The sequence below is a fragment of the Salvelinus alpinus genome, chromosome 17 (genome assembly GCF_045679555.1).
Source record: "Salvelinus alpinus chromosome 17, SLU_Salpinus.1, whole genome shotgun sequence".
In the NCBI taxonomy this organism is placed as follows: Eukaryota; Metazoa; Chordata; class Actinopteri; order Salmoniformes; family Salmonidae; genus Salvelinus; species Salvelinus alpinus.
In genome coordinates, this window is record NC_092102.1 from 4,407,238 (window position 1) to 4,511,863 (window position 104,626).

The 104,626-nt window shown below is 43.6% G+C and overlaps 2 protein-coding genes across 4 annotated transcripts; both read right to left on the reverse strand.

The window, feature by feature from the left end:
• Positions 1–14,357: 14,357 nt before the first annotated feature.
• Positions 14,358–70,076, reverse strand: LOC139541981 (proline-rich protein 12-like). 2 transcript variants are annotated; one of them, XM_071346933.1, is made up of 15 exons: positions 69,203–70,075; positions 55,189–55,343; positions 54,663–54,827; positions 50,085–54,388; positions 49,279–49,509; positions 48,422–49,082; positions 41,683–42,131; positions 41,429–41,545; positions 40,499–40,629; positions 37,879–38,339; positions 36,376–36,495; positions 27,711–27,808; positions 20,100–20,231; positions 18,330–18,425; positions 14,358–15,873 (listed from the first exon to the last, which is right to left on the reverse strand). In XM_071346933.1, exons 1-15 carry the CDS (start codon positions 69,283–69,285, stop codon positions 15,739–15,741), a joined length of 7,338 nt encoding a protein of 2,445 aa, XP_071203034.1. In that variant the 5' UTR covers positions 69,286–70,075; the 3' UTR covers positions 14,358–15,738. The 2 variants fall into 2 exon arrangements, 1 of the variants encoding a protein (XP_071203034.1); XR_011668435.1 differs by lacking the exons at positions 14,358–15,873; positions 18,330–18,425 and adding an exon at positions 20,391–20,684 and having other exon boundaries at positions 69,203–70,076.
• Positions 70,077–84,572: 14,496 nt separating this feature from the next.
• LOC139541983 (26S proteasome regulatory subunit 8-like) lies at positions 84,573–101,040 on the reverse strand. Of its 2 annotated transcripts, none has more exons than XM_071346934.1 (12): positions 100,951–101,040; positions 100,317–100,388; positions 100,126–100,195; positions 99,796–99,893; positions 99,626–99,682; positions 99,098–99,328; positions 98,561–98,687; positions 98,043–98,233; positions 92,824–92,922; positions 91,509–91,619; positions 90,084–90,170; positions 84,573–84,769 (listed from the first exon to the last, which is right to left on the reverse strand). In XM_071346934.1, the coding sequence occupies exons 1-12, from the start codon at positions 100,975–100,977 to the stop codon at positions 84,716–84,718; spliced, it is 1,224 nt and encodes a 407-aa protein (XP_071203035.1). In that variant the 5' UTR covers positions 100,978–101,040; the 3' UTR covers positions 84,573–84,715. The 2 variants fall into 2 exon arrangements, with proteins under 2 accessions (XP_071203035.1, XP_071203036.1); XM_071346935.1 differs by having other exon boundaries at positions 100,764–100,955.
• Between the last annotated feature and the right edge of the window lie 3,586 nt (positions 101,041–104,626).

Sequence of the window (104,626 nt, forward strand, 5' to 3'; positions counted from 1 at the left end):
CTGCAGCTCTGGCTGCCACTTGGTCCATTGCAGGAGCTACATGTCCTTGCATTGCCATCAAATCATTAGTACCTGTGTGAATTACAATGTTTGGCCCCATTTAATGTGTTGCTTGACAGACTTTTGGTGGTCTACCACTTCGCGGCTGAGCCGTTGTTGCTCCGAGACTTTTCCACTTCACAATAACAGCACTTACAGCTGACCGGGGCAGTTGAAGCAGGGCAGAAATATGACGAACTGACTTGTTGGAAAGGTGCCACGTTGAAAGTCACTGAGCTCTTCAGTAAGGCCATTCTACTGCCAAATCAAATATTTATTTGTCAAATGCGCCAAATAAAATAGGTGTAGACCTTAGTGAAATACTTACTTACAAGCCCTTAATTAACCAACAATGCAGTTAAGAAAAATACCTACAAAAAAATATAAATAAAAAGGTAAATAAAAGGAAATTACCTCGACCGATTAGTCGAGGTAATTGAGGTAATATGTACATGTAGGTAGAGTTATTAAAGTGACTATGCATAGATAATGACAGAGAATAGCAGCAGCGTGGGGAGGGGGGGGGTACAGAACAAATAGTTTGTGTAGCCATTTGATTAGATGTTAGAAGCAGTTTAGAAGCCTCTTGGACGTAGCCTTGGCACTCCGGTACCACTTGCAGTGCGGTAGCAGAGAGCTCTGGATTTTCCCCCTAGCAGCTTTTGTTTGTGATGCTGTTTAGAATTTCCGAGGTATTTTTTTTACAGGTAGAAGGGCCAAGCGCCTGCTACTGTTGCCAATGTTTTTTTAGTTTTTTTTTTAGCAATGATGCATGTCACTTTTTAAATAATGCACTTTTTTATAATGAAAATATAAAGCTATTAAATGTGTAATTTAGTGTAATTAACACTCTAAACCTAATTTACAATGTCCAGAACAATAATATTATAATTACCGTACCAAAATAAGATAAATGACAATACGGGCCAAAAAAAACAATTTATCTTCATCGTTCATTGAAGTTGATGTCTTTAACCAAAGCCTAAAGGAGTGTGTGTGTTAACAGGCGTGGAAGGAATCTAAAGTAATACCGCTACCTATAACTAGTAAAGCACCCTTTTCTGGCTCTAACAGCCGCCCAATCAGCTTGCTACCTATTCTTAGAAAACGGATGGAGAGAATTGTGTTTGAACAAATACAATGCTCTTTTTTTAAGAACACAAGAACAACTGACTTTTAGCATGCATATAGGGAAGGGCACCCAAATTGTACTGCACTGACTCAGATGACTGATGATTGGCTGATATAAATTGAAAATAAGATGATTGTTGGAGCTGTATTGTTAGATTTCAGTGCAGCATTTGATGTTATAGATCATCATTTGTTAATGAAAAAAACTAACTTATGGCTTTACCATATTATGACCTCACCATGTTATGACCTGTCATCACATGGTGAGAGTTAGTTATCCAACAAAACTCAGTATTATTAAATGGAAGCTTCTCTAACATTAGATATGTACTGTGCAGTATCCCTCAGGGCAGTTGCCTTGGGCTATTACTCTTCTCTATTTTTACAAATGATTTGCCACTTGTCTTACAAGAAGCTAAAATGACTATGTATGCTGATGATTGCACACTCTACACATACAGTGGCTTGCGAAAGTACTCACACCCCTTGGCATTTTTCATATTTTGTTGCCTTACAACCTGGAATTAAAATAGATTTTTGGGGGGTTTGTATCATTTGATTTACACAACATGCCTACCATTTTGAAGATGCAAAACATTTTTTATTGTGAAACAAACAAGAAATAAGACAAAAAAAATCTGAAAACTTGAGCGTGCATAACTGTTCACCCCCCCAAAGTCAATACTTTGTAGAGCCACCTTTTGCAGCAATTACAGCTGCAAGTCTCTTGGGGAATGTCTCTATAAGCTTGGCACATCTAGCCACTGGGATTTTTGCCTATTCTTCAAGGCAAAACTGCTCTAGCTCCTTCAAGTTGGATGGGTTCCACTGGTGTACAGCAATCTTTAAGTCATACCACAGGTTCTCAATTGGATTGATGTCTGGGCTTTGACTAGGCCATTCCAAGACATTTAAATGTTTCCCCTTAAACCACTTGAGTGTTGATTTAGCAGTATGCTTAAGGTCATTGTCCTGCTGGAAGGTGAACCTCCATCCCAGTCTCAAATCTCTGGAAGACTGAAACAGGTTTCCCTCAAGAATTTCCCTGTATTTAGCACCAGCCATCATTCCTTCAATTCTGACCAGTTTCCCAGTCCCTGCCAATGGAAAAACATCCCCACAGCATGATGCTGCCACCACCATGCTTCACTGTGGGGATGGTGTTCTCGGGGTGATGAGAAGTGTTGGGTTTGCGCCAGACATAGCATTTTCCTTTTAGTCTCATCTGACCAGAGTACCGTCTTCCATAATTTTTGTGGAGTCTCCCACGTGCTTTGCTTATTTTTTTCTTTAAGCAATGGCTTTTTTTCTGGCCACTCTACCGTAATGCCCAGCTCTGTGGAATGTACGGCTTAAAGTGGTCCTATGGACAGGTACTCTAATATCCGCTGTGGAGCTTTGCAGCTTCTTCAGGGTTGTCTTTGGTCTCTTTGTTGCCTCTGATTAATGCCCTCCTTGCCTGGTCCATGAGTTTTGGTGGGCGACCCTCTCTTGGCAGGTTTGTTGTGCCATATTCTTTCAATTTTTTAAATAATGGATTTTTTTACCGCAGCGCGAAGGAAAAGCAGCCAACAAGTGCTCAGCATATGTGGGAACTCCTTCAAGACTGTTGGAAAAGCATTTCAGGTGAAGATGGTTAAGAGAATGCCAAGAGTGTGCAAAGCTATCATCAAGGCAAAGGGTGGCTACTTTGAAGAATCTCAAATATATTTAGATTCGTTTAACACCTTTTTTGGTTACTACGTGATTCCCTGTGTGTTATTTCATAGTTCTGATGTCTTAGCTATTATTCTACAATGTAGAAAATAGTAAAAATAAAAACCCTTGAATGGGTAGGTGTCTAAACTTTTGACCAGTACTGTATATCTTTATACAGTACAGATTTATCCAACTGGCACCTCCGTCCCGACGTTACCTGAACGCTCACCTGAGGCCCGCTAATCGTTAGCTGTCTTATCGGCTGCTACCTGAATAAGCATACCGGACAACTATTATTTATTTTTATTTTTATTTTTTATTTATTTTTTTTCTCCTTGGGTCACTATATCTATTCTGCCAATTTGGATTGATCCCCTCTTCCACACGGAACCCCACTACACGGAACCCCACTAACTTACCGACGGAAACGCACGAGGTATCTACAAACAGACCTCCATCCCATGCTGCTACCGACAGCCACATACCCGGCCAGCTGTCTGGATCGCCACGACCCCAACCAACCTCTACTCACTGGACCCTTATTGATCACCCGATTAAGCATGCCTCTCCTTAATGTAAATATGCCTTGTCCATTGCTGTTCTGGTTAATGTTTATTGGCTTATTTCACTGTAGAGATTCTAGCCCTGTTCACTATACCATATCCAACCTCTCAGTTCCACCACCCACATATGCGATGACATCACCTGGTTTCAATGATGTTTCTAGAGACAATATCTCTCTCATCATCACTCAATACCTAGGTCTACCTCCACTGTATTCACATCCTACCATACCTTTGTCTGTACATTATTCCTTTAAACTATTTTATCGCCCCCAGAAACCTCCTCTTACTCTCTGCTCCAGTAGCTCTAGGCGACCAATTCTCATAGCTTTTAGCCGTACCCTTATCCTACTCCTCCTCTGTTCCTCTGGTGATGTAGAGGTGAATCCAGGCCCTGCAGTACCTGGCTCCACTCCTATTCCCCAGGCGCTCTCTTTTGATGACTTCTGTAACCGTAATAGCCTTGGCTTCATGCATGTTAACATTAGAAGCCTCCTCCCTAAGTTTGTTTTGTTCACTGCTTTAGCACACTCTGCCAACCCGGATGTTTTAGCCGTGTCTGAATCCTGGCTTAGAAAGACCACCAAAAACTCAGATATTTTCATCCCCAATTACAAGATTTTCAGACAAGATAGAACGGCCAAAGGGGGCGGTGTTGCAATCTACTGCAAAGACTGCCTGCAGAGTTCTGTCTTACTATCCAGGTCTGTTCCCAAACAATTTGAACTTCTACTTTTAAAAATCCACCTCTCTAAAAACAAGTCTCTCACCGTTGCCGCCTGCTATAGACCACCCTCTGCCCCCAGCTGTGCTCTGGACACTATATGTGAACTGATTGCCCCCCATCTATCTTCAGAGTTCGTGCTGCTAGGCGACCTAAATTTGAACATGCTCAAAACCCCAGCCACCCTACAATCTAAGCTTGATGCCCTCAATCTCACACAAATTATCAATGAACCTACCAGGTACCACCCCAATTCCGTAAACTCGGGTACCCTCATAGATATCATCCTAACAAACTTGCCCTCCAAATACACCTCTGCTGTTTTCAACCAAGATCTCAGCGATCACTGCCTCATTGCCTGTATCCGTAATGGGTCAGCGGTCAAACGACCTCCACTCATCACTGTCAAACGCTCCCTGAAACACTTCAGCGAGCAGGCCTTTCTAATCGACCTGGCCGGGGTATCCTGGAAGGATATCGATCTCATCCCGTCAGTAGAGGATGCCTGGTCATTTTTTAAAAATGCCTTCCTCACCATCTTGAATAAGCATGCCCCATTCAAGAAATTTAGAACCAGGAACAGATATAGCCCTTGGTTCTCTCCTGACCTGACTGCCCTTAACCAACAGAAAAACATCCTATGGCGTTCTGCATTAGCATCGAACAGCCCCCGTGATATGCAACTTTTCAGGGAAGCCAGAAACCAATATACACAGGCAGTTAGAACAGCCAAGGCTAGCTTTTTCAAGCAGAAATTTGCTTCCTGCAACACAAATTCAAAAAAGTTCTGGGACACCGTAAAGTCCATGGAGAATAAGAACACCTCCTCCCAGCTTCCAACCGCTCTGAAGATAGGAAACACTGTCACCACCGACAAATCCACTATAATTGAGAATTTCAATAAGCATTTTTCCACGGCTGGCCATGCTTTCCATCTGGCTGCCCCTACCCCGGACAACAGCACTGCCCTCCCCTCTGCTACTCGCCCAAGCTTCCCCCATTTCTCTTTCTCCCAAATACAGTCAGCTGATGTCCTAAATGAGCTGCAAAATCTGGACCCTTACAAATCAGCCGGGCTAGATAATCTGGACCCTTTCTTTCTAAAACTATCTGCTGAAATTGTTGCCACCCCTATTACTAGCCTCTTCAACCTCTCTTTCGTGTCGTCCGAGATCCCCAAAGATTGGAAAGCAGCTGCGGTTATCCCCCTCTTCAAAGGGGGGGACACCCTTGACCCCAACTGCTACAGACCTATATCTATCCTACCCTGCCTTTCTAAGGTCTTCGAAAGCCAAGTCAACAAACAGATTACCGACCATTTCGAATCCCACCACACCTTCTCCGCTATGCAATCTGGTTTCAGAGCTGGTCATGGGTGCACCTCAGCCACGCTCAAGGTCATAAACGACATCGTAACCGCCATCGATAGGAAACAATACTGTGCAGCCGTATTCATTGACCTGGCCAAGGCTTTTGACTCTGTCAATCACCACATCCTCATTGGCAGACTCGACAGCCTTGGTTTCTCTAATGATTGCCTCGCCTGGTTCACCAACTACTTCTCTGATCGAGTTCAGTGTGTCAAATCGGAGGGTCTGTTGTCCGGGCCTCTGGCAGTCTCTATGGGGGTGCCACAGGGTTCAATTCTTGGACCGACTCTCTTCTCTGTATACATCAATGATGTCGCTCTTGCTGCTGGTGATTCTCTGATCCACCTCTACGCAGACGACACTATTCTGTATACTTCTGGCCCTTCTTTTGACACTGTGTTAACAACTCTCCAGGCGAGCTTCAATGCCATACAACTCTCCTTCCGTGGCCTCCAACTGCTCTTAAATACAAGTAAAACCAAATGCATGCTCTTCAACCGATCGCTGCCTGCCCCTGCCCGCCTGTCCAACATCACTACTTTGGACGGTTCTGACTTAGAATATGTGGACAACTACAAATACCTAGGTGTCTGGTTAGACTGTAAACTCTCCTTCCAGACTCACATCAAACATCTCCAATCCAAAGTCAAATCTAGAATTGGCTTCCTATTCCGCAACAAAGCATCCTTTACTCATGCTGCCAAACATACCCTTGTAAAACTGACCATCCTACCAATCCTCGACTTCGGTGATGTCATTTACAAAATAGCCTCCAAAACCCTACTCAATAAATTGGATGCAGTCTATCACAGTGCCATCCGTTTTGTCACCAAAGCCCCATATACTACCCACCACTGCGACCTGTACACTCTCGTTGGCTGGCCCTCGCTTCATACTCGTCGCCAAACCCACTGGTTCCAGGTCATCTACAAGACCCTGCTAGGTAAAGTCCCCCCTTATCTCTGCTCGCTGGTCACCATAGCAGCACCTATCTGTAGCACGCGCTCCAGCAGGTATATCTCTCTAGTCACCCCCAAAACCAATTCTTCCTTTGGACGCCTCTCCTTCCAGTTCTCTGCTGCCAATGACTGGAACGAACTACAAAAATCTCTGAAATTGGAAACACCTATCTCCCTCACTAGCTTTAAGCACCAGCTGTCAGAGCAGCTCATAGATTACTGCACCTGTACATAACCCATCTACAATTTAGCCCAAACAACTACCTCTTTACCTACTGTATTTATTTTATTAATTTATTTTGCTCCTTTGCACCCCATTATTTTCTGTCTCTACTTTGCACTTTCTTCCGCTGCAAACCAACCATTCCAGGGTTTTTTTTTGTTTTATTTTACTTGCTGTGTTGTATTCACTTCACCTCCATGGCCTTTTATATTTTTATTTATTTATTTTATTTATTTATACATATATTTGTTTGCCTTCACCTCCCTTATCTCACCTCACTTGCTCACATTGTATATAGACTTATTTTTTTTCACTGTATTATTGACTATATGTTTGTTTTACTCCATGTGTAACTATGTGTTGTTGTATGTGTCGAACTGCTTTGCTTTATCTTGGCCAGGTCGCAATTGTAAATGAGAACGTGTTCTCAATTTGCCTACCTGGTTAAATAAAGGTTAAATAAAAAAATAAATAAATAAATAAATATCTGGGGTAGGGTATAAAACAATTTCCAGAGTGTTTAAAGTTTCCAAGAGCACAGTGCTCTATCATTGGGAAATTGAAAAAATATGGAACTACCCAGACTCTGTGTAGAGCTGGCCGTCTGACCAAACTGAGCAACCGGGCAAGAAGGACGTTGGTCAGGGAGGTGACCAGGAACCCAATGACCACTCTGACATAACTACAGAGTTACTTGGCTGTGATGGGAGAACCTGCCAGAAGGACAACAGTCTATACAGCACTTCACCAATCTGGGATTTATGGAAAAGTGGCCAGACGGAAGACACTCCTGAGAAAAATACCCTTGACAGCACGCCTGAAGTTTGCAAAAAGGCACGTGCAAGACTCTGAGATCAGAAGGATTCTGCGGTCAGATGAGACCAAAATTGAACACTTTGGCCTGAATGCAAAGCGCTATGTCTGGAGAAAACCAGGCACCGATCATCACCCATCTAATACCATCCCTACCGTGAAGCATGGTGGTGACAGAATCATGCTATGGGGATGCTTTTCAGTGGCAGGGACTGGGAGACTGTTAAGGATAGAGGGAACAATGAATGGAGTCAAATACATGCAAATCCTTGGTAACCTGCTTCAGAGTGCAAACAACCTTGAATTGGGGCGAATATTTACATTCCAACAGGACAATGACCCCAATTATAGAGCCAAAGCACCACCAGAATTGCTTCAGAAAAATAATGTGAAAGTCTTTGTGGCCCAGCCAAAGCCCAGACTTGAATCCTATTGAAAAAATGTGTAAAGACTTGAAGATTGCTGTTCATCGATGCTCCTGATCTGACTTAACAGAGCTTGAGAAAATCTACATTGGGAGAAAATCCCCAAATCCAGATGTGCAAAGCTGATACAGACATACCCAAGACAGCTCAGCTGTATTCGCCACCAAAAGGTGCTTCTACAAAGTATTGACTCAGGTGTGTGAAGACTCATGTAAATGAGATTTCATTTTAAAATAAAATTGCATCCATTTCTCAAAACAAGTTTTCACTTTGTCATCATGGGTTATTGTGTGTAGATGGGTTAGAAAACCAATCTATTTAATCCATTTTGAATTCAGGCTGTAAAACAACAAAGTGGAATAAGTCAAGGGGTATGAAATCTTTCTGAAGGCACTGTAGGTTGACCAATCTGCTTGGTGGATACCACAGATACATTTACGAAGAAACTACAGCATGAATGACCCAAAGGGTTTAAGTAATACAGTTTATGGTCATTTGCAAGGGTATCTCTCAAATAATTTTGAATAATTACAGATGCAGTATGCAGAAATTGCTCTGCCATTTCCTGGTTGCTAAAAATCTAATAGTTTAACTAATTTTAGTTTGTGACAAAACAAGCAAGTATAGTGTAGAGAATCATTGTACCATCTAAACCACTATAAAATATATTTTCCATAACACACATTTTTGTATTTTCCAGCTGTTTGAAGCTGGTGTAAAAGACGTAAAACCGAAACATGAGTATGGGAAGCATAGAAATAGTGCATATGGAACATATCTACTGCTTCTTAGACTTGCTTTCAATGAGAACAGATCGAGATCTCACATTTCTATGTGAATTTGGAAAGTCGCCCAAAAAGTTGCAGCTTTAGTTATTTGCATTATTGTTTTATGGAAAACCGTCATCAAATTATTGCAGATGATGCCATATTTGTGCTAACCAGGAAAACATTGTATGGGACCAGCATTGAGAGTCCCAAACATGCTGGGCTGTTTGTTTGTTACCAGGACAAAGTCAACTGCTTTGTAGGAGGAGCACCAGACACACCAACTGAGGTATATGAAATTTGGATGTTTTTTTAAAACAAGAACGAATCATGACGTCAGTGATCTTCAGGTCGGAGCTCTAGAAAGAGGCCAGAGTCCCACACTTGGAATTCCGAGTTGGATGACCCCTCAATTTATTTTCCCTGTCCGAGCATGTTCTTTCCCGAGTTCCCAGTTGTCTTGAACGCACTGAAGTCTGAGATTTCCCAGTTCAGAGTTTCCAGTTGTTTTGAACGTGGCAGAAGTCATGCTGGATTGACAGCATTACCAACATATTTAACCATTTCTGGCCCATCGTATTGCATGTGAACGTTTATCCTTTTAAACTTGGAAAACAGATCCTTTCAGACAGATGTGTTGAATTCTTAAACCCAGACATGGACCGCACACCCTCTCCACCGAATAGCAGGCAGGGGGAAGCAAAATAGTGACGTCTTTGCGACGCTTGCAGTTTACCATTGATTCCTTACGAACTACTAATTGTTGAATTTGCGATTTCCGACTTGTGTTATGTTTATGTCCAATGAGCACCGATACGTTTTATCCATAATTTATCTTCATATTACAAGGATTGAAAGGGATTTGCCGATATGATTCGTGATGATGACTGCTTGTCTAGCTAAAATTGTGTACGTATGATGTTGACATGATTAGTCCAATCAAAGCTACAGTAGATATAAAGTGTTTTGATGTAATTTTATCTGTGGCCAATGACCTTCAGCGTTCTTGGTTGTCTGTTGCTGGGTTGTTAAAATTGAAATGGCAGGTTAGTCATAACTTTAGTCATTTGATTTGGGTTCTAATATTTAGCTTTGTTGCTCTTCCCGAACCCAAAACAAAGGCTATTTTAAGAGCCAATTCCCACCCCGGAATCATACTCTATTTACAGGACTGTGTATATGTATTATTTTGATGACTTCTTTGTATATTGTTTTAAATGTCTGCCTCTCACTAGCTCTAGTTGGGGCTCTATTGAAATGCACCAAAAACCTTTGTGATTACATTCACTAGCATATGAGTGTCGGTGCAACAATCTTGAACACAGTATTCTTTCAAAAAACCAAAAGCTGTTTTCAGAGACGAATCATTAAAAATTAAGGGCTAATTTCCATTGTCTGTGTGTGTCTGTTACATATTAGATATTACCCAGCTACAATGTCTTTATTATAATGATGTTTAAAATAATATTACCAGTTTTAAATGTTTAGAAATTATACTTGATGACTATTTCAATAACGATTATCAATAATCCTGAAGATTAATTCAGTCGCCTCTGGTCAAGAAAAACACATTTTCCTATCCAGGTACTACAAATCTCAATTATACCACAAGGTGGCAGCACGACTACAAATGAAATTCTGACGTTTCTTCAAGATTTCAGACACTTGGTACTGACAAGTGTGCTAATCTAATTTACACAGTTCACTAGATATATAAATAACATTGAAATGGCATGCCATTGCCTTAAAATCAAATGTAAACGGCTTAAAAAAATTAAAAAGCAATGTTGCTGCATGCAAAATTCGAACTTGTGAAGTATCACGAGTCGAGAGCAAATCCACTAGGCACTAAAATGCATGCAACACATTATTGACAGTTTCAAGAGGGCACATTAGCAGGAAGATCCCCGCCTGGGAATATTAGCCAATCAGATGCATACATTGGAGTTGCTCGAGACCATTGCCCGAGTCGTGACCGACTGAATGCGATTAGCCAAGGAAATGCACGCAAAATATATTTACATTGTTTATAAACATTGGCATAAAAGAAACTTGTATGTTGGGTTCTTATGGGGTACATGTAATATTCTTCAAGAATCAAAAGGGATCAATGGTATTATCATTACTTTATAAGTCCAAAAATGGATGTAGCAACTATGAATTCTAGCTTTAACATACAGTGCATTCAGAAAGTATTCAGACCCCTTCCTCCACATTTTACTTTATAGCTTACTCTAAAATGTATTAAATAAAATAAATGTAAATCTACACACAATACTCCATAATGACAGTGAAAATAGGTTTAGACATTTTTGCAAATGTATTACAAATAAACAGAAATACCTTATTTACAGAAGTATACAGACCCTTTAGTAGAAGACTTGAAATTGAGCTCAGGTGCATCCTGCTTCCATTGATCATCCTTGAGATGTGTTTACAACTTGATTGGAGTCCACCTGTGGTAAATTCAATTGATTTGACATGATTTGGAAAGGCACCTACTCGTCTATATAAGGTCCCACAGAGCAAAAACATAGCCATGAGGTCAAAGGAAATTGTCCGTAGAAGTGGAAGGGTACATTTCTGCCACATTGAAGGTCCAAGCACACAATGGCTTCCATCATTCTTAAATGGAAGACGTTAGGAACCACCAAAACTCTTCCTAGAGCTGGCTGCCCAGCCAAAACAGAGTAACCGGGGGAGAAGGACCTTGGTCAGGGAGGTGACCAAGAACCCGATGGTCATTCTGACAGTGCTCTAGAGTTCCTCTGTAGAGATGGGGGAACCTTCCAGAAGGACAACCATCTCTGCAGCACTCCACCAAATCAGGCCTTTATGGTAGAGTGGCCAGACAGAAGCCACTCCTGAGTAAAAAGGCACATGACAGCCCCCTTGGAGTTTGCCAAAAGGCAAGAAACCAAGATTGAAGTCTTTGTCCTGAATGCCAAGCTTCACGTCTGGAGGAAACCTGGCACCATCCCTACAGTGAAGCATGGTGGTGGCAGCGTCATGCTGTGGGGATGTTTTTCAGCGGCAGGGACTGGGAGACTAGTCAGGAGAGGGAAAGATGAACAGAGCAAAGTACAGTGAGAGCCTTGATGAAAGGTCCAGAGCGCTCAGGACCTCACACTGGGGCGAAGGTTCACCTTCCAACAGGACAACGACGCTAAACACGCAGCCAAGAAGTGGCTTTGGGACAAGTCTCTCAATATCCTTGAGTTGCCCAGCCAGAGTCCGGACTTGAACCCGATCAAACATCTCTGGAAAGACCTGAAAATAGCTGTACAGCAACACTCCCCAACTAACCTGACAGCGCTCGAGAAGATCTGCAGAGAATGGGAGAAACTCCCCAAATACAGGTGTGCCAAGCTTGTAGCGTCATACCCAGGACTTGAGGCTGTTATCGCTGCCAAAGGTGCTTCAACAAAGTTTTAGAGTAAGGCTGTAATGTAACAAAATCTGGAAAATGTCAAGAGGTCTGGATACTTTCGGAATGCACTGTATAAAAAAACACAGACACAGGAAATGAGTCGTTTTTAATAAATATGGTGGCTCCCAAAAGAGCCTTTGCTTCTGCTGAGCTGTTTCCTTACTGCAATACCTGCTGCCAGGAGTGGACCTGTGAATATTCCAAGACCGTAAAGACATTGGAGACAGCTGTGAAATAAAGTAGAGTATATTTTTCTTATTAATTCAAGAGATCAGTCTCAAACCTGCCCATGCCAATTGCTGGACTTTCACATAGAGGTTACTAAGTCGCACAGTTCAAACCACATTTTAAATAATCATTTATTTTAATTTTTTTATAAATGTGGCTTGTTTATTAGAAGTGTTCTGCCTTGCAATAAAAAAATCAGATAAAATTGAAAAAAAACAGCAAATACTTAGGTTAAGTATTTAGTCCTATAATGGTATTTACTGACATAATATAAAGAAAAAAATAATTTCTAAAAGTGTTATAGGCTACCCAATTTTAAGTTTACTGACTGTTCAGGGTTACAATAGGTATTAGCGTTTTTTCCCAGCAAATTTTTTTTATGGGTTTATAACTCCTGCTCCTCACCGTGGCCATCTGCAGATACTAGATACTTATTTCGCTGGGTTGATAATCTGAGGTACCAACTACATCAGATCAACAAATAAATGAGCTAGACCCATCCATTTGGTTTGTAACTCAGTGAACCCGCGCAGCATACGCTCAATTCGATGCCTACGAACGAACAGATTGACACATATCAAATTACCCAGGAGCCATTTAGAAAACAAACATTGTCCAAATTTCTCCTGCCAGTTTAAATTGTATTGTGAAGCAGAACATTCCAAAGGCGAGTTGGTGCCACGCTGCTCAATAGAACTAATAGCAGCTGGAAGGGTGAAATGTGCCCTAAAATAAGGCCTGTTTATTGTGATTACTTCAAAACTACAGCAAGCAGCTGGGCCATACGGTAATATTATGAAACTGGACTCCATGTCGGATGCAATGAATATATTTATCAGAAAAAAGCAGTGTCAAAAACGTTGTGCTGAGCCTGAAAAGAATCGAGCTAGCTTGCTTAGTAGCTAGCTAACTTAAAAATAGCTTTACATAAGCAATTTCGGTAGATAGCATCAGACTACAACGTTAGCTACACTTGTAGCAAACTCTTAAAACTTCTTCAGGATTGGTGGGTCCCCTGCGGAACGGTTGAGCTAATGTAGGCTAATAAGATTAGCATGAGGTTGTAAGTAATAAGAACATTTCCCAGGACGTAGACATATCTGATATTGGCAGAAAGCTTAAATTCTTGTTAATCTAACTGCACTGTCCAATTTGCAGTAGCTATTACAGGGAAAGAATACCATGCTATTGTTTGAGGAGAGTGGACAGTTTTGAACATGAAAAGTTATTAATAAACAAATTAGGCACATTTGGACAGTCTTGACACAAAAGTTTGAACAGAAATGCAATGGTTCATTGGATCAGTCGGACACATTGCACATACACTGATGCCATCTAGTGGCCGAAATCTAAATTGCACCTGGGCTGGAATAATACATTATGACCCGTCTCTTGCATTTCAAAGATGGTACAAAAAAAAACATGTTTTTTTCTTTTGTATTATCTTTTACCAGATCTAATGTGTTATATTCTGCAACATTCCTTTCACATTTCCACAAACTTCAAAGTGTTTCCTTTCAAATTCTACCAAGAATATGCATATCCTTGCTTCAGGGCCTGAGCTACAGGCAGTTCGATTTGGGTATGTCATTTTAGGTGAAAATTTTAAAAAAGGGGCCGATCCTTAAGAGGTTTTTATTAACATTGACTTGGACGATCGCATCCAAAAACGTATTACAAAGAATAAGAAGAAAAAAATAAAAAAAACTTTCGACCTAGCCAGAAAAGACTGACATTTTAATTTACCCACCCCATGACAGATGGGCTTCTTTGTTGGACATGGGCAAGCAGATAGCACATGTCATGTTTCGCTTAACTGGTTGTACCAGGAAAGACGCCGTATGTCATACCTGGTTTAAATGCCCCATGAGCAAAAATGCTGTGTCTACAGTTTCTTTTTCCAGCTTCTACGTCACCAACAGCTCTGGGTAACTTCCCTTCTGTAATCTAATCTATTTCATATACATTAATTGACTTCAACAACAAATTGTTCTTTGCGTTTTTATTTGTGTTTCAAATACAGGAGTTATTTAAGGTAGACTCAGCGATATGACGTGGATGCAGAAAGTAAACAGCATAGTGGGTCAATTTCCGCAACAACTAAAAGGGTTGAAGCGCGAGGCTCAACTTCTCCACTGTTTTGGTCCCGTGGCTACCAGGCTGCAACAGTGTGAAGCGAACCCGTTCACATGCTCAGATACTGTGTATGACTGTGAGAGAGAAGTCTTGCATCTCGCTCATCTCAATATCTGCGATGCTGCTCGTGGCAAAACATTTCGCTGAGTATCTAATGTATAAACAAAGATTTGTCAAGAACTGTACAATATTTACAGACTGTCTTTCCAAGGAAAAATGTCCCCCCCCCCCCAAAAAAAAATGTTATAGTAATATGCAAAACATCAGACATAAAAATTAAATGACCATTTTCTCTTTAAATATGACTCATTTATAACCATTCCTGTAGGGGAACTTGATAATGTTTCTTTCTCTTTGCAGCTGCATGATTCTGATGAACTTAAGCACTACAATGTCGGTTTCAAATATACCCATTCTCTACAAAGTTGATGTCAGGTTTCCGTCTCATCCACCCATCTTTTGTGCCAAAGAAAAAAAATAAGACAGCTCGGATATGTGGGTGTACGTACAATTGAACGTTTAACATGTGAAAAATGTTAATGCTAAGGCGGCATCCCAGCACTCGTGAGAGTTTGTTAAAATCCTCCTCATAGAAATAATTTAAATGGGTTTATATATTATCACATAGCTCACTGGTGCCACTGCCTACTGTCGCATAGAACGAGTGAGAGAATTAACACCGTTATGTTGCATCCTTTCCACAGACAAGCCATATATTCACACCGCTCACTGCACTCCTCTAATGCAATGTTTAAAAACAAATAATTTATGTAAAAACAGACAGTAATAGATTCTCTGAAACGTTTTTTGTCTGACGCACAGTTTTACGATGTCTGTGAGACAATCCACGTGACTAGGTGCAATAGCTCCTCCTTCTGCCTTCGGTGTATTTTCTCACCTTGGTCTTTGCCTCCTGATTGGTCAGTGTCATCTCTTGACCAATCAGGAACAACACCAGCTCCGGTGGGGTCATCATCCATTCTCAAGGTCAAGTCAATTAATTGCTATATTTTTGTCATTGAACTAAGGAGAGGTCACTCTCCAAGGTCACACCTACCGACCCTCTTGTTCCGAGTGGCCTTTCAAGTTGTCCGTCGGACCCACACGACTCCAGGTGGGATGGGACCTCTTACCTCGTTCGCCCACCTCACTGTTCCTGGGGCCTAGTTTCTGTGCCTTTTGTTCTTTCGCTTTCTCTTTTCTTTCTGTCTTCCATCCCCTCTGTCTGTCGCTCAGGCCTTGGCGCTGAGTGTGAGCAGCTCGATGAAGGAGTTGAAGAGGGTGTCCAGCCAGCCCTGGTTGGCCATACACTGCTGCACCACCTCCTCCTGCCCAGGATCCTCAGCTGCCTGCTCTATAGTGTTGGTCTGCCAGGGAAACACAAATATAAGCACAATATACAGTTTATTTAGACTATGGTAATATGTCTATTTGAAAAATAGAAGTACATGTCTCAAGTCTATGGTGTGTCTAACCAAGGAATAAACATTATCTATGCTGGGTAAACACAATATTAATATAAAGTTTATGCGGTAACGCGTTACAGCTTGTGACTAGTTCATGTTGAAGAACATGGATAAGTAGCCTAGGCCTGGCTGATCTGTTGTCTTCTGTGGAACTCACAACATAGTTGGACAGGTTGATATGCTAAGTGTTTCAGAAATGGGAAGAACACTCATTTAGAATGCCTGAAGCTTTAACAGTACTTGAGTGTGTGTGTGACTATGTGCAAGTCTTAAACTTCAAGAACATTGATAAGAGGGAGTAAGCCTACGTAAACATTGAGAGCATTTTGTTTCTGATACAGATAATTGTGTGTTTCTGGCCCTTACAATCAAAGTATAGTATGCCTGTAACTCAATGCCCTGCTTTTTAGAGCCAAATTTGAGCAATTAAAAAAATTGCAATTAAATCGTGATTAACTACTGAAAAATCATGCAATTATTTATTTTAATTGTTTGACAGCGTTAATATATAAACACAATACTTAGAATTCCTATCAACCATTGTTGATAAGCAAAGATTAATTTAATTTACTCTATTTCAACCACAATATATTTGGTGTGTTTAAGCAAGGAATAAAAGACATTTGGGTAATATTTCTGCTGGGTAAATTGAAACAATATTTAAATAAACCATAGTAGGGGAGACACAAATAACTGTTCTTGATCCAATATTTCAATATCAACAAGAGAAATACACTGCTCAAAAAAATAAAGGGAACACTAAAATAACACATCCTAGATCTGAATGAATGAAATATTCTTATTAAATACTTTTTTCTTTACATAGTTGAATGTGCTGACAACAAAATCACACAAAAATGATCAATGGAAATCAAATGTATCAACCCATGGAGGTCTGGATTTGGAGTCACACTCAAAATTAAAGTGGAAACACAGGCTGATCCAACTTTGATGTAATGTCCTTAAAACAAGTCAAAATGAGGTTCAGTAGTGTGTGTGGCCTCCACGTGCCTGTATGACCTCCCTACAATGCCTGGGCATGCTCCTGATGAGGTGGCGGATGGTCTCCTGAGGGATCTCCTCCCAGACCTGGACTAAAGCATCCGCCAACTCCTGGACAGTCTGTGGTGCAACGTGGCGTTGGTGGATGGAGCGAGACATGATGTCCCAGATGTGCTCAATTGAATTCAGGTCTGGGGAACGGGCGGGCCAGTCCATAGCATCAATGCCTTCCTTTTGCAGGAACTGCTGACACACTCCAGCCACATGAGGTCTAGCATTGTCTTGCATTAGGAGGAACCCAGGGCCAACCGCACCAGCATATGGTCTCAAAAGGGGTCTGAGGATCTCATCTCGGTACCTAATGGCAGTCAGGCTACCTCTGGCGAGCACATGGAGGGCTGTGCGGCCCCCCAAAGAAATGCCACCCCACACCATGACTGACCCACCGCCAAACCGGTCATGCTGGAGGATGTTGCAGCCAGCATAACGTTCTCCACGGCGTCTCCAGACTCTGTCACGTCTGTCACATGTGCTCAGCGTGAACCTGCTTTCATCTGTGAAGAGCACAGGGCGCCAGTGGCGAATTTGCCAATCTTGGTGTTCTCTGGCAAATGCCAAACGTCCTGCACGGTGTTGGGCTGTAAGCACAACCCCCACCAGTGGACGTCGGGCCCTCATACCACCCTCATGGAGTCTGTTTCTGACCGTTTGAGCAGACACATGCACATTTGTGGCCTGCTGGAGGTCATTTTGCAGGGCTCTGGCAGTGCACCTCCTTGCACAAAGGCGGAGGTAGCGGTCCTGCTGCTGGGTTGTTGCCCTCCTACGGCCTCCTCCACGTCACCTGATGTACTGGCCTGTCTCCTGGTAGCGCCTCCATGCTCTGGACACTACGCTGACAGACACAGCAAACCTTCTTGCCACAGCTCGCATTGATGTGCCATCCTGGATGAGCTGCACTACCTGAGCCACTTATGTGGGTTGTAGACTCCGTCTCATTCTACCACTAGAGTGAAAGCACCGCCAGCATTCAAAAGTGACCAAAACATCAGCCAGGAAGCATAGGAACTGAGAAGTGGTCTGTGGTCACCACCTGCAGAACCACTCCTTTATTGGGGGTGTCTTGCTAATTGCCTATAATGTCCACCTGTTGTCTATTCCATTTGCACAACAGCATGTGAAATTTATTGTCAATCAGTGCTGCTTCCTAAGTGGACAGTTTGATTTCACAGAAGTGTGATTGACTTGGAGTTACATTGTGTTGTTTAAGTGTTCCCTTTATTTTTTTGAGCAGTGTATATATCAAATAGGTGTATCTATTACAATAATATAAAATACAGGGCGGACGTCCTTACCTCTTTCTTGCAGTGCAAGAAAGTATGATATTTATAATGATGCAGGGAGTGATAGAGGCTGTAGATCCGACATGATTCTGTTGACAGTTTAAGGTCCTGGGGGAAGACAGATTAAAAACAATATATGGAGAGAATAAAATTCACCTATATAATCAAAGGTTCAACAGTGCGACATGAGAATGCACATGACACACACCTGCAAATACCTACAAACAAACTACCAACTTATGGGAGAGATGGGCAACGCAACCTAGCAGCTGTTGAACTGATTGTTGGTAATGCCTTGAACGCAAAACACCCACTCACTGCAAATACCCACAAACACACCCGCCCCCTCAAAAACACCCACCCAAAATACTTTATTTGAATCCACAAATTACATTACAGTCGAAGAATTGAATTGAAACAACAAAATATTGAAGACGTCTAGGGTTGAGAATACTTTCTGAAGTCAATGTATATGGACAGTCAGGGATACAGCAAGCACCTTCTCCATACAGCTATGCTGCCCATGACAGCTGACACGGAGCAGTAACTAGCTAGCTGCTTTGCCTGTCTTACGCAGGCCTGCAATCTGAAGGCCATGTACCGTCACAAGCCTATGTACACGGCCGAGGCTCCCAAACATCAGTACCACAACTTTGCACTGGTGTACAAATTACCTCGACTAACCTGTACCCCTGCACATTGACTCGTTAGTGGTACCACCTATATATAGCCTCGTTCTTGTTATTGTGTTACTTCAGTTTCTTTGGTAAATATTTTCTTAACTCGTTCTTGAACTGCATTGTTGGTGAAGGGCTTGTAAGTAAGCATTTCACGGCGCATGTGACAAAGTTTGATTTGAACGTTTAAACAAAATTGGGATCCTTAACGCTAAGAAGAATCAATAACCCAATTATTATTTATTTTAAATTTACATAGAAAGTAAACAGCATAGTGGGTCAATTTCCGCAATTACCAAAAGAGGCTCAACTTCTCCGCTGTTTTGCTCCCGTGACTACCACGCTGTGAAAAGCGTGAAGCGAACCTGCACACATACTGTGTGTGACTGAAATGTTGTATCTCGCGCATCTCAATATCCTAGCCTATTCATTGACGATAGGCCCCGCTTCACAGAAGTTGAGAGACATTGTGAGATAGAAACTGTGAGATACAGCTATTGATTGCCAATAGACAGGCCTAGTCCACGTTTTCTGAATGTCTGCCTGGTGGCCGACCTGACTCTATCATGACCCTCCCCTCTCTCCGTCCCTCGCTAGCTCGCTATGAAAGATGCGAGTGTTTATGTTCTTGACAGTACAGCATCTAAATTTGTCTCCTCTGTTAAACAAACGCTGAATCTTGACACTTGGGAGTTGACGTCGGAAGGCGACGTGCAAGGAGTCGAGGAATCAATTATTTTGGAGACGATTCCATCACTACGTCATCGTCGGCAAGAGTTGGAAAAATGGCTGAGAAAGGCAAGCGACAGCAGCAAAGTCCTGTGTGGCAATACTTTTAGGAATTTCTATCGTTTTAACGGAAAACCGATAAAGCAGTTTATACATTAAATAAATGTTTTCCATTTGTCACATCCCTACTGGTAATCAAGGCATGATGGGGTGGTAATTCAGCAACTTGGCAGCAAAGGTCTGCTCCATATAGGAATCAAAAGAGCAACCCACCTCCAAAATGAGCAACTCCCCTCTGGCCTCCCCCCACAACAACAACATCTGGCATATTTGGTATGGAAAACCACCCACATCAAAACTACCTACAAACACACACCTGTGGTTTGGGTAGGCTCTTCTTGACTCTGTTAAGGGTCTTGCGGTTGTAGCCCTCCCCACTGAGCCGCATCGACACAGCTCCTGAGTCCAGGGGGTCCGCCGCCATATGAGGATACATGTGCAGGGTCTCCTAAACGGGTGGAGAGAAAATGGAAGGAAACCACACACACACAACCAGTCAAAAGTTTGTACTATTTTCTACACTAGAATAATAGTGAAGACATCAAAACAACACATAGAATCATGTAGTAACCAAAAAAGGTGTTAAACAAATCTAAATATATTTTACATTTTAGATTCTTCAATTAGCCACCCTTTGCCTTGACAGCTTTGCACACTCTTGGCATTCTCTCAACCACATTCCTGAGGAATGCTTTTCCAACAGTCTTAAAGGAGTTCCCACATATGCTGAGCACTTGCTGGCTGCTTTTCCTTCACTCTGCGGTCCAACTTATCCCAAACCATCTCAAATTGAGTTGAGGTTGGATGATTGACGGAGTGCTGCATCAGATGACCTGGTCTTCACACTCTCCTTGGTCAAATAGCCCTTACACAGCCTGGAGGTGTGTTTTGGATCATTTTCCTGTTGAAAAACAAATGATAGTGGGACTAAGGGCAAACCAGATGGGATGGCATACCGCTGCAGAATGCTGTGGTAGCCATGCTGGTTAAGTGTACCATGAACTCTAAATAATTCAAACAGTGTCACCAGCAAAGCACGCCCACACCATCACACCACCTTCATGCTTCACGGTGGGAACAATTGATGCGGAGATCTGTTCACCTACTTTGTCTCTCACAAAGACACGGCGGTTGGAACCAAAAATCTCAAATTTGGACTCATCAGACCAAAAGGACAGATATCCACGGGTCTAATGTCCATTGCTCGTGTTTCTTGGCCCAAGCAAGTCTCTTCTTCTTATTGGTGTCCTTTAGTAGTGATTTCTTTGTAGGAATTCAACCATGAATGCCAGATTTACACAGACTCCTCTGAACAGATGATTTTGAGATGTGTTTGTTACTTGAACTCTGAAGCATTTACTTGAGCTGCAATTTGGTAACTCCAATGAACTTATCCTCTGCAGCAGAGGTAGCTGGGTCTTCCTTTCCTGTGGCGGTCCTCATGAGAGACAGTTTCATGATAGTGCTTGATGGTTTTTGCGACTGCACTTGAATAAACTTTCAAAGTTCTTGAAATGTTCCATATTGACTGACCTATAATCTGCTGGTCCATCATTAAAGCAGTCAATCACGTAATGTGTTGGTCCATCATTAAAGTAATGAAGGAAATAAATTCCACAAATTAACTTAAGGCGCACCTGTTAATTTAAATACATTCCAGGTGACTACCTCATTAAGCTGGTTGAGAGAATGCCAAGAGTGTGCAAAGCTGTCATCAAGGCAAAGGGTGGCTAAATATATACACACACACAGTTGAAGTCAGAAATTTACATACACTTAGGTTGGAGTCATTAAAACTAATTTTTCAACCACTACACACATTTCTTGTTAACAAATTAAAGTTTTGGCAAGACAGTTCGGACATTTACTTTGTGCATGACAAGTAATTTTTCAAAAAATTGTTTACAGATTATTTCACTTATAATTCACTGTATCACAATTCCAGTGGGTCAGAAGTTTACATACACGAAGTTGACTGTGCCTTTAAATAGCTTGAAAAATTCCAGAAAATGATGTCATGGCTTTAGAAGCTTCTGATAGGCTAATTGACATCATTTGAGTCAATTGGAGGTGTACATGTGGATGTATTTCAAGGCCTACCTTCAAACTCAGTGCTTGACATCATGGGAAAATCAAAAGAAATCAGCCAATACCTCAGAAAAAATATTGTAGACCTCTACAAGTCTGGTTCATCCTTGGGAGCAATTTCCAAACGCCTGAAGGTACCACGCTCATCTGTACAAACAATAGTACGCGAGTATAAACACCATGGGACCACGCAGCCATCATACCACTCAGGAAGGACACACCTTCTGTCTCCTAGAGTTGAATGTACTTTGGTGTTAAAAGTGCAAATCAATCCCAGGACAACAGCAAAGGACCTTGTGAAGATGCTGGAGGAAACAGGTACAAAAGTATCTATATCCACAGTAAAACGAGTCCTATATCGACATAACCTGAAAGGCCGCTCAGCAAGGAAGAAGCCACTGCTCCAAAACCGCCATAAAAAAGCCAGACTACGGAATGCAAATGCACATGGGTACAAGGATAAATGTCCTCTGGTCTGAAGAAACAAAAATAGAACTGTTTGGCCATAATGACCATCATTATGTTTGGAGGAAAAAGGAGGAAGCTTGCAAGCTGAAGAACACCATCCCAACCATGAAGAACGCGGGTGGCAGCATCATGTTGTGTGGGTGCTTTGCTGCAGGAGGGACTGGTGCACTTCACAAAATAGATGGCATCATGAAGCAGGAAAATTATGTGTATATATTAAAGCAATATCTCAAGACATCAGTCAGGAAGTTGAAGCTTGATCGCAAATGGGTCTTCCAAGTGGACAATGACCCCAAGTATACTTCCAAAGTTGTGACAAAATGGCTTAAGGACAACAAAGTCAAGGTATTGGAGTGGCCATCACAAAGCCTCGACCTCAACCCATAGAAAATTTGTTGGCAGAACTGAAAAAGCATGTGCGAGCAAGGAGGCCTACAAACCTGACTCAGTTACACCAGCTCTGTCAGGAGAAACGGGACAAAATTCACCCAACTTACTGTGAGAAGCTTGTGGAAGGCTACCCGAAACGTTTGACCCAAGTTAAACAATTTAAAGGCAATGCTACCAAATACTAATTGACTGTATGTAAACCTCTGACCCACTGGGAATGTGATGAAAGAAAAAAACTCTATCTACTATTATTCTGACATTTCACATTCTTAAAATAAAGTGGTGATCCTAACTGACCTAAGACAGGGAATTTTTACTAGGATTAAATGTCTGGAATTGTGAAGAACTGAGTTTAAATGTATTTGGCTAAGGTGTATGTAAACTTCTGACTTCAACTGTATACATATATATTTTTTAAATCACTCAAACGTTTTAGAACACCTACTCATTCAAGGGTTTTATATTTTTACTATTTTCTACATTGTAGAATAATAGTGAAGACATTAAAACTATGAAATAACACACATGGCATCATATAATAACCCCCAAAAAGTGTTAAACAAATCTAAATATATTTTAGATTCTTCAAAGTGTGTGCGTGCGTGTATGCATGCCCACTACCGTTCAAAAGTTAGGGGTCATTTAGAAATGTCCATGCTGATAATGGGCCTGATAATGGCATATCAAGAAGCTGATTAAACAGCGTGGTCATTACACAGGTGCACCTTGTGCTGGGGACAATAAAAGGCCACTCTAAAACTTGCAGTTTTGTCACACAACACACAATTCCACATGTCTCAAGTTGAGGGAGAGTGCAATTGGGCATTCAGACTGCAGGATTGTCAACCAGAGCTGTTAACAGAAAATGGTTAATTTCTCTACCATAAGCCGCCTCTAATTTCGTTTTAGAGAATTTAGCAGTATATCCAACCACAGGACACATGCCTGGCGTCGTGTGGGCAAACGGTTTACTGATGTCATGGTGTTTGCCTACGGAGCTGTGAGGGGAACGGCACCTCCGTACCTTCAGGCTCTGATCAGGCCCTACACCCAAACAAGGGCACTGCGTTCATCCACCTCTGGCCTGCTCGCCTCCCTACCTCTGAGGAAGTACAGTTCCCGCTCAGCCCAGTCAAAACTGTTCGCTGCTCTGGCACCCCAATGGTGGAACAAACTCCCTCACGACGCCAGGTCAGCGGAGTCAATCACCACCTTTCGGAGACACCTGAAACCCCACCTCTTTAAGGAATACCTAGGATAGGATAAAGTAATCCTTCTAACCCCCCCCCCCCTTAAAAGAGTTAGATGCACTATTGTAAAGTGGTTGTTCCACTGGATATCATAAGGTGAATGCACCAATTTGTAAGTCGCTCTGGATAAGAGCGTCTGCTAAATGACTTAAATGTAAATGTAAATGTAATGTCAACGTTGTGAACAGAGTGCCCTATGGTGGTGGTGGGGTTATGGTATAGGCAGGCATAAGCTACGGACAATAACCACAATTGCATTATATCGATGGAAATCTGAATGCAGCGATACTGTGAGGAGATCCAAGGCCCATTGTGAGGCCCATTTCTTTAAAGGCATCTGTGACAAACAGACATGTACAGTGCCTTGCAAAAGTATTCATCCACCTTGGAGTTTTTCCTATTTTGTTGCGTTACAGCCTGTAATTTAAATTGATTTTTATTTGGATTTCATGTTATGGACATACACAAAATAGCCCAAATTGGTGAAGTGAAATAGATTTTCCTTTCTTGTTTCAGAAAATTTCCTGAAATAAAAAACAGAAAAGTGGTGCATGCATACAGTGGGGAGAACAAGTATTTGATACACTGCCGATTTTGCAGGTTTTCCTACTTACAAAGCATGTAGAGGTCTGTAATTTTTATCATAGGTACACTTCAACTATGAGAGACGGAATCTAAAACAAAAATCCAGAAAATCACATTGTATGATTTTTAAGTAATTAATTTGCATTTTATTGCATGACATAAGTATTTGATACATCAGAAAAGCAGAACTTAATATTTGGTACAGAAACCTTTGTTTGCAATTACAGAGATCATACGTTTCCTGTAGTTCTTGACTAGGTTTGCACACACTGCAGCAGGGATTTTGGCCCACTCCTCCCTACAGATCTTCTCCAGATCCTTCAGGTTTCGGGGCTGTCGCTGGGCAATACGGACTTTCAGCTCCCTCCAAAGATTTTCTATTGGGTTCAGGTCTGGAGACTGGCTAGGCCACTCCAGGACCTTGAGATGCTTCTTACGGAGCCACTCCTTAGTTGCCATGGCTGTGTGCTTCGTGTCGTTGTCATGCTGGAAGACCCAGCCACGACCCATCTTCAATGCTCTTACTGAGGGAAGGAGGTTGTTGGCCAAGATCTCGCGATACATGGCCCCATCCATCCTCCCCTCAATACGGTGCAGTCGTCCTGTCCCCTTTGCAGAAAAGCATCCCCAAAGAATGATGTTTCCACCTCCATGCTTCACGGTTGGGATGGTGTTCTTGGGGTTGTACTCATACTTCTTCTTCCTCCAAACACGGCGAGTGGAGTTAGACCAAAAAGCTCTATTTTTGTCTCATCAGACCACATGACCTTCTCCCATTCCTCCTCTGGATCATCCAGATGGTCATTGGCAAACTTCAGACAGGCCTGGACATGCACTGGCTTAAGCAGGGGGACCTTGCGTGCGCTGCAGGATTTTAATCCATGACGGCGTAGTGTGTTACTAATGGTTTTCTTTGAGACTGTGGTCCCAGCTCTCTTCAGGTCATTGACCAGGTCCTGCCGTGTAGTTCTGGGCTGATCCCTCACCTTCCTCATGATCATTGATGCCCCACGAGGTGAAATCTTGCATGGAGCCCCAGACCGAGGGTGATTGACCGTCATCTTGAACTTCTTCCATTTTCTAATAATTGCGCCAACAGTTGTTTCCTTCTCACCAAGCTGCTTGCCTATTGTCCTGTAGCCCATCCCAGCCTTGTGCAGGTCTACAATTTTATCCCTGATGTCCTTACACAGCTCTCTGGTGTTGGCCATTGTGGAGAGGTTGGAATCTGTTTGATTGTGTGTGGACAGGTGTCTTTTATACAGGTAACGAGTTCAAACAGGTGCAGTTAATACAGGTAATGAGTGGAGAACAGGAGGGCTTCTTAAAGAAAAACTAACAGGTCTGTGAGAGCCGGAATTCTTACTGGTTGGTAGGTTATCAAATACTTATGTCATGCAATAAAATGCAAATTAATTATTTAAAAATCATACAATGTGATTTTCTGGATTTTTGTTTTAGATTCAGTCTCTCACAGTTGAAGTGTACCTATGATAAAAATTACAGACCTCTACATGCTTTGTAAGTAGGAAAACCTGCAAAATCGGCAGTGTATCAAATACTTGTTCTCCCCACTGTATGTATTCACCCCCTTTGCTATGAAGCCCCTAAATAAGATCTGGTGCAACCAATAAGCTTCAGAAGTCACATAATCAGTTAAATAAAGTCCACCTGTGTGCAATCTAAGTCTCACATGATCTGTCACATGATCTCAGTATAAATACACACACAACTGTTCTGAAAGGCCCCAGAGTCTGCAACACCACTCAGCAAGGGGAACCACCAAGTATGCAGCACCATGAAAACCAAGGAGCTCTCCAAACAGGTCAGGGACAAAGTTGTGGAGAAGTACAGATCAGGGTTGGGTTATAAAAAAATATTCAAAAGTTTGAACATCTCACAGAGCACCATTAAATCCATGATAAAAAAATTGTAAGAATATGGCACCACAACAAACCTGCCAAGAGAGGGCCACCCACCAAAACTCACAGACCAGGCAAGGAGGGCATTAATCAGAGAGGCAACAAAGAGACCAAAGACAACCCTGTAGGAACTGCAAAGCTCCACAGTGGAGATTGGAGTATCTGTCCATAGGACCACTTTAAGCCGTACACTCCACAGAGCTGGGCTTTACGGAAGAGTGGCCAGAAAAAAGCCATTGCTTAAAGAAAAAAAATCAGAAAACACGTTTGGTGTTTGCCAAAAGGCATGTGGGAGACACCCTAAACATATAGAAGGTGTTGTTGGCCAAAAATGTAGCTTTTTGGCCAACAAGGAAAACGCTATGTCTGGCGAAAAACCCAACAAGTCTCATCAACCCGAGAACACCATCCCTGTGGGGAAGTTTTTGCATCGACAGGGACTGGGAAACTGGTCAGAATTGAAGGAATGAAGGATGGCGCTAAATACAGGAAATTCTTGAGGGAAACCTGTTTCAGTCTTCCAGAGATTTTAGACTGGTCAGAGGTTCACCTTCCAGCAAGACAATGACCCTAAGCCTACTGCTAAAGCAACACTTGAGTGGTTTAAGGGGAAACATTTAAATGTCTTGGTATGGCCTAGTCAAAGCCCAGACCTAAATCCAATTGAGAATATGTGATATGACTAAGATTGCTGTACACCAGTGTAACCCATCCAACTTGAAGGAGCTGGAGCAGTTTTTCCTTGAAGAATGGGCAAAAATCCCAGTGGATAGATGTGCCAAGCTTATAGAGACATACCCCAAGAGACTTGCAGCTGTAATTGCTACAAAAGGTGACTCTACAAAGTATTGACTTTGGGGGTGAACAGTTATGCACACTCAAGTTCAGTTTTTTTGTCTTATTTCTTGTTTGTTTCACAAAAAATATTTTGCATCTTCAAAATGGTAGGCATGTTGTGTAAATCAAATGATACAACCCCCCCAAAAAATCTATTTTAATTCCAGGTTGTAAAGGCAACAAAATAGGAAAAATGCAAAGGAGGTGAATACTTTCGCAAACCACTAAAAACCATAGATTAGGGCCGAATTTAAAATAAAAAAATTATTTAATTGACTGATTTTCTTATATGAACTGTAACTCAGTAAAATCTTTAAAATTGTGGCATGTTGCTTTTATATTTCTGTTCAGAATATATACATTTACAGTATATTCAGAGCAGGTTACCTGGTGCTGAGTACTCATGTTTACTCTCCTCATCAGTCTCCTCTTCTGTTCCACGATGATGCCATCAATCTTCCTCATTCCAGGGAGGTACAGCTCATCTGAGGGAACCAATGGAGATGGAGAGGAAAGCCTGATTAATTGGATATGTTTCAAACGACTGTCAATCATTCCAAACCTGGAGAGGCTAACCAGGGGCATATTCAGTTGATGAAATGTTTTGCTACATTGCGGAACGGTTTGTACTGAACCTAACGCTTTCCCACAATGCTGTGCACTGTTCAACATTCCTCAAGGTATGTTTGCTCCTGTTTGGTGTGTGTGGCGGGGTGTGGCCTGATCAATATGGGTGTAGAGTTCAGGTGGAAACTTTCCGTGGGAATATATGCAAATTAATATTAATACCATTTAAATGTAGATGTTTTTTGCATTGGATATATTTACCATATCATATGGAGACAGAAACATAAACCTTTTTCCTTATCATAAGTAGACAATTGCAAATTATTAAATCCTTCCAATAGAAAAAAAACAAAAAACAATTCAGCTACAAATTGAACTTTAATTAAATGAGTTGACTCGTCACATGGGATGACTTCACTGAACAACAACGAAGGGAATATTGAATGATCCCCAATGATCCATCGCATCTCCCAAAAATATGTTCAACATACGTCTGTAAAATGATAGTCTAGAAACTAAAGCTTTGGTTGTCTTCCTCTCAGGCTTCCATGTTTTCTCCCTGGACCTCCTCAATGTCCACCTCTTGAACATTGGACTCTGAGGCCTCATCTTCACTGTCACGTTCTAACCTTGTTGAGGATGGCTCATTGTCAGCCCCAAAAAGCCTCAAATTTGCCCGGATGGCCACCAATTTTTCAACCCTTGTATTGGTCAGCCTGTTGCGTGCTTTGGTGTGTGTGTTCCCAAACAAGGAGCAGTTGCACTCTGAGGCAGCTGATGTTGGTGGGATTTGGAGGATGATGGAGGCAACAGGGGAAAGAGCCTCAGATCCACAAAGTCCCTTCCACCAGGTGGCTGATGAGATATATTGGCACGACTGCCAAATTGCCTATGGTGCCATCCCAAAGCCCTTGCTTGGAAGTGTACTTCGCCAGACTGCCAAGAACCTTGCCCTCTTCCAGGCCAAGGTGGCGAGACACGGTAGTATAGGCTTTGTTGATCTCTGCACCAGACAGGATGCTCTTGCCAGCGTGGGGTCCAACATGTATCCATTGTTTATGGGCTTTAGGCAGAAGTCTTCACGCTTTTTCATGTATTTCAGAACTTCAGTTTCCTCTGCTTAGAGCAACAGTGAAGTGGGCAGGGCAGTACAGATATCTTCTCTTACATCTGCAAGCAGAGTCTGAACATCAGACAGGATGGCATTGTCTCCCTCAATCCGTGCAATGGCTGCTATAGGTTTCAGGAGTTTCAGGCTGCTTACCACTCTCTCCCAAAATAAGTCATCCCGGAGGATCCTCTTGATGGGGCTGTCCATATCGGCAGACTGATACAGCTTGGAGAGACTCCTTCCCCTTCAGGAGACTGTCAAACATGACACCCCAACAGTAGTTGCTGGGCAGCTTCAATGTGGTGCTCTTATTCTTCTCACTTTCCTTGGTGAGGTAGATTGCTGCTATAACTTGATGACCCTTCACATACCTAACCATTTCCTTGGCTCTCTTGTAGAGTGTATCCATTGTTTTCAGTGCCATGATGTCCTTGAGGAGCAGTTTCAATGCATGAGCAGCACAGCCAATGGGTGTGATGTGAGGGTAGGACTCCTCCACTTTAGACCAAGCAGCCTTCATGTTCGCAGAATTGTCAGTCACCAGTGCAAATACCTTCTGTTGTCCAAGGTCATTGATGACTGCCTTCAAACTCATCTGCAATGTAGAGACCGGTGTCTGTTGTCCCTTGTGTCTGTGCTCTTGTAGAATACTGGTTGAGGGGTGGAGATGATGTAGTTAATTATTCCTTGCCCACAAACATTCAACCACCCATCAGATGATTGCAATACAGTCTGCTTTCTCTATCATTTCAACTCTGTGGAACTCTGTGTCCAGCAAATGAGTAGATAAAGCATGTCTGGTTGGAGGAGTGTATGCTGGGCGAAGAACATTCACAAATCTCTTACAATACACATTGCCTGTGAGCAGAGGTGAACCAGTTGCATACACAGCTCGAGCAAGACATCCATCAGCATTTCTCTAACTATGTTCCTCCATTGAGTAAAAAAAAACATCTGATTCCAAGAGGACCATGAGCTGTTGCTATCGATAAGGTGTCCGATTCATCATTTTCACCTCAAATAAAAGTAGAGGACCTTTTGTCAGAGGTTGCATGTTGTGTGCGCTGAGGGAACTTTATGCTCTTGGCCAGATGATTCTGCATCTTTGTTGCATTCTTCACATATGATTTGGCACAGTATTTGCAAATGTACACAGCTTTTCCTTCTACATTAGCTGCAGTGAAATGTCTCCACACATCAGATAGTGCCCGTGGCATTTTCCTGTGAAGATTAGAAAAGAAATGTTTAAAAAAAACGAATACAATTCCATGTACAGATAAATAGTTAAGCAGTTAGATTAAACAACTCCTTTGTAAGATAAATGTTTTCAAATGAAACATGTATGGAAACTGGTGAATTAACCCTCCTCAGTTAGCAGGCTCAAGCAAGCTAAAACCCACATGGTAGCAAAAACTAACTAGCAGAAATTGTTAACAAGTTAGAAATTACTTAAACGCTTTGCTGTAGGCTACTATTTACTAGTTAACAACAAATCATGCATGTCATATAAAATATATTCACCCCACCCAGTATTGTAATCAAAACTTACCAGAAAGCATGTAGTCCTTGGCTCAGACAGTGTAGTAGTGTGGGCTCAATAGAATCTCATTAGTGTGCAGGATCTTGAGAATCAGCTGTACATGTAATGGAAGAATGCACTGTGCATGCAGAAGGTTGCAATTCCATTGAATTGGGGATAGTTTAACCAAAATATGCCACAAGACCTAGAATTGCCTTATGTGTATCCCACAAAAAAGGTTCACTGTTATAAGTTAAGCAAAATTCCCAAAATTCCTGGGCTGAACTTCCCATGGAAAATTCCCAACCCTTTGCAACCCTATATGGGTTTGACCATTTGAAATCTCAAAACCGAACAATTACCATAATCACAACATTCAACTGGTCGTTCAAAACATCACTGTTTCCATTCAAATGAACATTTGAACGTTTGGCAGTGCCTTCCCTTATCAAACTCTTTACCGACATATTACAGCTGATATAACACTATTTGCTTTTCAGAAATGAGCACGAAACAATCAAGGCTAAAGGTCAGAAACTATCCCGAACACACACTGTACCTTATTCACACTGTATGGCCGACCCAAATCACACTGTGCTGACTCAGATACTTTCTTCTCGCCTTGTCCTTTCTAGAATGGTTCCAGCTTTATCAATAAATGTATTGAGGACGTCGTCCCCACAGTGACTGTACGTACATACCCCAACCAGAAGCCATGGATTACAGGCAACATTCGCACTGAGCTAAAGGGTAGAGCTGCCGCTTTCAAGGTGCGGGACTCTAACTCGGAAGCTTACAAGAAATCCCGCTATGCCCTGCGACGAACCATCAAACAGGCAAAGCGTCAATACAGGGCTAAGATTGAATCATACTACACCGGCTCCGACGCTTGTCGGATGTGGCAGAGCTTGCAAACTATTACAGACTACAAAGGGAAGCACAGCCGCGAGCTTCCCAGTGACACGAGCCTACCAGACGAGCTGAATCACTTCTATGCTCGCTTCGAGGCAAGCAACACTGAGGCATGCATGAGAGCATCAGCTGTTCCGGAAGACTGTGTGATCACGCTCTCCCTAGCCGACGTGAGTAAGACCTTTAAACAGGTCAACATACACAAGGCTGCGGGGCCAGACGGATTACCAGGGCGTGTGCTCCGACCATGTGCTGACCAACTGGCAGGTGTCTTCACTGACATTTTCAACATGTCCCTGATTGAGTCTGTAATACCAACATGCAGAACACCATAGTCCCTGTGCCCAAGAACACAAAGGCAACCTGCCTAAATGACTACAGACCCGTAGCACTCACGTCCGTAGCCATGAAGTGCTTTGAAAGGCTGGTAATGGCTCACATCAACACCATTATCCCAGAAACCCTAGACCCACTCCAATTTGCATACCGCCCAAACAGATCCACAGATGCAATCCCTATTGCACTCCACACTGCCCTTTCCCACCTGGACAAAAGGAACACCTATGTGAGAATGCTGTTCATTGACTACAGCTCAGCGTTCAACACCATAGTACCCTCAAAGCTCATCACCAAGCTAAGGAACCTGGGACTAAAAACCTCCCTCTGCAACTGAATTCTGGACTTTCTGACAAGCCGCCCCCAGGTGGTGAGGGTAGGTAGCAACACATCTGCCACGCTGATCCTCAACACTGGAGCTCCCCAGGGGGGCGTGCTCAGTTCCCTCCTGTACTCCTGTTCACCCACGACTGCATGGCCAGGCATGCCTCCAACACCATCATTAAGTTTGCTGACGACACAACAGTGGTAGGCCTGATCACCGACGAGACAGCCTATAGGGAGGAGGTCAGAGACCTGGCCAGGTGGTGCCAGAATAACAACATATCCCTCAACGTAACCAAGACTAAGGAGATGATTGTGGACTACAGGAAAAGGAGCACTGAGCACGTCCCCATTCTCATCGACGGGGCTGTAGTGGAGCAGGTTGAGAGGTTCAAATTCCTTGGTGTCCACATCAACAACAAACTAGAAGAATGGTCCAAACACACCAAGACAGTCGTGAAGAGGGCACGACAAAGCATATTCCCCCTCAGGAAACTAAAAAGATTTGGCATGGGTCCTGAGATCCTCAAAAGGTTCTACAGCTGCAACATCGAGAGCATCCTGACCGGTTGCATCACTGCCTGGTACGGCAATTGCTCGGCCTCCGACCGCAAGGCACTTCAGAGGGTAGTGCGTATGGCCCATTACATCACTGGGGCAAAGCTGCCTGCCATCCAGGACCTCTACACCAGGCGTTGTCAGAGGAAGGCCCTAAAAATTGTCAAAGACCCCAGCAACCCCAGTCATAGACTGTTCTCTCTACTACCGCATGGCAAGCGGTACCGGAGTGCCAAGTCTAGGACAAAAAGGCTTCTCAACAGTTTTTACCCCCAACTCATAAGACTCCTGAACAGACTATTTGCATTGTGTGCCCCCCCAACCCCTCTTTTACACTGCTGCTACTCTCTGCTTATCTTATATGCATAGTCACTTTAACTATACATTCATGGAAATACTACCTAAATTGGCCCGACCAACCAGTGCTCCCGCACATTGGCTAACCGGGCTATCTGCATTGTGTCCCACCACCCCCTCTTTTTACGCTTCTGCTAATCTCTGTTCATCACATATGCATAGTCACTTTAACGATACCTACATGTACATACTACCTCAATAAGCCTAACTAACAGGTGTCTGTATATAGCCTTGCTACTCTTTTTTCAAAAGTATTTTTACTGTTGTTTTATTTCTTTACTTACCTACACACACACCTTTTATTTTCTCGCACCATTGGTTAGAGCCTGTAAGTAAGCATTTCACTGTAAGGTCTACACCTGTTGTATTCGGCGCACGTGACAAATAAACTTTGATTTGATTAGCTACGGCTAGCCCGTAACCAGGCTAGCCCAGTTCAGCCCTATAGTGTGAATCGGACTACAGTGTCCCTTTATGTCAATTACATCTAACTCATAACAAGAATGACTTAGGGCCAAATCCTCAACTTGGGATACGCATGAGGCAACTTGTACTTGACAAAAATCCTTGACATATTGCAAGATTAATGTCCATTCCTTCAGTGTTGAACCTTTCTCTGCCCCAAGGGGCATAGGAAAGTTAGGATTTGTCCAAAGGGTGGCGGGTAAGTTACACTTTCTGCACTTGTTATGGACAAATCCAAACTTTAACTCTCTGGGTGCCACTGGGATGTGAGGCGAATGAGGTGAAAAATTCAGAATGTTTTCAGTTAGCGATGTTATGAATAGATCAGACATGATAGATCATCATATCTGAACATTCTGTAACTTTGAGCGCTCCTGAAAAGGGCTGTCCGTGTTCATTAGGACATGCCATGATCAGTTCCAAATAGTCCCTACCCATTTCAGTCCAATTTCTTCCATTTGGAGCCTAATGAACATGACCTAGGCCAGGGCTACATGATATAGACCAAAACATTTAATTGCTATTTCTTTTACCAAATATAGCGGTCTGATTTGCGATATAGATCAAAACACGAGTCTACTGTTGGAATCATAAAAGTAGAATGGAATTTAAGAAGCAAAGTGGAAAGCAGCATTGTTCTTGTTTGGAACAATCGGTTAACTGCATTTGACCTAACAGAGCAGCATGCAAACTTATTTTGAATCTAACAGTGGGGAGGAAGAACTGTGCTGCTTGAGTGCGCTGCAAGGCTTTGTGTGCGTGGGAAGCAGCTGCAACAGGAGACAGGGAAAGAGACGACAGAGTAAACTATGACGATATTGACAAAAATCCATATCACGAAAAAATATTTTTTTTGCGATACTGATCAATTATATTTTTGGAAGGTGCACAGTTACTCTCCGCCTTTCTTACATCATCTCAAAGAAATGTCCATAATATATTAGCCTAAGTCATTTGGTTACCAGGTGGATCTAGCAAAAGGCTGCAAAGGAAAGTAAGGCATAATAAACATTTTCCCCAACTCAACTTTATTCAGAAAAGCGTCACACACATTAAATTGAGATATGAACAACTGACAAGGGCAAAGTTCCCAGCGCTTATGTCAAAATCCTTCTGGGTAACTTTACCTTTCATTGTAAACAAAAAATACATTTTCCAAACCCAGTTGAGATTGTAATCAATCTCAACTGTATTAGTTCTTTAGTTAACCATTTGAAATTAGTGGCTAAATAACAAAATATAAAAATATTTTGAATAATAGGCTGAATATTATCTTAAATAATAAATATCAGCAACAAAAAGCGCTGTTCAGTTTCTCGTAAATACACTGAACAAAAATATAAAAACACATCTATGAGCTGAAATAAAAAAAGACTGCAGATATTTTCCAACATACACAAATTTGAGCACAAATTTGTTTACATCCCTGTTAGTGAGCGTTTCTCCTTTGCCAAGATAATCCATCCACCTGACAGGTGTGGTATATCAAGAAGCTGATTAAACAGCATGGTCATTACACAGGTGCACCTTGTGCTGGGGACAATGAAAGGCCACTAAAATGTGCAGTTTTGTCACACAACACAATGCCACAGATGTCTCAAGTTGAGGGAGTGCGCAATTGGCATGCTGACTGCAGGAATGTCCACCAAAGCCGTTGCCAGATAATTTAATGTTAATTTCACTACCATAAGCCGCCTCTCGTTTAAGAGAATTGGCAGTACGGCCAACTGGCCTCACAACCGCAGACCACGTGTAACCACGCCAGCCCAGGACTTCCACCCAGACAGCTGATGAAACTGTGGGATTGCACAACCAAATAATTTCTGCACACTGTCAGAAACCGTCTCAGGGAAGCTCATCTGCTTGCTCGTCGTTCTCACCAGGGTCTTGACATGAGTGCAGTTCGGCGTCATAACTGACATTAGTGGGTAAATGCTCACCTTTCATGGCCACAGGCACGCTGGAGAAGTGTGCTCTTCACGGATGGGTCCCGGTTTAAACTGTACCGGGAAGATGGCAGACAGCTTGTATGGTGTTGTGTGGGCGAGCAGTTTGCTGATGTCAACGTTCTGAACAGAGTGCCCCATGGAGGCGATGGGGTTATGGTATGGGCAGGCATAAGCTATGGGCAACGAACAAATTGCATTTTATCGATGCCAATTTGAACGCGCAGAGATACCGTGACGAGATCCTGAGGACCATTGTCGTGCCATTCATCCGCCAGTCATTCATTTTACGAAATTAAAATGAAAGACGGGTTATCCTGCAAATTCAGCAGGATATGGTGGGAAATAGGCTATTAGAAGTGCCATCATTCTTTAATGAATTATATTGTTAATGTTGTCTTTGGTGTGCTTATCAATGCACAAACCCCTTTTCCACCACTCCTAATTAAAAATAATAATAATATTGATAGGTCATACGAAAGTTTTACAGAGCATGGAGTTTCAAATGCATGTATTTTAATGACTATTTTTAACAAAAGAACACCTGACTAATAAAAATATTTTAAAATCAGTCATCTTCCTCAAATATGGTCCGGAGAAAAGGATGATGGCCCATTTTTTTTTGCGAGAGTGATGGAATCTAATTTGATTGGTCCTCAACTCAAACACTTCATTCAGGATGAAGAGTTAGCAGGTTAAAGCTAAAGCATTCGTTGCCATAGAAATGTACTGAAAGGTGAGCCACCTTCGTGTCAACGGTTATCCCAAGTTAAATTAGGAATTGACCAAAAGTTAGCACAGTAACTTCTCTATCCAGCTTTGTGGTTCACCCCTCAGGGCTGTTTGTGTATTGTGCGGTGTGCGGGTTCTGCTCTCACCGTCTGTGTCCTCCACGGTTTGGATCATGTCGAGGTCCAGGGCCGTGTGTGTGTGTGTGTGTGTGTGTTGAGCGCTCACCTTCTGTATCCTCCAGGGCTTGGATCATGTCGGGGTCCAGGGCCGTGCTGACCAGCATCTCCACATAGCTCCTGAACATCTCCCGCATGGCCCGGTTGTTCACCCTGCCTTGCACTGTCACTGCAGAGGTTACACACACACACACACACACACACACACACACAGGGTTGTCACAATACCTGTAGCAGAAATTGAGGAAAACATGCATAATGGTTTCTTATGTTGTAACCCAGAGTCCCATTTGTTTCATCTCCAAGCTATAGCACACAATGTAACATAACACTCCTAAATGGCCAAAGAGCTTAGTCTGCATTGTGTTTTCCTTTATGCCATGGAAAATGTTGTACCGTATTATCGTGACAACCCTACACACACAGCTCTACCTATTTGCCAAACACATTCCTGAAAGCTTCTTTTCGTCTTCCCTTCTATTCACTGCCTGGCGCACCTATTCCATTTATTATAGGGCAGATACAGACACATATATCACTACCCATCACAGAATCCCTCCACCCAGTTGGACTGCACAAATACCGATACATATTAGACTAAACATACAGTGCCTTCAGCAAGTATTGACACCCTTGGGCTTTTTCCGTATTTTGTTGTGTTGCAGCCTGAATTTAAAATGGATTAAATTGAGATTTTTGTCACTGGCCTACACACAACACCCCATGAAGTGAAATTCTGTGTTTTGAAAAAAATAGAGGAAAACCTGGTTCTGTCTGCTTTCCACCAGACACTGGGAGATGAATTCTCCTTTCCGCAGGACAATAACCTAAAACAAGGCCAAATCTAAACTGGAGTTGCTTACCAAGAAACCAGTGAATGTTCCGGAGTGGCCGAGTTACAGTTTTGACTTCAATCTGCTTGAAAATCTACGGCAACACCTGAAAATAGTTGTCCAGCAGGGATCAACAACCAATTTGACAGAGCATGAAGAATTTTGAAAATAATAAAATGGTCAAATGTTGCTCTAAGAGACTTACCCAGAAAGAATCACAGCTTTAATCACTGCCAAAGGGTGCTAATACAAAGAATTGACTAAAGTGTGTGAATACTTATGTAAATCAGATATTTTTTTAAATATTTTTTTTACATTTCCAAAAATATGTTTTCACTTTTTCATAATGAGGTATTGTGAGAAGATGGATGGGTGAGAAAAATATAACTGTAATCCATTTTGAATTCAGGCTTTAACAACAAAATGTGGAATAAGTCAAAGGGTATGAATACTTTGAAGGCACTTACGAGGGCCCATAGGGCTCTGGTCAAAAGTAGTGCGCTGTATAGTGTTATGGTGTAACTATCAATAATCAGTTCAAAACTGCTTCACAAAAGAATAAAGTATTACAGGCTACATTCCCGGACACAGTTTATGACTAGCCTCAATGGAAATAGCTTTTTACTCCGAGAAACTCCATTGAGAATGCGTTTTAGTCCTGGACTAGGCTTAATCTGTGTCTAAGAAACTGGCCCTACAGGCAAAAAAACGCTTCTTACTCTCATCCTCGCTGGCTGCCTCCTCAGATGAGTCGGAATCAGACGACGAGGGGACCCCCTTCAGCCACTTCCTCTTTTTCGGAAGAGGTTCCGCCTTGACCTTGGCTGGCTTCGACTTGGGAGGGTGCTCTACCTTCTTCCCTTTCTCCACTCCCCCTTTCTTCTCCTTCCCCTTCCCTCGTTCTGTCGTTGCCACTGTGGCGGCCCGTTTCTCGAGCTTCTGAGACGGCTGCACCCTCTTCTCTTTCTCTCTCTGCTTCTCTTTCTCCCCCTCCTCTTTCACTAACGCAGCCGCCTTCTCCTTTTCTCGCTGTTCGTTCTTTGCCCTTGTTCTCTCCCTGGGCTCACGCTGCACCGGTTCTCGCACCGGTGCCACTCGCTGCTCCCTCTCCTCCTTCTCAGCTCGAGGCGGGGTCTGGGTGGTGAGAGGCGGAGACGCCATTTTGGGGAGGGCCTGTTGCCTGTTGAAGAAGAGTAGAGAATTGAATAAAGAGAAAGCAACCATATTTCAGATGTCCAGTTCTATAACCACCCACTTCCAACCAAATAGATGACTACTAACCCTAATTTTGTGGGGGTCATGCCCTCTCACCCCCCTAGCTGGCAACTTTCAGTATGCTGGCTACTTCAGATTTTTGCGAACACTGGATGGCTAGATGGAAGTACAAACACCATGTTAGCTCTTTATGCTAGTATTTTCCTCTTATGCCTTGTCCTTGGACATTCAACAGGACAGCACGCTCTGAAATTTATATTTAAAAGGTGCAAGTAAAAAAATGTCCAGACATATCTTTCGGACAACACTGTCCTATGAACTGTTCAATGACAAGTAGGAAGAAAACCTTTGAGAAGTGAAGGCATATACAATGTACAGTTGAAGTCGGAACTTTACATACACTTAGGTTGGAGTCATTAAATCTCGTTTTTCAACCACTCCACACATTTCTTGTTAACAAAATATAGTTTTGGCAATTCGGTTAGGACATCTACTTTGTGCATGACACAAGCAGTTTTTCCAACAACTGTTTACAGACAGATTATTTCACCATCACAATTCCAGTGGGTCAGAAGTTTACATACACTAAGTTGACTGTGCCTTTAAACAGCTTGGAAAATTCCAGAAAATTATGTCATGGCATTAGAAGCTTCTGATAGGCTAATTGACATCATTTGAGTCAATTGGAGGTGTACCTGTGGATGTATTGCAAGGCCTACCTTCAAACTCAGTGCCTCTTTGCTTGACATCATGAGAAAATCTAAATAAATCAGCCAAGACCTCAGAAAAAATATTGTAGACCTCCAACTCTGATTCATCCTTGGGAGCAATTTCCAAACGCCTGAAGGTACCACGTTCATTTGTACAAACAATAATACGCAAGTATAAACACCATGGGACCATGCAGCCGTCATACCACTCAGGAAGGAGACACCTTCTGTCTCCTAGAGATGAACGTACTTTGGTGCAAAAAGTGCAAATCAATCCCAGAACAACAGCAAAGGACCTTGTGAAGATGCATAAGGAAACAGGTACAAAATGATCTATATCCACAGTAAAACGAGTCCTATATCGCATAACCTGAAAGGCCACTCAGCAAGGAAGAAGCCACTGCTCCAAAACCGCCATAAAAAAAGCCAGACTACGGAATGCAACTGCACATGGGGACAAAGATCGTACTTTTTGGAGAAATGTCCTCTGGTCTGATGAAACAAAAATAGAACTGTTTGGCCATAATGACCATCGTTATGTTTGGAGGAAAAAGGGGGATGCTTGCAAGCCGAAAATACCATCCCAACCATGAAGAACGCGGGTGGCAGCATCATGTTGTGTGGGTGCTTTGCTGCAGGAGGGACTGCACTTCACAAAATGGATGGCCTCATGAGGAAGGAAAATTATGTGTATATATTGAAGCAACATCTCAAGACATCAGTCAGGAAGTTAAAGCTTGGTCGCAAATGGGTCTTCCAAATGGACAATGACCCCAAGCATATTTCCAAAGTTGTGGCAAAATGGCTTAAGGACAACAAAGTCAAGGTATTAGAGTGGCCATCAAAAAGCCCTGACCTCAATCCTATCGAAAATTTCTTACCAGAACTGAAAAAGTGTGTGCGAGCCAGGAGGCCTACAAACCTGACTCGGTTACACCAGCTGTCAGGAGGAATGGGCTAATTGAGTTTATGTAAACTTCTGACCCACTGGGAATGTGATGAAAGAAATAAAAGCTGAAATAAATCACTCACTATTATTCTGGCATTTCACATTCTTAAAATAAAGTGATGATCCTAACTGACCTAAGACATGGAATTTTTACTAGGATTAAATGTCAGGAATTGTGAAAAACTGAGTTTAAATGTATTTGGCTAAAGTGTATGTAAACCTCCGACTTCAACTGTACATGTCTAAAATAAAGCCATTTTCACGCAAGACCGATGGCTATAGGCATGTATATTATTGTTCTGGCTTTATCTAGCTCTATTTGTGATTTTACCTTAACTCACTGGCTTGCTAGGTAATCAATCCTCTGACGATAACCATCTGATTATGTGTTAACTTGCACGAGGTGCATTTGAAGTTGCATGTGATCGTATGGCGTGGTCGGGAAATAGGTGTATAGATGCGTACCTCAGTCCGGATGGTCTGTGCCAGGGTCGTCGAGAGCACACTCTCACATAGTCCTTCTTGTTGATGTTCTCCAGGAACTTGACGTACAGGCGCTGGTATCGCCTCTTGGCATCTCCAAAGTAGCCCAGATACTAAGAAAAAGAAAGAGCAGCCATTTTGTTTATTGGGATGCCTAATAGCTACTTATTTAACAGATAGTCATCCTGGTGTCCACACAAATCAGTGGGTCTGTTCCAGGTCATCTTTATTGCAGTTTATTTGATTCTATATTCATAGTGTCTTAGAGTAGGACCAGGTTCCCACTGTCCATTTCTTATCATCGAAAACGAAAAATGCTGATCTAGGAACAGTTTTAGATCTCAGGAATAACGTCACTATGATATAGCACTCGTAAGATGCTCAGCGACTGCAATTAAGAAGACCTGAAACCAACAATCACACAGTTGGACAAAGCAGTGATCTTCATGTGGAACGTCAGTGGCACCTTTGGCACCTCATTTTGGAAACGGTACTGGAAGAGACTATCCGGACTTGTACTATGCAACGCTCATTTTCATTTACGAAATGTTTAAGACATTTTCCGATGCGTGCCCTGCTGATAGACAGAAACATGCATTCTGTGTTGACATTGAGCTGTGATCTTCATGTGTTGGGTCAGTGGAACACAAAATTAAGAGTACAGATTATTGTATGGGAAAATATAGTTTCTGAGAAAGATCATTTGAAAAATACATTCGTATTGAGTGAAATTATTTATTGAGATGAAAATGCAATGAATTGTAGGTTCTTTGTTGATGTAAAAATCTAAATTTACAGATTAAGGTTGTGAGGTCCGGTAACAAGAAATTCTTTGAGGGGAAAAAAATAAATAAAATGGGGTATGAATAGTATGAATACCACTGTGCCGGGTGGACAGACCGACTGACTCACGTTGCTGGTGGCACAGAACTGCCTCTGTCCGTTCTTAATCTCAGGGCTGAACTTCTGCAGCAGGGCTTTCTGCACCCTCCAGATGGGGGGAGGCTCTCGACCGGTCTTCAGGGCCAGCTGGGGAAAGAGGGGTGAGGGATTTAATACAGTACATACTGAACACACACACAATCAACTTATGGAACAGATGGACTACACTGTTGATCTGGTGGTTAGTGATGCCTTTATTATTTTACACAAAAATGCACAAATACCTTCATAGTTCCGATGTCTTCTACGCGCACCACAAACTCGTCCCTCTCTCGGAAAATGCCTTCCCCTCCACTCTCACTCTTGTCGTCCTCGCTCTCTCCAGCAATGGCGGCATCCTCCTGCTTCTGGGCCACGTGCAGCGAGGTGACCTGAGGGGCGGGGGCGTCTTCCGGGGACGCGGGGGGCTCCAGTGCTGGCTCGGGGGAATCCGAGGCCGGGGGAGTCTGGGAGGAGGGAGGGAGGGTGGCGGGAGCAGGAGGAAGAGAAGGAATGGAAGGAGGGAGGGGGCTCGGAGGTTGGGACTGCTTCTGTTGTGCCGCCTCTTGTGGGGGCAGGGGTGATGAAGGGAGAGAGAGGAGAAGTAAGGGGGAAGGCGGGGGAGAGGGAGAGAAGGACTGAGCGGGGGAGGCGGAGAGAGGTGAGGGACCGACTGGTGCCACTGGTGCAGAGGCTGGAATAAAAGGAGATAAGTGGTGATTTTTCTTCAAGAATCAAAATGCGAATCCACGCCATAACAGCCCAAAAATATTTTTCGGATCATAGAGTATTCTGTCAATTCTCACATAGAAACTACATTGGGAGGAAGGATGTTTAACATGCTTTTCAAATTTGTATCAAAAACACAAAAAGAACCTAAGAAAATCATGATGAAAGTGGCCATTTTAGGCCCTTTTTAGACCTCTACAGTGCATTCGGAAAGTTTTCAGACCCCTGATTTTTTCCACATTTTGATATTTTACAGCCTTATTCTAAAATGGATTGAATTGTTTATTCCCCCCTCAATCTACCAACAACACCCCACAATGGCAAAGTAAAAAACATTTTCTATAAAGTTTTGCAAATTTATATTAAAAAAAACTTCTGAAATAACATTTGCATGAGTATTCAGACCATTTACTCAGTACTTTGTTGAAGCACCGTTGGAAGTGATTAAAGCCTTGAGTCTTCTTGGGTATGACGCTACAAGTTGAGCACACGTGTATTTGGAGAGCTTCTTCCATTCTTCTCTTCAGATCCTCTGAAGCTCTGTCAGGTTGGATAAGGAGCGTTGCTGCACAGCTATTTTCAGGTCTCTCCAGGGATGTTCGATCCGGTTCACGTCCAGGCTAAGGCTGGGCCACTCAAGGACATTCAGTGACTTGTCTCGAAGCCACTCCTTCGTTGTCTTGGCCGTGTGCTTAGGGTTGAAAGGTGAACCTTCGGCCCAGTCTGCGGTCCTGAGTGCTCTGGAGCAGGTTTTTATTAAGGATGTCTCTGTACTTTGCTCCTTTCATCTTTCCCTCAATCCTGACTAGTCTCCCAGTCCCTGCCACTGAAAAACATCCCCACAGCATGATGCTGCCACCACAATGCTTCACCATAGGAATGGTGCCAGGTTTCCTCCAGACATGACACTTGGCATTCAGGCCAAAGACTTCAATCTTGGTTTCATCAGACCAGAGAATCTTGTTTCTCATGGTCTAAAAGTCCTTTAGGTACCTTTTGGAAAACTCCAAGCGGGCTGTCATGTGCCTTTTACTGAGGAGTGACTTACGTCTGGCCACTCTACCATAAAGGCCTGATTGGTAGAGTGCTGCAGAGATGGTTGTCCTTCTGGAAGGTTCTTCCATCTCCACAGAGAAACACTGTCAGAGTGACCATGGGTTCTTGGTCACCTCCCTGACCGAGGCCCTTCTTTGGAACCACCAGCTCTGTGTTCTTCGGGACCTTCAATGCTGCAGAAATGTTTTGGTACCATTCCCCAGATCTGTGCCTCGACACAACCCTGTCTCGGAGCTCTACGGACAATTCCATCGACCTCAGGGCTTGGTTTTTGCTCTGACATGCACTGTCAACTGTGGGACCTAAAGACAGGTGTGCGCCTTTCCAAATCATCTGAAGGATGATCAATGGAAACAGGATGCACCGGAGCTCAATTTCAATTCTCATAGCAAAGGGTCTGAATACTTAAGGAAATAAGGTGTTTACATTTTTAATACATATGCAAAAAAAATATTAACCGTTTTCATTTTGTCATTATGGGTTATTGTGTGTAAATTGACGACGAATTTGTTTCATTTAATCCATTTTTAGAATAAGGATGTAACGTAACAAAATGTGGAAAAAGTCAAGGGGTCTGAATACTTTCCGAAGGCACTGTACATGCCTCCTGTAAGACACTATGATCCGTGACCGTACATGATACAGACAACATCTGTGTCGTTATAGTGTGTTCTAACACATGGAGTATGTCTAGATTCTGAAATATAATTTCTCACGTTAATTTATTCAACATTAAAAATATTAATCTCTCAAAAGTACCCAATTTAATTTTGTTCATTTTATGAAAGAATATACTTTACGGGTACATCACATTTCCAGAATGGGCTCTCTGCTAATTTTGAAGTTATGATAAATGTTATGTGCACAACCAACACGATGAACGGGAAAATTGATTAAAAGGAAACGTCTTCTGTTGGCGATTTGCCGAATGTGCAATCCTAAATAAGGGCTGTGATTGGTTAATGACCTATAAATGTAAATTTCTATGTATAAAATAGGGTCATATCGTCCAAAGTACAAGAGCCCACTTTGGAAATGGGAGTGTTTGAAGAGTATATTGTTCCAAACAAGGTTTAAAAACTGTACTTTTGAGATATTAAATATGTTGAAAAAATTTAATGTGAAAAAATTTATTTCAGAATTAAGACATACTCCAGTTGAGAGCCCACTATAAGGCAGGATTCCCCAAATGGCAGCCCGAATTTGGCCCACTGGGGATTTTATTTGGCCCCCGCAAGTTTAGCAAAAAAGTTATAATTATTATTATTTTATTTTTTTTAATTGTTGGACATAAGACTGTAAAAACACCAGCAAATCAGCTCCAAGTGATTAACATTTTGGAAATCTGTTCCAAAGTATTACCACGCATAGTAGAGATATGTGATAGTTAACAAATGAAAGCAAGGTTTGAAATTATGTTTTAGTCAAATATTAAAGCCGTTTGGACTTCTTGCAGTCAATTTGCGGTCTACAAATATATTTACATTTAGCAGACACTCTTATCCAGAGCGACTGACAAGAGCTATTAGGGTTAAGTGCCTTGCTTAAGGGCACAGACAGATTTTTCACTGAGTCAGCTCAGGAATTAGATCCAGCAACCTTTCGATTACTGCTCCAACACTCTTAAATGATTGGTAATTATGTTCCTGCCCCCTGACCAGCCACTCAAGAAAAGGAAAATCGTCCAACGGCTAAATCTAGTCGATGATCCTTGCTATAAGGAGTATAATTACACAAAGATGTCTGTATGATGTATGGTTCGGTTCACAGATCATAGGGTCTTACAAAAGGCATGTATAGGTCTAAAATGGGCCTAAAATAAACCATGTTTGTGACACAAATGTAAAAAGCATGTCAAAGACCCTTCCTCCCAATGAAGCTTCTATGTGAGAATTTCCTGAACAATCTGAGATACAAAACATTTTTGGGCTGTCTTGGTGTGGAATAGCGCAATGGGTATCTATCATTCATTCAAATAACCAAAAACAGCTGTAAAGATCAGTGTGTCTGATTTAGTTCAAGCTATCAGATATATCATAACAATTGGGCTATCGTTTCATTTAATCAGTTCTTTACTATGTGTGCACAGGAAATGGATTCAATTACCGAATTCTACAGCAACTGCAAAGCCAGAGGCTAAAATCATAATTTTTCATGAGCTAAGCCGTGAAAATTAATTCTAAGAAAAATGGGGCACGAGCTGAAACAACAAGACTATGAAGAAAAGTATTGTAATAAATGAGATTTTTTTGGTGGTTCCACAAAGAGATGCACAATATAACAGCCTACATACATTCTCTGCCAATAAAACATATAGGCTATCAGTACCAGACGATAGTCGATATTATGGGACAGTTACGTATACAATTAAGTCTCAGCCAAAATAGTGAATATGTGGGGAATGTCCCAAAAATGACTACTAAGTGATCGTTTGCAACATCCACTACCTGACTAAAATTATCGAAAAGTACCGCTCGAACATCTGATTCCAAAATCATGGGCATTACTATGTAGTCGGTCGCCCCTTTGCTTCTATAACAGCCTCCACTCTTCTGGGATGACTTTTCACTAGATGTTGGAACATTGCTGTGGGTTCTTTCTCCATTCAGCCACAAGAGCATTAGTGAGGTCGGGCACTGATGTTGGGTAATTAAGCCTGGCTCGCAGTAGGCGCTCGAATTCATCCCAAATGTGTTCAATGGGGTTGAGGTCAGGCCTCTGTGCAGGCCATTCATGTTCTTCCACACTGATCTTGACAAACCATTTCTGTATGGACCTCGCTTTGTGCACAGAGGTATTGTCATGCTGAAAAAGGAAAGGGCATTCCACAACCTGTTGCCACAAAGTTGGAAGTACAGAATTGTCTAGAATGTCACTGTATGCTGTAGCGTTAAGATTTCCTTTCACTGGAACTAAGGGACCTAGCCCGAACCATGAAAAACAGCAACAGACCATTATTCCTCCTCCACCAAACTTTAAATTTGGCACTACGCAGAGGGGCAGGTAGCGTTCTCCTGGCATCCGCCTAACCCAGCTTTGTCCATCGGACTGCCAGATGAAGTGTGATTCATAACTCCAGAGAAAGCATTTCCACTGCTCCAGAGTCAAATGGCGGCAAGCTTTATACCACTCCAGCCGACGCTTGGCACTGCGCAGGGTGATCTTAGGCTTGTGTGCAGCTGCTCAGCCATGGAAACCCATTTCATGGAGCTACCGACAAAAAGTTATTGTACTGACACTGCTTTCAGAGGCAGCTTGGAAATTGGTAGTGAGTGTTGCAACCGAAAATACGATTTTTACGCGCTTCAGCACTCTGCGGTCCCGTTCTGTAAGCTTCTGTGGCCTACCACTTCACAGCTGAGCCAGTGTTGCTCCTAGACGTTTCCACTTCACAATAACAGCACTTACAGTTGACCGGGGCAGCTCTAGCAGGCATGAAATTTCACTAACTGAATTGTTGGAAAGGTGGCATCCTATGACGGTGCCACGTTGAAAGTCACTGAGCTATTCAGTAAGGCCATTCTACTGCCAATGTTTTTCTATGGATATTGCATGGCTGTGTGCCCAATTTTATACACCTGTCAGTAAAAGGCACATGACAGCCTGCTTGGCATTTGCCAATCGGCACCTAAAGACTCTCAGACCACAAGGAACAAGAGAATCTCGTCTGATGAAACCAAGATTGAACTCTTTGCCCTGAATGCCAAGCGTCATGTCTGAAGGAAACCTGGCACCATTCCTACGGTGACGCATTGTGGTGGCAGCATCATGCTGTGGGGATGTTTTTCAGCGGCAAGTACCTGGGAGACTAATCAGGATCAAGGCTAAGATGAAAGGAGCAAAGTACAGAGAGATCCTTGATGAAAACCTACTCCAGAGCGCTCAGGACCGCAGACTGGGCCGAAGGGTCACCTTCCAACAGGACAACAACCCTGATCACACAGCCAAGAAAACGCATGAGTGGCTTCGGGACGAGTCCTTGAGTGGTCCAGCCAGAGCCCGGACTTGAACCGGATCAAACATCTCTGGAGACCTGAAAAAAAAGCTGTGCAGCAACGCTCCCCATCCAACCTGACAGAGCTTGAGAGGATTTGCAGAGAAGAAAGGGCACAACTGTCAAAATACATGTGTGCCAAGCTTGTAGTGTCATTCCCAAGAAGACTCAAGGCTGTAATTGGTGCCAAAGGTGCTTCAACAAAGTACTGAGTAAAGGGTCTGAATTAGGGACGCACGATATACTGGTGAACATACCAGAAATTGGCCAAAATGATCTAAAAATGCCAACATCGGTGTCAAAGTTACCATGCATACCTATATAACGTAGGTACATGACGTAATGACACCACGTAAAATGTTGGCTACACGTGCAACACAGCATTCCTAACCTAGCCCACAATGTCTGCTATGTGGATCAAGAAGTCAACAAATCGAGCATTCATTTGAAAGAGTAAGAAAATTTCAGCGAGGCAACTCAAAAGCGAAATCCAATTAAGCCAAGATAATGGAATTCGGTTCTCTGTCGTGGGTGATGTAGGCTTTCGCCGACTGGTCGAGCACCGGTACACACTACCAAGCGCGCCATTTTTCAGATGTTGCCCTACCAGAGTTACACAGTAATAGCGTCACTGCAATTAGCGTCACAACATACATACTATGGAATCCCGTTTCTTTGCGTGTCAAAAAAGATACAGTAGCACTGTCAAAGCTGTACAAAAAAGTCTGCAAACAAAGCGAACACCGGCCACGAACGATGTGTTTTCAATACCGCGTTTGTAATAAACATCATTTGTTCGACCACAACTTCTGGGGTAGCTAGCTTTAGCTTGGTACCTAGCTAGCACCAATACAACCAGCCCCGAAAACAATGACCAGTAGAAACTGCAGTCATTTTCATTTTTCTTAGCAATGATTTAGGAATCATTGTGAGTAGGTATTAGCTAGGTTGCCACTTGTGGTTCGCCTATTAAAATTGATCTTCAGTTCATGAAAATAAATAGCTAGCCAGCTACTTAACCCTGTTGCCCAAAGCTAACGTTATAAGCAGCCAGCTAGCTTCATCTAGCTAGTGAGCCTCGACCGGACCGGGTTATGTGTTGTGAAGCTAGCCACAATAAGGATTAGTCACAATAGTGGAATTTGCGGTTTGCCGTCAAAATAAAAGTCTTCATATGATCTGTATGAGCCCGGTATTTCCCTTACCTTCCAATCTGGGTGCACCAAGTATCTCCAGCTCCTCCTCTTCCATATCATTCACTTCACTCTCATTATCACCCCCCCCTCGCATCTTCCTCTCTTTCTCCTCCTCATCATTCTCCTCCATCTCCCGGTCCTCTCGCTGTAGTACTGCCGGCTCGGCCGCCTGGGGCTGGGTGTGAGGGTTGTGTGAGGGGGGCTGGGGGCTAAGGGCTGGGGGCTGCAGAGTGGTCGGTGTGAGCGGGGCCTGGCTGGGTTGGTCTTGGGACTGGGGTGGGGGAGAAGGCGGGGGCGGCTGAAGCGAGGCCAGCTGCGGCGTGTCGTAGAGAGCCGAGATGGCCGAGGAGATGCTTTTCTGCAGGTCCTGGTTCTTGCCCACCGAATCCTCCTCGTCTGAGGAGAACGAGGGCAGCGTCTCCAAGTTCCTCTTCAGCTCGTCGTCCAGGGTGCGCTTGCAGGGACTGGGGCAGCCCCCTAGGCCACTGTTGCTCTTGCCCTCACCAAACTGAGGCAGTGTTGGAGGGGGTGCCGGGGACAGGGGACAGAGCCCTTCAGATTTGAGAGGGGAGACGTCACTGTTTCCTGATTGCATTTCCAAGCCCGGAGGTCTCTTTCCCGACTTGAGGAAGTCCATGAAGGAGGCCATGCAGTCTGATTTCTCAATCCCCTGAGAGAGACAGAGAGGGAGAGGTTACAGGGGGAATAGAGAGAGCGAGAGAAAATAGACAGTTCATGAGAGAGGGAAATACTGAGTTCCCTCTTCATTTGACCAGCTAAATCTAACATTTGTCACATACAACACGCAGGTTTAACCATAATAGCTGACTGATTGAGTGGCCAAACAGAGTCTAATCGTCCCTTACCCTTCCATCCATCCCCTCGCCATCCACTCCGTCACTCTGTATCTGGCTCTTCTGCTTGCTCTTGTCCTGGATCCTGTTGGAGTCTACCCCTTCGCACAGGGGTCCAGGACTTAGGCCAAGGGAGGGAGCAGAGCCCACTGAGCCGTCTGATAGAGCGGGGTCCGTGCCGGACAGAGAGTCTGTCCTCAGCAGGGCTTCGGAAGAGGACATGGAGCCGATGGGCAGTTTGATCTAAGACAGGAAATGTTTGAATAAAACGCCAATAGAGTAAAAGTACAATACAGTAAACGTGGCTATTCCCACCACCTTAAAGGAACATTACACTCAAATTAAAAGTTGTCAGATGTATTTGGAACTCAAGAGAAGTCTGATGTCCTGATGCATTCGCATCCCATGTCATCATGAGTTCGCATTCTATGTCATCGGTTACGTAGATCCATGTTTACGAGATGTGGTTTAATCTTGACAGACTACTTTAAAGATCTGAAACCATTTGACAAACTTTGATTTAAAAGTGTAATGTCCCTTTAAGTATAAGCCTGCAATGACATGGGACAGCAGGTAGCCTAGTGGTTAGAGCGTTGGACTAGTAACCGAAAGGTTGCTAGATCGAATCCCCGAGCTGACAAGGTAAAAATCTGTCGTTCTGCCCCTGAACAAGGCAGTGTTCCTAGGCCGTCATTGAAAATAAGATTTGTTCTTAACTGACTTGCCTAGTTAAATAAAGGTAACATTTTTAAAATGACATCTACATTTCCCCCTGGGAATTAACAAAGTTCAGTTCCATTCAATTTATCCACGCTCACCTTGAGATGCGGTATGGGCTCCTGATGCTGTGGGGGTGGAGCCTGGTGGTGGAGTTGATGCTGTTGCCGATTAAGGTGGTGTTGCTGCATCTGCTCCTTCCCAGTTATCTCCATAAACATGTCGTCTCTCCCCCCTCTCCCTCGGCCTCCGCCACGGCCCCGTTTAACCTCAATTCCTCCTCCATACCCACTTCCGGCTTCGGTTGCTCCTCCCATTTCACCTCCAATCATTCCGCGGGGTTCGTGCTGCTCGGGCTGCGGGCGAATGCGAGGCCTACCCCTGGGCCTTGGAGGCCCTGCTCTCTTTGGCTTGGTGGGCTTACGGCCCCTCTTCTTGGGCCCGTCCTGCGGCAGGAGCTGGGGAGGGGGGCAGAGGGAGGGGTAGCCGGAGGAGTGGTAGAAGTCGAGGTCGCCCATGAGGGGGCTGAGCGTGCCTCCTCCGGCCCCACCTCCTGTCTTACGGCAGCTGGAGACCAGGTCAGGGAGGTGGTCAGGGAGCCGGCGGCTGTTCAGACGGATGTCCGCCGGCTGGTTGTCCTTGTCCTCATCATCCTCAAACTCATACTCCTGCGCGTAGCTCTTTTTGGGCAGTGTGTTGGGGTCTCGACGCTCCTTGAGCAGGTGGAACGAGCTCGACTTGAGGAGCTTCTTGGGGCGAGACGAGCAGAAGATGGGCGAGGTGAGGCCTCCAGGGCCGGCACCAGTGCCGCCGGTGCACCCGCCTGGACTAGAGGACTGGATCAGGCCCAGCTGCGCCGTGTTAACAGTGGAGGGCAGCTCATGGGTCTTGAGAGAGTCCAGGTCCAGGGTGCGGTTGCCGGACTCGGAAAGCCTGTGGCAGTACTGCCCATAGCCCTGGTCGCCCAGCATTTCATACCCGGCTCCTCCGCTTCCCCCTCCTGAATTATCCTTCATGGGCTCCTCATGGCCCCCTCCTGGTCCCTCCTGGTTCATCTCCTCCTGCACTGGGCCAGCGCCTCCGGCACAGCTCGACTTGGAGAAGTCGTCAGAGCAGAACATGTCCTCCATGCCGGGGAAGAAGGAGCGGTCCTCGTCCTGCAGGAGCGAGTCCGGGAAACAGATAGAGGTGAGTGTGACAAAGCGGTTCTGGCTCTGGCCACAGCTTTTCTCCACAGGGCTGACCGTGTCGAATGGGTGCTGCTCGGTGCGCTGATGCTGGTCTATTTGGACCTGCTGGCCTGGGGTGAGCTGGGACGGGTGGGACTGGGACTCCTGTTGGGAATGGGTGGAGGGAAGGGGCTGGGGGTGAGCGTGGCCATGGGAGTGGGGGTGGTGCCCCGAGTGGCTTTGCTGGTGGTGGGAGTTGGGATGTTGATGGTGTTGGGGGAGGTGGTGCACGTGCAAGGGGGCGGATAAGCCCATGTCGGGCTCAGAGAGGAACGAGTGGAGCTCCGAGGCGGAGTGTTGAGGGTGATGGGACGAGAGCCTCTGCTGCTCTTGCTGCTGCTGCCTGTGGCGCTCTCCGCTCCCTCCACCTCTTCCTCCTGCACCACCACCACCTCCTCCTCTCCTCTCCTCCACTCCCCCTCCGTCTGCACTGGAGGTCTGGGAGAGTGAGCGCTCAAGCATGTCCAGGGAGGACACCACCGAGCTCTGCTGTCGCTGCTTGGACTGGCTCTGGTCTTGCCGAGGAGGTCCGTGGTTGTAGTGAGCCGCTGCCGCTGCGACCTCCAAAGCCTGGGACTGGAGTTGTAGCTGAAGCTGGGAGGCCTGCTGGGTCTGGGACTGGTGTTTGCCCGCGCCTATTCTCCCTCCGGCTCCATCCATCATAGCTTGTTGCTGGCTCACTGAATGCTGCTGCTGATGGGGCTCCATCTTGTTGCGAGTGGTGTGGGACAGCACAGACTGGAGCAGGTGGGGCGGCTGGTGGGACTGGTCCGTGGGGGAATCCATGAGGGAGGCCGAGGATTGAGAGTGCTGTTGCACCTCGGGGTTCTTGCGAGGGTACACCAGCTCGGAGCGCTCTTGTGGATTCTTCTGCAGCTCCATGTGAGCGTGGGACTGTAGGTGGCTGTGGGAGGCGGCGTGCTGCTGCTGCGTGTGGGAGGAGTGTTGGGGGCCCAGGGAGTGCTGGGAGTACGGGTCGCTCCGGCCGTAGTGCACCACCGACCCCAGGGAGTCGTGGTGGTGTAGATGGGGGTGGCTTTGCTCGGCACCTCCTCCGCCACTCCTGCCACCGCCTTCACTGTCATTCCTCTGTTGTTGTTGATGTTTCTTGAGAGACATCTCCAGCTGGCTGTCTAGGCCCGTGACCGCGCCTCCAGATCCGGCACCGGAGGTGGCGCTGTGGGTGCGGATGACGCTCTGGAGGTGGTATCTCTCCTCAGAGCTCTTGCCCAGCTCGTAGGACGACAGCCCCTTGCCGCCGTCCGTGGTAGAGGGGACAGGCTGCAGAGGTGCCTGTTGTTGGGCCGTCTGTTGAGGTTGTTGCTGCTGGGAGTGGTGATGGGACGCCTGGGGTGTGGGACTGGCCTGGGCTTGGAGAAGGTGCTGGATCAAAAAGTCATCATCATCGTCCACATCTTCTTGGGACCTCTGGGGGCCCACACCTAGCATGCGGCTGGAGTCGGACTTGGTCTTGTTGGCAGTGGGGTGGTAGGACTGGGACGTGGGACCTCTGGTGTCGGGGTAGCCCTGAGGGGAGGAGATGAAGGTGGGAGAGAGGACAGAGGAGATGTATTTGTTGGAGCCCGTTCCTCCCGGGGACTGGGTGGGACAGGCAGGGGTGGGGGAGTGCAACCCTGGACGGATGATCCCAGAGTTAGCCGACGGAGAGGGGCTAGACTCAGGGATATGGTAAGACCCTACTCTGGCGCCACCTCCTCTCTCATTGGCCATACTGCTCCCAGCTCCTCCTGAACCGGAGTTCCCGCTTCCTGCGGTGGTGCTACCACCGCCTCCTGAGGTTCCGCCCACCGACGACCCGCTCGACTGTAAAAGAGCTGGGGAGTGGCCGGGGCCGTAACCTAGCGATGGACATCCCGCTCCGCCCAGAGAGGAGGGGACGGACCCATAGGCAGAGTCAGCCCCGTAGACCACATCAGCCGAGTACGACTGGCTTCGCCCTCCCAGGCTGCCGTAGCCTTTTCTTCCCCCGGCTGAGCTCAGGTCCTGGGCCTGAGGGGAGCTGAAGCCGCCATAGGACTGGGGTAGGTGGGAGGGAGGGGGCTGGCTGGGAGAGTATGACTGGTTCTGCTGTTGTGGCGGGGTTTGACCTGTGAGGGCGGCGGCGGGGGGTTTCACTGGGGGCACGGGTGAGCCGTAGCCTGAGAGGCTGTGTTTGGGTAAGGGCTGCTGGACAGATGTGGACGAGGTAGGAGGGGGTTGCTGCTGGGGAGCTGGAGCACTCTGAGGGGGAGGCTGCTGTCTAGACGGGGCCGAGCTGGAGCTGGAGGGGGGGAGTGAGTTGGAGGGGTGGGCTCCCGAGGCAGAGGAGGAAGAGGAGGTCGTCGAAGAGCTGGAGGACGCAGAAGGGGGAGTGTGAGGGGTACGGGAGGAGGACGCCGAGCTGGTCGAGGAATAGCCGTTGCTGGAGTTGCTCTTGGCGCCCTTTCCCGCTGCTGAAGATGAGGTGGAGATCGAGTAGGGGGGCTGGATGATGGGCCGGTACACCTGTTCCGTCCGGGAAGAGGCCTTATGGTCCGAGGGGCTCTGGTCACCCAGGGGGCTGCAAGAGAGGCCGGCCTGCCTGTGGTGGGCTATCTGCTGGTACCCAGCCCCGCCGCAGCTGAGGTAGTGCTGCAGGGAGTGGGCCGCTGAGGAGGAGAGCTGGGACTGGGACGGCGTGGGCCGCTGGTAGTGCTTGATCACGCTGTCCTGCCGGGGCACAGCCCTCTCCTGGATCGAGTTGGACTGGGCCTGAGCCTGGGCTGAGGAGAACACTGAGGCGTTGTACAACTGGGAGGACTGGTCCTGCAGCTGAGAGGACAGCAGGTTGAACTGGTGGGACTGTAGGTGCCGCGCTGATGAGGCCTGGGCCGACGAGGCGCCTGTGGGGTCCTGTCCGCCTCGGTAGGCTGTGGTGGCGCCCTGGGAGGGCAGGAGGCGGTCAAAGCCCAGGCTGGACTGAGAGGGACCCTTGATATGCAACAGAGGGTCGTGGGGGGAGAGGAGTCCGTTGGAGGTGGAGTTGAACGTGGGCGTGTCCTGGAGGGTGGGGAAGGAGCGGCTGGAGAAGGAGGCCGGGTGCTGATAGGCGGACAGGGCCGAGGAAGAGGTGAAGGAGCCCGAGCCGGGGAGGGGCCCGGAGATGAAGAGCTCAGCAGGGGCCGGGGTGTGTATCGCTGTCAGGGCCAGATGGAGACAAGATGACTATTATTCAAAATCCATCAACAGAAAAAACTGACAAGCATGACTAAATAATTGTACCCCCACCCCCCTCCCTTAACAAGTAAAAAGCAAAATAATCCAATATGCAAATGAAACCAACATAATCTCACCAATAATGCAGACATGCAAGAGGAATGACAATTTGATAGAACCTGTGAGGCGTTGGAAATGTCAAAGACTTTCGCCACCCCGTTTTGAATGTCAACACAGGGCTGGTCACATGCTCACCTGTCTGCCAGGACGGCGTGCGGAACTGGGAGAGGAGGGAGGAGGCGGAGGGGGGAGCCTGTGGACCTCGCTGGGACTCCAGAGCGGAGATCAGATTCATGACCGAAGCATCTGGACCAGAGGGGCTGGCATGGTGCAGGCCTGTTTCAAATAGTCCAGAGAGACCTGATGGGACAACAAATACAACCATGAGTAAACCGTGACGATCATGTCCCTTTTCACAGATTATGCAAACAGGGCATTTAGAGAGATTGCTATATCTACGTGATTAAATGGCATAACTTTGATGAATAGGTCAAGGAGTGTCCATTACAACATAATACAATGATGTAGTCCTAACAGATGTTATCAATCTGATTTGGCCCTATATTTTACCAGGTAAAATACAGGTTTTTCCTGTACACACAAAAGGGGTTTCCATAGAAACTGCATTTTTCAGTGGCTGCAACTGTAGTGCCAGCAGCATGGCCAGTCATAACACCTGTACTGTGGCGACACAATTAAAGGTGTGTGACATATCCCTCACCCAAACTCCGTCCTGCTCCCCAAGCCCCGCCTTGGCCAGAGCTGCCTGGGTGGTGATTGGTGGAATAGCCCTGCAGAGGATGGGGAGTGCCGTAGGTTTGTCGATGGAGAAGTTCCGACTCCGGGTGTGATGATCTGGAACTTCCATAGACGAGACTAGGGAGGAGAAGAGGTCATTTATTCAACTGTTCAAGTCCAATTGCCTTCATTTTCATAAACCTTTGTCCCAAAGGTGACCTCTGGGAGACGCCATGAAATTTAAACAGATGCAAATCCTATGTAAGTAGGCCTACGATGTAAATACACTAAGAACATTGTTGAGCTTGAAGGTCATGACTAACTACCGCACTCTTCAGAAAACTGTAAGATCTTAGTTATTCAGATGCTTTAGTCAACTTCGAGTGCATCTCCATCCTAATAAAATGATTACTGTAGCTCATTATTCTTCAAATTGTAAGAAGTTAGAATATTAGAGTATGATTACTCAAAATCAACTCAGAATGAATACTAAAATATGATTGCCATCTTAATGCCTGTTGTAGACTTCATTTACAATTCCTGTCCATGATATTTTACCAACACATGACTTTATGCATGGACCTACAATATGGAAGCCCAATAACACCACCCAAAAAAATGACTTGATACTATCTCAAAAATGTTATACCATCTCAAGGCCTACATACAGGATATGTTTCTTCATTAGTAGCATTGTGTGGTGTATTCCAAATATCCACATTGCAGAGATCAGTACAGCAATCAAACAAAAGCTGACCGAGCTTGCTTTATGCAGGGTTGCATCGTGTAGGTCTACAGTGCATTTGGAAAGTATTCAGAACCCTTGACTTTTTCCACATGTTGTTACGTTACAGACTTATTCTAAAAAATTATTAAATACAATTTTTCCTCATCAATCTACACACAATACCCCATAATGACAAAGAAAACAACAGGTTTAGAAATGTTGGCAGAAATACCACATTTCCATAAGTATTCAGACCCTTTGCTATGAGAATCGAAATTGAGCTCTGGTACATCCTGTTTCCATAGATCATCCTTGAGATGTTTCTACAACTTGCTAAAAATAAAAAATAAACAATTTCACCTTCATTTAACTAGGCCAGTAAGTTAAGATCAAATTCTTATTTACAATGACGACCTACCGGGGAACTGTGGGTTAACTGCCTTCAGGGCAGAACAACATATTTTTACCTTGTCGGCTCGGGGATTCAATCCAGCAACCTTTTGGTTACTGGCGCAATGCTCCAACCACTAGGCTACCTTGGAGTCCACCTGTGGTAAATTCAATTGATTGGACATGATTTGGAAAGGCAAACCCCTTTCTATATAAAAGGTCCCACAGTTGACAGTGCATGTCAGAGCAAAAACCAAGCCATGAGGTTGAAGGAATTGTCCGTAGAGCTCCGGGACAGGATTGTGTCGAGGCACAGATCTGGGGAAGGGTACCAAAACATTTCTGCAGCATTGAAGGTCCCTAAGAACACAGTGGCCTCCATCATTCTTAAATGGAAGAAGTTAGGAACCGCCAAGACTCTTCCAGTTCCATTGGCCAACGTGCAATCACTAGAAAACAAACTCGCTGATCTACAGTCGAGACTATCCTTCCAACGGGACATTAAAAACGGTAATAATTTATGTTTCACAGAGTCGTCGCAGAACAACGACACGGATACATGGCTGGTTTTTCTGTGTATCGCCAGGACAGAGTAGCTACGTCTGGTAAGATGTATTTGTCAATAACTGCTGGTGCGCGATGACTAATGTTAAAGAAGTCTTGAGGTATTGCTCGCCTGAGGTAGAGTACATCGTGATAAGCTCTATTATTCGTAGCCGTCTATATACCACCACAAACAGACGCGGGCACTAAGACCGCACTCAACCAGCTATAAAAGACCTTAAGCAAACAAGAAAATGCTCACCCAGAAGCAGTGCTCCTAGAGGCTGGGTACTAATATCCGTTTACCTAATTTCTACCAGAATGTCACATGTGCAACCAGGAAACAAATCTAGAAAATTTACTCCACACACAGACACGCATACAGAGCTCTCCCTCACCCTCCATTTGGCATATCTGACCATAATTATATCCTCCTGATTCCTGCTTACAAGCAAAAACTAAAGCAGGAAGTACCAGTGACTCATTCAATACGAAAGTGGTCCGTGCACGCACGCACATATATATACACACACACACACACACACCAACCAGAAGCCATGGACTACAGGCAACATACGCACCGAGCTAAAGGCTAGAAATGCCACTTTCAAGGAGCAGGACACGAATCTGGACGCTTATAAGAAATCCTGCTATGCCCTCAGATGAACCATCAAACAGGAAAAGAGTCAATACAGGACTAAGATTGATTCCTACTACACCGGCTCTGGCGCTCGTTGGATGTGGCAGGGCTTGCAAACTATTACGGACTACAAAGGGAAACCCAGCCGAGAGCTGCCCTGTGACGCGAGCTTACTAGACGAGCTTAATTCCTTTTATGCTCGCATCAAGGCAATCAACACTGAAGCATGCATGAGAGCAACTGTTCCGGACGACTGTGTGATCACGGTCTCCGTAGCCGATGTGAGCAAGACCTTTAACTTCTTGCGACTACAGGGGGTGCTGTTTTCTCATTAGCATAATTGCATTACAGATTAAACGGCTTCCTACTAAATTCTTGCTCGTACAATATGCATATTATTACTATTATTGGATAGAAAACACTCTCTAGTTTCTATAGGCGTTGGAATTTTGTCTCTGAGTGGAACAGAACTCATTCTACAGCAATTTCCCTGACATGGAGTCAGATTTCACACATTTTGGCCCCTGATCTGGAGTCAGTTTAAAGGCCACTGTGAACGCTATCAGGATACGGACACTGCTTACGTCTTCCCCTGGATGCCTTTACGTGATGACGATTTGAATGGTATCGATTGCGCAATCACAGCCCCTATAAAACAAAAACACGTGTAGGTAGGAACTCTTTTCCAGATGCGTCGGGCGCGCGGTGGACACCGACCTGCTCTTTTTCCAAGCATTAGTGTAGCCAGTTATATTTCTCCGGTCATGTTTCTACTCGTTATAGGAGTTAAAAACATCATAAGGTAGTTAATTTAAACCGTTTTATAGCAATTTATATCCGTTTAGTGCGATTTTGGGACATTTATTTCTGAGACACTGTGAATCTCTGGGCACGGTTCCAGTTCATGCCGAACGCAATGGGCATTTCTACATGGCAAGAGGACAGCTTTCGACCAAAAGACGATTAGACCCAAGAAAGGATTCTTTGCCCAAGATTCTGATGGAAGAACAGCTCAAAGTAGGAACAATTTATTATGATAAATCGTGTTTCTGTCGAGAAATGTTAATCGCTTATGACGCCATTTTGTTTGACGTAGCTTCGCTTGGCGCAAACTGTATTGAAAAGTAAGGATAATTAAAAAAATGTAAATCAGCGATTGTATTAAGAATTAAATTGTCTATCAATCGCTGTCCACCCTATATTTTTTAGTCACGTTTATGAGTATTTATGTATACGACTAGATCACTGTCTAATATGGCGCACGACATTGTCTGACCAGCTGGGCAACTTTTGTCATTGTCTAACCATGATTTTGGTGGCTAAATATGCACATTTTCGAACAAACTGTATATGTATGTTGTAATGTGATGTTACAGGAGTGTCATCTGAAGAATTCTGAGAAGGTTAGTGAAAAAATTAATATATTTTGGCGATGTTTACGTTATCGCTCTCTTTGGCTAGAATCAATGCTCTGGTAACGTTTGCATATGTGGTATGCTAATATAACGATTTATTGTGTTTTCGCTGTAAGACACTTAGAAAATCTGAAATATTGTCTGTATTCACAGGATCTGTGTCTTTCGATTAGTGTATGCTGTGTATTTTTACGAAATGTTTGATGATTAGTAATTAGGTAAACACGTTGCTCTATGTATTTATTCTAGTCCATTTGTGACGGTGGGTGCAATTGTAAACTATGATATCTACCTGAAATATGCACATTTTTCTAACAAAACCTATCCTATACCATAAATATGTTATCAGACTGTCATCTGATGAGGTTTTTTCTTGGTTAGTGGCTATCAATATCTTAGTTTAGCCGAATTGGTGATAGCACCTGATGGAGTAAGAAACTGATGGAGTTAGAAAAGTGGTGTCTTTTGCTAACGTGGTTAGCTAATAGATTTACATATTTTGTCTTCCCTGTAAAACATTTTAAAAATCTGAAACGGTGGCTTTATTCACAAGATCTGTATCTTTCATTAGGTGTCTTGGACTTGTGATTTAATGATATTTAGATGCTACTATTTAATTGTGACGCTATGCTAGGCTATGCTACTCAGTGTGGGGGGGGTGGGGGGTGATCCCGGACCCGGGGTAGATACTCGTGAAAGGTTAAACAGGTCAATATTCACAAGGTTGCAGGGCCAGACGGATTACCAGGGTGTGTACCCCCAGCATTCACGGACCAACTGGCAAGTGTCTTCACTGACATTTTCAACCTCTCCCTGACCGAGTCTGTACTACCCATGTTTCAAGCAGACCACCATAGCCCCTGTGCCCAAGAATGCAAAGGCAACCTGCCTAAATGACTACTGCCCCATAGCACTTATGTTAGTAGCCATGAAGTACTTAGAAAGGCTGGTCATGACTCACATCAACACAAACATCCTGGAAACCCTAGACCCACTCCAATTCGCATACCGTCCCAACAGATCCACAGATGACACAATCTCAAATCGCACTCCATACTGCCCTTTCACACCTGGACAAATGGAACACCTATGTGAGAATGCTGTTCATTGCCTACAGCTCAGCATTCAACACCATAGTGCCCACAAAGCTCATCATTAAGCTAAGGACCCTGGGACTAAACACCTCCCTCTGCAACTGGATCCTGGACTTCCTGATGGGCAGCCCCCCCCTGGTGTTGTTGCCTACCCTTACCACATCTGCCACGCTGATCCGCAACACCGGTTCCCCTCAGGGGTGTGTGCTCAGTCACCTCCTGCACTCCCTGTTCACCCACGACTTTGTGGCCAAGCATGACTCCAACGCCATCATTAAGGTTGCTGATGACACAACAATGGTAGGCCTGATCACCGACAACAACGAGAAAACCTATAGGGTGGAGGTCAGAGACCTGTTAGTGTGGTGCCAGGCCAACAACCTCTCCTTCAACGTGAGCAAGACAAAGGAGATGATCGTGGACTACAAGAAAAGGAGGGCCGAACAGGCCCCCAATAACGTCGACGGGGCTGAAGTGGAGCAGGTTGAGAGCTGCAAGTTCCTTGGTGTCCAATTCTCCAAAAAACGATCATGGTCCAAACACACAAAGACAGTCGTGAAGAGGGCACGACAAAACCTTTTCCCCCTCGGGAGACTTAAAGCATTTGGCATGGGTCCCCAGATCCTCAAAAGGTTCTACAGCTGCACTATCGAGAGCATCCTGACCGATAGCGTCACCGCCTGCTATGGCAACTGCTCGGTATCTGACTGTAAGGTGCTAGAGGGTAGTGCGTACGGCCCAATACATCACTGGGGCCAAGCTTCCTGCCCTCCAGGACCTATATACCAGGCGGTGTCAGAGTAAGGCCCCAAGAAAATGTCAGAGTCCAATCACCCTAGGTATAGACTGTTATCTCTGCTACCGCACTGCAAGCAGTACCGGAGCGGCAAGACTAAGTCAAAAAGGCTCCTGAACAGCTTCTATCCCCAAGCTATAAGACAGCTGAACAATTAATCAGATGGCCACCCAGACTATTTACATTGACCCCCCCCTTTTGTTTTTACACTGCTGCTACCCGCTGTTTATCATCATCTACGCTTAGTCACTTTACCCCTACCTACATGTACAAATTACCTTGACTAAGCTGTACACCCGCACAGTTACTCGGTACCGGTGCCCCCTGTATTTAGCCTCGTTAGTAACAGTAGAATTACGTAAGTAAGTAAAGTAAAAATACAGTAAATATTTTATTAACTCCATTTCTTGAACTGCACTGTTGTTTAAGGGCTTGTAAGCATTTCATGGTAAGCATTTTATTGTATTCAGTGCATATGACAAATAACATTTGACTTTTATTTCAGTTTTTAATAAATTAGCAAAAATGTCTAAAACCCCATTTTTGCTTTGTCATTATGGGGTACTGTGTGTAGATTGATGAAAAAATACAATTGAATCCACTTTAGAATAAGGCGGCAACGTACACTAACAAAGTTGCAGTTTTTACAGTAAAACGTACAGTAATTCCAAGTTTTATCTATTAACAATATGTTGTAGACTGCAATGCATCTTGGTTCAACTAATGATTACATTTTATAACAGTAAATGATACGCAAACAAAATACAGGCACGATGATTTACAGCTAATACCGGTTAGTCCTAGGCCCATTGGATTATGGGTCTTTTTGGGTGAATTCTTGTAGAAGACCTCTACATTGAAGCAGCCATCAGGTGGGTTAAGTTATATTTTACGACGTTAAAAAAACCTACAGAATCACATAGCCTATTGTAAACAATTGGCCATTTGGGCACATCTCGCTTTCCACATGCCCGGGCAGTCTCGTGATGGAAGCGAACATCTGCAATTACGGTCAGTAGGCTACATGAAATTTGTTGAATTTTTATATAAAATGTTGCGTCGGGAGCCCGTGAATCGGTTTGAAAATGAAGACTCGCAGAGATACTTGACAGTCTAAAACTGTTATACTTAATAGCCTAGTCCATGCTGTGTTTCCCCAAATATGTTTTATCTGTGAGAGCTAAAAGTTAGCTGTGCCCTCCCTTAGCTAAATATTGGAACGTTGTTTGAATCAAGATGGAATAGATTCTAGATGTATTTTCGTTATGTCCGTTATGGCTTGACGGTTCGAATGTTTAATCAGTCTGTCGGCGAGCTAGCTGCATTATAACTGCCATTTGAGGTGAATTTAGGTGAACTATTCTCAGCCACAAACGTTAGCTTACTATTCTCAATTGAATTTTTTATATAACTTATATTTTGGATTCTAGAAATAAGTCAAGATTACTGCAGCTTGAGCTGAGACAGCTGATTTGTTTTTTTAAATGATCCAGAATCAACCTTACAGTTAAAATGTTTCAGTGCAAATCGTGTATGCATGATTCTAATACAGTAGTATCACTCGTACAGCAAATGAAACAGAAATGCACCCAATTGCTCATTTAATTGTGGCGTGCCCAAATGTTCCCGTCCATTCAGACAATTTACTGCCTTTAAGTCTCACTTTTACAGAGACCACAAGGGATATTAAAGGTCTGTGAAAAGTGCTCAATTTCAACCAGCAGAAGAAATCAGTTCAGATGTTTACATTTGACTAAATGTATTTCTCATTTGAAGGATAATTTGCAAAAGGGCAGAGAAATTGCCCTTTTATGGGATGTGAAAAAACATATGCTGTTAAATCTAAATTTGCATCTCATATATCCAGAACAAACAAAAACACCTTTGTCAAATATGCATATGAGACAGTGTTGGAAACACAAACTGAAAATGTTACTGAGACCCCTGGTGTCTACAGAGAATTACTTTTCCGAGGACCTAGAGGCGGCCCCTTGGACAGTGTTGATGAAGCTCTCTGTACAAAAAAAATCTTACATGGTTTTATTTAAAGCTTCAGGAAAAGTTATTGTTACCTGTGTCTGTCACTCAGTCTATTATTGAAGAATTTCAAGATATCCATGACCTTGGTCAAGCACATCTTTCAAGGAGAAGCTCAAGGAGAAGTTGGTTGTACTATTCTGACATTATACACTGCTCAAAATAATAAAGGGAACACTTAAACAACACAATGTAACTCCAAGTCAATCACACTTCTATGAAATCAAACTGTCCACTTAGGAAGCAACACTGATTGACAATAAATTTCACATGCTGTTGTGCAAATGGAATAGACAAAAGGTGGAAATTATAGGCAATTAGCAAGACACCCCCAAAAAAGGAGTGATTCTGCAGGTGGTGACCACAGACAACTTCTCAGTTCCTATGCTTACTGGCTGATGTTTTGGTCACTTTTGAATGCTGGCGGTGCTCTCACTCTAGTGGTAGCATGAGACGGAGTCTACAACCCACACAAGTGGCTCAGGTAGTGCAGTTCATCCAGGATGGCACATCAATGCGAGCTGTGGCAAAAAGGTTTGCTGTGTCTGTCAGCGTAGTGTCCAGAGCATGTTGGCGCTACCAGGAGACAGGCCAGTACATCAGGAGACGTGGAGGAGGCCGTAGGAGGGCAACAACCCAGCAGCAGGACCGCTACCTCCGCCTTTGTGCAAGGAGGTGCACTGCCAGAGCCCTGCAAAATGACCTCCAGCAGGCCACAAATGTGCATATGTCAGCATATGGTCTCACAAGGGGTCTGAGGATCTCATCTCGGTACCTAATGGCAGTCAGGCTACCTCTGGCGAGCACATGGAGGGCTGTGCGGCCCCACAAAGAAATGCCACCCCACACCATGACTGACCCACCGCCAAACCGGTCATGCTGGAGGATGTTGCAGGCAGCAGAACATTCTCCACGGCGTCTCCAGACTCTGTCACGTCTGTCACGTGCTCAGCGTGAACCTGCTTTCATCTGTGAAGAGCACAGGGCGCCAGTGGCGAATTTGCCAATCTTGGTGTTCTCTGGCAAATGCCAAACGTCCTGCACGGTGCTGGGCTGTAAGCACAACCCCCACCTGTGGACGTCGGGCCCTCATACCACCCTCATGGAGTCTGTTTCTGACCGTTTGAGCAGACACATGCACATTTGTGGCCTGCTGGAGGTCATTTTGCAGGGCTCTGGCAGTGCACCTCCTTGCACAAAGGCGGAGGTAGCGGTCCTGCTGCTGGGTTGTTGCCCTCCTACGGCCTCCTCCACGTCTCCTGATGTACTGGCCTGTCTCCTGGTAGCGCCAACATGCTCTGGACACTACGCTGACAGACACAGCAAACCTTTTTGCCACAGCTCGCATTGATGTGCCATCCTGGATGAACTGCACTACCTGAGCCACTTGTGTGGGTTGTAGACTCCGTCTCATGCTACCACTAGAGTGAGAGCACCGCCAGCATTCAAAAGTGACCAAAACATCAGCCAGGAAGCATAGGAACTGAGAAGTTGTCTGTGGTCACCACCTGCAGAATCACTCCTTTTTTGGGGGTGTCTTGCTAATTGCCTATAATTTCCACCTTTTGTCTATTCCATTTACACAACAGCATGTGAAATTTATTGTCAATCAGTGTTGCTTCCTAAGTGGACAGTTTGATTTCACAGAAGTGTGATTGACTTGGAGTTACATTGTGTTGTTTAAGTGTTCCCTTTATTTTTTTGAGCAGTGTACATTCTTAAAATAAAGTGGTGATCCTAACTGACATAAAACAGGGAATTTTTACTCGGATTAAATGTCAGGAATTGTGGAAAAACTGAGTTTAAATGTATTTGGCTAAGGTGTATGTAAATTTCCGACTTCAACTGTATGTGTGTGTATACACACACGTCATTTCTTACCGAGCAGTGATGCCCAAAGATTACAGATTGCCTTTGCCGATCACTCATCATCTTCATTCATCAGTGAGTCAATGGCTTGAATAGTCATTGACTCACTCACGCGTTGAAAATGAACGGGTTGGCGTCACATTCCGTGCCAGGCACACCTGTGAGCTCTGGAACTCCACCCCTGACAGGCAGAGTCAACAAACAGTATTCCATTATATGTGTTGACTGAATATAAGCAAGTAGTGTCTGCTAAATAATCAAGTTAGATTTCTCCAGAAATAAATCATTCTAAAAAACAAACTGCTTATATTTACAAATTAGTGAGAATGTCTCACACCATGTTCAAGAATTGCCTTTTTCCTCACTCACTCTAGGTTAAATGAAAACAAAATCTCCAAAATATTGTTACGTTTTAAACAAAGCGATTATTATTAATTAATTTAACAAACTGTTAGAATTATACAAAAAGACCCTTCGATATTCAGATATTCTCACAGATCCTAACGAAAAATGCACCTTAGATATTAATAGACTCCTCCAATCCTCTAAATGTAATTGTTGGCGGAGAGTCACATCATTGAAAAAAAATATTTTTATATATACTGTTAAAAATGGTGTAGGTCATTTATTTAAAGAGCATATTGAAGTTAGAAGCAAAAGCCTACAACTATTTTACCACTGTTTTGGCTGCTCTGAGACAAGCACGACACAGGGATTCTTTAGCTAAATAGCCCAGTACTGTACTGCCGGACATCACGTTGTACAGCGCCATATTTTCCTTTCCATCCTAACAGAAACCCAGAAGGTTTTTAGTTTTTCATAGAATAGAAACACCATAATATTAATCAAATTAATTAAGCAAGTACCAGTCTAAAGTCCAGACACACCTACTCATTCCAGGATTTTTCTTTATTTTTACTATTTTCTACATTGTAGAATAATATTGACGACATCACAACTATGAAATAACACATATGGAATCAGTTAAGAACAAATTCCTATTTACAAGGACAGCCTACTCCTTCCTCCCCAACAGGAAACCCCGGTCTCCCGCAATCTATAGTACAGACATGGCCTGCTCTCCCTTATGTAAGGAATTAGGCACTTTCCCATGTTAACTACAGTATGTATTGGAGACTGCACAGTAGCCCAATAAACAATGAAACACAGTTCGTTAATAAAATGTCACAATTGTAAAATAATCAGTTGGTCACCGGTTAAACTGATTATACATTGAATTTAGTCTTTGAGATGCTCAAACAAGTGTGTTTATCTGTAGTTGTTCTTCAACAAGAACACAACAGGCAAATGCATATGCGGTCCCAATGTCTAAATAGTGGCGGTAGGGATAGTTCAAACTGCAGTAGGATGGTTCTCACAGGTGAGATAATCAGCCCATGCTTGGTACCTTAGATACCGATAACGTGATAGGCAGACGTGATCAGCAGAGAAAGTACACAAGTTTTGATTGGTTTACAGTTTATTACTCAGCTGCGTTTTCCTGTCCAGCAAGCAAAAATAAAAGTATTTTGAAAAGAATTGACATTGCCAAAAAACAGAAATGTGTTTAGAAGGAATAAATATTAACAATATGTAAAAACCAGCTTCGAGAGATTGATCCTCTCAAAAACTAAGTCAGATAGCTAGCTGAAGGGTTGGGCGGTATCCAGATTTTCATAGTCATACCATCCTTCTCTCATCCCGGGATTTATAGTATTACCGGCATAGTACACAAGAGGGTGCAAAAAAAAACAACACAAACCCCCATTGGGTGTCTATTACCAGAATACTAACAAAATCTGCACAAGTAATAGCGAATATCAATGGGAGCTGCTAGCTAAATATGCTAATGAGCACAAACAAAAATAGACTAATTGCAAAGACAGGCAATCCAGCTCAAAGTTATACATACGTAGGTAGGAGCTACCGAATGTCATTGTTGGCGAGTTTGGATATTGACAAGCGAATGTGAATGAGAGACAGTGTGCAAATTAACTAAGTTGACACATGCTTGTCTGAAGGAAAAACTCTACTGGCGCTAAAGCAGCATGTGTCTGTGTGGAGTCTGGTGTCGCTAGGGCAACGGGCCTGCCTGCTGGCCAAGAACACAGAGGAGAAAAATGCAAGGGAATCAAGCAGAGGCAGCTGTTCATATGTCAAAGCACTTTGGATGAGTTCTCAAACACAGCAAGAAGCAAACACTATATGATGCCCCGTCACCTTATTAATTCAGCCACTTGCTTAGATATCTGAGGGGTCACGTCAACACAGAACTCTACATTTTCCATTAGAAATATCATGATGCATTTTTTAAACGGAGATCGGAAATTCTTCTTGTAATTTCTTCTCAGCAGCAGACTAATTATGTCCTTCAGTTGTAATTCTCCACTGGGATGAGAATTCACAAAAAGCCATTCTATCAGCAGACAGCACCCTGACTGATGTGGAGCTACTGTTCTCCATCATTCTATCAGCAGACAGCACTCTGATGTGGAGCTACTGTTCTCCATCATTCTATCAGCAGACAGCACTCTGACTGATGTGTAGCTACTTTTCTCTGGTACTTTTCTTGGTGTAGCCAGCCTACTTTTCTCCAGTAGATTTAAAGATGAACTTTAAGCAAATCAGTAGGAAATGTAGCTGGCTACATTCTTTCTTTTATAAACATTGGAAACATGATGGCCATGCATAGTTTTTGCAAAAATGACATTTGTCATTGTAAGCTAATTTTCTGGTGTGGCTGCCAGCCAAATAGCGTTGCACTTCTGTTGCTATCTGATGAAAATGACATTTTCTGCCTAATGTGTTGCACTAATGTATTTTCTGTGAAGTAAAACTGCAGTGCACGTCCCTGATCATTCTATTTAAGCAACAAAAAAAACTCTTGACTTTCAATATAAAACTCGACCCCTGTCAATACACAGCTGGACTCCGGCTTTCTCGACTTGTTCTGTGGAACTACAGTAAGCTTCATAGTGTAAAGACCCTGGGTTTATAAGCGCGGATATCGACTCTGCCGCTGAGCATGCTTTTGCGGCACAGTCGATAGCGCGCTGGAGTTCGGGCTAGCAGGCAGGGTTCGAGGCCTGCTTCCTGCCTGTTTCATTACATTGGTGTCAGAAGTGATCGGACCTTGCATCCACGACAGTGCGTGTGCTTGGCCGGTGAGCGCGTTCCTGTGAGACGTAGAGTCGCAAGCTAGAACGAGGACGCGCTCTTTGAAAGGAGGGAGTAGTGTAACGACCCTGGGTTTATAAGCGCGGATATCGACTCTGCCGCTTGAGCATGCTTTTGCCGCACAGTCGATAGCGCGCTGGACTTCTGGCTAGAAAGTCGAGGGTTCGAGACCTGCTCCCTGCCTGTTTCATTACAATACTGTAAAATAATGTGACATAAACAACTCAATCTGCTTTATCTCCTAACGTATTGCACAAGTTGGCGGCAGGTATTTACTTAAAAAGTAACTACAAATATTTACATTTATTTTAAAACTTCAATTAAATAGTTACCTGTATTGACAGTATTGAAAAACCATGCCGTGTCTATTTCTAAATAACCCAGTATATGGTATATACGGTATACCGCCCAAGCCTACTAAATAGCCATGATCCGACCATGTACCATGCTAGCTTTTGTCATTAGCTAGGTAGCCTACTAGCTAGCAAACCAAATCATATCATGGTAGATATGGCATGATGGCAATATGTTGAAAACACTGATAAGAAAAATCTAAATAAAGACTTAGCTACCTAATGTATTTGATCTGCTATCAAGACTGGGTGTAATGCATTTTAACTTAATTATGCACAACAACCTAGAGTTGTGGTGTTATTTTAGAAGCCAATTTGTTGACTATCAATCATTATCGTTCTTCACAGCACGAGAGCTGGCAACATTCGACCACTGCCACCTCGCGCTAAATCACTGACAAGCAAACAATTTACATTGTAACAACTTTGCTACATCTCAGGCGGACGCATCTCAGTTAATATGTGAAACTAACGTATCATGCAATGTCACAGGAGGAAAAACTAGAAAGATAGAAACTGGGCATTGTAATGGCAGTTTCTTGCAAATGCAATAGTCTCGTGTACATTTACCTATGAATGAAATACGGGCTGTTTTCACTGTCAATGTGTCAAACTATTCTAAAAGGATATACTACTATAATTATTCTAATGGTCCAGACATATGCTCCACCCCCCTTTACTCTCGTTCCCTCCCCCTCTGTCTACCTAAAACCATGCTTTGAGTCTGTCAATCGCATTCTATACATTTTCAAGAGTCCTACAAGCTAGTCCCACCACCCCCACACGGCTTGCTCCATTCCATTTATAATACTGGTAACAATGCGATGCTGCCTGCAGGCAGGTTACAGATCGATGTCAATGTACCAAATTAACGACCATTCAATTACATACACGCAAAGAGAATGCAATATATTAGCTAGTGTGCAAACATTATCAGGACTGGATCAAATGCTTACCTTGCTTTCGCTGATCTCTCATAACTCCATCCGGCTCCTGCGCCCAAATCACCGAACCCTGTTCCCGGGTAATTTCTATCCATTTTTCATTTATGAGAAATTAGTTACAAGGACGAAAACTCGGAGTATTAGTAATTTTCACAGAATTGGGGTATCAGTCTTCCCCGTGATCGATTGACTATTTTCCCCGTTTCATTAGAAAATCATCGGGATTGGAAAACAGTATATTGAAAGAGAAATGGAGGGGAGGAGAAAACTGGACAAAAAAGAGGGGTCAGGGATGTACTCCAACCACCTCCAAAAATCAGTCTCTCCTTTCCTACACTTTCCTCTAAAAATAATTTACACAACTGCCAAATTGCAACGACGCTATACACGATCATGATAAATTATCGATAAATTGCAGAGAAACATTCATGCCGTACACCATCCCCTTTATTACTAGAGCAAATGCATTGTTCCGCGACTGAAAAGATTTAACATCGATATCTCACGACTGTTCCAAATAGTATCAAACGATAAATGATCATAGAACAGTTATCGTGATTTATTTAGCATGCAAAATGCCTTCCCATCCTGAAATCGTTGTGGGCTAGCAGATGCTACTAGTTAATAGCTAGCTAGCCCTGTCGACGCATCAAAATAAAACTGGGTTGCTATTTATATAGCCTTCTACCATTCCTTCTCCTTTTTTACATTACAAAATAATGATTACGACGATATCGCGACATCTGGAAACCATAATCTAAATTCCGAAAATCGATGAAGACGGAAAGTAGGCCTCGTTCTTTATATTTTTAGTCTTTTTCCTCGGAAGACGCCATTTTTGAAGGCGGCTGGCTCTCTATCCTTTCTCCCTCCCCTCACTCACGTCGCTCAAACACACGCGCACTGGGTCTGTTGTGTCCTCCATTCACCGGTTCTCACGGGTCGTCACTAGTTACCACAGCGACAAAGTAATAACCCCCGCCTATTTCTTACTTTTCTCTTCTTAAAATCGGATTTTCAACCTAACCTCAACCACACTGCTAACCTTATGCCAAACCTTAAATTAAGACCAAAAAGCAAATTTTTGTTTTCATGATTTTTTACGATATATCCAATTTTGACTTTGTAGCTGTAGGAACTAGTGGAAACCGTTCTCATGAGAAGGGGAGGGGCTATACCAGTAGGGGCTGGATCCTCTGATGTTACATCCAGTATAGCATCCAGCTCAGGGTGACAACATCCTGCATAGCATCCGGCTGAGTTTTACATACAGCATGTAACTATGAACTGAGATACCTACTGCAGCCCTCATCCTCGACCCGTTCTGCCAGTCACATTCTGTTAAAGTTCCCCGAAGCACACACACCCCTGGGTCGCTCATCTTTTCAATTCGCTGCAGCTAGCGACTGGAACGAGCGGCAACAAACACTCAAACTGGAGTTTTATCTCAATCTCTTCATTCAGACTCAATCATGGACACTCTTATTGACAGTTGTGGCTGCTTTGTGTGATGTATTGTTGTCTCTCCCTTCTTGCCCTTTGTACTGTTGTCTGTGCCCAATAATGTTTGTACCATGTCTTGTGCAGCTACCATGTTGTGCTGCTACAATGCTATGTTGTTGTCTTAGGTCTCTATGTAGTGTTGTGGTGTCTCTCGCGTGATGTGTGTTTCGTCCTATATTTTTATTTTATTTTTAATCCCGTCCCCGCAGGAAGCATTTTGCCTTTTGTTAAGCCGTCATTGTAAAATAGGATTTGCTCTTAACTGACCTGCTTAGTTAAATAAAGGTTTTAAAAAAACATTTTGAAAACCTGGATGTAACACTTCAAAATAGGAATCCCCCTACATGTCATGCTAAACTGAAAAATAACAGTCCCTCAACTTCTCATGACAAAATAAATCCTGCGATTTCGATTTCAAAATTAAAGTCCCTCTGTTTGTCATGCCAAAATAAGTCGTGCTGTTTCCAATTTCAAAATTAAAGTCCCTCGATTTGTCACGCTAAAATAAATCCCGAAACTCCCATTTCAAACTAAAAGTCTCGCAATTTGTCATTCAAATATAAAAGTTCTGCGATTTCCCAATTTCAAAATAAGAGTCAAATAAAATGTTATTTGTCACATGTGCCGAAAACAACAGGTGTAGACCTTACAGAGAAATGCTTACTTATAAGCCCTTAATAACCAACAATGCAGTTCAGAAAAATACCTACAAAAAGTAAGAAATAATTAAAGAGCAGCAGTAAAATAACAATAGTGAGGCTATATCCTGGGGGTACCCGTACAGAATCAATGTGCGGGGGCACCGGTGTCAAGGTAAAATGTACATGTAGGTAGAGTTATTAAAGTGACTATGCATAGATAATAACAGAGAGTAGCAGGAGCGTAAAGGGGGGGGCAATGCAAATAGTCTGGGTAGCCATTTGATTAGATGTTCAGGAGTCTTATGGCTTGGGGGTAGAAGCTGCTTTGTAGCCTCTTGAACCTAGACTTGGCGCTCCAGTACCACTCGCCATGCGGTAGGTGGCTGGAGTCTGAATATTTTTGGGGCCTTCCTCTGACACCGCCTGGTATAGAGGTCGTGGATGGCAGGAAGCTTGGTACCGGTGATTTCCCAAGCCAAAATTACTTGCTTAAAAAAATTCAAGCGGTGTGCGCGTGCATATGTATTCACCCCCTTTGCTATGAAGCCCCTAATTAAGATCTGGTGCAAGCAATTACCTTCAGAATTCACACAATTAGTTAAATAAAGTCCACCTGTGTGCAATCGAAGTGTCACATGATCTCAGTATATATACACCTGTTCTGAAAGGGCTCACAGTCTGCAACACCACTAAGCAAGCGGCACCATGAAGACCAAGGAGCTCTTCAAACAGATCAGGGACAAAGTTGTTGAGAAATACAGATTAGGGTTGGGTTATAAAAAATATATAAAAAACTTTGAACATCCCTCGGAGCACCATTAAATCCATTATTAAAAACATTGAAAGAATATGGCACCACAACAAACCTGCCAAGAGAGGGCCGCCCACCAAAACTCACAGACCAGGCAAGGAGGGCATTAATCAGAGAGGCAACAAAGAGATCAAAGATAAAAAATAAGCAAACACGGTTGGTGTTCGCCAAAAGGCATGTTGTTGACTCCCAAAACATATGGAACAAGGTACTCTGGTCAGATGAGACTAAAATTGCGCTTTTTGGTCATCAAGGAAAACACTATGTCTGGCGCAAACCCAACAAGTCTCATCAACCCGAGAACACCATCCCCACAGTGAAGCATGGTGGTGGCAGCATCATGCTGTAGGGATGTTTTTCATCGGCAGGGACTGGGAAACTGGTCAGAATTGAAGGAATAATGGATGGCGCTAAATACAGGGAAATTCTTGAGGGAAACCTGTTTCAATCTTCCAGAGATTTGAGACTGGGATGTAGATTATCCCAGTCTGCTGTTCCCACATGCTTCAAGAGGGCCACCATTGTTCCTGTTCCCAAGAAAGCTAAGGTAACTGAGCTAAACGACTACCGCCCCGTAGCACTCACTTCCGTCATCATGAAGTGCTTTGAGAGACTAGTCAAGGACCATATCACCTCCACCCTACCGGACACCCTAGACCCACTCCAATTTGCTTACCGACCCAATAGGTCCACAGACGACGCAATCGCAACCACACTGCACACTGCCCTAACCCATCTGGACAAGAGGAATACCCATGTGAGAATGCTGTTCATCGATTACAGCTCAGCATTTAACACCATAGTACCCTCCAAACTCGTCATCAAGCTCGAGACCCTGGGTCTCGACCCCGCCCTGTGCAACTGGGTCCTGGACTTCCTGACGGGCCGCCCCCAGGTGGTGAGGGTAGGTAACAACATCTCCACCCCGCTGATCCTCAACACTGGGGCCCCACAAGGGTGCGTTCTGAGCCCTCTCCTGTACTCCCTGTTCACCCACGACTGCGTGGCCATGCACGCCTCCAACTCAATCATCAAGTTTGCGGATGACACTACAGTGGTAGGCTTGATTACCAACAACGACGAGACGGCCTACAGGGAGGAGGTGAGGGCCCTCGGAGTGTGGTGTCAGGAAAATAACCTCACACTCAACGTCAACAAAACAAAGGAGATGATTGTGGACTTCAGGAAACAGCAGAGGGAGCACCCCCCTATCCACATCGACGGGTCAGTAGTGGAGAAGGTGGAAAGTTTTAAGTTCCTCGGTGTACACATCACGGACAAACTGAATTGGTCCACCCACACAGACAGCGTTGTGAAGAAGGCGCAGCAGCGCCTCTTCAACCTCAGGAGGCTGAAGAAATTCGGCTTGTCACCAAAAGCACTCACAAACTTCTACAGATGCACAATCGAGAGCATCCTGTCGGGCTGTATCACCGCCTGGTACGGCAACTGCTCCGCCCACAACCGTAAGGCTCTCCAGAGGGTAGTGAGGTCTGCAGAACGCACCACCGGGGGCAAACTACCTGCCCTCCAGGACACCTACACCACCCGATGTCACAGGAAGGCCATAAAGATCATCAAGGACAACAACCACCCAAGCCACTGCCTGTTCACCCCGCTATCATCCAGAAGGCGAGGTCAGTACAGGTGCATCAAAGCAGGGACCGAGAGACTGAAAAACAGCTTCTATCTCAAGGCCATCAGACTGTTAAACAGCCACCACTAACATTTAGCGGCCGCTGCCAACATACTGACTCAACTCCAGCCACTTTAAAAATGGGAATTGATGGAAATTATGTAAAAATGTACCACTAGCCACTTTAAACAATGCCACTTAATATAATGTTTACATACCCTACATTACCCATCTCATATGTATATACTGTACTCTATATCATCTACTGCATCTTGCCATCTTTATGTAATACATGTACCACTAGCCACTTTAAACTATGCCACTTTATGTTTACATACCCTACAGTACTCATCTCATATGTATATACCGTACTCTATACCATCTACTGCATCTTGCCATGCCGTTCTGTACCACCACTCATTCATATATCTTTATGTACATATTCTTTATCCCTTTACACTTGTGTGTGTGTATAAGGTAGTAGTTGTGGAATTGTTAGGTTAGATTACTTGTTGGTTATTACTGCATTGTCGGAACTAGAAGCACAAGCATTTCGCTACACTCGCATTAACATCTGCTAACCATGTGTATGTGACTAATAAAATTTGATTTGATTTGAGATTCACCTTCCAGCAGGACAATGACCCTAAGCATACTGCTAAAGCAACACTCGAGTGGTTTAAGGGGAAACATTTAAATGTCTTGGAATAGCCTAGTCAAAGCCTAGACCTCAATCCAATTGAGAATCTGTGGTATGACTTAAAGATCGCTGTACACCAGCGGAACCTATCCAACTTGAAGGAGCTGGAGCAGTTTTGCCTTGAAGAATGGGCAAAAATCCCAGTGGCTAGATGGGCCAAGGTTATAGAGACATACCCCAAAAATACTGGTTCAGTCTGCCTATCCTACAGTAACTGCCATTGGTAATAGAACAGTGACTATGTGTGTATGTGCTCACAGAAACATGTATGGAGCCAACATATGGAGACTTGCAGACTTACAGACGGGCTTGATACTGATGTCTCTAAATGGCACTGGGCATTACAATTTTACTTGAAACAACTTTTACTTATAATGTATTTTCTTTTCATTATTGAATTGAATGGTATCAGTCAATATGGGGTGTGAGTGAGAACCCTGTTTTTTTCTGCAACACGATCAGGGAACTCCTGTTGTACAGTGCCTTAAAAGTATTCATACCCCTTGACTTATACCACATTTTGTTTTACATCCTGATTTCAAAATGGATTAAATTGACACAATATCCCATAATGACAAATGCATTGAAAATTAAATCAGAAATCTTATTTACATATGTATTCACACCCCTGAGTCAATACTTTGTAGAAGCACCTTTGGCAGCGACTACAGCTGTGAGTCTTTCAGGGTAAGTCTCGTAGAGCTTTCCACACCTAGAGTGTGCAACATTATTATTTTCAGAATTCTTTAAGCTCTGTCAAGTTGGTTGTTCATTGCTAGTCAACCATTTTCAAATTTAATTCAAACCTGGAACTCGGCCACTCAGGAACATTTATTGTCTTTGGTAAGCAACTCCAGTGTAGATTTGGCTTTGTGTTTTAGCTTATTGTCCTGCTGAAAGATGAATTAATATCCCAGTGTTTGGTGGAAAGCAGACTGAACCAGGTTTTCCTCTAGGATTTTGCCTGTACTTAGCTTCATTCCATGTATTTTTTTTCTTGAAAAACTCCCCAGTCCTTAATGATTACAAGCATACCCATAATATGATGCAGCCACCACTATGCTTGAAAATATGAAGAGTGATACTCAGTAATGTGTTGTATTGGATTTTCCACAAACATAACACTTTGTGTTCAGGACAAAAAGTAAATTGCTTTGCCATATTTTTTTGCAGTATTACTTTAGTGCCTTGTTGCAAACAGGATGCATGTTTTGGAATATTTTGATTCTGTACAGGCTACCTTTTCACTCTGTCTGAGATCCTTTTTATGTCTCTATTTTGGTTTGGTCAGGGTGTGAGGTGGGGTGGGCATTCTATGTTTTGTGTTCTATGTTTTCTATTTCTATCAGAGGCAGCTGTCTGTCGTTGTCTCTGATTGAGAACCATACTTAGGTAGCCTTTTCCCACCTGTGTTTGTGGGTAGTTGTTTTCTGTTCTGTGTTGCTGCACCTGACAGGACTGTTTCGTTTTCGTTCATTCTCGTTGTTATTTTGTTTAGTGTTCTGTTTAAATAAAAATAACATGAACACTTACCACGCTGCGCTTTGGTCCACACCTAATTCAACAGACGATCGTTACACTGTCAATTAGGTTAGTATTGTGGAATAACTATAATGTTGTTGATCCATCCTCAGTTTTCTCCTATTACAGCCATTCAACTCTGTAACTGTTTTAAAGTCACCATTGGCCTCATGGTCTCCTTCCTCTCTGGCAACTGAGTTAGGAAAGACGCCTGTATCTTTGTAGTGACTGGGTGTATTGATACACCATCCAAAGTGTAATTAATAACTTCCCCATGCTCAAAGGGATATTCAATGTCTGCTTTTTATATATATGTTTTTACCCACCTAACAATAGGTGCTCTTATTTGCGAAGCATTGGATACCTCCCTGGACTTTGGTTGAATCTGTGTTTGAAATCCACTGCTTGACTGAGGGTCCTTACAGAGCTGAGTCATTCAAAAATCATGTTAAACACTATTATTACAACTTATTAGTCCATTCAACTTATGTGACTTAAGCATATTTTTACTCATTTAGGCTTGCCATAAAAGGGGTTGAATACTTATTGACTCAAGACATTTCAGCTTTTAATTTTTTATTAATTAATAAAACATTTTAAAAACATAATTCCACTTTGACATTACGGGGTGTTATTGTGTGTAGGCCAGTGACAAACAGAAATGTAATCCATTTTAAATTCTGTCTAACACAACACATTATGGAAAAAGTCTAAGGGTGTGAATACTTTCTGAAGGCACTGTATACTACACACGAATGTATGACCACTGTGGCATTGTTTGCGAAGGTACTGTAGACCCATTAACACCAGACACAATACCGCTAGGCACAGTATCTGTATCGCCTGGGAATGACACTGACCACGTTTACATGCGCCCAGTATTCCGGATAGTGGCTCATATCTCGCTTAAGGTCGTATTTGGGATAAGCTGTTTACATGCACAGTTGATATCCCACTCGCAAGATCCATGAATAAACAGAGTATTCCTAATTTAAGTTCATATGGGTTAAATGGAATAGTAACTGAAATATGGACACTGACTGTAGGCCTATAACCTCTTACAGGTAGCGAAATGTTACTTTTGCATTATGCATTTCTTGCAGTAAAATTATAGAACAAATGTTAATTTTATCTCAGGAACAGAGAAATATGATTGATTTCTTTCAGCATCTCTTGAGAAAATGTGAATAGGCGCGTAGTTTATCTTTGACACTGATATGCAAGCAGACAGTATTTAAACCACATAAAATATGCACCCAAGACGAACTGAAGTCTTAACAGAAACATGTTTAATAGTTTTCTCAGCTTTTCATTTCCTTAAAACCGGTCAAACTGATGACATTTTGCACAGGACCAATATTTCTGTTTTGGAGTGGTTTTCTCGGTCCCTAAACGAAACAGACAACCACCACGACAGGTCTGCCGACGAATACTCCATCCGCTGTGCCTTCAACCGGACTCCGTCGGACATCTGAGCAGACGCTTCTACTAGCCCCGGGCTACTAACTTTAAACTCCGTGTCGCCCGTGTGCTAGCGTAGTAACGACTACTCCGCGGCTTCCCTGTTCCTTCTATTGCTGCCCCTTGGACCCTATGATCACTTGGCTACATAGCTGATGCCCGCTGGACTGTCCATTAATCACGGTACTCCATTCTGTTTATTTATTTATTTTTTGTTTATCTGTCGGCCCCAGCCGCGAACTCAGGCCCTGTGTGTAGTTAACAGACCCTCTCTGCCCATTCATCACCATTTTACCTGTTGTTGTTTTAGCTGATTAGCTGTTGTTGTCTCACCCGTTGGTGTCTTAGCTAGCTCTCCAAATCCACACTTGTGATTACTTTATGCCTCGCTTTATGTCTCTCTCATATGTCAACATGCCTTGTATACTGTTGTTTAGGTTAGTTATCATTGTTTTAGTTTACAATGGAGCCCCAAGTTCCACTGATTATACCTCTGATACCTCCTTTGTCCAACCTCCCACTCAAGCTGGTTATAATGGGTGAGGTCACCGCATATCTATAGATACAACCTCTCTTATCATCACTCAGTGCCTGGGCTTACCTCCGCTGTACCCGCACCCCACCATACCCCTGTCTGCACATTATGCCCTGAATCTATTCTACCACGCCCAGAAATCTGCTCCTTTTATTCTTTGTCCCCAACGCTCTAGGTGACCAGTTTTGATAGCCTTTAGCCGTACCCTCATCCTACTCCTCCTCTGTTGTGGAGGTAAACCCAGGCCCTGCGTGTCCCCAGGCACCCTCATTTGTTGACTTCTGTGATAGAAAAAACCTTGGTTTCATGCATGTCAACATCAGAGGCCTCCTCCCTAAGTTTGCTTTACTCACTGCTTTAGCACACTCCGCCAACCCTGATGTCCTTGCCGTGTCTGAATCCTGGCTTAGGAAGGCCACCAACAATTCTGAGATTTCCATACCCAGCTACAACATTTTCCGTCAAGATAGAACTGCCAAAGGGGGAGGAGTTGCAATCTACTGCAGAGATAGCCTGCAAAGTTCTGTTATACTTTCCAGGTCTATACCCAAACAGTTTGAACTTCTAATTTTAAAAATGAACCTCTCCAGAAATAAGTATCTCACTGTTGCCGCCTGCTATCGACCCCACTCCGCTCCCAGCTGTGCCCTGGACACCATTTGTGAATTGATCGCCCCCCCCCATCTAGCTTCAGAGTTCGTTCTGTTAGGTGACCTAAACTGGGATATGCTTAACACCCCGGCAGTCCTACAATCTAAGCTAGATGCCCTCAATCTCACACAAATCATCAAGGAACCCACCAGGTACAACCCTAAATCCGTAAACATGGGCACCCTCATAGACATTATCCTGACCAACTTGCCCTCCAAATACACCTCCGCTGTTTTCAATCAGGATCTCAGCGATCACTGCCTCATTGCCTGTATCCGCTATGGGTCTGCGGTCAAACGACCACCCCTCATCACTGTCAAACGCTCCCTAAAACACTTCTGCGAGCAGGCCTTTCTAATCGACCTGGCCCGGGTATCCTGGAAGGATATCGACCTCATCCCGTCAGTCAAGGATGCCTGGTCATTCTTTAAAAGTAATTTCCTCACCATCTTAGATAAGCATGCCCCGTTCAAAAAATGCAGAACTAAGAACAGATATAGCCCTTGGTTCACTCCAGACCTGACTGCCCTTGACCAGCACAAAAACATCCTGTGGTGGACTGCAATAGCATCGAATAGTCCCCACGATATGCAACTGTTCAGGGAAGTCAGGAACCAATACACGCAGTGTCAGGAAAGCAAAGGCTTGATTTTTCAAGCAGAAATTTGCATCCTGTAGCTCTAACTCCAAAAAGTTTTGGGACACTGTAAAGTCCATGGAGAACAAGAGCACCTCCTCCCAACTGCCCACTGCACTGAGGCTAGGTAACACAATCGAAAATTTCAATAAGCATTTCTCAAAGGTTGGCCATGCCTTCCTCCTGGCTACTCCAACCCCGGTCAACAGCTCCGCCTCCCCCGCAGCTACTCGCCCAAGCCTCCCCAGCTTCTCCTTCACCCAAATCCAGACAGCTGATGTTCTGAAAGAGCTGCAAAACCTGGACACGTACAAATCAGACCTGTATGCTCTAGTCGGCTGGCCCTCGCTACATACTCGTTGCCAGACCCACTGGCTCCAGGTCATCTATAAGTCTATGCTAGGTAAAGCTCCGCCTTATCTCAGTTCACTGGTCACGATAACATCACCCACCCGTAGCACACGTTCCAGCAGGTATATCTCACTGAAAATCCCCAAAGCCAACACCTCATTTGGCCGCCTTTCCTTCCAGTTCTCTGCTGCCAGTGACTGGAACGAATTGCAAAAATCGCTGAAGTTGGAGACTTTTATTTCCCTCACCAACTTTAAACATCAACTATCTGAGCAGCTGTAAATAGCCCACCCAATTTACCTACCTCATCCCCTTACTGTTTTTATTTATTTACTTTTCTGCTCTTTTGCACACCAGTATCTTTACTTGCACATGATCATCTGATGATTTATCACTCCAGTGTTAATCTGCTAAATTGTAATTATTCGCTCCTATGGCCTATTTATTGCCTACCTCCTCATGCCTTTTGCACACATTGTATATAGACTCATTTTTTCCCTACTGTGTTATTGACTTGTTTATTGTTTACTCCATGTGTAACTCTGTGTTGTTGTCTGTGTCACACTGCTTTGCTTTATCTTGGCCAGGTCGCAGTTGCAAATGAGAACTTGTTCTCAACTAGCCTACCTGGTTAAAAAAAAAACTAGATTACTAATGCATTCATTCTCTCAATGTAAGACATTATTCTGGTGTCTACTACTTTATTTAGTCTACTAGGGCAACAAGTTATGAAATTATAAACCGAAACTTGTTTAAATTAGGGGTAAAAGTAGCCAGTAGGCTACTGTCCAGGCACTCAGCTTTGCGTCGTGCATAACAGCCCTTAGCCGTGGTATATTGGCCATATACCGCACCTCCTCGGGCCTTATTGCTTAAATATAGAGTATGAGCAAAATGTATTATGGAATTACTATAGTGGATCGAACTGCGCAGGTAGCCTACTTTTTGAAGTGATTTGTTTGACAATCAGATGAAAACATAATTACACAACAACCATTATATGTAAATTTGAGCCTGCGCAACTGCGAAAAACAACAGTAAACGGGATGTTTACATGTCACTGTATCCCGTCTAAGATCAGCCTATCCCAGGCATCTTATCCGGGTTTCTCATAATTGGGATAGAAGCCTTTTCGGGTTATTGTAAACGGGATATGATGTTCATATGCGTCAACTCAAAAATAGAATACTTCAGTATTCTGAATAATAATGGAATATTGGTGTGCATGTACTGACCTATGCAAAGCTTCTTCCGGCATCGCACCATACCTACTGCCTGTAGTTATTGAACTCAACCTGCAGGAGGTTTGTTTGTTGTGATTGAGTGGGGGTTATCAGCTGTGGGGGCAAGGTTCTGACAGATTGGTGTGTCAAGAAACACTCACATCAACCCATACCCCCAAGCCAACTCATGTTTGGCTTCTGTCATGGCCGCTAGCATTTCTTGAGGAGCAAGCACAAAAATGAGGCCAAGTCTGCGGGTGCAGTTCCCTTTAAGTCAAACTCAACCTATGGGGACACGCCCACCCTCATAGGGACAGCAATCGCATCCTATTGACATACCTACTTTGAAAAAGGGAAAAGCAGCTCAGTTTCACAATTAAGAGGGATCCAAACAAATTTGTGCAAAACAGTTCAGAGAAATAAGCTTTTTGTGCGTAAAGAACATTCATGGGATCTTTTATTTAAACTCATGAAACCAACATTTTACATGTTGCATTTATTGTTGTTCAGTATACATGAACCTAAGCATGATGGGATGTTAATTGATTAATTAACCCAGGAACCACACCTGTGTGGAAGCCCCTAGTTTCAATACACTTTGCAATCCTCATTTACTCAAGTGTTTCCAGTAGCTATAGTAAAACCAATACTTTTAAAACATCTGATACTCCTGAATCTCTCGCTCTCTGTTTCCTGGCTAGGAGGACTTTCAGGAGATGAGGCAGTCGGTTCGAGCGTTATGGCCACCTAATCGACCGGGTTCTAGTGAAGGAGGACTTAGACAGCGCCCATGTAAACTCAGCAAAAAAAGAAACGTCCCTTTTTCAGGACCCTGTCTATCAAAGATAATTCGTAAAAACTCCAAATAACTTCACAGATCTTCATTGTTAAGGGTTAAAACACTGTTTCCCATGCTTGTTCAATGAACCAAAAACAATTAATGAACATGCACTTGTGGAACAGTCGTTAAGATACTAACAGCTTACAGACGGTAGGCAATTAAGGTCACAGTTATGAAAACTTAGGACACTAAAGAGGCCTTTCTCTGAAAAACACCAAAATAAAGATTACAAGGGTCCCTGCTCATCTGCGTGAACGTGCCTTAGGCATGCTGCAAGGAGGCATGAGGACTGCAGATGTGGCCAGGGCAATAAATTACAACATCCATACTGTGAGAAGCCTAAGACAGCGCTACAGGGAGACAAGACAGACAGCTGATCGTCCTCGCAGTGACAGACCACGTGTAACAACACCTGCACAGGATCGGTACATCCGAACATCACACCTCCAGGACAGGTACAGGATGGCAACAACTGCACGAGTTACACCAGGATCGCACAATCCCTCCATCAGTGGTCAGACTGTCCACAGTAGGCTGAGAGATGCTGGACTGAGGGCTTGTAGGCCTGTTGTAAAGCAGGTCCTCACCAGACATCACTGGCAGCAACGTCGCCTATGGGCACAAACCCACCGTTGCTGGACCAAACAGGACTGGCAAAAAGTGCTCTTCACTGACGAGTCACGGTTGTCTCACCAGGGGTGATGGTCGGATTTGCGTTTATCGTCGAAGGAATGAGCGTTACACCGAGGCCTGTACTCTGGAGCGGGATTGTTTTGGAGGTGGAGGTTCCGTCATGGTCTGGGGCGGTGTGTCACAGCATCATCGGACTGAGCTTGATGTCATTGCAGGCAATCTCAACGCTGTGCGCTACAGGGAAGACATCCTCCTCCCTCATGTGGCATCCTTCCTGCAGGCTCATCCTGACATGACCCTCCAGCATGACAATGCCACCAGCCATACTGCTCGTTCTGTGCGTGATTTCCTGCAAGACAGGAATGTCAGTGTCTGCCATGGCCAGCCAATCCCATTGAGCACGTCTGGGACCTGTTAGATCGGAGGGTGAGGGCTAGGGCCATTCCCCCCAGAAATGTCCGGGAACTTGCAGGTGCCTTGGTGGAAGAGTGGGGTAACATCTCACAGCAAGAACAGGCAAATCTGGTGCAGTCCATGAGGAGATGCACTGCAGTACTTAATGCAGCTGGTGGCCACATCAGATACTGGCTTACTTTTGATTTTGACCCCCCCCCCCCCTTTGTTCAGAGACACATTATTCAATTCTGTTAGTCACATGTCTGTGGAACTTGTTCAGTTTGTCTCAGTTGTTGAATCTTGTGTAAATATTTGTATGAACATATGTTACGTTTGCTGAAAATAAATGCAGTTGACAGTGAGAACGTTTCATTTTTTGCTGAGTTTAGAACTCCGGGACATCCTGCAGAGGGTTGAGATTGAGGTCCATTGGGTGACTTTGCTGGGTCCAAACCACCTAGCATACAATCCCTGGAGCTACTGCATATAATACAATAAAGCTCCATTACTTTAAGCAAACCATGGAAACTAGCTGGTGACAGAGATAATGGGAATGGATTTGGACTGAAGTGTTACACTGCCATTGTGCCATAATCTCAGAAACCAGAACATAATCTCACATGCACTTACGTTAAATCACGAGAGACCACCACTGCCAGAGAGATGGTGTTGGTGGTGGCAAACGGACATTGAGATGAGTGGAGAATAAAGAGGGAACTTGGGAATGGGACCTTTCCACAAGGTGAACAGCTATCGGTGGTGACTCAAGTGAATACAGTGGAATCGCCTAGCTCTTGACAATGGATGTCTGTTTGTGAGAATAGTCGTTGCCATTACAAGTTGGATCAGAAGTATTGGATGTTGTCACCTCAAGATCAATTATTTTGCATTATGGACAAATTAAAAAAATTGTACTGCTCATTCTCATTGTATGAGCTTGTCCGGTTTACTGAATTTATTTTGTGTCTCTGCGCAATTTGGGAGTTGTGGATACTGGCTGGACTTGTGTAGTGCATAATAGGCCTAATCCTAATTGGCAATGTGAAAACCATGAAAAACCATGAAAAAGCATCACTGATCACTCCTCTTTCTACCATGAAAAAGCATGTTGGACAATGGTCTTAAACAGTGTATATACTATTTATCAGAGCTATGCCCTCTATAATAATCTAGAATGTGTAGATTAGTCTAGTAAGTATCAGTATTGGTTTAAATGAAACAGATGTTGACAAGATGAAGATATTGATTATGAATGATCAATTATATGAAAAATAACACTGATGACTGATTGTGAGATGTCAAATTTAATCAAACCATTCAAGAAAATCTCTTCCATAAAGATACAAGGTGACCCTGTTTATTTGGCCTCACTTGTCATTGACCTTCTAGCCCCGGTTATACCTTGCAGTAAGATGTGGTTTTCATAATCTGATGATTGGGTTGTGGGCGTGTAAAAAGTGGTTCACAACTTGTGGAGTAAAACTGTTACAGCATAGGGCTCTACTAGGCCCTGCACAAACCAATGGATGAGATATATTGGATGAGAGGGGCGAGAAGATGGGACACAAGGAATCGAGGAAAGAAAAGATAAAGACCCTTGGAGTTCTACTAAGAATATTCCTTATTCAGTCTGGGATTCAATCAGAAACCAGGCTATAGCGCGCTTGACATTTAAAAGGTCATTTCCAATTGAGTTAACATCTGCAGTATTTACCTTGAATGCGGGGGAAGAGAGCCTGTATAGCCAACTCCTATAGTTGTGTAGGCTTACCAAGCACAAACAGACCTTGGATCAGGCTACAGGAGAGGAGGGTGGGGGGAAAAAAGGGAAATGGGGACTTGTTTCTCAGTGGGGAGACACCATTTTATTTTAGACTTAATTTTGGGTAACAATTATAAACCAATCTTAAACAAAAGAGTAAAAATATACATGTTTGACTTTGCAGGTAAATATCTGCGTTCGGGTCCCAAAAAATCCCAAAGGTCTACTTCCAGAGTTTCTTGATGGACATGTTCTTCTCGCTGTCCTTCTGCATCACCTGGAAAGACACAGGGCAGGGGTCGTTAGCCAGTGATAATGGACCTTATCATAAGGAGCCAAATTAAAATCAGTGATCAACAAAACAGCAAACTCTGGGGAAAAAGGTCTGTCCATTCTAATCCCTAAAAGTATAAACCTTTGTAATAAACTAATGTAAAGACATTAGTTTATTATAAAAGCTAAAATGCTGATACAAATACCAGTCATTGAAATTAGTCATTTGTGGAATATTGGGTTTCTTTACTGTGTAAAAGCACTATTTTCATATTGAGATAAATTACATCGAAAATTGTACAAAATCTCTTTAAAATGTCAGGTTTGACAATGACATGCAAGAGATGTCATTCATTCATTGCTATTATCATTGATATCCTAGTGACTTCGGAAAGTATTCAAACCCCTTGACTTTTTCCACATTTTGTTTTACTTTACAGCCTTATTCTAAAATAGATTAGATTGCGCCCCCCCCCCCCCTTCAATCTACACAATACCCAATAATGACAAAGCAAAAACAGGTTTTTAGAAAGTTGTGCCAATTTATAAAAAATACAAATTAAATATTAAATTTACATAAGTATTCAGGGCCTTTACTCAGCACTGTTTTGAAGCATATTTGGCAGCAATTACAGCATTGATTCTTCAAGGGTATAGAACTACGAGTTTGGCACACATGTATTTGGGGAGTTTCTCCCATTCTTCTCTGCAGATCCTCTCAAGCTCTGTCAGGATAGAATGGAGAACAGCGGCACAGCTATTTTCAGGTCTTTCCAGAGATGTTCGATCGGGTTCAAGTCCGGGCTCTGGTTGGGCCACTCAAGGCTGTGTGCTTAAGGTCGTTGTTCTGTTGGAAGGTCAACCTTCGCCCCAGTCTGAGGTCCCGAGCAGGTTTTCATCAAGGATCTCTCTGTACTTTGCTCCGTTTATCTTTGCCTTGATCCTGACTAGTCTAACAGTCCTTGCCACTGAAAAACATCCCCACAGCATGCGTGCTTCACCGTAGGGATGGTGCCAGGTATCCTCCTCCAGACGTGGCGCTTGGCATTCAGGCCAAAGTGTTCAATCTTGTTTCTCATGGTCTGAGTGTCCTTTAGGTGCCTTTTAGCAAACTCCAAGCAGTCTGTCATGTGCCTTTTACTGAGGAGTGGCTTCCGCCTGATTGCTGGTGCGCTGCAGAGATGGTTTTCCTTCTGGAAGGTTCACCCATCTCCACAGAGGAACTCTAGAGCTCTGTCAGAGTGACCATCGGGTTCTTGGTCACCTCCCTGACAAAGGCCCTTCTCCCACGATTGCTTAATTTGGCTGGACGGAAGAGTTGGTGGTTCCAAACATCTTCCATTTAATAATGATGCAGGCCACTGTGTTCTTGGGGATCTTCCATGCTACAGACATTTTTTGGTACCCTTCCCCAGATCTGTGCCTCGACACAATGCTTTCTCGTCGCTCTACGGACAATTCCTTCGACCTCATGGCTTGGTGTTTGCTCTGACATGCACTGTCAAGTGTGGGACCTTATATAGCCAGGTGTGTGCCTTTCCAAATCATGTTCAATTAATTGAATTTACCACAGGTGGACTCTAATCAAGTTGTAGAAACATCAAGGATGACCAATGGAAACAGGATGCACCTGAGCTTTATTTCAAATCTCATAGGAAAGGGTCTGAATACTTATTTAAAATAAATTTGAACAAATTCTAAACCTGTTTTTGCTTTGTCATTATGGGGCATTTTGTGTAGATTGCTGAGGGATTTATTTGATCAATTTTAGATTAAGGCTGTAACAATGTGGTCAAATTAGCGAGCAAGCCAATGATGTAATGACTGAAACATTTTTAAACAAACGGTTAACGGCACCCGAGTAGTTTTAACAGCCCAGATCTGTTAAAACTACTAGGGCGTGTGCTAGAAGCAAGCTGTTTCCGCTGTATAATGGTACAATCATGACGCTATCGAATTTGCACTCACTTTTTTCCTCTAGGACAATCAGAAACAACGGTACAGCGGAGACTTATCATTATAACAATTATCTGGGAGATTTTTTTCCTGGTCACACAGCAAAATATTTTGTTGCATATTTGACCAAATTGGTCGCACTTTAGACCACTGGCTATAGCCCATAGAAATGCATTGAATAACACATTGATACATGGTAAAACAGACAGTCAAAAAATAAATCATAAGAAGATTTGTTTGTTGGCACAAAACTACTTCCATACTTCCAATCCTTTTTTAAAACCGGTACCGGGTTACCTTCAGATGAGTCCTGTGACACTTATAGGGGGAGAGAACACCATCGTGTTCGTGAGTCTCCCGTTTCCATAGCTTGGTCAGTGTTGCAATGTATACCGAAACTTCTGTACTTTTTCCGATACCAAAACATGAAAAAACGTTTGGTACTTTTGTCATGTGTCTCACGTCATATACGGATTGAGAGGATCGAGTCTGTCTAGTAATTTTCTGAATCTTCAAGGGGGCAGTAGCTACAAGGCTGCGCTTGCAGCTAACACAGCGTACGCCACATTTGAGAAGCAAGCCAGAGAGAAAATGCAGACAGCATGGCTGGGTTAAATGCAAAAGACACATTTCAGTCGAATGCACTGTTGTACAATTGACTAGGCATCCTCCTAACGAAAACACCTTACCACCATGCCCGCAGCTTGTTTACAAAACCGTCTACAGAAGCAAACTATAGGAATACTTTGATTACAGAGCAGATGAGGGCCAAACCACAGAAACAACAAAAAGGTGTAACAAAGCAGTGCTTTGGTTTAGTTTAGTTCCAAAATGATTTTACACATTACATTCATTGTAACGTTGTCGTTATTCCACTAAATGTGAATCATTTGAGTGACAATGACATGTACATATATTCTGCATGACATTCATGTGAGCATTATGATTACACAACCCAAAAGTAATGTAAAATGCACTCATAATTTCACCGCAATATATTTGAACTACTTTGTGTTTGTCTGGGCTTGCTAGCAGTAGCCAGCCCTGGAAGGCGCACTGCACTCTGGGAAGTGAAATGCACTCTGGGAATCGTAGTATGCTGTGTAAATTCCATTGTATTTCTATGGCATTTAGACTACATGTCTATTGCAATATAGAAGCTTCAGAATTGAGCTTCAAAGTGTTTGTCGTTTTGGAACTAAACTTAATTGAATACATTAAATTATCAATGTTTTTTAAAAAATGAAGCCCAGCGGTTCTTATTTTATTGCTGTGGTATCATTTCGGTATTGAGTATCGTTAAGATATTGAGTATTATGATACTAAAACATCTGGTGTCGCAACAACAGTAGTGGTCATTAGTTTGTAGCCCAAACCTTTGACGCTAGACAGAAGTTGGCACATAGTTGGTACTGACTTCAGACGAGGGCCGTAGAAAAAAACGCTAAAGATGTATTCGTGAGAAGACAGATTTTTGGGATGTCTCCTGATCTGACAAACAGCGCTGTAGCTCTGCCATCGCAGACGTGGAAGGCTGACATAGGCGCATGCAGTGGATTGAGACGCAGCCCACACAAAAATAAGTCCAACTTAAACACAGATTTTTATGGGGATTTTTGTATTATATTAATGCAATTGACACGCTGACAAGATGGTCCAAAATCTGTCTGAGCTTTGTATAGCCACGTGTCAAACTGTTTGGCATGACAATGACCATAGGAGTTGGAAAGACGACAAACCGATCTGGGACCAGTATAGATCATTTTTATTTTATACAAAATCTCTGATCAAGACTAACTACACTGTACAAAAATAAACCCAACATGCAACAATTTCAAAGACTTTACTGAGGTATATAAGGGAATCAGTAAATTGAAAAATCCATTAGGCCCTGATATATGGATGTCATATGATTGGGTATACAGATATGCATCTGTTGATCACAGATTACTTTTTCTTTTTAAAGGTAGGGGCGTAGATCAGAAAACCAGTCAGTATCTGGTGTGATCACCATTTGCCTCATGCAGCACGACATCTCCTTCACATAGAGTTGACCAGGCTGATGATTGTGGCTTGTGGAATGTTGTCCCTCTCCTCTTCAATGGCTGTGCGAAGTTGCTGAATGTTGGCAGGAACTGGAACGCGATGTCGTACACGTTGATCGAGAGCATCCTAAACATGCTCAAATGAGTGACATATGCAGGCCATGGAAGAACTGGGTCATTGTCAGCTTCCAGGAATTGTGTACAGATCCTTGCGACATGGGGCCGTGCATTATCATGCTGAAACATGAGGTGATGGCAGCAGATGAATGGCACAACAATGGGCCTCAGGATCTCGTCACGGTATCTCTGTGCATTCAAATTGCTATCGATAAAATGCAATTATGTTCATTTTCCATAGCTTATGACTGCCCATACCATAATCCCACCACGGGTCACTCTGTTGACATCAGAAAACCGCTCTGCAACACGACTCCACACACGCTATGCTCTGCCATCTGCCCGGTATAGTTGAAACTGGAATTCATCCGTGAAGAGCCCACTTTTCCAGTGGCCATCGAAGGTGAGCATTTGGCCACTGAAGTCGGTTACGACATCAAACTGTAGTCAGGTCAAGACCCTGGTGATGACGACGAGCAAGCAAGAAGAGCTTCCCGGAGACGGTTTCTGACAGTTTGTGCAGAAATTCTTTGGTTGTGTAAACCCACAGTTTCATCAGCTGTCCAGGTGGCTGGTCTCAGATGATCCAGCAGGTGAAGAAGCCGGATGTGGAGGTCTTGGGCTGGCGTGGTTACACGTGGTCTGAGGTTGTGAGGCTGGTTGGACATATTGCCAAAATTCTCTAAAAAACGACGTCGGAGGCAGCTTATAGTAGAGAAATGAACATTCACTTATCTGGAAAGAGCTCTGGTGGATATTCCTGCAGTCAGTTAATAATTACATGCTCCCTCAAAACTTTAGACATCTGTGGCATTGTGTTGTGAATAAAAACAGAACATTTTAGAGTTGCCTATTATTGTCCCCAGCACAACGTGCACCTGTGTAATGTTCCGCTTCTTGACATGCCACACCTGTCAGGTGGTTGGATTATTTTGGCAAAGTAGAAATGGTCACTAACAGGGATATAAACTTTTGTGTACAAAATTTGAGCGAAATAAGCATTTTGTGCATTAGGGACATTTCTGGAATCTTATTTCAGTTCACAAAACATGGGACCAACACTTTGCATGTTGCATTTATATTTTTGTTCAGTGTAGTATTGATTATATTAGGCATAATATGAACAAAAGGGAGCTAGAGGTAAAATAGAGAAACTGTCTCTTGGAGAGGGTTAAGACAGTAACACGATAGAAGACTAACCTTGGCGACAGCCATCTCAAAGTCCTCCTGGTTGACGTGCACTCTCCTCTCCCTGAGGGCGTACATCCCTGACTCGGTGCACACACCCTGAGAAATAAGATGGAACAGAAACACACAAAAGGTTTTATCATGGTGAAATAAGAAAAAGTAAGTAAGACCCACAGTGGTCAAACACTAAGGCACTCCAGGAACATATTTACCAATCCCTGGACAAGGGGATGTTTCAGGATGGCTAGTTGTACATAGGGCGGTCATGCCATTTTGTCAGACGGTTATTGTCATGCAAAAGAATGCCGGTCTCATGGTAATTTACAGTTAATTAACATAAACACGTTTTGAATCTCCAGGCCTCCTGACGTCAACCGTATTGAACACCTTTGATGAATTGGAACGCTGACTATCAGTGCCCGACCTCACTAATGCGCGTGGCTGAATGGAAGCAAGCCCCCACAGCAATGTTCCAACATCAAGTGGAAAGCCTTTCTAGAAGAGTGGAGGCTGTTACAGCAGCAAAGGGGAACCAACTCCATTTTAATACCCATGATTTTAGAATGAGTTGTTCACTACTTTTGGTCATGTAGGTGATCTTCAATCATTTTTTTATTTTTTTTATTTGCTGTGTTTAATATGCGGTAGGCTATAACGGCACAATCCTTATTTTAATTCATGTTTTGGCCTATGTGTATATTGGCCTATGTGTTCGCGTAAGCTCTAATATGTATATGGTTGTGTTTCATTAATCATCAACTTAGAAAGCGCTGTCCATTTCATTGTTAGGCTTTGAAACAACATCCTCAACGACCATGTTTTACACTCAGTTTGAACCTGTCGTTGAACTTCTTTCTTCATATTGATCAATCACGGTGAGGTGAGTTTTTTTAAAAGCACATACTGGTTTGATAAGTGTTTGTGATTTTCGACTGCATCTGCATTGTTGTTAGAGTGACAATATAGCCCTGAGTACCACCCATTAGCAACTTGAAGATCTTTAGCAAGTTGGGTACACATGTCCAGAGTGCATAAGAGGATATTATCGTGAATTTTACTGCGGTCATGACTGATAATATGGTCACTGCAACAGCCCTAGTTGTACATGTTCTGCCCTTGTGCATGTGCTGGCCCTAATGTGGTGGGCCCCATTCAATAACTTGTGGAGTATCAAGTCTGTGGTTCTTCTCTCCTGATAGTCTACATACACCGTAAATGTCAAGCCCAGTTGGACATGTATCCACTACAATGAACTATTACAAAACGTACAATGGTGAAACAAACAGATCTACACAACTGTGGGGTAGGGGTCATCTCTGGACAGTGCCAAAGTTTTCCCTACTAGCCATCATACACTGAACCCCTCATACACTGAACTGTCTGTGCTAGCCTTCATTTGGTGGGCCCCATTCCAAACTGTGCGTCTCAGTCTACTACCTTAACTTCAGCCCCAGAGGCTCCGGGCATCAGTTCTGCAATCTTCCTCAGGTTAATTCCACGCGTCAGGTTCATCTTCCTTGAGTGGATCTTCAGGATGTCCAAACGGGCCTGAGGAGGAGCAGAAAGAAATGGGGCCAGAATTAAGACACTGTAGTAGAAAGCTGCTTACATGAAGCTGAATAAGTGTCAACGCAAATACATAACTATCTGAGTGTGAGACCGTGAGGTTGCTGGACTAGACTCATTGGTATAGATCCTTAATTTAAATGATCATTTTTTAAATGAACAAATGATAGAGAACACCAACAGATGAAATCATTACTACCAACAGTCTAACTATGGTGGACTGTGCTGTCTTGCCATACCAAGGCGGGGATTCAATTCAATCAGCATTATAGTGTGCTTGACATTTAAAGGTCATTTCCAATTGAGCCGACATATGCAGCGTTTACCGTGAATGAGTGGGTGGGGGGGTTAATGTGGTTGTCTTGTGTGTTCGCACGTGGCAAGCTTTTGTACAGTCACCCTGACAAAACAGTACGCAGTTATAGTCACTCACCCTTCTAGATAACTTGAAACAGTCTAACCAGGTCTTGCGTCTTGAAGTCACCTAGTGCTAGCCAACTTCTTCTTCAATTAGCTTCAGCTGGCTGGTGTGCGACTGTGGCAAAATTGGTTTGACATTGGATAGTCTATCTCTGGGGCTAATTAGGGACCGTCAATAATATTTTCATGTTGCACATCTTTAAGTTGTCTCATGCGTTCAATATTTGTATATGAATTTCTACAATTTATACTTGGTTTGAGGTTAAGTCATTACAATTTGGAGTTATTGACAGTTAAAAAATATTGACCCATGTACATAGTGTAATTTATTGATGGTCCCTAGCTAGCCCCATAGGGATATCGAATGTCAAACCAAATTGACCATGGGCATTACGACTAGGTCTCGTGGTGCTGCGCTCAGAATTGATTTTTACTTTTGATGCCAGTTGTGGGCTGAATTTAAATAAACCCAACCTAAGGACAACTGTTACAGGTACCCTTCAATCCGTGACATAATTTCCCCCCCCTATGATCTCGCAAATCTGTTTTGAACGAGATTGACACTAAAATAAATTTTTCTGACTCAAATCAATGCCACATAGGCCATTTTATAAAGGAGGTTGCTTTTAAGGGCAGCCAGCCACTCTTTAAAATGTGCATAGCTAACAAAGCGCCAACGGATTGAATACCGGCCCAAGGCAGATTTTTACTATATTGATAATCACAGAATGTCTTAGGGGCAAAAAAAATATGGGGTTGTACTGACCTCTTCATTGGGAGGGGGGAACTCGATCTTCCTGTCGATGCGGCCGGGCCGGAGCAAGGCAGAGTCTAGGATGTCAATACGGTTGGTGGCCATGATGACCTGAGGCAGAAAAAACAAATTTAACATACAATATTAGTCCTTTGGGTCTTATTCAGCTCCTTTATTTGATTTATTTCACCTTTATTTAACCAGATAGGCCAGTTGAGAACAAGTTCTCATTTACATCTGCGACCTGGCCAAGATAAAGCAAAGCAGTGCGACAAAAACACAGACTTACACATAAACAAACGTACTGTATGTGTACATAGAAAAATCTATGTACAGTGTGTGTAAATGTAGAAGATTAGGGTGGTAAGGCAATAAATAGGCCATGGAGGCGAAATAATTACAATTTAGCATTAACACTGGAGTGATAGATGCGCAAATGATGATGTGCAAGTTGAGATACTGGGGTGCAAAAGAGCAAGAAGAAAATGAACAATATGGGGATGAGGTAGTTGGGTGTGCTATTTACAGATGGGCTGTGTACAGCTGCAGCGATCGGTTAGCTGCTCTGACAGCTGGTTCTTAAAGTTAGAGAGGGAGATATGGGTCTCCAGCTTCAGTGATTTTTGCAATTTGTTCCAGTCATTGGCAGCAGATAACTGGAAGGAAAGGCGGCCAAAGCAGGTGTTGGCTCTGGGGATGACCAGTGAAATATACCCGCTGGAGCGCGTGCTGCGGGTGGGTGTTGCTATGGTGACCAGTGAGCTGAGGTAAGGCGGGGCATTACCTAGCAAAGACTTATAGATGAACTGGAGCCAGTGGGTTTGGCAACGAATATGTAGCGAGGGCCAGCCAATGAGAGCATACAGGTCGCAGTGGTGGGTAGTATATGGGGCTTTGGTGACAAAACGGATGGCACTGTGATAGACTGCATCCAGTTTGTTGAGTAAAGTGTTGGAGGCTATTTTGTAAATGACATTGCCGAAGTCAAGGATTAGTAGGATAGTCAGTTTTACGAGGGTATGTTTGGCAGCATGAGTGAAGGCTTTGTTGCGAAATAGGAAGCAGATTCTAGATTTAATTTTGGATTGGAGATGCTTAATGTGAGTCTGGAAGGAGAGTTTACAGTCTAACCAGACACCTAGGTATTTGTAGTTGTCCACATATTCTAAGTCACAACAGTCCAGAGTAGTGATGCTAGGTAGGCGGGCGGGTGCGGGCAACAATTGGTTGAAGAGCATGCATTTAGTTTTACTAGCATTTAAAATCAGTTGGAGACCACGGAAGGAGTGTTGTATGGCATTGAAGCTCATTTGGAGGTTAGTTAACAGTGTCCAAAGGGCCAGATGTATACAGAATGGTGTCATCTGCGTAGAGGTGGATCAGAGAATCACCAGCAGCAAGAGCAACATCATTGATGTATATATTGTTTGCAACAAGACACTTAAGTAATACTGAAAGAAAAAAATGGCCAAGAAATGACCTTTTTGTCCTGAATACCAAGTGTCATGTTTGGGGCAAATTCAACAACACATAACGGCGTACCAATCTTCATATTTTCAAGCAGGGTGGTGGCTGCATCATGTTAAGGGTATGCTTGTCATAGGCAAGGACTATGGAGTTTTTTTAAGGATAAAAAGCTATAAGCACAGGAAAAATCCTAGAGGAAAACCGGGTACAGTTTGCTTTCCAACAGACACGGACATGAATTCCCCCTTCAGCAGGACAATAACGTAAAACACAAGACCAAATCTACACTGGAGTTGCTTACCAAGACTGCATTGAATGTTATTGAGTGGCCTAGTTACAGTTTAGACTTAAATCTTATAGCAAGACATGGAAATGGCTTTCTAGCAACAATCAACTTGAGAGTGAAGAATTTTTTAAATAATAAATGGGCAAATATTGCACAGCTTTAATCGCCGCCAAAAGGTGCCTCTACAAAGTATTGACAAGGGGGTAATTACTTATGTAAATTAGATATTTCATTTTATTTTTAAATAAATTAACAAACATTTCTAAAAACATGTTCTCACTTTGTCATTATGGGGTAGTGTGTGTAGATGGGTGAGAAATGTATTTAATCCATTTTGAACTCAGGCTGTAACAACAAAATGTGGAATAAGTCAAGGGGTATGAATACTTTCTGAAGACAAAAGACTGCAGTGTGGGAAAAGTAGGTTGTAGATTGCAAGAACATTAGACATAAAGGGTTTAGGGAATTAACACATACTAACACAAATGACTCCCAGCTACTCCACACAACATTTGTTCTGTAAATTGAACAGAATTAGAAACATATGATAGGAAGATGGATCATAACGTTATACTATAGTCTTGAGTGGTCTTGCTTTTACAACTGTGCCAATTTCTGTGCATTTTGTTTAGAGATTTGCTCAAGAAATGGAAACATTTCAAATCCAGGTACATGTGGGCATCATACAAAGCAGTAGAAAAAGCTCTGGGACTTCGTAAATCCAGAGCGTTGTCAGATTGTCCGTTTGTAAATTCAGAGCGTTTCGCTCTCGGAGCGTTCAGAGCACACACTGGACGCTCTGGCCGAGGAGTAGGGTTGAGCGTTCCGAGTGGCGCAACGATCTATGGCACTGCATCTCAGTGCTAGAGGCGTCACTACAAACACCCTGGTTCGAATCCAGGCGCATAATTGGCCCAGCATCGTCCGTCATTGTAAATAAGAATTTGTTCTTAACTGACTTACCTAGTTAAATAAAGGTTAAATAAAAAATAAAATTATTATAACAATGTTGAGCGTTCATAAATTCAACAGTTATTCTGTGCTCTGGTACACTCAGATGAAAGTGCTCTGAAATCGGAGTAGATAGCCAGAATTAACAATGTCCATTGAGAACGCACAACGACGATAACTTAGCTTAGAATGACGTGAATAATCAAGTTAATAAACGTTGGGTAGTTAGATAGCATATAGTTAATATACTGCCTAGCAAGTTCGATGTATTAGTAGCCAACTAATGTTGTCAGCCAACATAACGTGTAACGTAACTTATGTGAAAAGTCATTACTTTATTACATTGCTCAACATTTTCTTAACATTTGTTATAATTAGTTAAAGCAATGAATTTGTATCCGCTCTCGTCGGATTTTCTTCAAATCTGAAAACGTGAAGCCACGCCCATTTTCTGAAGAACTGCATTATGGGCCCTAAAAGCACAGAGTGTCCACTGCTTGTATACTTCGTATTTTGGTGAATTTAGAATGACATCTGGGAACCTTTGGCATTCTAACTATATCCATACTATTACCAATTAGCATACTACATACTGAATTAAAAAATGGGCAGTTTTGTCACAACACAATGCCACAAGTTTTGAGAGAGCGTGCAATTGCCATGCTGACTGCAGGAATGTACACCAGAGCCGTTTCCAGAGGATTGAATGCTCATTTCAACCAACATCGTTTTATAGAATTTGGCAATACGTCCAACCACGCCAGCCCAGGACCTCCACATCCGGCTTCTTCACCTGCGGGATCATCTGAGACCAGCCACCCGGACAGCTGATGAAACTGTGGACTATTTGTCTGTAATAAAGCCCTTTTGTGGGGGAAAACTTTTGATTGTCTGGGCCTGGCTCCACAGTGGGTGGGCCTATGCCCTCCCAAGGCTGCACCCCTGCCCAATGATGTGAAATCCATAGATCTGGGCCCAATTCATTTTTTTCAATTGACTGACTTCCTTTTATGAACTGTAACTCAGTAAAATCGTTGAAATTGTTGCATTTATATTATTGTTCAGTATATGTAAACAGACCATAAATGTTTTCTTGGAAAGCGGTGAGTGCTATTATGATACAATATCAGTATTTGTTGCATTTACTACTTGTCCAAGCATCAACTGATTTGAACCAGTGTAGCTGTGGATTGACTGCATTGTTTGAATGGAATATTGGCAGATTGGCAGTTAATTTGAAAAATTCATGGTATCATTCCTCTAAAACTGTCTGGCTAGCTAACACACATACAGTGCATATACATTCTTCACATTTATAGTTTATTGGATTTTTCACGTTTAACAGTTTCCCGGGTGTATAAAGAATGGTCCATCCGCCAAAAAACATCCAGCCAACTTGAAACAACTGTGGGAAGCATTAGAGTCAACATGGGCCAGCATCACTGTGGAACACTTGACACCTTGTAGAGTCTATGCCCTGATGAATTGAGGCTGTCCTGAATGTTTTGAACACTGAGTACTGTACTGCTACAGAGCAGCACTATTTTCCTTTTGATAGTGTTAAGGGTCCGATTGTCATACTGTGTGGTGTTGACCTACTCTTTCTTTCTCTGTCCATTCATCTCTCCTTCCCTCTAGCATCAGGAGAGGAGGAAGGTGGAGCAGGAAAAGAGCCTGCAGGAGCTCGCGGAGCCCCTGGAGGTCAGGTTCGTCAAAAACGCTGCCATTCTCTCAGACTTTCGGTCCACCCCCACCATCCAGCACCCCCAGAGAGGAGTCCTGCTGGCAGTTCTAAGGCCCTGAGGATCAAAGGTCACAGCGTCCCAGAAGATCTACTCGATGGTGGACCCCGTGCAGGCCAATGCCTCTGGCCAGCTCCACCGCTACAGCCTGGACCTGAGCAGCAGGATCAAGCTGCCCTAGATAAACGTGGACATCAGCTTGGAGTCTGAGGCAGCCTCAGAGGAGGGCCAAGCACTGAACTGAACTGCTCAACATGGACATAGCTGCTTTTAGTCTTTAAACATCAAATGTATATATTTTAAACACATTGGTATTTTCTAAATATTCTTTTAACTGTACTACTCTTTGACTTATCACATTTAGACAATGAAATACTTGTAATGTGCATTTATTGCTAATTTCTATAGAATTGTCATTAAAAAAATACTCGTTGTTTTTTCTATTTGTACCATCACAGAGAACATGCAAATACAGATTGAGAGGTTGTTGAGTGCTAGACTGGGTGGGAGGACAGTGAATAGAGAATAGAATATCTAGCGTGTGATTGATTGGCGAGCAGTGGAAAGAAAGTGTTGTCAGACAGTACTGACAGGAGAGCGGCAGATTGAAATCAGTGGAGAGAAGCCGCAGAGAAAGTGGTGTCAAGAGTGGTGTAGCAGAGTAATAGCATACAAATTAAGTAAGGGTGTAGAATGTGTGTGTGGTGTTATATAAGTGTGAGTTTTATTGTAGAGTAGAATTTATAAAGCATTATAAAGACGACAGTGGTGTACGAGTCACCCACCTTGATGTTCTTGGTGGCCTCGAAGCCATCCAGCTGGTTCAGCAGCTCCAGCATGGTCCTCTGCACCTCGCTGTCGCCCCCACTGCCCCCCTCCAGACGTGACGAGCCGATTGAGTCAATCTCGTCCATGAAGATGATGGAGGGTGCGTGCTCGCGGGCCATGACGAACAGCTCGCGCACCATGCGGGCACCTGGGATGGGGAAGAGAGCAGGGTTACAGCCAGCAGCGTGATGTGAGTGAAATACTTATAATAACAGCTTCTGTTTTACCACTTGCATGGTGAGAGACATTTAGCCTACTACTTTCACTCATTGCTGTGCTCCATGAAAAAGTAGTGAAATACACTTAAACATGCTTGAGCTAGCTAAACAGCAGCTATTTGGAGAATGGAAGCAGCAAAACATATCTCCTTGATTCTGGAATTCCCTAACTTTAATTCCTTGTTATTACGGGAATTACTTCACGGTTGGGAACCCTGTCGAATGGTAACCGAAATGGCTGACCGTTGATGACTCACCCTCTCCAATGAACTTCTGCACCAGCTCCGAGCCGGACACCCTTATAAAGGTGCAGTCAGTGTGGTGGGCCACGGCTCTGGCCAGCAGGGTCTTCCCTGTACCTGGGGGGCCGTACAGCAGCACACCCTGGTGGAGAGACAACATAACAAGGGGGGTTAGACAACCTAAGAGACATGACACAGAATGCATCTCAAATTTCATGATGTATTTTAGGATGATTATGCTGTAATTAACCGGTGCCACTTTCTGTTCCTTCTGGCAATCAATACTGTTTATGTGATAAATGCTATGAGACATGACCAGAACAAGACCTTAGGACACTGCCAACAATGTATGAAAAGGTCTGACATAAGGTAGATTTTGGAGTGTTGCATCCCTTTCAGACATTGCCTACTCTATATGCTTATAAAGTAAACTCAAATGCAAAAGGTAATTGTTTGAGTTTACATTGTAAGAGTGGTTAACATATACAGATGATACAACATCTGAATTCAGAAAGAACCAAATAAGGGATTTATTCCTTTTGGGCTACCCACCTTGGGCTGTGCAATGCCGAGAGCCTCGAAGAGCTCTGGGTGCTTGACTGGCAGCTCAATCACTTCCTTGATCTCCTTGATCTGCTTGTCCAGGCCGCCAATCATCTCGTAGGTGGAGTCAGGCACTTTCTCCACCATCATGAGGGAGACCAGCGGGTCCACCTTGTTGGGCAGGATCTTGTGAAGGGTGTAGCTGTCGTTGCGCAGCGCCACGCGGCAATTTGGAGTCACCTGTTGGGAATGGGCAACGGGGTTAATCAGTGCATACATTCATGAATAATAAGGAACTTTGATGTTTTTTCTTCTTCTGTCCAGCCATCTGAATAGGATCTGGATATTTTTTGCTTTTCAACTGAATTTTTTTTAACACTTATTCCAATTCGACAAAAACAAATAAATGTGGTTAAAATATGGTTCCCGTGTGTTGATAATCTGAACTGTACACAGATACATCTACCTTTGTACATAGAAACATTAAGTTCTCTCCACAATGTGGTGAAATATCAACAACAAAGTTTCCATACTTACATCATTGATGTCAATATTCTTATCCACATCCACCACAAATTTTCCCTCTGGATGGACCTGGACACAAGTAGTACAGTAGACTGCCAATGTCATCCAGGAGCAACTACAGTTTACCACCGAAAAAGTTTGTGTTACATTTCAGCAACAAAAAAAAGAAGCTTCATACACACCTTGACCAGCACTTTCTTTTTGTCCATGGCCCTCACCACCTCTCCAACATAGGAACCCTGCTCCTGTAGCAACTGCAGCTCCTCACGAAGGAGACGCACTGGGGACAAAGAAAATAGATTTGAACAATGACTGTCAATTCATAATGTGCATGTTCCTGAGTGCAATCAAATTACAGTAGTCCGACACAGCATTGACAATTTATAATCCACACAATTATTGCTAAAATTAGGCTTTGTCACAACGGATTAACAACTAGCTAGTTAGCTACACTGCTGTTTAGAAGAGAAGTTAAGCTGTTATTGTTCTGGATAGATAACCATAATTCCTACCTTTTGCATTGAGTTCATTCCTCTGAGCCTGTAGACGTCGGAGATTCTGACTCTTGTCATTCACTGTCAACTGGAGGCAGAGAGACCAGTTACTCTTAGCTTGCCAATTGTATTAGTAGTGTCACGACGGTGTCAACAGACAACATGTAACGTTAGCTGGTACATTTTTATTTAAACATGTGTTTGCTTACCTGTAACTCCTCTATTTTGGACTGGTAGTATTGCCGGAGACCAGAACCACCTTTACTGTCCTCCATCTCCATCTGCAAATACACCGATACATATTCAATTACTGAGATAGTTGTTGGAAAGTTGTCAAGTATATGACGTTAACTAGATAATTAACATCAAGGTGACTAACGTTGTAGCTATAGGCCTAACTAGCTATCTAGCAAGACGACTAGCTTAAGATAAGATTTGTACCAGTTTACTGACAAAAATGTCATACTAGCGGCTAACTAAATTAGCTAGCTAACGTTACTTAATAACCAGCTATATTTTTGTCCATTATACTTAACTTATGCCAAGTTATGCATAGTCACAAATATAAGGAATGTCACTGAAAAAAAACATGATTAATTCGATTAGCTAGCTAGAAAGCTAACAGTTAGCTAGCTAGCTTGCTAAAAGTAGCTTACAATGAGACAGCAAACTGGCAAGATTCTCTATTTTTGACAGACCGTTTTGGTCTATTCAAAACAGTTCAACCGTCTTCTGACGAGAACCAACTTTACAGAACACACTGTTCAGTGTCTAATCAATGCCTTATCTACAATATTTTCTCAAAAGTGTGATAGTCATAATAAAGACAACGAAATCACTTACATTATGGTCCATTCCTTCCAGCGCCATCTTGAAATTCTAAACTTCCGTTGGATGAAGGGGTACTTCCGAAATACGAACATCTTCTTCAGTAAATGTTCTACTATTACATTTTGAGAATTACTGACACCTGCTGTACTGGAGGTGTAGTACAGTAAAACGCAACTGAAATGTTGCTAATAATGTTAAAAGTAAGTGTATGCTCTATTTCTGTCCTTTTTGCAATACCTTATCTATTTGGAGAAGCTGTGTCAGAAACAGATATGTTGAATATTGTAGAATCCCTTTGCATGGTCCTTTGAGTGGGCCTGATGTACCATATTACTGTAGCTATATCAATATTGTGCGATGAGTGTGCAATATATAATATAGATAAAACATTATTTAACAGTTTTGATTGCATTCAAAAGAGACTGGCATTGAGGATGTGGTTTTCGACCTATCAGTTAAACAGACTGGCTTGTCTATTCCAATTATGTATTATTGTTGATCTCCTACCATGCTACAGGCTGAGAAACAAAAGTTTGTTCAAGCCAAGTCCCAGCAGTGCAGAAGGACATACGTGTACTTAGTTTGGCTGTTATTTGAGGAGAGTAGTAAAACCAGCAATATCTGTTTAATATGGCGAGCTTCTTCAAGATTTAGTTTAGCTCTTGCTGCTGTCAGCTGCCTCCAGTTCTCCTCAATAGAAAATATTTTATTGCAATTTTTCACATAATTTGACCTCTTTCTCAATAGGTAGGTTTCCATCCAATTGGCGACAGATTTTCATGCAAACATCTTAAAATCCACCTAAAACAATCAGGGGTGTTTATAAGATTTGAAGACATTCTGGGCTTAGCCCAAAGCCAGTAGTGGGTCCATTCTCGTCAGGCAAAAAAAAAAGAAAATAATTTCAACAGATAAATATATGAATTTGGTGCACTTTGAAATGAACATTGAGCTATTCAAACATTGAGAGATTAGATCTTTTTCATGTAACTTGCACCTTCCCACATGCCACAGCAGACACTGCCAGTACTCAATCACAGTTGCTACTGTGGGTCTCTCTACTCTGGAACACTCTACTCCACAGGAGGCTGCTGAGGGGAGGACAGCTCATAATAATGTCTGGAATGGAGTGAATGGAATGTTATCTGTGTTTGATGAGTTTGATACCATTCCATTTATTCCGTTCTAGCCGTTACTATGAGCCTGTCCTCCACAATTAAGGTGCCACCAACAACCTGCACTCTACTCTCTACTCTGGAACACATACAGTACCAGTCAAAAGTTTGGACACAACTACTCATTCCAGGGTTTTCTTTATTTTTACTACTTTCTCCATTGCAGAATAATAGTGAAGGCATCAAAACTATGAAATAACACATGTGGAATCATGTGGTAACCCAAAAAATGTTAAACAAATCTAAATGTATTTTATATTTGAAATTCTTCAAAGTAGCCACCCTTTGCCTTGACAGCGTTGCACACTCTTGGTATTCTCTCAACCAGCTTCATGAGGTGGTCACCTGGAATGCATTTCAATTAAATATCTATATATAATATATAACCTCGGCAAGACGGAGCTGCTCTTCCTCCCGGGGAAGGACTGCCCGTTCCATGATCTCGCCATCACGGTTGACAACTCCATTGTGTCCTCCTCCCAGAGTGCTAAGAACCTTGGCGTGATCCTGGACAACACCCTGTCGTTCTCAACTAACATCAAGGCGGTGATGTTATGCTGGTGAATGAGGACCCAAAAGCGACGTAATAGAAACAGAGTCTTTATTCCAGTATTAAACAAACAATGATTCTCCTGGATATTATCAAAGGTAAATCCAAAACAGGAAACTGAAATCCTCTCGTCAGTAGAGAGGAACGACTGGAGACGCGACCACAAACTGCAGGTCGCTTCAGGAAGGCACAGGCCGTAGCTGACATAGACACCTGCTCACACGCAGCATCTGAAGAAGGCAAAAACACGACAGGGCGGAACAAGGACACAGAACAGCAAACATCAAACAAGAATCCGACAAGGACAGAAGCGGAAAACAGAGGGAGAAATAGGGACTCTAATCAGAGGGCAAAATAGGGGACAGGTGTGAAAGAGTAAATGAGGTCGTTAGGAGAATGAGAAACAGCTGGGAGCAGGAACGGAACGATAGAGAGAGCGGGAGAGGGAGAGAGGGAGGAGGAGAGAGAGGGATAGAAAGAGGGAAAGAACCTAATAAGACCAGCAGAGGGAAGCACAGGGACAAGACATGATGATCAAAGACAAAACATGACAGTACCCCCCCACTCACCGAGCGCCTCCTGGCGCACTCGAGGAGGAACCCTGGCGGCAACGAAGGAAATCATCAATCAACGAACGGTCCAGCACGTCCCGAGATGGAACCCAACTCCTCTCCTCAGGACCGTAACCCTCCCAATCCACTAAGTACTGGTGACCACGTCCCCGAGAACGCATGTCCATGATCTTCCGTACCTTGTAAATAGGTGCGCCCTCGACAAGGACGGGGGGGGGGGGAGGGAAGACGAACGGGGGCGCGAAGAAAAGGCTTGACACAAGAGACATGGAAGACAGGGTGGACGCGACGAAGATGTCGCGGAAGAAGCAGTCGCACAGCGACAGGATTGACGACCTGAGAGACACGGAACGGACCAATGAACCGCGGAGTCAACTTGCGAGAAGCTGTCGTAAGGGGAAGGTTACGAGTGGAAAGCCACACTCTCTGACCGCGACAATACCTAGGACTCTTAATCCTACGTTTATTGGCGGCTCTCACAGTCTGCGCCCTGTAACGGCAAAGTGCAGACCTGACCCTCCTCCAGGTGCGCTCACAACGTTGGACAAAAGCCTGAGCGGAGGGAACGCTGGACTCGGCGAGCTGGGACGAGAACAGAGGAGGCTGGTACCCAAGACTACTCTGAAATGGAGATAGCCCGGTAGCAGACGAAGGAAGCGAGTTGTGAGCGTACTCAGCCCAGGGGAGCTGTTCTGCCCAAGACGCAGGGTTTCGAAACGAAAGGCTGCGTAATATGCGACCAATCGACTGATTGGCCCTTTCTGCTTGACCGTTAGACTGGGGATGAAACCCGGAAGAGAGACTGACGGAAGCACCAATCAAACGACAGAACTCCCTCCAAAACTGTGACGTGAATTGCGGGCCTCTGTCTGAAACGGCGTCTAACGGGAGACCATGAATTCTGAACACATTCTCAATGATGATTTGTGCCGTCTCCTTAGCGGAAGGAAGCTTAGCGAGGGGAATGAAATGTGCCGCCTTAGAGAACCTATCGATAACCGTAAGAATCAGTCTTCCCCGCAGACGAAGGCAGACCGGTAATAAAGTCTAAGGCGATGTGAGACCAAGGTCGAGAAGGAATGGGAAGCGGTCTGAGACGACCGGCAGGAGGAGAGTTACCTGACTTAGTCTGCGCGCAGTCCGAACAAGCAGCCACGAAACGGCGCGTGTCCCGCTCCTGAGTAGGCCACCAAAACCGCTGGCGAATAGAAGCAAGCGTACCCCGAACGCCGGGGTGGCCAGCTAACTTGGCAGAATGAGCCCACTGAAGAACAGCCAGACGAGTAGAGACAGGAACGAACAGAAGGTTACTAGGACAAGCGCGCGGCGACGCAGTGTGAGTGAGTGCTTGCTTTACCTGTCTCTCAATTCCCCAGACAGTCAACCCGACA

Excerpts from the sequence above, each read along its gene's own strand:
- LOC139541981 (XM_071346933.1), bottom strand. The coding sequence starts at position 69,285 with ATGGATAGAAATTACCCGGGAACAGGGTTCGGTGATTTGGGCGCAGGA. Across the intron at positions 54,389-54,662 it reads CACGCCGTCCTGGCAGACAG|CGATACACACCCCGGCCCCT; the intron begins GTGAGCATGTGA and ends TGGCCCTGACAG. Across the intron at positions 40,630-41,428 it reads AGTTCTGTGCCACCAGCAAC|TATCTGGGCTACTTTGGAGA; the intron begins GTGAGTCAGTCG and ends TCTTTTTCTTAG.
- LOC139541983 (XM_071346934.1), bottom strand. The coding sequence starts at position 100,977 with ATGGCGCTGGAAGGAATGGACCATAAT. Across the intron at positions 99,329-99,625 it reads AGAATATTGACATCAATGAT|GTGACTCCAAATTGCCGCGT; the intron begins GTAAGTATGGAA and ends CATTCCCAACAG. Across the intron at positions 92,923-98,042 it reads AGGCCACCAAGAACATCAAG|GTCATCATGGCCACCAACCG; the intron begins GTGGGTGACTCG and ends TTTCTGCCTCAG.